Source organism: Xyrauchen texanus, chromosome 4 (genome assembly GCF_025860055.1).
Source record: "Xyrauchen texanus isolate HMW12.3.18 chromosome 4, RBS_HiC_50CHRs, whole genome shotgun sequence".
NCBI classification, from domain to species: Eukaryota; Metazoa; Chordata; class Actinopteri; order Cypriniformes; family Catostomidae; genus Xyrauchen; species Xyrauchen texanus.
The window spans coordinates 23,033,654-23,155,549 of record NC_068279.1 but is presented as its reverse complement, the minus strand read 5'-3'; the positions used below and the strand labels follow the sequence as shown (position 1 = coordinate 23,155,549).

Here is a 121,896-nt window from a genome sequence, read left to right as displayed (position 1 = left end):
TTAAAAGTTAGTAATCATACATCTGTTATTTATTTGAATTTTTTATGGAGCCTGGAGTCCATAATTATTTGAGCATTGGATAAAAGCATCATCAGAGAATTTAACAATTTAGCTAATTCCCTTGACTCTGCGCATCTGTGTACATTTATTATTATAACGGTATGCAATGCAGAATTTGAATATATGCAAAAGGGAGAATAAAGAAGGATATACATGCAGAATATAGAAAGAAGAAAAAATCCAAAACTTGCTGTATAATCTTTAATTAGATTTTGCAATGCTAGTATTTTAAACAAAATTTCCCAATATGCACCTGTTACTTTACCTTTCTGCATACAGTGTAACAAATCACAGTCATTTACAATTTCAAATTATGCATTTATTTGTGTGGATTACAGCAAATCTGTAAGTGGATCGGGATGTTCTACTTTGTTAACAGTGACTATTCCTTGCAAAATATGTGAATGGTGATCACTATGGTGATGATCTTAAAACAACCTTAAAATCCTGTCAAGCAGTGTTCTTCGTTTCATAAGTGATCTTTGGTATAGGATGCAAAAACATTAAAACTGCAAACTGATCATTTTTTTTTTTTTATCTGAAATGCTTTAATTTAGTTGATGAATTCAATTAACTTCAGCAACACATGTCTTGATGTGCTCCAGTTGTTAATTACATTATCAGTGGATTAACATGTGAATTAATTACTATTAATCTCATGTGGTCTCATGAGACTAGACTCTACAATGGCTGAAGCAATACTGTTTCAACAACTCTTTAAAAACCTTTTCTTAAAGGATGCTATAAGAATAATAATTGAAGAATCATGTATTTGCAGTTTTATTTCTTTCAGTATTTAGTCATACCAGTACACAATATCAGAGCACTTATCATCATTTTATCAAAACTTTCATTGGTAATGGGTTTGTTCCTCCCAAGAGAAACAACGCGAACGCGTGTGTACAGAATGTACATTTATACTTCTAACTGAATGGTATTGATCATTTTCATCATCATTATACAGTTAAATGATTAAGGTCCAGTTTCCACTGCTGTATTATTACATTCATGTCTTCATTCTCTGGCAATGTGGGCTTTGTCGCCCATATTGAGCAGAAACAGAATAAATCTCGTCCTTTTACACAATTTGGAGCCAAAGAGAACAATGGCAATTTTTGGCACAAGGTGTCAATAACCTGCAAGAGTCTAAAACCAAACCAAACCAAACATTAACATTCTATTCCAAGATAGTCTGAGGAGGAGGAGCTTGTGATGTCATCGCAGCAGTCCTCGGCATCAGAGAAAGAGGACGTATAGTGGAGGCCTGACAGTCTGTGGTAGTCCTGCTGAGAGACCTGTAAATTGGACATGTCCATTGATGTCTGGGCTCTTTGTGACCCAGACACACTCCACATATCTATCAACTGTGTGCAAATGGCACAACCCATTGCTGTATATTATATCGATTATGCAGTCAGATGCTTGTATTCTGTTTTGTATAAAAAAAACTTGAAATCGTCATTCAGGCACTCTCTAAATCCCAACTGACTCCACCATGGGAAGGGCAACAGACAAACATGACACACCAAAAACCTACAGTTCCCCTTCTCAGATCATACCTGACTCAGAGACACCTATTTACACTTGTACAATATAAGTATTGTATTGTATGTATTAACACCTGCACAATACAATATAAGACATGTCTCTGTAGACAAACGATCATAAACAGCAGCCATTTACTCATTCAAGCACCAGCTGACGCATATGAAGCATTCACTGACTATCAGAAGCTTAGCCATGTCATACTCATTAATCACTGTGATTTTCTTTTTACTGTGGGACACAACATATAATGGCAAACTTTGTGCTCGGCTGTGTGAGCTATAAGGAAAGAGATGAGAGCGTGAGAAAGCATTGGAATGTTTTGTTCAATTCCTTCCCTGGAGGTACTGACAATTAGGTGGAGTAGAAGATTCAAATTGAAAGAACAGAAAATGGGGGAAAGGGAGAGTGATGCATTAAGACGAGAAAAGAAAATAGAATTAAGAGTCAAAATATAGTATGTGAGTCGCAGACCACAAATGCATCTGTGCAAGACTGAAGAAAGCCATGAAATTACTGAAAGTTTAGAGGTTACAAGGTCACCTCACAACTAAATCTTACTTCACACTTCTGACTGAAGTGCTGTAAACATTTATATCCTCTTCAAAAAGAGTAAAAGAGTATCCTCTTAAAGTATACTTAAATATGTCTTGGAATATGGTCAGTCATATGAAGTCAGTCTCTTAGTGTCATTGATGCATTAGAATATCAGATATGATAGTTTGTTGCAAAAGTAATGTCTCTACCGCAACTCTGTTATTTTTTTCCCTTTGAACTCACATTCATTTATCAACAAATAGAATATCTGGAACTAACAAAGCTCTCATTTTGCCATAGTCAAAGTTTGTTGTAGCGATGTCCTCCCACCCTGTAAATCCTAGGTGTGGCCCAGATCATTTTCGCTGCAGTATCATTGGCCCATACACGATACTCTATTGTCCAGCCTGGGGAAGGAAACATACGCTGTATTAAGTCTTCTGACACTAAAGTCTAAAATAGCCAAAATAACATAGATGGCCTCAAAGCTAACAGAAACAAACTAAAAGCTGTAAAACTCTCATTTTGATTTTTGGAGCACAATAACAAATTTGCTGAAACTGGTTTTTTGGTACCACTAAAACAAATGCATTCATACACTGTCTTTTAGTCCTATAAATGAAAGCCATATGCTTCAAGGAGGACACATAGCAATTATGGATTGCACATTTTACAGGATACTTTTAGTACGATTCATCCACAAACCCATATTAATTTTGTATTCCATTGCAAGTATAGAGTTGTCATATTTTCAATCAAATCCATTCACATTACAGTATGATTTTATCATTATGTTCTGTATACTGTAAATCTTCACTAACATGTCTCCATCTGAATAACTTGGGGCACAGACCGTAGAGCAGTTTGATCATTTTAAGCACTAGAGCTGTGATGGGCTGACAGTACTGCATAACCTCGGCATACACTGATGTGTTAATAACAAGGCATTTAAAAATGTATTTTACAACCATGAGGTTATTACCTCATGCTAGATTTAATGTTGCCCTAAAATACAAAGTTGTTCTGTGCTTATCATTATAGCCTCTGGCTACTGTCTTTGTGTCTAAAATTACTGAAAATAATTAATCTAATCAAGGCATACATGTAAGGATGTGATCATTAAGTACATGGTGACCGTAGAATCACCTAGTAAGTAATTTTCTCAAGGTAAAATGTTGACCTATTTTTTCAACGGATGTTACATTAAGCAAACATCAGCATGAAAATGAGCAACTAAATAAAAAACAAGATTAGGACATGTGGCAGCGAGGGCGTGGTCAAGCGTCCGTCCGGAGAGAGAGAGAGAGAGAGAGAGAGAGAGAGAGAGAGAGAGAGAGAGAGAGAGAGAGAGAGAGAGGTAAGGATGCTTAGTTACACCTGAGATAAATTATGTCTAACGCCTGTCTCTAACTGCAGTGAGCGGCATATAAACAGCCACGCCATTGCCAGAAAGAGAGAACGACACGAGTGACCAATGACTGGCGTGTCTTATTAAATGTTTATTGTGAAACTGAAGAGTTTATATTGAAGTTTATACGTGCTGTGAAGCTGAAGTCTCAGAGAAGTTTATGTTGGCGAAGTTTGTGTGACACTGATCTGATTTAACTGAGAAAAGCTTTAAGTGTTGAAGGCAGAGAAACAAAGAGTGCTTGACTGCATTATTGCTCACCGTCTCCTCCCTTCCATCTCCGAACGTGGAGTTCTTACAGGCATTTTAGTAATAATAAAACCAATTTTGTATACTTCCGTAAATGAAACTTTGAAACACAAGAAAAATAGTTGTTTTCATCACAAACACTGAATCTGTATAGATAAGAATGCAATCAAGCCTCTCATCATGAATACAAATTTAATTTCACCTACATGAAAGATTATATTTTGAAATCTGCTAATTTGTGAAGATTTCCACCATATATTAGACCTCTCTGAATATTTAGGATACATTTTTGCACCTCTGTGAGTGTTAATAAAGATCTTCTTGGTAATCAGATTCTACAATGCTTATATGTTTACAGTGAATAGGCCTACATTATATTTTTCACCTCAGTATTTGGTGGCATTAATTGTTAATCTTATTTATGCCATGAATGTCATATCAAGGATACATTGGTATGTATTTATCCACATGCATACTATCAGATCATAAAACAATAATAATAAAATACACTAATTAGTTGAAAGGAACCAATTGGAACATTAAGCTTCAATAAAGTAATGTTTATCCATCGAGTTGAACAAAACATCTGGTAGATGTTTCTGTAGTCCAGCTAGTGGAATGTGTAGTCCACACATGCTAATGTTTACAGTGGACCACGCCAGCATGATATTATTGTCTATGTGACACACAAAACAGACCTTCGGATAAAGAAAGCCAGATGCAGCAATTGCGTAAATACAGAGGAATGACGACTCACTTCGGAAGAATCAATGGAAAATTACAATCCTTTCTTCGAAGGGAGACAAGACAGGCACTCAGCAGGGTGCTCTGCAGAACAGCTCTCTGTATCCTTTTCTCCTCTTCCTCTGCTCTCTATTCTTCAGACTGCAGACAGAATGAGGACTTAAAGACATCACCACTGTTAGTGGTCTCTGTGACATATATATATACTCACCTTCCTATGAGATGATTTGGTCCATACAGGACAGTTGAAGGAAGCAATATTCCAGGGGGCTGTCTAAGGACAAAGAAAGGATGAAGAAGAGGAGGGGTGGGGGTTGGGGGATGTGGGGAGTGGTGATTAAGATGAGATGAATGGTGCTCAGAGCACCAAGATAACATTGAGTAGCCATTCCTCAGCATGTTTAAAGAGTGCCTAGTGCTCAAGGAACTATATATGGATCATTGAAAATTTAAAGACACAATTTGAATCAATAAGTGATGGATACATGGAAATAGCTTAGGATAAAAACAAAAATAAAGAAAACATGGGACCAGCAAAAAAAAATAAAAATCATATTTAATATACAAAAAAATATGTTCATAAGAGGCACAGAAAGAGGTAAGTGTAACTTGTGGGAGATTGACAATGTCCGATTGACTTCAATTTATGTATTACATAAACCAGCAAGTCTTTAAAACGAATCAGCCAAACGCTAAACAACCAGTCAAACTGCTTGGTAAAACATATTGTAAATATTAACTTTGATTCTTTTCTACTGTTAACAAGAGGGGACATGGGTCATCAAGCACAATTACCATTACAGTAACTTCTCCAAGATGAGGAAGACATTACTAGGGGTCACAGTAATATGATCAGGACAAAGATTAATAAAATAAAATCAGGAAAAAAACAAAATCCCAGAAATAAACATAAGTAAACAAATAAATAAAGTAACAAACAGTAGATAAAGAACAGGCTTTATTTCAATTCCTCAAATCAGACACATCTTAACATTTCAGATTTAAATCACTTAAATGAAAAAGACAATACACCAAGAGTAACCTTGGAATTTTAAGTTCCTACAACAAAATATGTAACAGGCCTTTCATTGTTCAAACATAGTCAGCATGTTATCCTATACACAACTCACAATTCTGTCCTTTTGCTGATGTGAAAAGAAGACATAAATTAAAATGTTACATGTTATTATGTATAAAGAATATGTTCAAAAACAGACATTTTAATACTATTCCTTTAGCACCCTTAACACACCTCTATCTCATTGCACATTCCCTTAGAAAAGTAGTTTAGTTTGTTTCATTTGGGGATGTGGTGTTGTATTCAACCAGTTATATAATCATCAAACGGGCATCATTAAAACATTTCAGAATTTAATGACGCAACAGACGATGCATCAGAGTAAGCAGTTTTGTTTCTGCCAATATGATGAAATGTTGAATTATCCGAAAACTATTTAATACTGATGATCTGAAACATTGCAGTTTACGTAACCCTGTTGCACTGAGGATTCACTTCCTTTGATTGGGACATAGCTATTCATTTTAGTTCAGAGGATTTCAAAACACTTTAAAACAGAATTTAATATTGATTGTAAGTAACACCTCTTGAAGTTTTAAAATTCAAATCTAAAAATGGGTCATTATAAAATGGTTACAGTGATAAAACAAGTGAAATAACATTAGCAGAGTAAACAGGCATTAGATTCAAGAAATTCTTTACTATGCAGGGTTAGAAATGATAATGCAAAGCCTCAAATGACACATCTTGTTGCTATTCCAAACTTCTGAAACGTAGCAGCATATACCTTTTCTGCAATTTCAAAGCATCTACATCTGACAGTGCTTCTAAAGAACATGAATAGTGAGAAAGCTTCTTTGAACATGCAGATACCAAATTCAAGCCTTATTTTACCTACACAGAAGTCAGCAAAGAGCTCTAATGAAGGTTTTGAGAGACATATAGCTTGCGTCCTGCTTATAGTACATGATGTATTTAACTTTTATTTTGTTTGCACTACCAAAGATGTAATGTACTGAGAAATTACACTTACATCACTGCCCTTACTTCCACTGACAAACAAAACAAACATATCACCAATGCACACCCTAACTTGTATGTGAATGTTTAGAATAAATATGTTTCATGTTGTGTGTGTCTAATAATATACTTTTCACTTAATAAATAAGACCCTTTCCTACACTATGATAGCTCTGTCTGTCACAGATAAATAGATCCACAGAAATGCTCACAAAGTGCTCATGAGACATAAATGCAAGTGTGGTGGGCAAAGGTCATCAACACGTGGGTCATCACACCTACAGGAAAAAAACAGGAAAATAAGAGACAAAAATCTATAAATAACAACTAGATATTTTATGCCTTGTAAAAAAAACTAAACAGTATTATTCTCATGACTTTCTTTTTCGATAACGCTTCCTGAACGTGCAATCTCCCACAGATTCAGATGGAATACCATCCTAAAATACTCTGACAATGTTTCTTAAAGGGGACCTATTATGCAAAATTCACTTTTCACCTACAATGTTAAAAGTCCACCCACTCCTCTTTCTTATATTTCTTTTAATCAAAAGCAGTGTGTCAAAATGAATGCTTTTCGTTTCTGCTCTAACGTGATTTCAAAGTCTGATTTTGAAGGAAATGTGCCCCAAAACGTACAAAAATGAGTGTATGTTTGTACAAATAATTTTACACTGGACTGCTTTATGAATGTGTCAACATAAAGGAGGATTTACAAAAAAATTTGATTCTCAAGCATGGATCAATATACTGTTCATGTTCCAGCTTTATATCCAGCTCTAATTTTGTCATTAGCACAGTCTGTGCAAACTGTCTGCATGCGGGCAAGTTTTTCTCGACACAAGGACAGTCCTTGTCTGTGCATACTTGGCAAATGCGTCAACAGTTGACTATACTAAAAGAGTATCATACAGCAGTTGTAGTTTTTAGGCGTCTAATGCGTCGGTATTCACTCGTGGTCAAAAGAGTATACTTTGAAAGGTTGAAAAATGCTCAACCGTGTGCAAGACAATCCAGCACGCTAGCAAACAAGGTACACTTGAGCCATTTAGCAGCTTTATGCCAATAAACAGCATTCTGATATCTATGTAAAAGACATGAACCAATTTGTGCAAGAGTGGAAATACTATTGGAACCGTTACTCACTGTGAGTAACTCACTGTCAGAACGTTCAGCCATATGGTGGAAAAGGGATATTTGCGTTCTGGCAAAATTAAAACGTTATACATTGAATGTCTGATTTTGAGGAAATTTTTGTTTTCTTTAGTACAATAAACAACTTTGGTATGTGTTGAGTCACCAAATGGATATCCAATGTAAAATCTGGGTCCTGAAGCAAAACTAGTTGAGAAACACTGATGTATGTGGTTAGTGACTGATGCCGTCATACCGTCTGTACCATGCACTGACTAGAACAAATATGCTGATGAAATATGTTATTAAGTGCATTTCTCACCCACCCACACTTCCTGTGTGTGCCTGTGAGCACATGCAGTATATGAAATGTATATGTTCAGCCTTTTCAGTGTTATATACATTCACAGCAAATATAAAAGTGTACATATGCGTGTTTTACCACTTCAGAGAGCTCTGGTCTCTGCCTCTATCTTCCTCTCTCCGTGTGTGTCAGTGTCTGGGGGGCTGATGGTTTGCCGCACAGCAATCTCTGGCCCACCGCCATAAATACTTAACAAGTACTGCCACGTTTCCTCAGATATCTGCCCGTAGTCTGCTCCTACAAAACCAACACAGATACAGCCATTTACAAACACACAAACATACGAGTCAGCCAACATTTTGACTGACATGAGTCACAGATATGTACATGTCAGTTTGTAGACAGGCATGCACACACAGCCCATACCCTGTTTAAGCTGGATATGTCCGCCTTTCATTACTGCAATTTTGCTGTTGTCAATGGGGCCTGGAGGCTCTGGACCAGCAGAAAGAGAGAGAAAGAGAGAGAGAGAGAGAGAGACAAGAAAAATAATAATGATCTTTACAGGACGTAAGCAAACGTTTCCTTAAAAATAAAGAGTGTGGTCAAGGCAGAGCTGACAAATCTTTAATGTTTACACACACAAAGGTGTGTGTGAGTGCAGAGTGTTACTGTGTATAAAGATGACATTGAATGATTTTGGGGTGTAGAGAGTTTGTTTTCAACGAATTTCAGCAAAGTCTTTTACTCCGTAGTCTGAGACCACACCTAATATTAGAGGCCAAAGCATTAAACCACTATATAATTTCATTGTGTTGTCTAATATGTAATTTCTGCACCACAAGCAGGACCAAACAGAACTATAAAAATAATGACTGCTTTAAAACAGATTTTCATTGTTCATACAAACAAGCAGTCCCGCCAAATCTCACGCCATTCATTGAGCCAAGTTTATTGTGTATTGCTGGTTGGGATGCTTACACATGTCCAGGGGTTAAACTGGGCCGTTACGGTCTTGAATGGCACGCCGGCATCTTTGATTGTACTTGTTAAAACATTTTTTTTTTTAGTTGCAGACACTGGTAGAGGCAGTATACTCGAGAGCAGCACGAGACCGTGTGCCCCCTGTATATAGATGCACGTTCCACTTCTGTATTGCGGCGTTGTCCGATCTCTATTTCAAATAAATCATGTAATATGGACTCAACTGCTAAACCGCTTCTTTGATTCACTGATATGCAGTAGCGATGAAAAGGTTTCACTGTTATTTGTATATTTATGTGTACTCCATTTTGGTTGATTCAGCATTTATTTTATTGTGTATTTTTCCTTTGAAATAAATAAAATAAAATAAAAATTTCTAGCAAATGTGGGATTCAGTAATGAAAATGCTTCTTCATGCCATTTTAAACTCTTTTAGACTCATTTTAAACTCAATTAAGTTGAATAATGACACCGTACATACATAAGAGACAAATCATTATCCTAGTAAAACAGAATCCCAATAAAATGTATTCATCTGAAAGAAAAATCTTTTTCTGTGAATTATATACCATACAGGCCTATCAATAAATCCATATTTAGACACCCTTGTGTTTTAATAAAACCTTATTTATTTTTAATTTGATATTTGATTATTTTTTTGCGAATTCTCCTGATTTTAGGGTTCCCCCACCTCCGAAATCCCAATTTAACCCTTTCCAGCCGGAGCGTTCAAATTTGGGAACAATTATTCCCATGGTTACTGTCTCAGTATCTTCGCCGTCCAATCACCGATTTTATTTCTGAAAACTGCCAGATACTCATGATGACATAAGCTAAAAGCACACATGCTTGGTTAAGGGGTTACTGGGCATGAATAATAAATGTATCTTCATCATCGTCATCCTCCATTTGCCTGGGTGGAGACAGAGGGGATATACCGGGAGATTACCTCCAGTGTTGGACTTACTGCTTGTCTAAAAACGTATTGCTAAGTTATTTAACATGTGTTGTCAATATTGTCTATTGAAAGTCTAAATGTTTTAGTTACTAAGCATTTATTTGTACTAGTAATGCTAGTTATTTCTGGAAAAAATAGCATGACCGTCGGCGTTCATCGGACAGGCAGCTAGCCTCTATTTTTAAGACAATTTCTGTGAAACATGCTAAATAAACATTAGCTAGCAATACTATATATATTTTTAGCTAATTATCAATAACTATTTTGGCCAATTTTGTAACTTGTTGAAGAGAGTCAAACCTTTTTAGTTACGAAGCATTTATTTGTAGTAGCACTAGCTAGCTTTTTTTCTGGAAAGAAATTTGACTGTCATCGGCAAGCCTCTTTTATATAATTTTTTTGTCAGTTTCTGTGAAACTTGCTAAATAAACATTAACTAGCAATATTATGTACATTTTTAACTAAATATCAATAACTTTCTCTGCCAATTTTTTTCACTTGTGATAAATCCGCCTGAAGTAATATAAGGCAGAGAGCAGATGCTGTTCAGACCTGATTTTTTTTTAAGCTGTGCAGACCTGCCTGGAAACTGGCCTGCTAGTTAGATAAGTTATCTAGCTTGTTGATTTCCCCATGTGATAATAAAATAAAGATAGATATCTTTCTATAATTTTGCAGATAGCCTTACCCATCCATCAGACAGACATGATTTCAGATTGTGTATGGCTTCCTGTTCACAAGGAAAGTGTGAGAGGGCTGTGTGCAGTTGGACATTCTGGTTAGTCTGCAAGCCTTTGGTGACTATTCAGTGTATGGATTTGTGAGGAACACACTGTTGGCTACCAATTGTGCACTTTTTTTCTGTTGTAGAGATGGATAGAGACTATGGCTCTGCTTTTGAGGGCATGAGCACAAAGGAGGAAGATCTGCTGGACCAGGAACTACTGGAGGAAGACATGGACAACGAGGAGGAGGAGGATGAGAACCTGATCCCCAGCCAAGACCATCAACTGGGTATATATGAATGTGCATGTATTATTTGTTTCTATTTCTCATATGACTGATAACACTAACTCTGATACTCTTATTATTTTGGGTATGGCTAGCCATTCTCGCACATGTCTCAAGTCAGCTAGAAAGCGTAAATTCTTCCCTGCTTCTTATCACTGGTACTCTGACATCGATTCACAGGCACCAAAACCTCTCCCATTTAAGCCTAGACATCCATTCGGTTTTGACTTAGGTAGTGGGCGTCAGGCTGTACGGTCAACCTCCAATATGATGTTGTGTGAAATTGACTTTTTCATGCTGTTTTTTACTCAGGCTGTAGTTGCTGAGATATGCAGGTTTACTGTATATTTACGGGTGGGAGCTCATCCTAAACTGTCCGTCATATTCCAGATAACAAGGAGCTTGGATGGAGGTGACCCCAATTAATTTTACAAATTTCTTGGGTTGCTCATTTACATGGGGTTTTCAATTCTTCCTGATTCCCATCGTCATTGGGGAACCAAGTCACTTCAGGGCTTGTGGGTGAGGGGATTTATGTCGTGTGACCACTACAAGACTAATGTCTATGGGACATGCAGGGTGAATTGTAAACAGTTTCCTGCAGAATTTAAAGACATCAAAAGATGGGAACACAAGACAGCTCGTGGGGATATGAGGTGGTGTAGGAATGAGGGGAATATACTTGTAATTCAGTGGAAGGACACACGTGCAGTTACATAGCCTCTCCAATTTCCACAATGCGAATGGCTCAACCGAAATTACTAGGTTTGTAAAACATGATGGCGACTGGACAAAAGAAGTAGCCCTCCAGCCCACTGTCATCAGCGATTATAACAAAAACATGGGCGTTGTTGATAGGTCAGACCAAATTATAAAATCTAATGACATCCTACAAAAAACTCAGAAGTGGTGAAAGACTCTTTCTTTTTCCACTTCGTTGACATTGCCGTCATCAATAGTTTCATATTGTTTTAGGAATGTCAACACATTCATGCGGCACCAGAGGATGAGCATAGACCAGTGAACTTCACCCAGATACATTTCAGAGAAAACCTGGCTCATCTACTGGTAGGTATCGATATTCACGCAAGTTTCCCTTTGCATACACTAAAGCCTGTAGTCCCTCCTTCATCATCACTCCACAGAGACCATGTTCCTAAATTTGAAGAGTCCTCTAAGAGATGTTGATTATGCTATCAGAAAAGTAGGACTGAGAGGGATCACGTGACCCATCGACAGCGATGCCAGCATAGTTTTCAGCTCTGCTCGCATAATCTTATTTTTTCAATTATCCTATCACATACTTTAAATACTTCGACACCTATCTCATCATGAATCCTTCCCCAACCAAAGAAGCACGGAAAAGGGAAAATGAACAATCGCCTATGAAGAAAAAATTTAAGGATTCTGCCATTTCCAAGGAAGAACTCGATGCAGATATTGCTAATGGCATAAAGCTAGCCCTCCAAGAACAACAACGTGGTCTAGATGTGGTCGTAGCTTCCGCTGTCAGGGAAGCTGTGGACTCTATCCTGGTCCCAGCACTACGTGATTTACGAACCGAAATCCAAAAGACTAATGAAACCATAAAGGAGATCAGCAGTGAACTTGAGAATGTAGCCAAATCCACTAAACAGATTCAAAACCGAGTGGACTCTGTTCAGACGGCTGCACGAGAGGACAGGCGATCGGTTATCGAACTAAAGACCTAGCTGGACCAGCTCACCACAAAGTTGACAGACCTGGAGGACAGGGGACGAAGGAATAATGTAAGGCTGGTTGGCTTACCAGAAGCTTTGGAGGGTTCGGATGCAATCGGCTACCTGAAAGAAAATCTTCCCAGGTGGATCCCCTCATTGGTGGGCCGAGACATTGACATCGAACGGGCACATCGTGTGTATGATGGAGGAGAGGCTAAATCCAACAAGCCGCGCACCCTTATCTTCAGATTACTGCGTTGGCAAGACAGAACGGCTATCCTTAAGTTTATCCAGTGAAATACGCAGCCAATGGAGCCACTCGCTCACGCGCATCCGCTCACCTGCTCATGCCTCCTGGTCATACTTCGGCGTCAACAGCCGGCACTATTCTGTTCTTTCCCGACTACAGTCCAGCGACAACAGCAAAGAGAAAGAGCTTCAGTTCTACCATGAAGAAGGCTAAAGACATAGGCCTGGAGCCATTCCTCATTTATCCTGCGCGGATTAAAATGCAGTATAAAGGCGAGAGGAAGATGTTCGACTTCCCCCAGGCCGTCGAAGATTTTATCAACTCTCTTCCACGGAGGTCCACTTCTACACCGGTACAGCGCGACGGTGGTGTTACTGACACAGCCTCAAACCCGACCAAAGAAAAGAACGATGGGGATCCTCCTCGCGCAAGAGAAGGCAATTTAGTGGACATGGAGGAATGAACTCAGATCACCTAACAAGTTATCTTGCATGGTCAATCTTAGGATCCTCACCTCAAGGCATTTTGGAATGTAAGTGTAGTTAGACTACGTCTTCTGACAATATTGTTTTTTAGAAATGATCTAAAGTTAGTATGCTAATTTAACCTTGCTTTACCAGTTCGAGAGGTGACGAATGTATTCATTTAATGTGTTACGATTGTGTGGGTTTATCTGATACTATAGCGTTGGGCTGGATTGGTCACGTATCAGACAATGTTTATGTTCTTACAGACCTACGGCTTTTTGCCCGTCGCGGTCTGTGTTTGTTTTGTATATAGTTCCCCCCCCCCCCCACAGACATATTCCTACTCTTTGACAGAACATCAGCAGTGGGACATCTGTATGATAATTGGCAGGATGTTTACACGCTTCAGTTATATACTAACACGCTCATATTTTAAGACAGATCTTAGCGATATAATATGTCGATGCAGTCATTGAATGTATTATCACTCAATGTGAATGGCCTAAACTCCCCTATCAAACGCACTCGTGTTCTTGAGTATCTATATCGTAAAAAGGTAGACATCGCCCTTATTCAAGAAACACACCTAAAACAATGTGACGTGGCACGATTTCAAAATAAACATTATAGATTAATTGCATCATCGTGCGCCCTAAATAAAACCAAGGGAGTATGCATCCTTCTTAACCGGAAAATATCATGCAATGTAAATGTTACTGGAAATGATGAGAATGGAAGACTTGCTTTTGCCCGGGTCTGTATACTCAATCATAAATTAGCTTTCACGTCCATATACTGCCCAAATGAGCCTGACAGAGTTTTTTTTTTCTTACATAGGAAACACATTGTTAGAACAAAATGATTGTTCTTTAGTGGTGGGAGGTGACTTCAATGCAGTCCTTAATCCGTCTCTTGATAAATCTAATTCAGATGTAATGGCCAATTCTTCATCTAACTTATTGAATACACTTCTCAAAGATTTAAATCTTGTGGATGTTTGGCGTATACAGAACATTACTTTCTAGAGATTACACATTTTTCTCCAATAGACATAAATCATTTTCCCGGATAGATTATATTTTTCTTAGCCCAACCCTAATTGCAGGACATACGTCCATTACTATTTTACCAATTCTACTATCTGATCACTCCGCACTTATATGCAACATCGATCTGCCCAACATCAAGTCCAAGGCCCCCAGGTGGTGTTTAAACTCATCTTTACTAACTAATGCTGGATTTCTTAGTTCACTTAAAGCACAATTAAAAGATTTTTTAGATATTAACACAAAGGATTGTCCTAATCCACAAGTTCTATGGGAGGTTACAAAGTGTTTTTTACGTGGTTTCTGTATTTCATTCTCCTCAACTTTAGCTAAAACAAAAGTTTCCCAGATCACAAATCTTGAAAACAAAATAGAATCATTAGAGAATTTGCAAAAACATAGCTTGTCAGATGATCAGTCTAAATTGCTGGCATCTTTGAAAGATGAATACAAGACACTGGCCGTATCAAAGGCGGAATTTATCTTGCATAGAACCAGACAAAAGTACTATTTTGAAGCAGAGAGGCCCAGTCACCTACTCGCTCTTATGCTTAAGGAATGTGAAACAAAAGCTCACATCCCAGCAATAAACACACCTGAGGGCAAAATTACTACCAATCCGCAAGCCATTAATAAAACATTCTTAAAATTTTATGAAAACTTATACAAATCAGAGACTTCTTATGACGATGCTCCCAGTAAACATTTTCTTGACAAACTAGAGCTTCCCCGCCTCAAGCAAACTGATCATGATGATCTGGAAGCTGTATTAGAGCTGGACGAACTACATAAAGCTGCGAAATGTCTCAACAAAGGCAAATCGCCTGGCTTGGATGGCCTCCCTCCAGAGCTTTATTTAGAACTATGGGACATGGCGGGCACACTCATGCTGGATTCGTTTAATTTTGCAATCCAAAGTGGGACCTTCCATAGAGACCAAAAAACAGCACTCATCACCTTACTCTTGAAAAAGGGAAAAGATCCTTTTGAGTGTTCTAGCTTTAGACCAATATCTTTACTTACAAGTGATCTGAAGATATATGCCAAAGTACTCGCTCTGCGCCTGGAAAAAGTTATTCAATCTCTAGTCAATGAAGACCAAACAGGTTTTATCAAGGGACGCTATGCATCTGATAACATGAGAAGGCTGCTACACATTATAGAGGTGGCAGAGACACACCCAAATCCTTGTGCTGTGTTTTCATTGGACGCAGAGAAAGCCTTCGATAGGATAGAGTGGAAATATATGTGGGCAGTCCTACAACGTTTCGGTTTCAGGAATAATTTCATAGCAATGATCAAGGTGCTATACCACTCACCTTTAGCAAGTGTTCTAACAGGTGACATAATCTCTTCTCCTTTTACCCTGCAGCGTGGTACAAGACAGGGGTGTCCACTCTCGCCACTTTTATTTTGTCTTTCTCTTGAACCTCTAGCACAAGCCATCAGGCAATCTACAGCTTCCCCTATGGAAATTGGTCATCATAATCATATTATATCTCTGTACGCTGGATGATATAATTTTGTTCTTAGATAACTTTGACACCTCTATTCACCCAGTTATTAAAGAATTTGATAATTTTAGCAGCCTGTCAGGCTACAAAATTAACTGGACAAAATCGGCACTCATGCCTCTAAATAATATACACACAAGTGTTCCTATTCCCAGCTATATTCAGACCAAAAGCTCTTTTACATATCTGGGCATTACGATCTATAAAAACATACATAAAATTACCAGAGATAGCTTCAACACTATGTTAAGCAAAATAAAATCAGACATTCATAGATGGAGGAATCTAAAAGCGTCTCTTCAAGGTAGAATTAATACAGTCAAAATGAACATATTGCCCCGTTTTAATTTCCTTTTCTTTATGTTACCACTCTGCCCCCTCCAAATTACTTTAAAGACATTCACTCTATGATTTCCAGTTTTATTTGGGATGGTAGAAGGCCCAGGGTTCGTTTGAATACACTGCAACTGACCCAAACTGCTGGGTGGTCTGGCAGTACCAAACGTTGAACTTTATTATTGGTCATTTCAGATCAGAGCACTCAGCTCATGGGTAGACCCACAGTCTACCACGGCATGGAGATTGATTGAATCTGCTAAAATATTACCACACAAACTGCAAGACATCCTATTCTCTAGTGTAACAAACAAAACAATAAAAGAGAATTTTGGGCCCATCATTGCTAACTCTATACAAGTGTGGAAGAAAGCAGAACGGTGGATGGGCGGCCCACCTAAATTCTGTCGGAACACGCCACTATGGCATAACCAGAGATTATTATGTGGCAACAAACCATTTAATCAGCCATCTTGGTCATCCCTTGGGGTGAATACATTAGGTGATATATATGATACTCAAGGTCTCTGCTCCATTCAAGATTTAAGATCACGCTTTTATCTTCCTGGGTCCTCTTATTTTGTTTACTTTCAGCTAAGATCAGCATTAAAAACGTATGGAGTTCCCTGGAATTCTCCTCTCCCCTCACATCCCATGTTGCAATGGATTGCACCATTACTTTGCAGACCTTCTGTCTCTTTAATATATAGTGCACTGATTCAGCATAGTGCCAAGGCTTTACCAATTGAGTCCATATGGAACAGGGAGTTGGGGAGTTTAAATATAAACCTAGATTGGGAGAGAATATGGTACAATCTAAGTAGGACCTCTAAGAACTTAGCTCACCAACTAATTCACTTCAAAACAATACATAGAGCCTACATCACACCTTATAAGAGATTCCAGATGAAATTACAACCTACTCACAATTGTCATATATGTAACACTGCTTCACCTGGAACGTTTTTACACATGTTTTGGGATTGTCCAGTTATCTCTAAGTTCTGGTTGCATGTAAACTCATCTTTAGCGGGTATACTTGACATTTTTTATGTGCCTAATCCTGGTTTCTGTCTCCTTAATGATAATTCTGATATAAATCTTAAGCAAATTCAGTTCAAAATGTTATTCGCAGGGTTTACCTCTGCAAAGAAAACAATTTCGAAAAACTGGTTCTTTCCGGATATGTGTATGGAATCATTCTGGATCCATAGCCTTGTCAACATTGTCAACCTTGAATATACAACTGCACGACTCAATAAGGCGCGACCAGCAACTGTACAAGCTTGGAACTCTTTCTCATCTAGGATAATCTCTTGGTCCAGGGAAAACAGTTAGGCAATCTTTGTTGTGAACTATACCTGCCGTACATATTTCTGTTGTTTTATGTATTGTCTTATCATAATGTATTGTCTCATTCATCCATTCATTACCACTGTGATGTTTTTCTTTTTCTTTTCTTATCCTTTAGTTATTTATTTATTTATTTTTTCTCCTTATATAGTCACATATGATTTTTGGAGATGTCTGTAACCCCCCCCCAGAAAACAATAAAAATGTTGATCACAAAAAAGAAAAGTAGGACTGAAAATAAAACTAAAGTAGCTTGCTGCGCACCGGAATGTAATGGTAAAAGACTTGGTTCGTGATAGGAACTGTTTTCAGTCATGGCACGCAACTGGGTGTGACCAGTTTCGCGAAGAGGCCTAGATTGGGCTGTGTGTACTGGTGTTGTCGTCCTCCCCCTCCCCTCTTTTCTCCCTCTCTTCTCTCCACAGGGATTACAGTTGTTGAGTATGCATGAATTTATTTATTCTGTTCCTGCACTCTTTATTAAAAATGTATTTACTGTAGATAGTTTGAAAGTTTGATTTTGTATGTAATTTGTGTGTAATTCTAATGTTCAAATTAAATAAATTTTGTGTTTTATTGAACACATAACATTTATAATTCAGTGTTTGTGTCCTTCAATTTCAGATGCAATCTCAATGTATTATTACAGGTGCTCAAAAGGAGTATTTGAGGAGTGGTCATGTGAAATGTATCTTAACATTTTAAATGTTTGTTTTATTCCGTTTTCCCACTAATCACTAGAATGGTCATAACTTTTAAACATTAGATTATATTTCTAATCTGTCTGCTATTCTACATTTCCCACAAAATTATTTATATTTCATACACTCTAAGTTTCCCTCTATCTTGTAAATAAAATGGTTGAAAATGCAGTTGTTTGATGAAGTATGGTGGCCGGAGAAGATTCTTGTAAAAATTGCTGTGTGAAATCTTACTGATGAAATGCTAAAATGATTAGCCTTATAAAATCCTAAATATATTTATTTCATTTGAAAGCCCTAGTTCTTCTCTTCAATATGGTATATACAGTTCAGGTGTGTCATGTTATATTAATATAATATGAATATCATATTTTGGCACAGAATGGAATTTTCAGGATTTTGGGCTCAGGCTTTAAAGGGTTAACCCCTGCACATGTCAGGGATTATTCTAACAGTGAACAAATTACACATAGTAGATTTTCAGTACATTTTAAATAAGCATTAATATTGTTCAAATACAAATAAAAAGCATCATATGTTTAAGGTTTGTTGAAGAGTGCTCGGATTAATCTGTTAGTTTGTGTGGACATGCATTAGGGTGTACCGTTTTCTTTGCCCTTGACAAAGTTCTCCCATTCTCTGAACCACTGCATACTGATGCACAGGATAACCGTAGGAGCTTCCTCAGCCTGAAACTCCTTATTTAACTAAAGATGGAGAGAGAGAAAAATAGAGATATGACCAATATCAACCTTAGACTCCCCCAACCATCTAAATGTAGCATTAGTATAACTGCTTGGAATTCTCAATTACATGTTGTTTTTCACTCCAACACAATCCTTGAAAACCAATTCTGTTGAGTTTCAAGCTTGACAGCATAACTTATTTTTTCAAGCTTTAAAGCATGTCTGTTTCAAAACAGGTGATACATATCTCAAGATAATGCAATTTTGACAAGATTCAGGGCAGACCATGAGCTTGATCTGTCCTGTATTAAGTCTGTGTTTCATCAGTTCTCTGGGTTTATGTGCACCAGGGAGACATTTCCACACCACCATGCTAACTAAACATTCAGTAAATCTAAGTGGATCCTGGATAACCAAGAAGACAGGTTTTCAAATAAAAGCTGCCTCAGCATCTGTGATTCCATGCAGTTTTTAAGGTGAGTGTTGTGGTGATGTGTAATAATTAGGTTCAACGGCAGTTCTAGTTGGCTACAAGGATGCAACATATAATTAAACACTCAAGCAAACTCTAATTTGTTCACCTTGATGAAGGTGTCTATTTCCAGTTTCTGCCGTTTGGCTAAAGTCTCGATCTCTACTTGGCAGATGGCACACACGTATAAGTGATTTACGGCTGGGCCTCCCCCAAACCTGTGAAAATTTTTCAAGACATGAAGAAATTTTCAAAACATGGCTAGTGGAGAGAAGTAAACACGAAACTCAACAATGTTTACATTACTGGAGCTCCTGGTGCTGGAGTTCCTTAAATCTGACAGATACCTCATAACCAACAGAACTCCATCACACATATTGTTAGTTCGAGTTGAACTATTAGTCAGTTTTATTTTGAAACAAATTATTTTCCAACTTAATCTGTAAGGAAGGCCTCTTTAACAAATCAAACATCCTATGTTCCACTAAGATGATGAATGTCCTAAGGACTTTCTAAAGGTCACAGATATGTACATTCCTATGTATGACTCACCTGTTATAAAGATATTCCCACACATTCTGAGGCAAGATCACGACCAGATCATCCACATAGTGGTACTTAATAGGAGGTATTCCTGTATAATGTAGTACATGAATTAAGTTGTTAATGCCACAGTAACTGAAAAAAAGATTTATAAAAAAAATCTATAACATACTGAAATGGAACATTGATTTTGCAGGAATAAAGGTTAATTAATAGTTTGGACATGTAATTGATGCCCAATGTAATTAACCCCACTTTTTCTGAAAGAGTGTTGGAGGATTTTAGATGACTATCTAAATATTCATGTATATTCATACCTCCATGTTGACAGAGGAAAGTCTGGTTGGTGATGGGCCCAGGCTCAGTGAATGTGTTGAACTTATTGAGCCATTCTCTGGAGATGTAGAACTGCAAGAGACTGGGCTCCTTTAAATTAGCCAGAGCTACAACCTTCTGTCTTTCCCTCACCGAGTCTTCACTGCTCTTCCTGAGAAAAACAATAATACTACAATGACAAAATGACATATGCTATGAAAACTCAAATTAAAACCATTTACAGGTGCATTATATTTGTATGTGTGTAGGTGAGGCCGTGGTCGAGCGCCCATCTGGGGAGAGGGAAAGCAGTAAGGACATCCACCTGAGATGAATTGTTAATAATTACTGTCTCTATGTGCACAGTGAGATTATGGGGAGATGGCTGAGACCACAGAGATGGGAGAGAGATAGAGATGCAAAGAGCAGAGTGTTCCAGAGTGCGATTTGTATTGCTGAAAAGCATTAATTTGTGTGTGTGTGTGTATATATATATATATATATATATATATATATATATTAGTATAATACAATATATATATATAGACTGTGAAGCTGTGGGAAATAAAGCCCTTTTGAGTTGGATCTCCTTCTTTCCTGCTTCCTCCCTTGTCACGAAAACTAAGAACTTTGTTACACTGGTGCTGAAATCTGGAAAAAGTTAGGAAGGTACACTGCTATGGAGTCATTTTAGCCGCTGGAGGAAGTCTTCTGATCCCTTGGCAGCATCCACCAGGTCGCAAGATTATCCGGATGCCTTTCTAGAGCTCTTCAAGCACAAAGCCCAATCCCTGGAATAGCTGTGGGTGCAAAGGGCAGTCTAACTCTTACCGCTGCTGACCGGAGAGGCCCAACTCGTGACCAAACAGCTCCCGGTCGAAAACCTCCGGAGGTACCCCGAGCTGAAGAAAGCCATCCTGCAGCAGGTTGGCCGCAGTTCTGATCCTTGATGGTGAGTGAAGTCGGCCGCCCGTTTGCCTTTGCTCAATAGCTCCGTGACGCCTGCCGGTGGTGGGTGCTGCCTGAGGAGCCCAGTGACATCGGGCATGTCATCGATCTCATGGTCCTGGAGAAATTAATCTCCCGACTACCGAAAGGATTGGCGGAGTGGGTCCAGTGCCACAGCCCTGTGTCTCCCCCATTCTTTCTCTCAGGTATGGGAAGCTGCTGCCACCGGTGTGGGCGTGAGGTTAGGGCCACTCTGTTGGAGTCCATGAACAGTGGCCGATGATGGAGGTGAGGGCGTAGATCCAGGTGCCTGGCACTCCATGGGCCGCTACCGATCGAGCTGGGAAGTACCAAATACCCGTGAGTATTCAGGGAGTACATACCAAGCTGTGGTGGATTCAGGTTGTAAACGAACCTCCATTCATCAATGCTTGGTTCAAAATGGTGAAGGTGAGGTGTGTGCAGGGGTATATTTATGATTATCCTGCCGTGACCAACACTATTCTATTTCGGGGTCAAAAGCATACAAATTAGGCTGTGGTCAGTTCCCGCCTCATCCACAAATGGACAGCTTGGTCAAACGATTTAATAAAACCTGAAATAATATGATTAGCAAGTTTGTGCATGAAGATGCTCGGAATTGGGATAGGTGGTTCGATCCCCTGTTATTTGCAGTGCGAGAGGTCCCACAATCCTCCACAGGGTTTTCACAAAGCAAAAATGAAATTGAATACGTTCTTGACCTAAGAACAAAACTCCATACACTGTGGCATCTATCACAGGAGAATTTGCTACAGGTGCAAGAACGTCAGTCCCGGCTGTACAAGAGGGGAGCTCAGCTACGGAAGTTTTCACAGGGAGATAGAAGTAATTGTATTGCTGCCCACATCGAGCTCGAAATTACTCTCAAAGTGGCGAGGGCCCTTTTGAGGTCACACGGCGAGTTGGGGAAGTCGACTATTAGGTAGTGCGTATGGATATGGGCAGTGCTCGTCAAAAAGGGAGGAGCTCAATCCGGAGGTGGGCCTAAAAGCCAATCAGTTCACTATGGTCCCGTGCTCACTCTGCTACTATTTGTTGGGATGAGCGTTCACCCTCTGTTCAGACCACGGCTGCTCCAATTGCTCCACTGCATGAAGGATGCTAATGCTCGGATGACCAGTTGTTATCTGGCACTCCAGCCATTTAAGTTCAAGGTGGTCCACAGACCAGGGGCACAGATGGCTGCAGCGGACTTCCTCTCCAGAAAGGAGAGGTTGGCGGTCCGGATGGTTCCCCCGGCCTGTGTCGGGCGGTGGCGGTGAGGCTGTGGTCGAGTACCCTTCTGGAAAGAAAGCGGTACGGACATCCACCTGAGATTAAATGTTACTAATTACTGTTTCTATGTGCACAGTAAGAATGAATGAATATAGATAGAGAGAGAGAGAGAGAGAGATAGAGAAAGAGAGACTGTGAAGCTGTGGGAAATAAAGCCTTTTTGAGTGGGATCTTGCCATCTCCCGCTTCCTCCCTTGTCATGAAAACTAAGAACTTTGTAAGACGAATATGAGCCATACTGTAACACAGGCCGATCTGCTGCAAGCCAGAGACTATTTAGCCAGAGACAGACCACTTATATTAAAATTCATGGAAGAAATTGGAACAACCAATATTGCTGTTGTAGAAAAGGAAGTCTTGCCTTACAGATAAAAGATCTGATAAAATGACCTTTTAGATACAGACATCACAAGTCAGTCAATTTGAGAATGTGCATGCACATTAGCCGGACCAGCCTGAAAAATATCATTGTTTTTTTTTTGGTGTGATCCGAGCTAAAAGAAGCACAATTTATGATAACTTGTGAGATTTTGCTGCTGATTTTAAATACGTAATTTGACCGTAACCATGACCAATCTTTTTAGAGATTTTGGTCTTTCCCCATTCAAGTAGATAAGAGCTGGACTTTTATGTTGCTTATATCCATAGATACAAATAGCTGCCCTGGAACGTTCCCCAAGGTGGTCACCGAGTGGACTGACTTGCCTTAAAAGGTACTTTCTGCAAGCTCTCCTAGCCTTGCCTTTCTGCCTGTCTGCAGATAAAGTGTGAATTCCAATATGCCTTACTACAAAAGACAGAGCTCTTGATGTTAGGGTTAGGGTAAGACTGTTTTGTGTGCTTGGTTTGATTTGATGTACTTAATGTTTGTTCAGTACAGTAAAGCTTAAAATGTACTTAACAAAAATTTGTTTTCACCCAGCCTGGGGCTCTTGCAGAGACAGGTGTGATATTTCATGGCACTGATTTTAGTGATATCTGACAAATAAAAGACTATAAATAAATCACTTACAGAACCTTTAAACTCTGAACAATGTCAAGGCTGTATAAAGAGAACATACTATTCTTCTTATTCTTATTATTAGTAACTCAGTCAATTGCAAGTCATGAATGGTCATGGGATCTTAACATGACAGCCACCAAGAATGTAAAACTTTCATTCTTTAAAAGATTATTTTTTGACCACTGACATGAATGGAATCAGAGACTATTTAGCCAGAGCCAGACCACTGGTATTTAAATGAATGGGAGAATTTGAAACAGCCAACAGATGTAGAAAAGGAAGTCCTGCCTTACAGGTAAAAGAGCCAATCACCTTTTAGATACAGATATTGCCTTTCAGTCAACTCGAGAACCCACATGCAAATTAGCTGAGCCAGGCTGAAAAGCCAGCATAATAAAATTATTTATTGAGTGCATTATAGAGTGCAAAAAATTCCTAAATGCACCATTAAAATTACACGGTCAACAAAATGGCACAAAATGTATTATGTGTACCTGTAGAAGAGGACGTAGGCTTCAGCATTCTGCACTACGGTCTCGTGCACCTCCGTTACATACTGATCGTCAAACTCGTACCACTGTCCATTAATCACATTTTGACAGTATGCTATGTAGTGACCACCTGTCCAACATAAAAAAAAAATTTGTATGTGCCAGAGATGAACAGAAGCAAGCCCGTTTCTCTCATCTTAAAGCTACTACTATATTTCACAAAATTACATAGAGGAAACTTACTGCCTGCAGTTCCGTGGTGACAGATGACAGACAGCAGGTCATAGGTAGTAATCTGTGATGGGCTCTCCTTAGCCAAAAAGGGCTTGAGATCCAAACCCTCCAATGGGAATGACACGTGGTTATTTATCTTAAACGAGTACATGACTTCATGTCTGAAACGCTTCAGGTGAATGCACAAAATCTGCAGAGAACATAAACCAACTCTTGACACCAGTTGAATTAGCAAAAAGCAAGCAATGAGCAGATAAAACTGGATGAGGGCACTCACTTCTGGTAAACGTAGAACTTTACAATATTTCACACCGTTTCTTAATCTGAGGAAAAGAGTAAATTAGCTCATGTTTAATCTAAACGAATGACCTAAACCTAACAGCTACATTGGTTACTCTTATAGTATCTAAACAACTACTTAATATTGTTGAGATGAAAACTGTACAATGCTTCGACAGTAAGGTAACTGTAGCATTTTTACAAGTAAATCACACTTGTAGCATTTTAACTTTTATAATAAAGCTTACTTTTTACATCTTTCACAGCTGTACATGTTGTCTCCTGTTTGGGCAAGGTAAAAAAAAAAATCAACCAAGGTTTGCCAAGCAGTATGATGAGGTGCAAAAGTTTTATTATCATATTTTCCCCTTATCTGTGTTACACATAATTACAGTTGAATATGTTCTTACCTTTCAACTCATCTGCGGCAAAGAATGCTGCCAAGCAGTCCTCCAGGGTTACCATGGGGCCCCAGAACCAGCTGGGGATACAGGAGACCACAAACCTGCATATACCACACACATGCACGTTTATATTTAAAAAATATAGTTTGATTGCAGTGCTTCTATATTGGTTTTAATTCTACTTTTGGATTTTTCTTCAAGTGAAAAACATTTGTCAAAGTACTCTTTTGCTCTCTCCATATGTTGTTTATCATAATCAAATGCAGTTCTATCATTCTCACCATCTCTCCCCTATACCTTCGTATGGACTCCATGATGTAAGGGATCCAGCCCTGGGTCACATAGCCATCTGTGCAGACGCCAGTTTTAACAGGAGCATTCTGATGGATGGAAGAGTGGAGTTTCGCCAGATCTTCTTTACCCGGAATAGGCAGGGACAGGTCCTGAAAGGTCTCCACTGTTGTCGACACCTACAAAGGCAGATATTTTCTTTGCAACACGACTCTTCCAGCAGTCTTACATTGGAGTTTGGTTTCATTTGATTTGATCCACTGTTGTGTCTCTCTATATATGAAAGTGTTCTTCCAGAAGTAAATTTGAAGCTCATTTAATACTAGATGGTCCTTCACTGACTGACTACACTGTAGTTTGAACATCACTGTAGTAAAACGTTGTGAAGTGCAAGGCATATGATTTGATGCTTGGTGCCCTCTAGAGTGAGAAAAGCTCTATACATCGTCCCTCACCCGGTCGCACGTCAAACATTGAACGAGACTCAGAATGGATCCATCAAAGATATCGGAAATAACACTGCGGAAACGGGACTGCTTCTTCTTCTTGGTGCCTAGGAGCATCTGAGCTATAGGACAAACAATAGTACTGGTTATTTAGTGCAAAGCCAAAGAATCTTTAAAACAAACTTTTGTTTGAGCCAAAGGGATCTATGCTAATGTAATCGGCTATACAGTATTTGAAATGCAAACCTTTCTTTAAAGTGTAAGTGGGGCCAGTTCTGAGGGGGCTGGACCTAGGTGGACTGCTGGAGAGTCTGGAGTGCAGCTCCTGCACACTGTGGACAGGGCTACAGGAACGAGAAGATTGACAGTGCATGGAAGCTTCATTATCAGGCTCTGCAAGAGAAAAAGGGATCAGAAGGTGAAAAGATTTACATTCACACATACAGACCTCTTCAGGGAACAGTATCAAATGCAGACCCAGCTATTTGTGTGTGTGGGGGGAGGGTCGGGGGCCTCAACCATGGCTTGTAGAGCTATAAAACTCTACAAGCTGATAGGTTCTTTGAACTTTTAATCTGATAGCCAATCAGCGCACTCACATGTGATTTGTCAAGCCAATCGGCTTGCATGGTATAAGCTGATGGGTCATTTGACATGTAATCGGGTAGCCAATCAACTTGCATACTCTCTCTTTGCCACATTTAAATGTGCTCAGTTTGCAAGGAGGTTACACTGCGGCATACTGAGAGTTTTCTTTGAAACCCACTTCCTCAGGTCTAGATGTGCTATATGGGGATTGTATTTATATTGTGGCAGGGTGAGCAAGAGACAGACACAGTGGGTTTGGCATCAGGCCTCAGAGGGGCAATTACTGAAAATAATAATAAATATAAAATGTTTATAAAAGGGGAATAAAACATCCATAGGGAATTATGTGTCCAAAATAAAGTCGAATCTGGCATCCTCGTGGTGAATGGGGCTATATAAAGGCAGGGAGTGGAAAGAAGGGAAGGTCCAGGTATAATGAGCGGGGTAAAGCAGGCGCACTGCGCTCCCCTGGTGGATCAGAGGTTTGTGGGGTGGCGGCTTTACTAGAATGGCCCGGCTTCCCTCATCGATTGAGGGAAAATGTGGCCTGGTATCCTGGCCAATCTAATTCGCACCGGACACGGCCAGCTCTGTTCCTGGACCTGCGAAGGACACCAGTGTGTGCACAGAAGGAGATAAAAGCTGGCGCACTCTGTGTTTAAATGGCAGCGGTGAAGAGGCTCTATTAACATCATGTGTACCTCATCATACCTCATTGTTAGTTTGTCTTATTAACAATTGTATTGATTCCAAACATAAAAACAAACAAACACAAAATTAAAAAAGGAATCAATTATTCACATTAAACCCCCTCCCCCCGAACATCCCCACCCGACACAAACACGCACTACTGTGGTCACCAACAACTAGAGCATCATAAATAACAAGATATACATTCAAACAACATCAATAAAACACATACCCAACTAACCTACAAATCCCTCTCCACAGCCCCTCCCCGAGAACCCTCCAAAATAGTTAAATAACCTCCCAACTTCCTGACAAACACATTCCATTTCCCCAGACTTCTAAATAACATCTCCTCAAACGCTGCCACCTCGTCCATTTCCCCACACCACTCCCTAAATGAGGGTGTACCAGATGACTTCCATCCCCTGAGGATGATTTTCCTACCAATCATGACTAGCTAGGACTTACCTTTTAAATATTTGTCCCCAATATTAAGAGTTGTCCCATCACCCATGATACAGAGTCTGGGGCTAAATGAAAATTCTGTGTCCAATACCTCACACATACATTTCTGAACCCACAACCAAATTCTTGGATTTTTACACATCCCAAAAAACAAGTGATGTGTCCCCTTTCTCTGATTGGCACCATCGGCAGGTGGGTGTGTCTTTAAGACCCAACCTATACAATCTAGAGGGGTCCAGTAGAATCAATGCAATATCTTAAATTGCATTAGACAGACCCTTGCATCTCTAGATATAGACTTGATGCTTTTTTAGAATCCTAGTCCACACTCCCTCCTCCAATACCATGCAAATTCTTGTGTAGGCCTGGCCCACATTTGTCAATTGCCTATGTAACTTGTTGAAATGTAATCTGGGACGTTTACCATTTCAGATTAAGGACTTCACTATGCTATCAAATTGCTTGGAATAAAAGAGGGGGACATCTACAGGGAGAGATTGTAGCAGGTAGTTGAATTCTGGAATGCAATAAATTTTAATAAAGTTAACCTTCCCAATCATTGATAAATGTAATGAAGCCCACCTACTCATATCACTCAAAAACCTTTTTATTAAAGGGTCGAAATTAACGAAATAAAATCACACAAATTAGCTGGGAATAACATGCCCTAAAACTGAATGCCCCGGTTGGACTGAAAAGCCAGGCACCTCCAGTGGGGCAGTTCGCTGTCAGAGACAAAGCTCCGGATTTAGACCAATTGACTCTGTAACCTCAGAATTTAGAGAAGGAACTAATAATCCAGTGGAGGCAAGGCATAGATCTAGTGGGGTCGGAGACTAATAATAAAATATCACCTGCGTAAAGCAAAAGCTTATGCGCCACACCTCCCGCCATCACCCCATGAAAAATCATCCTCCTTTCTTTGCGCGGCTGCTAATGGTTCCAGAGCAAGTCAGAACAATAATGGGAAAAGCTATCCAGAGTAAAATAATTTTTTTGTACCGCTGCTACCGGGTGTCAATAATGTAACTTAATCCATTCAATAAAAGTGTTCCCGAACCCGTACATTTCCAAAATCTAAAAAAGATAATCTTACACTACCATATCAAACACCTTTTCGGCATCAAGTGAGATTGCATCGACCGGAGTCTGATCATTTGCCACTGACCACATGATATTGATGAAACGTCTAATGTTATCACAAGAGCTGCGGCCCAAATGAACCCCACCTGATTTGTATGTATAAGAGATGTCATAACTTTACTTAATCGGACAATCGGTGTGACAAGGAGGAGAGCAGGACCAGGCTGTGAATACGCATGCCAGGCCCCCAAATCGGGCTAATCAACCATAATGGCGTTCCGTCCACCAGGGGTCAGAGGACTGGCTCCGGTCTGCCCGGGGAGGAGTGGCTGCTGTCTGCCAGAGGGTGGAGGAATGATCGAGGACCAGGCGACGGCGTGTCTGGGAACTAGAGTTTTTCCTCTCTCTCCTCTCTCACTGTTGCTCCGCGTTGGCCTTTCCCTCTCCTATTTTGGATGTTATGTTTTACCCTCCATTTTTCTCCCTCCCAGGTCACGGATCTCACTGAGGGAATGGTAGAAAAATATATCAAGCCATAAGCTTCCCTGCTTTGTCCCCTGAATCAAAATATGACTGTCTTGCCCTAAATAACCAAAGCTCCACCTTCCGCGTGGCCATCAGACGACATTCGGTGCTTCAGTTCTCTCTCTGTACTTTTAATATTCTCTTCCAACTACAGAAGTTCTCGTGCTTTGGATTTTTTGAAGAATGAGGCATACTGTATGATCCGACCCCTAAGAACTTCCTTAAGTGCCTCCCAAGCCACGCCCACAGAGGATACTGAGGACCAGTTGGTCTCCATATAAACATTGATTTCAGCCTTTAACATTTGTTGGAAGTCAGGGTTTTGCCAACTATATGATTTATTTTTCTCTGTATGTAGCAACACCTCTACACTCACAAGGGCGTGATATTAAGACTAATCTTTCCAATTAAGCAACAACAGATTAAATGAGGTAATTAGTCATTAAAAAATATATATATATATTCTCGCTTTTGTTTCACTATGATCAAGAACGGAGTCCATCAAAAGATTAAAGTCTCCTCCCAATATTATATCATGAGGGGTGCCAGCAGCTTGCAACATCCCTTCAAGATCTATAAAAAAAGCCCTGATCATCAGTGTTAGGTGCATAAATATTAGCCAAAATCAACCTTTGCCCCTGAATTTCTGCTAAAACGATAATGACTCTTCATTCAATTTATCTTTAATCTGTTTGAGACATTTGAATTGTAGATGCATACGATTATAGCAAAAATCATAATTGTCGATTATTGCCCTTGATATTGTAATTGCGATTATTAATGTTGATTAAAATATTACATTAATGTGACGTCACAAAGCAACAGTGTGGTTCTTCGGAGTAGCAGATTTCAATGGTGGATACGAGCTGAACTACAGTTTGTTTAAGCATCTTTTCAGCATTATATTGTATTTTATTTTATATTGTAATAATGTTTGTTAAGGTAAGACAAATACAAATGATTTTAAATGGATGTGGTATAGAATAACTTAAATTATTGCTAAATTACTGCTTAAATTATTAGTCCAAGTATAGTAAATAATATGGCATATTCAATATTCAAACTTATTAACAGCCAATTTAAATTGACCAAGTTATTGCATTCATTAAGCCCTTTGGTGGCTAGACATTGTGAAATTCGGGAAAATGTTAAATCTACTAATACCAGCTGTGGGGCAAACGGCACTTATTAGAGCAGACACGATAACAATGATGGTGATTCCTGAAATATGCTATTCATGCCATATTCTTTATGTTGGCTACACCTCCAAAACACACTTGGAACAGTTAAGCTGAATTACTTTATTGCTATTTTGTACAAATCAAATTCACATTGGCCCACTTATTAACATGACAAAACAAATCTGTTATTACATTTTTAATCAACTGTATGCAGAAATCGAGCAATGCAACAAACTCTCCCATTTCAATGATTGTGGTCACTCACTGCAGGTTTACACTGTTTGAGACCTGCATGTCGACGCAAGCTCAGTGACACTCCGCACAATGTTATGCACTCTTGCGAATACTCTCATTAAAATAAATTATTTACACCGCGTATGTGCCTCAATTAGAACGGGATCATTTTAGTTTTGTAGTTTGCAGAAAATTTTACATCTACGTTCAAAGCGAGCGGTGCGATATGCAATGAATCCAAAATAATTTTAAAGTGCTTTTCGCTCTTGTTCTACAGCTTCTTTTCAAGTGTCAGTTGATGTTTCTTCAGTATTAATTTTCATGTGCCAAACGAACACAGCTAGAACATCAAGCAAGAATCTGGGCATTCAGACGGTTTAAAACATATCTGTTCATGAGTGCAGCAGATGACCGTATCCTTCCAATGTCCTGCAAAAAATATTCCACAAAACAAACTCCAGACAATAGGAGGCATAAGAACAAAAAACGATCAAACTCATCCACAACTGTGCCAAGGGAGTATTATTCCACAAAATAAACTCCAGCCACTAGGCGGAACCAGCACAAATAGAAACAAGAAAGGTGCCCAGCTTCCTCGGAGGGTCAAGTGTATGTTCAGTGAGACTTAGGGGCAACGTGAGAAACACACCATGACATCCTCAGTCCATTGATTTTTTTGAAAGACATCGCTTGTTGTGGGCATGTAAATATTTTGTGGCCATCCTTAGTATCTATTATCAATTTGACCAGAAGCATCAATGCAAGAGTTTCTTGAAGGAGAGTTACTACAGAAAACGGCGGAACCCGCACAAAAAGAAACAAAATGGAGCCAAGCTTCCTCAGACAGTCAAGTGTATGTTCAGTGAGTCAAGCTCACTTGGAGGCCACGTGAGAAACACCAAATGGCTTACTCACCCCATTGTTACTATGAAAGACAATGCTTTTGTGGACATGTAAATATTTTGCGGCCATCCTTAGTATCCATTCTCAATTTGGCAGGATTAATGCAAAAGTGATCTTCCGTTAATATAAGAGTTTCTTGCATTCCTTGAATCGATCATGTTTCTCTCTTGTCGAATTTGCAAAGTCTGGGAACAAGAAAATGCTGTGAATCTTCCAAGAAAGCTTTCCTTTACTCCTTGCCTCACGTAACACAAGATCTTTATGGGATGATCGCAGACATTTTGCCAGAATTAATCAGGGCCTGTCTCCTGTGAGCTCGCTCGATTTCCAGCTTGTGGTCTGTTATGTCAAGCAGACTCGGGAAGAGCTCATCTAGGAATTTTCCCATATCTCTGCCTTCCTCATGCTCAGGAATTCCAACAATACGGACGCCGTTTCATCGATGATGATTCTCCAAATGCATTCCAAATCTGCTTTGGATGCTAGCGGATTAGCAGCCAAATCCCTCTGCGATGACTCCAGATCTGTTTCTCAACATCCGACATTCTTGTAACTCCTCCATGGAAGTGATCAATCTACGTATTACAGCAAGATCCTCAAAGCCTGCTACATCTTTTGCCAGCACTACAGATATGCTGGACATTTGGCTTTGAATTTCCTTGTGTGCGGCCCTGTCTGGGGTATCAGCTTGAGCACGTAAGTGTCTTTTAATGTCTCCAGAGCCAGAGGATTTTGAATTCTTTGACATGTTGAGTTCTAAGAACAGTTATGTAGCAGGGAGTATCGAATCTCACTGGTTTATGATCGAAAAATAATTAAAAACTAGCCAAGTGTGCAGAGCTCGTCGTTAACACGTTCAACCCCCACATGGCACCCCGCAACTCTTGGAAAACCTTATGCTTAGCATGTCGGTGTATGTTCTAGCAGTAGTAAGTCAGGGTATGTCCAATGTCATACCCACATTAACATGCTAAATCTTTCAGAGAGTTGTCATGACTGAACTGGTGTATTTCGTCAATGTAATATTTTGCCAGGTCAACTGCTTTCCTGTGTTCTGCAGGAAAGATTTTAACCATAATTACAGTGACTTAAGTAAATATCATAGATGGAGACTTCTACTGTATAACAATGTAAAGTCTTATCAAATTTGACACAACATTATTAAATAAACAAGTCTCACAGAGGCACGAGTTCACTAGTCAAATATATATATATATATATAACAGAGCTCCAATATAGAATCTTTGCTGCGGAATCCCTTTCCTCTCATAGGTCAATGGTCAAATGTTTACTGATTGGTTGAAAATATAAATCAGCATCACTACCCTATAGTAGACTTTCTGTAACACAGTTATCTTGAAAGATACACATAAAATATTTCAGCACCGAAATTAAGAAAAAACAAGTACTTAGAGAGAACTAGATTGCCAGAGAGAACTAGATTGCCCAAAATAACATCACTGTCAGTCTCCATCATTGATACTATTTTATACCCCTAACCGAACCGCAGAAGGGCCCCTAAGATTTTAGGTATGCTACTGATTAAATGTGAGAAGATTCTACATTTATATTATATTGGCAGACAGACAGACAGATAGACATCATACCTGTATTTCCTTGTATCTGTACAGTAGTGGTTGTAGTGGTTGCCTCTGTTTCTCTCTCTGCCTGTCCCTCCTGTGTGGTAGTGTCCACATCTGCATCCTCATCCATTTCTCTTGTTTTCTCCTCACCTCTTCTCTCCTTTAGCCTCTCTTTCTCAGAGATCCCCTTCACTCCCACACACTCATCTTGAATCAGCAGATCTGCCTCTCCTCCAGCCCTCTCTCCATCCCCTCTCTCACTTCCTGATCCAGAGTCACACGACAGGAATTCATCCTCAGACGGGCTTCGGTCTTCATCGCTATGGTAATGGCTGTCAAGAGAGTGGTCGGGGTCAACATCTAAGATCGCAAAGTTGTAGTCGTTCAGGGCCTCTTTCAGCTCCTCGTGAAGCTGGTCCATCAGACAACGCAAGAACTCCTGAGTGTCCTACAAATCAGAGATAAAGGGGAAACCTTGTTATATTGTGGAACTGCATTTTCGAGTGATAGTATAGTTTATGTGAAAATAGTAGGTTTATAGGAGTAGATCAGTGTTTGGTATTGACAACTGTATGATGTGATACTCTAATTGTGCCGTTCATTCAACAGCAGCTCCTGATAGCCGTGATCACCTGTAACCAGTGACAGTAACAGACAACAGCATTAAGTGCTTTTGAATTTTAACTGAATGTAAACTGCAGCATTATGGTCACAGCCAGACCACAAAATTGATGTTTTTGTTTTTTTACCGCCATGCCAGATTCTTTATCAGAACAAAACTGATGGAAGCAACATCTGTGAAAAAAAGTGACGGGCTCTACAGTAAATACAATGAAGCATATTTAGCTTTCTAAAGCACTATAGCTTATGGGACTTGTGCATGCTAAACAATTACAGTCTTAAAAGGTTTCATAGCAATCTTCGTATACCTGTTGGGCATAGCCACGAAACATAGGGTTCACCAATTTGATTCCATGAAAGAGACTTGTGGGAACAACATAACTTGGCCTGCACAGAGAGTCAAAGAAAGTATAGAAGAGGAAAATTTGATGATCAGGTTCAGAAAATTCCTAGAGCGTTTTCACTAAACTAACCTTGTGTTTATATTTGTCAGATCAGTGTTTGTTACCGTTTCTTGTGCCAGAGCTCAGAAATAAGTTTTTGATAGCTTTTACACAACGCTGGCTTCTTAACTGTATGCACCATCCCACTGCAATCCAGGAAAAACTGAGTCAAAGGAGGACTAGAGAGAGAGAGAAAGAAAAGGGGGAAAGAACCATAAAATAAATGTAAATCTTAGAGCCAGGAGGCAGAGAACTGAAAGATATCCATTCTGTGTTGTCTGGATGACGTCTACTCATGTGAACAAGAGATAACGAGCTCACCAGTTAGACAGGGCCTGCAGCGCAGCATTCATGTAACAAGAGTTTCCAATGTTCTTCATCCCCGTGAGACCTGAGAAAAATCAACTATTAAGTGTAACGCATCTTTCTTTGGAGACACCAGCCTCAAACTTCTCTAATCAGTACATTTTACTGATCACAGTTGAACCTGAATACATCCCCTAACTCGTTCAAGTTTTTGTAATTATTTGAGCTAATCTGAATCTGATTTGGGGAGACCAAATGTAAAATTTAAAGGGACGGTTCACCCAAAAATGAAGATTCTCTCATTGTTTACTCACCCTCATAATATCCCAGTGTATGACTTTCTTTCTTCACTAGAGCAGATTTGAAGAAAAATAACTCAGCTCAGAAGTTCCTTAAAATGCAAGTGAATGGAGATTTCTCTTTTGAAGCTCCAAAAATCACAGACAGTCAGCATAAACTTCATCCATACAACGCCAGCAGTTAAATTAAAGTCTTCTAAAGCAACACGATTGCTTTTGGGGCGATAAAGAAAATTTTTTAAGTTCTTTTTTTTAACTCAAAATCATGCTTCCGATCGGCAGTGGTACGTACATGTGACATAATTGCATCGGCATTTGAAACACAATAGAACTGACAGAAGTGCATCACAGCCGTAAGAGCAGCGCTGCTTGGTTGGTTTTGGTTTAGATCTGTATTTATCTGTTTCTTTACTCACAATGGTACATTTGTGTGCTCATCCTGGATGTCTCAAATGAGTGGAGAATGTGAGAATAACCTCTGAATCATGGCAACCCGAATACGTCACATGAGAGACCGCTTGGACTCCATCCTCTCATGAAGCATTGGATTATAGTTAAGAAGTACTTAAATATTTATATTTTTTCAAACAAATATTTATCATATCACTTTAGAAGATGTTCATTTAACCACTGGTGTCGTATGGATGAAGATTATGCTGACTGTAGGTGATTTTTGGAGCTTCAAAAGAGAAATCTCCATTCACTTGCATTTTAAGGACCAACTAAGATAAGATATATTTCTATTTTTTTCTTCAAATGTGTTCTGCTGAAAAAAGTCATACAAAACTGGAATATCATGATGATGAGTAAATACTAGGGATGTCCCGATACCACTTTTTCCACTTCCGATCCGATTCCGATATCGGAAATCTCAGTATTGGCTGATACCAATCCCGATCCGATACAGTGTTGTTTTTTTACATAATCAGTTTATAATATCTTTACAGTATTGTGTGGAAATAATTGGGTGTACTCTTTAATAGGCTATGTAAAGAAAAACAAACTGTTAACTACACATTATTTCAATATAAATGTATAGCTTAAGAAACACTTTATTATTAACTAGCATACTGGCACTCCCTGAGTTCTGATTACACGCACCTGCATATCATTAGTGGCTAATCAATGACTGCATAAATAAATACCCCACTTTCGCACGTGCTCACACACACACACACACACACACTCACTTTCTCACTCTGTGCCTGTTCTCATCGATAGTATTTCTGAGACTCCAGAACTTTCTACTATGTCAATCATGTGTCTTCATTATTGCCTGCATGTATCATAAAATTGTTTTGAGTTATCTCTTTCATCATATCTATACACTGTCTGGATATTACTTACCTGCTATTTGCCTCTCCGTGAGTCTCCCGTGACAGCTTTAACTTTTAAACCCTCACCCTTTTTATTCACAGTTTAATTCACTTCTTAATTAAATTCTGGTTAAATGCACCTCCAGTGCCTTTCTAAGTCCATATTATAAGTGAACCGAACTGCTGAGCATCTACATCTGAGATGTTCGTTTGTAGCGCACAAATATTGTGCACGGGTGAAGGCTATAAATAGCCATGCGCGTGTGTGTAAAAGCACCATTCACTACCGGCTGAAGCTGCGCGTGCAAGAACATATATGTTTACTTATTAAACATAGCCTATTGCAATTCACAGAGCTATCACGTGGCTTCAAGTGGCTTTGAATAAAATGCACTAGTCATATGAACCGCTTTAATGGTGTTTTAACAGTTCTTTTATGTCATTTTTTAAGCTTGACAGTAACGAACATGACTAACACAGAGTATCGGATTTGGGTCGGGCTCGTCGGACCGATACCCGATCCGTCTAAAAACGTCAGTATCGATGCGATACCGATCTAGGTATCGGATCGGGACATCCCTAGTAAATACTGAGAGAATTTTCATTTTTGGGTGAACTATCCCTTTAAGTAACCTGTTATTGATAAAACCATATTGATTGACCACTATTCTGAATATTTGGTGGGGATGTGTCCCCCACAATGTTTATTGTGGCTACAGTCCAACCAATAAGCAATTGTAAAATGGGAAATGTGCAGGTTTTGAAACATCAGCTTCCTTTGATTATACCTCTAGGTTTGAGCTCATCCTCCTCAGATTCGGAGCCTTCCTCATCCGCCACAGCGATGGGCACTGCCTTCAATGGATGACATGTTGACTGGGAGAAGTTATACAAAAACAAATCTTTAACATTTTTGTTAAAACATCCTTAAATATGATGACAAAATGATAACAAGGTTTGTGGTTGTGTTAAACACATTTCTTGTATTGTCATTGTACAGTCAAGAAATATTCCTGCTTGAAAAAATATTTTGATCGTCAGACTAATACTAATAATGCAGAAGACCCAGGCAACCTCGTCTGAAACAGGCGCTACCATCTGAATAATATTTACATGATCCTAAAGGTAGAAAAAAGTAACTTCTATTAGTTTTCTGGGAGTATTGCTTCAAATACCTGCTGATTTTTATGCTTTTACCTGTTCAAGATGTTTGCAGCGGTGAACTAATGATACAGGCGTAACAGGCTTTGGTTCCAGAAACACCTCCCTCTCACAGACATAACACCACACCCTGAATGTGGTCAGGTTTACAGTCAGATTGTGTTTTTTTGCCTGGTGAACAGAAAAAGAGGTGCATTTGTATATGAATGAATGAGAAAAAAAGTGAATGAGACATGGATAATACAATCAGAGACAGACAGAATGAATGAATGTCTGAGAATGGACAGATCATTGAATGAAGGGGCAAATTGTCACCTGTGCATGTATAGTACTGTGATCTGAATATGACTCTCCGCAGCCAACATAGTCACACTGTGGACAAAGAAAAAAAGACTTTACATTACAGAAAGGTTGTGTGGTTAATCTTAGAGATTGGATGGTGCTGATCAAATTACATTCCTAGATCATTCAGCATGCTGAAAAAACACTATACTTCCCTAAACTAATACTTAAAATAAGAATAAAAATACTAAAGTATTTAAGCAGGGGTAAAGGCTCCTCACCTGTAAACATGCCCAGAGGTTGGGACCACCTACTCCACATGACTGACAAGTACCCTTGAGTAAAATGAAACATAGTCAATTTTAATACATAGGTCTCAAAATATATTTTGCACTTTATTATCAGAAACACGATTCTAACCTTTGACTTCTGAATCAGTTCCTCCTTAGTAACTTCCCCAATAGAGTCCAGGTGATGGCAAAGATCCCCGCTCTCAGTCATCTTGACTTTCACCTCACTCTATTCATGAAGCAAAACAAGTAGAAGGAGAAGTGGATTAAAATCCACAAAGAACGCTTTGTTAACAAAGCTGGTACAACCCTACACAGTATCAAGTTCACATAAAACAGCTGTGTTAAGCATAACCTTCTGATGAACTTGCAGTTTTAACACTGGTGTGAAGGAGAAAAACTGTCATTATTCAGCTAATTAAATCATGGCTCTGCATCTCCAAACCTAGTGAGCTACCTACGAAGGCAACATTTTGGTGCCATTGATGCTTAATATGCTTTCTAGGTAGGCAGCTCACTAGGTTTGGAAACAAAACTGCTGTTTCATGCGTCTGGCAGCGTTGTGATGCGCATTGAGAGAGGATGCAGTAATTTCAGTTTATATCACTCCATTGTTATAGTGGAAAAATACACAGCAGTAGAAACCTACGTCATTTATCGGCATTGTTAAGATCATAAGAAAAGTAGCTTTCACGGCATTCCGAACAGTTAAGCATAAATAATAACGTTCCAGTTAAACAGACCCTGATGTACATTATACAAATCTGAGTTGAAAATATTATACTAATATTAATATATAAATGTACAATATATAAATATATATATATATATATAAAAACACAATACAGTTAAACTAAATGTTAGCGTCTACCGCCCAAAAGCTCCTGTAAACATCACAATCTTGCAAAATAAACAGGCCATATTTCCACTCCGGCGAGAAGACACTATTCACACGCTCAAGATGTCATCTACACAAATAAACAGTGTCACTTCGGTTTAGCTGAGTGGAAAATTAGAACAGATATTCACCTGTCAGACAGAAACAAAAACAACGCGCATAGATGGTCATTTTAGGCCAGTCGGTTTCATTTGCAACAGTGGTGGGAAGCGGCAGACTAAGCAGCATCCATACTCAACACAGCACGAGTGCGTCACAGCTCTGACCAGAGCCAATGAATGCTTTTGTCTCTCTCATCGGACTAATTTAATCATATTTACTTATATAAAGTACTAAAATGTACATAGAATTTGTTTTGGTTTGTAATTTTTTTAATATTTTTTAAATAATTGCTGTTGCTGTATTATTTTCATGTTTTCCCCGTGGTTATCGTAGACGCTGATCTTGGATCAGCCTTTAGCTTCCCTTATCGATTAACGGAGAACAGAAGCGCTGATCGCGGATCAGCTGTATCAAGAATGTGACGTCAGCGGAAGTTTAGAAAGCGGTCCGTCGCTAAACACGGTTCGCTACCGATGTAGCTCGAAAACAGATATGTTAGTGTTATATTTACTTGAGGGAATAGATATGGATGTGAGGAGGTTACAATTAAAAATGTCATATTGGAGTACAATAAAGGGACAGTGAAAAAGATCCTAGAAAAATGCTGGGAGTATGGAAAAGGAGAAATAAATAGTTTTGGATGGAATGTAGAAAAAGAAGCCCAGAACATAGAAATAAATAATACAAATATTAGTCCCACAGTGGTAATACCATCAATACCTCCATGGCTTTTCCCTAAACCTGATGTAGATCTAACATTGCAAGACAAGATAAAAACAAAGGAAATAAGCATAACAAAGGATATAGTTGTGAAGCAGCACCTAAGTCAAGAATATTACAATAGTATTCAAATATTCACGGATGGATCTAAGAATCCACATATTGGACATGCAGCAGCAGCAGTTTACATTCCCCATTTTAAATATAGTTTTGAAAAGAAAATTACAGATCATGCTTCAGTATATACTGCAGAGATGATTGGAATTTTAATGGCACTTCAATGGGTGGAAGACGTTCATCCTATGGATGTAGTGATTTGCTCAGACTCCTATTCAGCTTTAATGAGTATAAATAGTGAAAAGTCAGCGTCCAGGCAGGATATCTTGTATGAAATACTACAAAATCTGTACAGAATATACAGAATAGGAGTAAATATTTAATTTTTATGGGTTCCAGCACATGTGGGGGTATGTGAGGGTAATGAGGAGGTTGATCAGTTGGCAAAGAGATCTTTGAAGTGAAATGTAATAGACATTAGTGTATCACTGAGTAAAACTGAAGTTAATCCAATAATAAAATCTGCTCTAAACAAGATGTGGCAACAGAAATCGGACAAGGAGACAAAAGGAAAACATCTGTATAAAATTCAAAATAAAGTTGGGGTGAGAAAAATAAATACGGAAGCAGAAAGGAAGATTCCATAATATCTAGGCTTCGAATAGGGCATACATGCCTTAATTACTCAATGTTTATCATAGGGAAAAGAGAATCTGTAAATTGTGATAAATGTGGCTTGTCAGAAACAGTTGAACATGTGTTGATTCATTGTACAGAATACGACAGAGAAAGAATCAATTTTGCAGAATCATTAAGCTACGTAGGTATTAATACATTGTCAGTAAATAGCATATTTCAAAACGCACAGAAAGAGAAAAGGGTCTATAGTGCTTTAATGAGGTATCTAAGGGAAACAGTATTGGTTAACAGAATATAGGTTAATATAATATTTTTATTTTTTATTTTTTAGAATTATTTGATTATTTAATTATTTGATAATTTGCTTCACTCTGTTAATGCTTCACACTCCTGTCCAGTTGGTGGCGGTAAAAGCACCTTTTAGCTGGTTTGCCAACCGCCATAAAACTCCGAAAGAAAAAGAAGAAGAGGGAAGAGATATATCTTATATAATTGTACTTTCCTTTAAAGTTACGCCGGCTGGTAAGAATTAGGAGGAGGCAAGAGGACTGATGAGGAAGACGAAGAGACAAAACAAGTAGTTAGGTAGATACATTAGATTGCTGAATAGATTAAAATAACCTTAAATTCCACATATCAAAGTGCGTAAACAAGTGTCCGATTCATACATAGGCAACATATTGAACCCCGTTCTAATGAACTAATTAAAAGAATCCCAGGTCCAAACTGGATGAAGCGAGGAGCTTACGAAAGAGACATGGAGTGAGGCTGGCCACATTTCTGATCTATAATGTTTTATATCCTTATACCAATGTGAAAGTCTGACATTGCTGCTCACATTTCATTTTTAACTGAATAATATGTGTATTTGTATTCTGTTCCTGCACTAGATTTTGTTTTGCAGTGAGTGTTGTCTATCTCAATATTATAGTAAATGTGGTTTTACTGTGAACTTAAATTGATTCTACAAATGGGGTAAAATAATGCCACCCCCTCTCTTGTGCGTTAGGACGACCCATTTAAACTGAAGGCTGGAGGTGTTGTTGAGATGAAGTGAAGGACAGAAGCCGAGACATTTACGTTTTAAAGACAAATTAGTTTGCCTTGTTATGGAGACATATTTATTTTTAAATCTAAGTGATTTAATGTGATGTCCAGAACGATATGTAAATCAATACCTTTTTAAAAAGTGACTCTCACTCCCCACTATAGGACAGCAGATGAAAATGGCCTGTATATTAGTACCTCGTTTTCTGCTGAAACTAACAGACGAGACTAAGATGCAGACATGTCTCAAGTGACTTGTGTGCTCAAGCCTTGTTCACTCTTACACCCTCCCATTTCCTTAAGAATACGCACTCTTCTTTGGTCATTTTTGACGGTATTGAAAACCATTCAAAATGCATCGTCCCAAAGTGTACAATGATAGTGGGGAAACATTTTTGAATATTAATGGAGTAACATAATTTTTAAAGATTTTAAAACGATTTAAAAACTAACAATTTCTGTTTTTTTCTGCTTATAGAAAACAGAGTATGTTTAAGAGTTACAATTTAATACATGCCTATTTCACAAATAAATCTCTAGTGACTACTAAATCTCCTGCATTTAAAATGGGCCCATTTTGCACATACATTGCAACAAATATATTAATTCCCACTAATGTCAGACAATTTGTTGCAGTGTTACAGGGGTTTAGGAAGGTACCGTAATAATTCCATCTAATGTTTCAGGAGGAAATTATATTTAATAGGTCTTTTACCATTGGGGGGGCTTTAGCTCCATTGCAACCTATCATATATATGTGTATGTATATATGTATGTGTGTATATATATGTATATATATATATATATACAAAATAAAAAACACTGTGTGTGTGTGTGGACCAGAGTATGTGAGTGGAGCGGAGCGCCATGATTTTGCCTGGAGCAAGGAGCGTGTTTATAAAAAAATTGGAACGTCATTGTTTTCTCTTGCTCCATGAGCGCAAAACACCTTTTAACAAACCTTAATGCAATAATTCACCACATGTTAAGCAGTGAGAGTGATGCCCGGAGCGGATTAGCGGAATCAGTGGCTCTTTAACGGAGTGCGAGAGGGGCACCTCAGTCGATGAGGGTAGTGGCTCTAGCCACTGCTCCATCCCCCTGTGCATGGCCCTGGTTTTGACATTCATATCTAGTTTTGATTTAAAAAAAAAAGTGTATAGAACATCCTGAGAATGTTTTTTTTTTTTTCATTCACAGAATTATAAAATAACTGCAATAATACATAGGCCTAATAAATTTTTTTTGTTGTTGTTTATTAATTTGATTTAATTTAATGCTTTGTTTTTGTTCTGGTAATTTGCATAATATTTGTCGTTTGGTAATTTATATTTTTAATTGAATGTTTTTTTGGGGTAATTTATTAATTTGATTTAATTTAAGGTATTGTTTTTGTTATGTAATTAATATATATTTTTTTTTGTTTGGTAATTTATATTTTTTATTTAACGTTTTTTGTTGTTGTTTTTTGTTTTGGTAATTTATTAATTGAATTTAATGTTTTGTTTTTGTTCTGGTAATTTATATAATTTTTTAGTTTGGTAATCTATATTTTTAATTTAATGTTTTTTTTTTTTTGTTTGTTTTTCTGTTTTGGTTTTTGCATCTAGCAATTTATTTAATTGATCAAACCCAGAGAATGCTGCCGATTTGTTTCAAAATTAAGATATAAAAATTATTTAATTTAGTCTTTGTTAGTGTTCTAACAAAGCACATTGTAGCTTTTCTTCTAGTATTGTGTATTTTTATAATACACCTTTTGCATGGGAGGTTGTGATATTGAAAAGCATACTGATATGGAGAGGTAGTGAGGCGCTGTTGGGAGCGAAATGGACAACCCGGAGTGGAGCTGGAGCGGAGTGATTAAAAATGCTTTGAGCGTGGAGGGGAAATTGTTGCCGCTCCACTCCACTCACATACTCTGGTGTGGACATGTGCATGTGTACCCCATTTGAGCAAGTAGGTAGATCCAAAATGGGTAATGGTTTCTTCAGAAGAGGGCAGGGTTACTCTAAAAGGGGTTGCGCCAATTCCAAAAGGGGGCGACACCACAACAGATGGTTAGGGAAAGTGTTAGGCCCTGTCCCAATACCCACACTTGAATTCTTGGCCACTTGAGTGTGCATGCACGCGACAGGAAGTGTTCAAGACTATCCCATATCTAAACCATGCCAAAGCTAAGTGCACTTAACCCACACTAGCTTGAATACTGCTTCGGAGCTGTCTTTCAGGCTAAGTGTATCCCAGAGTTCATCACGTTCAGGAGCTCACACCCCACCTACCCGAGTGATCAGTGTATTTCAGCGTGATGATGTCAAGGAAAGCTTTTCAAAATAAGTTATTTATTATAATCAGATAGTGAAACCTAAATTAAGCTTATATTTATTTTAGTTTAAATTAATATAATCAAAATTAGATAACGTGTTTGGGATGACTTAATAGCAGTATCATAATTACAAAATATTATGTATGTGTATAGTTATATACCTCTTTGTTATCCTTCTCACCCAATAATCGCATTATTTTGTTTGTTCTTGCCTAATACTGCAGATGATTTCGGTCATTTATCAGCCAGTGTGGCTTACAATATACGGTTTAGTAAATGTTGTTTGAAAATGTAAAAATATCAACTACTACCACGGTTTCTCATATTTATGTATTTAAAATATATGTTGTAATGCTTTTTATTTGTTTTATGAAACCACATACTGATAAGTTGTGTAAAGCAGTCTTTGATTCATATACTATTAATAGCTGGATAACATTCAAAAAGTCTATAGCTGAAAGGTCACAATGGGTCTTTCCCAAAAATGGATGGAATGATTTGTTTTAAATTATGTCTCATAATTATATACACAAATTAATTTTATTTTTATTTTGTTTGTTTTGATGGTCTTTCTTGACAAAGTGACAAGGTTTAGTTCCAGTACCAGAAACTATATGGTGGTTATTTTGAATTCTTTACCTGTTACTGGTCAAAAATGACACTAAGTCAATGGGAGGGTTAACAGATTTATGCCTGTTCAACACACTTCATCTTTCTGCATGATGTCATAGTTTCATTGTTTATTTCTTTGCTCATTTGTTTGCCTCTTGACATATTTATATCCACATGTGATTTTATTTAGGATGTACATTGTAGAATGAATTAAAGAAAAAGAAATGCATGGTTGAGGCAAAGGAGCAAAAAGTGAATAATCCAGTGGACCTCCTGAACGAGCTTCCAGAGAACATCTGTGTCAGTTCAGCCAAGAAGACAGAAGAAATGTTGCCCAATCAAATGCTGAGTGGAATTCCAGAGGTGGATAGAGTAAGCTGGGGATAGAGTAAGTCAATTCTAAAGATAATCTGTTCATATACATTTTGTCTTTCATTACATGAGATATGTTTCTCTATTGACTGTCTGACTAGACTTTCTTATTAGTGCTAAGATAAAAAACAGCACAGAAGAAGTCAAAGCAAAGCAGCTCTCTGAGCAGAGGAATAAGACAACATCACCTCCTTTGTTCCCAATAACATTGCTGTGAATTATGTCCAGCACAATCGCTGTGTGCTCAGATACACCAGAAGAGAACTTCCAGCACTTGTTTTATATTTTTTTACTCTTAGTTTTATTGCTTTATTTTGAAGCTCAATTCACTTGTATTCCTCTGCTGTCGGTTTTATTAATACTGTTATTGACTCTTAATATGCTTATAACTATGTGTGTATGGATATATGTTTTTGAGGATGAGAAGTTTGTATACCAAGAACAGAAAAGTTTTATATTCAGAAGGATCAGTCATGATATTTTTTTTTTCATGAATAATGTAATTAATCAAATCTAATTTAAGTCAAAGCCTTGAGTTACAGCACTAACTTCCACCCATTTGTTTAATCTCTAGACAATGTCTAACCCTTAAGTTTGTAGATTACTTAGCAAAACACTACACAAGTTTAAGACTTAAGGCAAAAATTACCTCTTCTAATGCACTGTTTATATTCAGCTGCCTACTTATTGCATTTAAAATGGCCTTATTTGCTATCTTTCAGTTAGTTAAATCTCTAAGGGAGAAGCCCACCACCATTCTGAGGAAACCCATTTTGGCCGCTTGTACTTGCGACCTTGTTCTTTCAGTCATGACCCAGCCTTCATGACCATACGTAGGAACGAAAACTGACCGGTAGATTGAGAGCTTTGCCTTCAGGCTCAGCTCTCTTTCCGTGACAACAGTACGATAGACAGTGCAATTCCGCCCCCAATTCTCCGGCCAAACTCTGGCTCCATTGTCCCCTCATTCATGAACAAGTCCCTGAGGTACTTGACCTCCTTCCCTACCTGGAGTACGCACTCCATCAGTTTCCTGCTCAGAAAGAAAAATGTATTTGTGTACACACACACACACACACACACAGAGCTGTGGCCAAAAGTATTGGCAGTGACATAAATTTTGTTTCGCAAAGTTTGCTGCTTCAGTATTTATAGATTATTTTTTCACATGTTCCTATGGTATACTGGAAAACAATGATAAGCGTTTAATATGTTTTAAAGGCTTTTATTGGTAAAAACATTCAATATATGCAAAGAGTCGATTTACAGTATTGACCCTTGTTTTCATAACCTCTGCAATTCGCTCTTGCATGCTGGATATCAGCTTCTGGGCCAAATTCTGACTGATGGCGATCCATTCTCGCCTTATTAGTGCTCAGAGTTGATCACAAATTGTGGGCTTCTTCTTGTCCACTCGCCTTTTGAGGATTGACCACAGATTCTCTATGGGATTAAGATCCAGGTATTTGCCTGGCCACAGAGCCAAAATGTCAATGTAATGATCTCCGAGCCACTTCATTATCATTCTTGCCTTGTGACATGGTGCTCCATCATGCTGGAAAATGCACAGATCATCACCAAATTGCTCCTGGATCGTTGGGAGAAGTTACTCTCGCAGGATGTTTTGATACCATTCTTTATTCATGGCAGTGTTTTTGGGCAGAATTGTGAGAGTCCACTGTTGACACGACACAGGACTCATGGTAGCGTTAACCTTTTCTTCTCTGGACTATCGATTTTCCAGATGTCCCAAACAGTCTGAAGGGGACTTCAGAGAAAATAAATTTGCACCAGTCTTCTGCTGTCCAATCCTTGTACTTCCTGCAGAATTTCAGTCTGTCTTTGATGTTTTTCTTGGAGAGAAGCAGCTTCATTGCTGCCCTTCTTGACACCAGGCCATTGCCCAAAACTCTTCGCCTCACTGTGCGTGCAGATGCACTTTTGGTGACACAATTCCATAGCTGACTCCTCAGGAGGAGATGGTCCTGGTGCTTGCTGGGCACTCTGGGATGTCCTGAAGCCTTCTTCACTGCAGTTGAACCTCTCTCCTTGAAGTTCTTGATGGTCTGATAAATGGTTCTTTTAGATGCAATATTCTTTGCAGCAATTCCCTTGCATGTGAGGCCATTTTGATGTAAAGCGTTGATGTCTGCACGTCAAGAACACAATTATTGGAAGCACTTCTTCCCTCCTTTTATAGCAATCAGTCTGCTCTTATAATCCAATCAGAATGATAGAGTGATTTCACCTGACTAGTACTCGTTCACACTTTCCCAGGTGCTGCTGATATGATCAGTGAAATTATGTTAGCTGGTAATTTTGTGCCAGGGCCAAAAAACTGTTAAATTTGGGTTTTTATGATATTAAGTTTTTTGGCCAATGAAGCTTTTTGCCATTATTTAAAATGCATCTTATCACTCTGCACAATAGTCTAGAAACAATGTGAATCAACACCACAACAACTGAAGCAGAAAACTATGCAAAACAAAATGTATGTCACTGCCAATACTTTTGGCTACGGCTGTATACATTTTTTTTAACAGTATTTAAATGTCTCCTTAGCTTCAATACAAGGTTTTACAATAAAACGTCTCCCACAATGTTGGTTATCTTTGTAAATATTTGACTCATTGACCATTTAAAATAGTTTGTGGTCAGTTTTATAATTAGATTTTGTGCAACAGTTTCATGTTAATTCAGTGTTATGTGAAACAGTTCATCAGAATTGCTTAAATTATCACTGCATTATAAAGAAGCTTCAGGTTTATTAAAGGTAATTTTTATTTAAAAAAAAAAAAAGAAATACAATAATAAAAAGATTATTATTATCTCAATTACTGTTCAGTCATCAAAATGTACCACTGCTCCAAAGTATTGGCTTTGAGGTTTGTAACAAACTTAAAATGGAAAGAGAGCCGTAAGATTGCACAGCATTAAAACTAATAAAAATTGCATAAACAGAGAACTTTTCCTTGGCTGACATATTTGAAAAAACTGCAAAGCCATACTGTGCACATGTTCATCTATGTAACATACAGTGAAATTTAACAGTTCATTTTGTTACTTGAGGACAAATATAAGAGCAAACGAGATGTAATTCTGAAAATTATGAGCAGCTTGTTTTACTTAAATGTCTACTTTTAACTTTCAAATACACAGCATATAACAGAATGTTAAATGGTTTGTGCACAATTCATTTAATTATATCATGAAGTAAATCTGAAAATTCTGTCAGACAATGTTCAAAATTAAGAGCTGGCTCAGTAAAGCATAGTTGTAATATCACTCAGTCCAGTTGGTTAATTTTAGGCAATAAACAGACAAAGACACAAACACTTCAAAATACCTAAATACTTCAAAATACCCATATGGCTTGAGAATGAGGCAAATTATCCTGCAGCAAATTTAAAATATTTGCAGAAACGTCTGAGATATTCAGTGTCTCTTTTGCAGGACAAATCAAACCATTCTGGATCATCAAATTCACAAATCCCTAAATTTTAAGTTTGCAGTTGGAAGTTAAGTTTAGGGGATTTATTATGATGGTAAATTGCATAATCTAATTGGTCCATTAAGGAAACTGCCCGTCTTTCATGATTGCTCACTAGTGCTGCTGCCATGGCCACTGAGGGGACGTTGCATGGACTCCTGGGTACCAAAGTGCTCTGAATCCTCTGCACTGATATGTGAGGGGTCAGGGGTTGTTGCCAGGGACCCCCAACTGGCCTGCTGATGAAAGGCCTCACAAAGGGGCAACTCAACACCATCCCACTGTCCACAGCTAGAAACGTTATACACACACGTTATACACAAACTAACATTTCCTCTGTGCACTTCTGCCTAAAACACAATGAGTAAAGCATTAGCAGTATACATGTGAAGTGTTGCACATTCGATCATGATCAGAGTTCAGCATGCCAATCAGTAAAAGAGACACATACACAAACTCACACAATTTAAGAAGGAAATGGGAAAGGAAGCACAAGTAGGGAGAGGAAGCTTGATTGGTAATGTGTGGTCACCTGATGTTCATAGAAACTAGTCTGTTAGATCATATTGCTCTTCTGTTAACTGTTTCTGTGCATTGAAAGATGTGTGGTGAGCTTGATAGAATTTCTCAATAGATTAAGTTGAAAGGCTGTAAGCAACAGAACATTTTTATCTATGCACTCAACAGAGAGAGGCGGAAAATATGTTTTGATTCTGAGGGGAGCGAAAAAATGAAAATGGACACTAAAAGTGCTCTCTTTTCTGTCTAGTTTATTAAAGAAATTTGAAATGACCAGTTTGTCTGTTTTATGGAAAAACTGACACATGTGGAACAGACACTAATGTGACTTATTCTACTCAATAAGTCACCACAAAGAAACACATTGTAGTGTAATTTTAATCCACTCAGGAAAAAAGATAAATGTTACATTTTGAACGATACATATGCCAATGAGAGCTAAATACTGTATTTTGCCAGAATACACAAAGTACAATTGGAGTAATAATAAGAGAAAAGTAGCTTAATACATGTATATGAATTATATAGTAAAACATTTGATTGTTGTTGTTTCAAGCAAGCTAAGTTAATAGGTTTCTAAAAAGCCATTTATTTTCTATACAATAACAACAGCACAAATTCTAAAGTGCGTTAACTTTTGCAGCCAATTTTGTAAATTAATTTAATCCAACAGTAATGTGTAACATTAAAATGTAAATTCTTCCTCAAACATTATATTATTTCCAAATAAAAATTTCTCTTCACATATAATAATTGGTTATACTGGTGTGCTTAAAATACATCAGAAATCTCAGTATAGGAATACTGATCCAGATTTATCATGTACTAATCTCTATTAACACAGCTATTGTACCAACACTACAATTGAGAGTGAATACATGTCCTGATGTCTTGCAAGAGAAAAGTACAACTTTTAAAACACATTCTTTTAAGGCACTTGGGGGAAATGGTTAATATGCACCAATTATAATTGAGTATTCTTGATCAAACCAGTTATACGGAAAGGGATTGATCATTTCCTTTTCTTTGGTGTGACTGTAATATGGATCCGACATTTTTACTATATTAGTAGCATATACATCAGATAACGATATGTCTGGATTACTGTTATGAACATGGTAAGTGGAATAAAATCGACAGACCTAAAGTGCCGAAATTGTGTCAAATTGGTTTTATTCCATTTATTAATGACTTTACTATGTGAGAGAAGAATACACTCAGTGAGTAGTTAAAGGCTTATCTGCAAGAATAAACACTTTTTTTAAAGCACAATGGTAGGTATGACTGCATATATGTGTATGGAGGACAAACCTGGGAAAGTTTATTAAAATAAATGCTGCAAGCCAAAATGGATAGCACATGATATTTTAGTTAAATGACCAATGGTTTGATCCAAAAAAAAGAAAAGAAAAAAAAAACACAAGGTAAAATACCTTTAGGCATCTAAATGGCTTCATGATTCATCCTATTTGTATGTTCGAATGATGCACATATGCGTTATGGTGAGTGCATTTTTATGTCGTTGGTAAGCAAGGGTAGGCAGAGGTGACTGCACACGTTTGTAGGATCACTGGGCTACTTGTACCTGGAGGAATAATACTCTTCCTCGAGCTCAAATAGGTCGATGGCAATCTCATCACGCAGGGATATGAGCTTCTTGTCGCATTCTTCCTGCAACGTGCGCAGCTGCTGATTGCGGAGACTTATGGCCTCGTTGACAGAGGGGAAGTCATTCAGGATAAGAAACTGCTTCAAGTCTGAGACAAGCTTCATAAGAGACTCTCCAGCACGTACCTGAATAAACAAACAAAAAAACACATAAAACAGCATCATGTATTGGTTTGATGCAACGTTCATACATATCTGAAGGGACTGTCCATTCTTCTTACTATTCAAGCATATTGTCATTTCCAAGTAAGATGTTTAGCCTTATTACAATACAACAGAACAGTCTAAAACCCCATTCACATTGTCAGCTATTTTGTTGCTGGATGGGACCATTCATTTTCAATGAGAGCTGGCGACTTCCGGCATTAAGGATCAACTAAGTATCATGTTAACTGGGGATGTGCGCGTGCAGGTGAATAATTTTACTTGCCTTTTCAGCAGATTCATTCAATGTGAATTCACGAGTAAAGAAAATGTTTTGCACATAAAATATTTTTTTGGTATCATGAACTCACTTTGTTTCATCGATGTCTGTTCCAATAAATTTGACACAAATTTAAGTGCGATTTTAATGGTTTCACAGGGTAACATTTGGTTTCCCATGTTAACTTGGGATATTGGTTTGAATGGGAACTGGCGATTACACTTGTCAGAGCAGTAAATCGCACGTGGAACTTTAAATTTGCAAAACTAAAGCATCATAGGCTGAAATGTGTCAATAATAGGCATATACTAATAAATTACTGCCTTTAATTACAAAAATAATAATAGATTTATAAGTTTAAGAAAATTATTAATTATGAACTTGATATATTTATATCCTCTACTTTTCAAAGGTTCTGTGCATGACAATGTTGTATTTTTACGATTACCCAGGACACTGCCAAAATGATCTTTCAGAAGTGCAATTTGTTTTCGTGTGAAGACTGGAGAGCATGTACATCAAGGTCAAACTGACCAATGATAAATTATACTTCTGAGGCAGACCTATTAAAAGTACATCATAACCTGAAGCATTTGAAGAACCAGGATTTGAACCCGGGTTGCTGAGCGCTGTACCAGCGACTAACCACTGAACTAAGGATCCAGTTCTAATGAACAGATCACCTTGTTAATTTTCAATGGTAGGAGAAAGTTACTCAAACTATTGTGGTTAATTAAGCCATTATTCATTTATAAAGAGAGAAAAAAAGCAATTGAAAATACGTTATTGACACACATCAGCCTATGAGGGTTGCAAATTAAGAGTCCACATGCAATTTACTGCTCTGACAAGTGTAATCACCAGTTCCAATTCAAACCCATGTCCCACGTCAACATGGGCAACCAGATGTTAGCCTGTGAAACCATTCAAATCGTTTTTAAACTGTGTCAAATTAATTTGATCAGACATCAATGAAAAACTCTGTTTAACCGCTTAACGACGGGTTAAGACCCACTTGCGTATTTATTTACATTTAATTTAGGTTTATTGTATGTTTAAACAGTGAAATTGTAAACTAATATTGACATCCTATACATCATTTGAATGATCTGTGTCTCAAGACTTTATATTTTTAAGATATTCTGATGATCGCAAAGTTACAACAATAAGATTTTATTGTTAAGAGTGTCAAGAGTGAAAATCAAAACACAGAAAATGAAACCAGAAATTCTGACCTTTATTGTCTTCCAGCCAAACAGAGATTTTAGTCCAAAAATTTACAAATATTGATCAGTCGGTCTTTGTTCAGGTTTTACATTTTCAACACATGCTATCATTCATGTCCAGTCTCTGCAAAATCTTGCACTCTGTGTAGTGTTTCAGTAGCAAAACACACAAACATGATATGTGGAAGGGTCTTATGAAAAAAATAAGCCCCCCCTTCCCTGCAAATGAACTGTGCGGTTGTGATTGGGTAGGTACTCAAAATAGCCAAACAGGGCAGTCGAAACGAGTGAAGTAAAGATTTGCGTCATCCATATTTGTCTCTGGATAAAGCCAGCCAATGAAAAGCTAGAGCTTTTATGACTGATGTGTCGTGTAGCTAATGAAACAATGAAAGCAACGATATGAGGGTTGTATATAACCCTGATGCGGATTTGCAAAGGTTCATACTGTTTTTGTTTGTGTTTGCACTTTTACCCACGGTGTGTAGTTATAGTGTGTTACTGCCGTACAGTCGACAAAGAACTCGGCATTTGGACCCGCGATCTGATCCACCGTCCTCGGCTTCGGTCACCATCACCAAGGGCCTGGAGCAGAGGTCGGGAACCTTTTTTAACAAAGGAACCTTAGTTATGGTGTATGGAGAACACACACTCCCGACTGCATTTTTTCATCAAACCCCCTGTTCAACTGCACATCCAGGGGGCTCGGACATGTCATTCAAGCCACAATGAGCCACCCTTCCCGGCTTCGCTCACCATGAGTTAGACCCTGGAGCACACGTGCTCCCAATGCATTGACATTTTTTCACTGCTTTTTCTTTGCCATTCACCCAGGGCCTTTAGCCTCTCCCTCAAGCTGAGAGGAGCCATCCTCCTCTGCTTCAGTCACCATCACCAAGGGCCTGGATCAGGGGTCGGGAACCTTTTTTAAGAAAGTGTCAAGTGGTTTTTATTGTCGTTTCAACCATATACAGTTAGTAGAGTACACAGCAAAACGAGACAACGTTCCTCCAGGACCATGGTGCTACATAAAAACAACAAAGGACCAACACAACGAAATAAAATACCTATATATATAAAAAAAAAAAAAAAACCTACATATACCTATATAAAATGCACGTGCAAACATGTGCAAAAAGTACAGGACAGTACAACAAATTTCTGACAATGAACAGGACAATAGACAGTGCAGCACCGACCAGTACTCAGTAGTGCAAAAAGATGACAGTTTCTAAAAATGTAAACATAACATACTATGAGATAATGTTCTATGCACATAGCAGTTATTGAGGTAGCAGACAGTTATAAAGTGACAGTAATTAAAGTGCAACTCAGGACACGTGTGTGTCAAACCAGTCTCTGAGTATTGAGGAGTCTGATGGCTTGGGGGAAGAAGCTGTTACACAGTCTGGCCGTGAGGGCCTGAATGCTTCGGTACCTCTTGCCAGACGGGAGGAGGGTAAAGAGTTTGTGTGAGGGGTGTGTGGGGTCAGTCCACAATGCTGGTTGCTTTATGGATACAGTGTTTTTTGTAAATGTCTTTGATGGAGGGAAGAGAGACCCCAATGATCTTCTCAGCTGTCCTCACTATCCTCTGCAGGGCTTTGCGGTCCGAAACGGTGCAAGTCCCAAACCAGGCAGTGATGCAGCTGCTCAGGATACTCTCAATAGTCCCTCTATAGAATGTAGTGAGGATGGGGGTTGGGAGATGTGCTTTCCTCAGCCTTCGAAGAAAGTAGAGACGCTGCTGGGCTTTCTTGGTGATAGAGCTGGTGTTGAGGGACCAGGTGAGGTTCTCCGCCAAGTGAACACCACGGAATTTGGTGCTTTTGACGATCTCCACAGAGGAGCCGTCGATGTTCAGCGGAGTGTGTTCACCTTGTGCTCTCCTAAAGTCAACAACCATCTCTTTTGTTTTGTCGACATTCAGGGACAGGTTGTTGGCTCTACACCAGTTCGTCAGCCGCTGCACCTCCTCTCTGTATGCTGACTCGTCGTTCTTGCTGATGAGACCCACCACGGTCGTGTCATCGGCGAACTTGATGATGTGGTTCGAGCTGTGCATCGCTGCACAGTCGTGGAGTCAGCAGAGTGAACAGCAGTGGACTGAGCACACAGCCCTGGGGGCCCCAGTGCTCAGTGTGGTGGTGGTGGAGATGCTGTTCCCGATCCGGACTGACTGAGGTCTCCCAGTCAGGAAGTCCAGGATCCAGTTGCAGAGGGAGGTGTCCAGGCCCAGCAGGTTCAGCTTTCCAATCAGGTGCTGGGGAATGATTGTGTTGAATGCTGAGCTGAAATCTATGAACAGCATTCGAACGTATGAGTCCTTATTGTCTAGGTGGGTGAGGGCCAGATGGAGGGTTGTGGTGATGGCATCGTCCGTTGAACGGTTTGAACGATACGCAAACTGCAGTGGGTCTAGTGAGGGGGGCAGCTGGGTCTTAATCTGCCTCATGACGAGCCTCTCGAAGCACTTCATGATGATGGGTGTAAGTGCGACAGGACGGTAGTCGTTGAGGCAGGACACTGAAGACTTCTTTGGCAAGGGGATGATGGTGGTGGCCTTGAAGCACGTTGGAACGACGGCGCTGCTCAGAGAGATGTTGAAGATTTCGGTAAGAACATCTGCTAGCCGGTCTGCACATCCTCTGAGCACTCTGCCAGGAATGTTGTCTGGTCCAGCAGCATTCCGTGGGTTGACTCTACGTAGAGTTTTCCTCACATCTGCCGTGGTAAGACAGAGCACCTGGTCGTTGGGAGGAGGGGTGGACTTCCTCGCCATCACATCGTTCTGCACTTCAAACCGAGCGTAGAAGTCGTTCAGCGCATCTGGAAGGGAGGCATCTTTGTCACAGGCAACTGATGTTGTCCTGTAGTTGGTGATGGCCTGGATGCCCTGCCACATGCGCCGCGTGTCACCGCTGTCCTGGAAGTGACTGTGGATTCTCTGGGCGTGTGCGCGCTTTGCCTCTCTGATTGCCCGTGACAGTTTGGCCCTAGCTGTTCTTAGGGCTGCCTTATCGCCTGCTCTGAAGGCGGAGTCACGGGACCTCAGCAGTGTGCGCACCTCCGCAGTCATCCACGGCTTTTGGTTGGAGCGTGTGGTGATGGTCTTGGAGAAAGTGACATCATCAATGCACTTGCTGATGTAGCTGGTCACTGATGCTGTGTATTCCTCCAAGTTGGTAGAATCGCCATATGTTGCAGCCTCCCTGAACTTGTGCCAGTCAGTACACTCAAAACAGTCCTGAAGAGCAGAGATGGCTCCTGCTGGCCAGGTTTTCACCTGCTTCTGAAGCGGTTTTGTGCATCTGACGAGCAGTCTGAATGCTGGAATTAGCATAACAGAGATGTGGTCTGAGTAGCCGAGGTGGGGGCGGGGCTCCGCCCGGTACGCGCCTGGGATGTTTGTGTAAACAAGATCAAGCGCGTTCGCCCCTCTCGTTGCAAAGTCCACATACTGATGGAATTTAGGGAGCACTGTCTTGAGATTTGCATGGTTGAAATCTCCGGCGACAATAAACAGTCCGTCGGGGTGAGCGTTCTGCAGTTCGCTCATAGCCCCATACAGTTCACAGAGCGCTTCCTTAGCGTTAGCGCTGGGGGGAATGTAAACTCCGGTTATGCAAACAGTGGTGAATTCCCGTGGTAGATAAAAAGGTCTGCATCTAACAGTCACAAGCTCCAACAGCGATGCACAGTAACTAGAGACTAGCATAGTGTTCTTGCACCATTCCGTGTTGATGTAAACACACAAGCCACCACCGCGAGTCTTACCACAGAGAGCTGTATTTCTGTCGGCACGAAACGAGGCGAGCCCGTCTAGCTGAATGGCGGCATCCGGAACTCTGTCGCTGAGCCACGTCTCCGTGAAAACAAAGACGCAGCAGTCTCTAAACTCACGCTGCGTAGCCTGCTGGAGTCGGATATAGTCAAGTTTATTGTCCAGGGAGCAAACATTTGAGAGCAGGATAGACGGGAGAGCCGGCCGGCTAGGGTTTGTTTTAGCCTAGCATGGACCCCCGCCCTCTTTCCGCGCTTCCGCTTTCTCGCACACCGCTTACGACGTCCTCTCCCCCGGCCACCGGCATCAGGCGACGCCGAGGGCTGGAGGCCTGGTCTCCGCAGCAAGCCGAGTACGCGTAGCGCCTCCTGCAGGTCATCATGCAGCTTGGTTTTTGCATGAGTCTTATATTTCAGTAGTGTCTGGCGATGGTAGACACGAACACCGGTTGCTCCGATGTCCATGTGTTGCAAAAGTCGGGCTTTTTTTTTTAACAAAAATAGCACCATTGTGGATCCGGAGTGGCCGCTGCGTGCTACCGCGTCGCCATCAAAGGAACCTCTTTTTTCAAAAGAGCCATAGCACAAACAAATAATTTACTATTTTCAAACACAATGTTTTTCATTAAACTAAAATTAAAGGGGTTTTAACAAGCTGTTTGTGTGGGTCTCAATTGTTCATGAAAAATTCCCTTTTAGGCTGGGTGATATGTAAAAAAATATTTTAAGGAATATTTTTGCTTAATTGATATTGCTCTAAAAATGTAATTCATTTATTGAAATACGAAAAACTTAAAAAGACATTTCTAAATTCAAATAGAATTTACGAAACGAAAAAAAGCAATTGAAATAACAAAGTGGTTAAAAATCTTATATAAAACCACCTTCTAAAATCCAAACATTTGCCATCACGCAAGTATCCGTCAACGACACCAGGTAAAAAAAGCTAATAGCCTACAAATGAAGAACTAAAGACAATTATAACTGTAAAGATAATTATAATAATCATCAGAATAATAAAGCTCCCTTGTGTTCCCACAAAATGCTGCCAAATGTGTGTTCTTTTCTAATGTGTTTGTATTGTGTTTGTTAATACAGTAAATGCTGCTTAAAGAAAAGTTTAGGTTCAAGGTGACCGTGTCTTGTATTACTTTATGATTTAATCACTTTCGTCTTTGTTTCTTTAATACAAAGACACCTGTATATATTACTGAACCTGCAGTCACATTCAAAATGTGTAAGAGTGAACAGCTCAGTGGAAATAATGCTAACTAAACTCACAGCACTTCACAAGATGATCAGAGATCATTTACAGCATTCTCATAGATTACATTATTCTTACAAACAGTTTTCAGTCTAATGAAACAGAGAGAAAGGAGTGATAACTCTTTACATGCACTTTCCCGTTGCATGCCTCTGAACAAACAGTGAATCAGACATGAGCATTGATGACTTTTCTTTTGTCTGTTCATATATAACAAAAATATAATAAGGTTTCTTCAAGCACGTGTCTTTTTGACTAACAGCATTTCTTGTGTCACTCAGAGACGTCTTACAGGTTGCTTGCCTGTTGTTGTTAAATGAGCAAAATTACCTGTACAAGAAATACATTTGAACGAGGAGCTTGTGAACTGGATTGAGCCTCGTCGTGTTTGGAGTGTGAAGGGTGCTATTTCACACCCTGGGTGCACATAAAAAATTCATAAAACGTTCATAAAATTGCTTATAGAAAAGGCTCTTATCAGCTAAAATCATTAGTTATTGGGAAACAAGTCCCAGAACTCTATGCATCAACTCATTGTGCACACAAATCAAATCAGACAATCGGTGGCTTTTCTTTCATATTAAATTACGCAGGTTTCGTCAAACGTGCACCTTTGTGTCTAATTTATTGTAATATATCACTCCGAGAAGTCTTACAGGTCACCTTCCACAGTGGCTGGTACATCAGCAAAATAATCAGCATTAAAAATCTGCATTTGCGAGTGTTAATTTCAAACATTATTCACTAGTAGTCTTTAAGACAAATTTGGGAGAAAGGAAATCAAAACGGTGATATTGACTTCAAGCTTTGCAATCGCACTTTCTGCAGGAACATTATCTCTTGAATGTTTTAAACGATCATGTGCTGGTGAATGGTTAGACACCCGGCAAACCACTTGATTTTTAGCAAAGAGCCACTCGTGGCTTGTGAGCCATAGTTTTCCGACCCCTGGCCTGGAGGACCCACTCCTCCCGACTGCATTATTTTATCAAACCCCCTGTTCAACTGCATATCCAAGGGGCTCTTGCATGTCATTCAAGCCTAGATGAGCCATTCTACCCCGCTTCACTTACCGTGAGTTAGAAACCGGAGCACACGCGCTCCCAATTCATTGACTTGAATTATTTCCCACTGCTTTTCATTCAATTTGCATTGGAAGCAGGTGTGCTACAGGCTTCACTGATGGCGATTGAAGCCGAGGAGAGCGAGGCTCTAGGTATTTTTTTACATTGAAATAAAAACAAATTGTGTGTTTTGAACCACTTTGATATTTGGTTTACGGAGTTACTACACATGGTCTATGTGTAGTAACTCCTTTTTTGAAAGTACACTTTAATAAATCTTTATGGAACAAAGAGTTTTGGTCATATCAACTTTAAAATTGTGTCAGACCTTCATCAGACATGTGGCTTTGTATCAGATGTGTTTTTTGCGGCACTGCGCATAGTCTTAAGTATTTTATAAATAATATCTGTGGTTACTATTCAAAATTTTAATTATTGCTAAATTACTGCTTAAATTATTAGTCCACGTACAGTAAATAATATGGCATATTCAATATTCAAACTTATTAACAGTTGATTTAAATCGACCAAGTTATTGCGTTCATTAAGCCCTTTGGTGGCTAGACAGGGTCCCATTCATCCCATTAGATCTTCAATGGTGATCTTGTTCATGTAAGATCATCGTTAGATCATTTTTGGCCTCACCCGCACTTTGGAAATTAAAAACAGTCATTTGATCAGAGTTTGTGTGATTCGTGAAAATGTTCAATCTACTGTACCAATACCAGCTGCATGTCAAATGGGTTTTATAAGAGCAGACGCGATAACAATGATGGTGATTCCTGAAATATGCTATTCATGCCATATTTTTATGTTGGCTACACCTCCAAAACACAGTTGGAACATTTAAATTGAATTATTGTATTGCTATTTTGTACAAATCAAAATTCACATTGGCCTGCTTATTAACATGACAAAACAAAACTTAATTTTTTTATTTGTACCCAGAAATCGAGCAATGTGACAAACTCTCCTATTACAATGATTGCGGTCACTCACTGCAGGTTAACACAGTTTGAGAATTGCATTTCGATGCAAGCTCAGTGACGCTCCGCACAATGTTCTGCACTCTTGCGAATGCTCTAATTAAAAACAAAGCTGTCTAATCAGCATAATAAATCTATTATTTACACTGCGTCTGTGCCTCGATTAGAGCTGGATCATTTTAGTTTTGTTGTGTACCTCATTTGCAGTGCAAATGCAGAGTGATTTTGTGCAGCAACAGCCAATGAGAAAAGACATTGAAGCGTATGTCATCTGTCTCCTGTGAGATAATGGAGATGAGTCAGGAAAGACAAAGTTGTTGTTGTCATCATCGATTACAGTTCTATATCATGTTTCTGTAACAACTCACATAGATATAATAAAAAAAACAGTAATGCATGGAAAAACCATGTCAGTAATTGTTAGCATTCTGAGTGAGCTTGATTGATACATTGAAAGATTGATCTTTGTGTTGATATAATTCATTGAGTTTTGTTGCAGTTTATAACCCCTTCCCGTTCAGAATGCAAATTTTTAGTGGCAAGTAAACTGATTTCTTATCAAATTGGATAATGTACCAGAAATTGTAAACATTGTTAGTGAGTTTAATTCATACATTAATAGACTGTTCGTCCCAGGGCAGTGGTGGCTCAGCGGTTATGGCTCTGGGTGACCAGAAGGTCGGGGGTTCAAGCTCCAGGGATGCCGTATCATGGCTGACCCTGCGCTCTGACCCCAGCTTAGCTGGGATAGGCAAAAAAATATATATTTCACTGTATATGTCAAAATGTATAATGTGGGACAAAACAAAGGCTCCTTGTTCATGATAGGATACATTGAACACAGCTGTAGTTTAATATAAAAGCACTCTCCCCTGCAGGATGTTCATTATAAGAGGCAAAACAAATGATTCCTTGTCAGCTCATCTGTGGTCAGAATTTCTAAAGCTATTGCCAGTTGTGCAGCCCACCAATAACATTAGAGCGACAGCAGTAGGAATGCCCAATAGCGACTAGAAATACAGAGTCTAGCGACAATATCGCTGACAATGTGAATGGGGCTTCAAGGGGGCCACCAGCATAACACATTTTAGGAGTTTCATAAATTTGACAAGCTAAATCAGATACATAAGAGGGATATTCAAAATGAGCACTGCTTTAGAGTTGGATTGAGACTGAGTGACAATAGATATTCAAGTAAAAGTGACACTGCAAGGTCTTACGATGTTGGCAGCTCGCACGTGCATTTCATAGTGGTCCTGCTCAGCTTGCGTTGCCCTGGAAACCTGGGTCTCATCTTCCACCTGAACAGGTTGTGATCAATCGGATGACAGGATTACGGCATCTCATAGCTAAATCACATCATTATGCAGGTTACTCTGCAAAATGCATACCAACATACCTTGGCAGTTTTGATTATTTCCGTAAAATTGTCTAGAATTGACTTTATGTCATCTTTAAGTCTCTTGTTGTAGTTCTGCAGAAGAGACTCTTTGCTTTGCGGGAGGACTCTTTGTGTGGCCATCTCATTCAGAGCTCTTCAATCACACCTAAATCAGTGCTGAAGGATCATAATCAAGAGTTATTTAGATTAATTAAATTCCAATTATAGAGCTTTAAAAACGAAACTGCAACCACTTACAGCCTAAAATTGCAAAATATTCCTTACAAAATTAATTTGTATTATATAATGTAATTATTTTACAAAACAGGCCTTACAAAAGTTGGTCATGACTAAGTAACAGAAGAAGCTGAGCAGCAGCAAAAAAAAAACATTTTTAATAAAAAAATATAAAGTGTGTCTGCCAAAACGAAGTCATGTGGTGTAATCAACATGTAGGTAGCCATTTTGATGTTTATGTTGAAATAAACAATAAAACAGAGAGGACACCTTTAGACGGTGTGTAAAGTTAAAAAAAAACATCAGATATTTTGACATGTTTATGAAAAGGCTCACTTTGTAAAGGTCATTTGGTGTAACCCTGAGAAAACTTTGAATTTTTTTTTATTATTAAAATTTTTTAACTGCTCATGTAAGGTGCAAAGAAGGTATTTTGATACTTTTTAATTGATGGTTACACCACCTTGTACAACATTATTTGTCAGTTACCCATATAATATTTGGACAAAATATCAATATTATTCACCACAATTTCAACTCTGGGGTTCACTATAAAAAAATCCATATGCATACTTTTGTAATCAAAGGGAAGTACAGCACGTCTTTTTTTTGGAAATTTACACGAACGTTCCATGATTCTTTTAATTAAACGTGTCGCATTTAATTGTTTGTAACATTTAAAGCATCAATTTTAGTTATCATTTTAAACTTCTTTAGCCTTGAATAACATAGAAAAATAAAGATATCTTCTGATTTTCACCACCTTCTCTTTCGTAAACTCAATTACAAGGCTTCTCTTTCTAACTTGATATGGAAAACACTCTGTTATAGACAACACAGATCTTAACACTGTTATTACATATTTTCTCTAGGAATAGTTAGCTTGATTAACATTTTTATCACAGAGTGAAGCAAAGTGCCTTTGATCAGCTGAACCATCCCAGTAGAAATAAAATAGCGACTAATAATTGGCCTCCTTCTTTTATTAGTGACACAGCGCTAAAATAAATACCCATTAAATTACTAAAACTTAGAGCTAATAAAATATTGAGCACTACTTACACATGTTAAGCATCATTCTTGTAAATCCTCACATAAACACGAATCTCCCGCTTTTGTCCTGTCGCGTGTATATGACGTCACAAAACAAACGTCTCGGTAGATAATTACCCACAATCCCTTCCTTCTTCCTTTCCGTCTGATCCAACATGGTGAGTGTGTATTGTTTTTGACTGAGAAGCCTGCACTCGTGTAAAATCCTCAAGCATCCTTTATGTGCTGTAATGTAGACTCGTTGAAATGTCGGTTATGCAAAATAAAGTATCTATGCTTGCCCTCTGATCAAGAATTGCGATCATTTTAATTGTTTACACTTAAGAACTGAGCACTTTTTCGGATGTGTAGGGACCGCTTACTGTCACCATTGCAGAGGGACGTAGTTAGACCTTAAACCGCGCATAGTGATTATTGTCCGTGCTATAAACGTTATATTTAAATTGATTTCTACAATTGTAAGCTAATTTATAGTAGCTCTACCATGGCTTCCAAACGCGAATGCTTACTCGTTAGCTGACTAGTTAGGCCAAAATGAATAAGTTAGGCCTGCTGGCATTTGTCGATCATACAATATCGGTTACATTCTCAACACATGACCGCCTTTTAATGTGTAAATATTAATCAGTTTAGTGGAAATGTAGTAACGTTGGGTCAGTACGTGAGCGTGTATGATGCTAAATTGATTTAAGCAGCTACGAGGCATGTCAGAAACACAACTTGGAAGTTTGTGTCACTCGAGGCTTTTGCGGCGATTGCTTGAACTTCTTAATCTGAAATTTTGTGTTTAACAAGTCTTACTAATCCTGTGCAAGAGCCACTGAATAAAGTGTCTGTGAACTTGTTGCTTAACGTAGATAATAAACTCTTGAGTAATGTCCTTTTCATTTCTCCATAGCCTAAGGGAAAAAAGGCTAAGGGGAAGAAGGTGGCACCTGCCCCTTCGGTGGCCAAGAAACATGAGGCCAAAAAAGTCGTGAACCCTCTGTTTGAGAAGAGACCTAAGAACTTTGGCATTGGTGAGTAGCAGCTGGACTTTCAAGGACCGCTTAAAGGTGCACTCCAGTAATTTTTTACTCATTAAAAAAAGTTTAATTCAAAAGACATGAATTGTGATTTTTTTCAATATAAGAAATCATGAGCACTCACATTAAAATTAACACTCCAGTCATATCTGTAACCTTATAAAAGTGTTTTTTTTTTTCTGCATGGAGAGGGTCTGCACATGGAGATCACATGACCAGCTGAATACTTGCTTAATCTCAGTAACCGTCATGTTATTTGACACTTTCAATCACTGATTAAAGTAATGATGGCTGACTGTGATTAAAACATTTCCACAATGACATCTGAAACTGAAATCTATTGCTTTTAAATGAAGTTGCTTCCAAGCCACTATGTGGCAGTGTAAATCCAAGATGACACAGACAAAAGTTACTGGGTGCACATTTAATGTTTGAATAAGTGCAGATGATGTTATAAATATTTGCTATCTTAACAGCAATGCTGACAATTTCCACCAAGATCGCTGATACACTAATGTTACTTCTGAAAAACCAATTGGCAAGTTGTTGTTTACCTTGGTTTAGTTTTAGTATGAATGAAACTAATGTACTTCAATCATCACCTCTCCAGGTCAAGACATCCAGCCGAAGCGGGATCTTACCCGATTTGTGAAATGGCCACGTTACATTCGGCTGCAGCGTCAGCGGGCCATCCTATACAAACGTCTGAAGGTTCCCCCTGCAATCAACCAGTTCACACAGGCTCTGGACCGCCAGACTGGTGAGTTGGCTGGAGTTGGAATGTTTTGACTTTGTGGAGTAAAATAGGCTGTTGCTACAGCAGCTGTTCCCTTTCAGATGTGCAGATGATGTGAAGAATATTTGCTATCTTAATAATTGATGCAGACACCTCCACCAAGATCACTGATGCACTTGTCGCTTCGTCTAAATATGTTATTCTTTCTCATTTTAAATTCTACTTCAACATTAGTCAAGACTTTCATTTTCTAAACTATGTTGACTTTAGAAGTTTCTACCTCGTCTTTCTGCAGCTACACAGCTGTTCAAGTTGGCCCACAAATACAGGCCAGAGACCAAGCAGGAGAAAAACGAAGACTGCTGGCTCGTGCTGAACAGAAGGCTGCTGGAAAGGGAGACGTGCCCACCAAGAGGCCACCAGTCCTCCGTGCAGGTGAGTCTTTTCGGATGCTAGCATTTGCCTAGTAAAGATGTAAACTTAAGTTACGAAAAATTACTTGGGAGACATTTTTCAAAATGGCATTGGTTTGATTTGTATTTATTTAGTCAGCTAGCATACAGCATCACATTTTGGTGTTATTGTCCTTATCCATAACATTTGTGTACATGGCATGTACCATATTGTTAGTATTCTTTGGAATGCAAAAAGCATGTGTAGACAGATTGGTAAGTCAACACTCGTCTTCTCTCTCAGGTGTGAACACCGTGACCACACTAGTGGAAAGCAAAAAGGCTCAGCTGGTTATTATTGCCCATGATGTGGATCCTATTGAGGTGAGCTTCTTTAACCCTTTGATGTTCTACAGGGATGTTGCAGAGGCATAGCCAATCTGCTGTCAGATATCATGTTGTGGTTGTCTGCAATGATGCTTTGAATGTCTTCACCTGAATTCATGCTGAAGATTAAAAATGAGCTTTTTAACACTGAGCAACAACCACTTAAAATACTTGCTGCTCTTAGAGAATTTATACTAGATGCTTGATTTTGTGTAATTGATGACCTACTTGTTTAAATGTCTGTTTTGTGTAGCTGGTGGTGTTCTTGCCTGCTCTGTGCCGTAAGATGGGTGTCCCATACTGCATCGTGAAAGGCAAGGCCAGACTGGGCAGACTGGTGCACAGAAAGACCTGCACTTCTGTTGCCCTTACACAGACCAACCCGTGAGTAAAATGCATGCTTAAGTTGTGTTTTTCTGTGCTGCACTTCTTATGGCTATGATGTCTGAATTTCTTCAACTGAACAACCGTGTGGTTTCAAATGAGCTTTTTAACCCTGAGCAAAATGATTTGCAGTGATGCACTGATTAAAATGTTATGCCTATTGGGGTTTTGTGGCTAACAGGTTTTTTTTTTTTCCCCCTCCCATCTGTAGCGAAGACAAAGCATCTCTTGCCAAACTGGTGGAGGCCATCAAGACCAACTACAATGACAGATATGAGGAGGTCAGTTTATTGGCTGCAGTAGTTATCAACACTGATACACAATCGATGGCATCTGTTGAACAAGTCCATGTCAAAGGCTGTGTACAAGTCTTTAATTGATAAGTCTAATATTAATTATTTCTCTTTCATTCTTTTCTCAGATCCGTCGTCACTGGGGAGGTAACGTACTGGGTCCTAAGTCAACCGCTCGCATTGCTAAACTTGAGAAGGCGAAGGCCAAGGAGCTGGCCACTAAACTGGGTTAAGTTCCTGCAATCTGTATTGTTTAATAATAAATGCAAATGTCCACACAAGTGCTTTGAGTTTGACTGCTTTTTTAAAAATGTTTATATAAAAAAAGTATTTTTGGGTACTCGTATATTTTTAAATCCAAGTGTCAACATTATACCCTTTGTAATGACAAATTGACTATTTTCAGCTTAAAGAAAATGTTGAATTTCAGTGGATCTGCACCGAGATATCATTTTAACCAACATGTAGACTTGGAAGGTGGCCATAACTCATTTCAGATGCATAATTTCCATAATCTAAACCTTTCCTTTTCCTAGTAGAATAATGCAACTTAGATGATTACATGCAGATTATGTAATATTTTGTTTTAGAAACATTTTAGGTCTTCTAGGAAAACATGAAACCACACTGCTAACATTCAGGCATTTCAAATTTATATTTGTATTTAAATTTGTCCTTAATACAAAGCATAAGATGTCCTGAAGGTGTCATTGCATCCATATAATATGTTTAAGTACTATACATTTTCCAAGCATTAATTATGACAATTGCTTGTGTTCTCAAAGGCTTTATTAACAAATCAAAGTCCATAATAGCTTTGCTTTTCTATACAGCATACATCAGGGCATAGTACTGCAGTTTTTACAATACAATACGTTTGATGAACTTAGCATACCACATGTAGGAGGTAGCAGCACACAGTCCATACCTATAAAGACAGCACCATTTTAATGTTAGCAATGGCAACTAAGAACTGCTCATCTTTACAACTAAATGGAATAGTTCCTAAATGATCAAAAATGAGTTAACATTTTTACATGTTTCAAGGGTGTAATTGTATCACCATAAGGATTGAAGGAAAAAACTACTGTAACTTAATCAAATTTCTGTTTTAAAGCATGAAAAAATGTATAAATGATAATACATTAAATACTTAACACACCATGTGATGACATATTGCATGTGTTCATTCCTCAAAGTCACTCTAGTCTGCCCTCCTATTGGTCCACCAGGTATTGTGCTGTCTAAGTCCAAAGAATAAAAACAATTAAAATGTAACTCCCATTAGCAGAACTATGACAATCACTGTGCAAATCTATGTATTTGTTAGTGCTAAAACTTAACTTGAAAGTATGTTAAGAGCAGCTCTTACCAAACACTGCATCAATGAAGATCTCCTCAGCACCAGTGACCTTCGCCATGGCCTCCAGGTCACGAAAGTACCACTTGTTAGCCTCCACGTAATTTTGAGGGACAAATGGTTTCCGTTGCTCTGTTAAACGCACCACACCAACTAGGTCCACTTCCTTAGTCACCTTTTATTAAAATAAAACAATTGGACCAACCACTGAGGAAAAATGCAATCCAAGGCACATGTTTGTCATAATTTTTACCTGATAAATCAAAGGCTGTCTGAGAGAGTTATTAATAATTCACAAATTAATTTGAGGAGAGTGTAGAAAGACAGTATTACCTGTCCCTTCATCCTGGTTTCTGGTCTAATTTTATTTTTGGGGACATAACCTCTGTTCACCAAGATGGTGATCCTTCGACATAAAACAGAAAGAAATGTTTTGATGCAGATTTCTGTAGACCCAAGCATAGCAAGTGTATTAAAGGGATAGTTCAGCAAAAATGAAAATTCTCAAATTTTTACTCACCTTATGCCATCCCAAGTGTGTATGACTATCTTCTGCAGAATACAAATTATGATTCATAGAAGAATATTTCAGCTCTAGGTCCAAAACACGCAAGTGTATGGGTGCCAAAATTGTTATGGTCCAAAAAGCATCATAAAAGTAATCCATACAACTCATTAAGTTTTATTTTTTTGCTAAAAGAATCTTCTCCCTGCCAAGTAGAGGCATATGCATGAAGAATGTGAATCATTAAAAACACAAGACGATTTGTAATGTTAAAGTTGCCCTGAAGTGCCTTGACAAGCATGGTTGTAGTTACTGTTTTTACAACTGAAACAGGAAGTGGGGGTTGGACATGTCAAAAGACAAAAAACTAGCCAATTGGTTTTGGTTTGTAGCCTCACACACCAGTTTCCATTACGCTAGAGCACGCTTCAGGGAAACTTGAGAAGTAATCTCAATATTGGCCAGCTTTTCTAATTTGAAAACCGAACGATGATCTAACCGTGTCAACATTACTACATAACCTTCCCACAAATGCACACAATAAATCGTGGTCTTTGTTTACAATGAGGCAAGAGCTGCTGTGCAACACAGATGAATGAAATACAAAGAAATAAACAATAATATATCCATGTTAAGAATTACTATACACATACACTGTACAAAAATATCTATAAAAACTCCAGCCACTTGTCCTCGCATCTAGCTCCAGTGTTGGCACGTCCTGTTCAGAAATGATCACCCTTATGAATTATTTCCTTTGAAGACAATTACCCTCCACTGTGAGAGCTTCAGAGAGGTGAAAGGTGATAACTGACAGGCAGAACTCACTTTTTAAGCGATTCTTCTTATCGGAAAATCTGTTCGGAACTACCTTATTTCATGGATTTTGCTCCCTTCAAAGTGCCCTGCGAAGGCTTGATCAGCACGTTAGAACAGTGGTTCTCAACCACTGACCTCAGCACACTTCCATGGGGGCCTCAAGATCTCTTAAAATTATTTAAAATGAAGTAGATAATTATAATTTTTTATAATTATTATAATTCAACTTACTGAAAATGCAAAAAAAAATCATAACTACCTTTAACAGCTTATAAAGAACATACAGTTCTAGACATTTCTGGAATCACAAAATGTATCATGATGAATTGTTTTTATCTAATTACGCTAGTAGTTTCTTACATTGAAAACGTTGAAAAACAAGCTTTGTCATCATTACAGTATCTGAGGAAATATCTTGTAATATGAATATCTAATAGCATACATTGGGGGCCTTTTGAATATTTCTCAGACAATGGGGGGCCTTTGGAGTCAAAAAGGTTGAAAACTACTGAGTTAGAACAGCCAGATGTTGAAAGGGGAGTGTGCGTTTTCATTCAAAAAAGCATTTGATAGTACAGAAAGTTTGATGAAAGTCTGAAGTGTAGAATGAGTCATAAAAATGTTTGATCGGTATTGGTGGAAGAGAGAGACTGCAGCTTTTAAATGCTTGTATCTTATGAAAACTAATGCTGTCAATGTTTAGAAGTACACTAGCAAATAGATAACATCAAATGTAAAAGATATTGATGAAAAGAAGCAAAAATGTAATTTTCATTTCACCAGATCTATAAAGTGGGAATAAACTGAGCAGGGAGGATAATTTATAGTAAAAAAGGACTTAAATATTGATGTTTCTCCTATCAGACATCACTTCCACACCTATCAAATCACTTCTGAAGACATTGATTTAAACACTGGAGTCGTATGGATTACTTAAATGCTGACTTCTGTGATTTTTGGAGCTTTTGGCACAATTTTGGCATGAATTCACTAGCATTGTATGGACTAAACGAGCTGAGAAATTCTTCTAAAAATCTAAATTTGAGTTCAGCAGATGTAAGAAAGTAAATGATGAGAGAATGTTCAATTTTGTGTGAACTATCCCTTTAAGCAAATTGAGTTGAGTGTGTTTGTACCCCAGATCGGTGCAGTAGAAAGGTGTAATAACATTAGCACCACTCTCCCCGCTGGAAGAAATCCTGCCTGCCTCTCGAGCCTCTCTGTCAGGATCCACAGGGGAGCGGGGCAGGACGTACAGCTCTTTGGAGTGATCAAAACATCCACGCACCTTCACTCGCCTATACTCCAGCTCTTTCATTTCCATTGGACTGTCTCACACAGATTATATCACCATATTGTTAGTAATATGAGTACATCAGCAACACTATTGAGTATGACAATACATCAATGTGGAGAAGGTACAGAGTTTAAAGACTCACTCTACAGGCAAAGGGATAGGCTCTGAATTTGTCAGGCTCTGGAGTTCACGGATAAGCTCCAACTTCCACTTCCTGCGTTTCAACTACAAAATCAAATGGCAGACTTTTCATAAAAAGGCAACTCCTGTTTTAGTTCTGGCTTTCATCAGACACACACACACAAAACACTGTACCTGCCACGTCCCGAGACAAAAGGTGGTGGCAGGTATCAACAAGAGAAACCACTTCAGAAATGAGTCTTCACTCTTCTCTGTTCCAGCGACAGTGGAACTTGACTGACGACTGAATCTGCCTAGTTTACCTAAGAAAACAACATCTGATTATTTTATAAAAATACATCAGTCTGTGCAAACTTTCAATGCAATTGTAATGGACTGACTGTTGTGTCTGGTCTATGTGTTGCAAGTGGATCTTTTAACATTTCTTGTTTTGTTTTTCTACACCAAAATATTCAATTAGATACAGTCAATGATAAAGAATATAGACACAATAAAACACAATTACACTGAAGCACTTGAGCATCTTCACGTCTGAATAAACCATGTCGTGTTACGAACAATGTCCTCTTGGGTGAGATGATGACAGTCTGAGAAGAGAACAAATCATCAACAGTTGAGCTGCCAAGAATATGGCACACATATTTTAATGATCTATAAATTATAATGCATACACTTTCCAAGCGGACGAGCAGAAAATCAACTTCATGACATCAACTTGCAAACCATATTTAAAACAAAATTACGTTTAATTCTGGTTGTAGATCCAAAGGCAAACTGCTTTATTAGGAACAACATTTGAAAATGAACTTACGCTGCCTCGAACAGCCCTGAACGTGTTATTAGAGAACATCAACAATAATCTGAAATTGCTCATGATGACTATAGTTTGCTGTTAGGTCAAATACATAACATGTCTTCTCTTCTTCTTCTTATTAATGGCCGTTCACTCTTTAGGAGTATTACCGCCACCTACTGTATATAACATGCCTTCTGATGTCAAGAGAATGTTTTAACTGGGCACTGTAACCATTTCCGGGTACAGTGAACTTTCTTGCACATGCGCAAGTGTATACACATCATGTATTTATATGTCTATGGGAGATTTGACAACAACATTGGCTGTGTCTCGTTTGGAAGGATGCGTCCTCAGGAGGTCGCATTTGTCGGCCGCATACGTAATCGAGGATGTCTTGTTTCATTTAAATAATAATAATAATAATAATTTATTGGGAATGCAAAAAAGGTTAACAATTGTATAAATGTAAGTTCATATAAATAAAAGTCATTGAAAATAGATTTTAAAAAATGAAACGAGACAGGCTCCATGACGTTTATATATATATATATATATATATATATATATATATATATATATATATATATATATATATATATATATATGAGACTGTTTTACCAGTCGAGGTTCAACCGTTTGTCCCATATGATGGAACAAAACATGTAAAGATTAGTAAGAGCAAAACTTTACATTTAATCCACATTGCAATAAATATAACTTGTAGGAAGGGGATTTTGAAAGTAACAGAGCTTTTCTTTTTTGGCAGCCAGCCTTCCAGATATGTGGGAACGCACTGTCGCCATTAGGAGTGCTGGCAAGACTTACAGTGCCACAGGATGGAAGTTGAGCTGGTCAAATTATAGGGCATAAGAAGTAATTATAATTGATTTGATGATTGCTTGAACTTCTTAATCTGAAACTTTTGTGTTTAACAAGTCTTACTAATCCTGTGCAAGAGCCACTGAATAACCACTGTCTGTGACCTTGTTGCTTAACGTAGATAATAAACTCTTGAGTAATGTCCTTTTCATTTCTCCATAGCCTAAGGGAAAAAGGCTAAGGGGAAGAAGGTGGCACCTGCCCCTTCGGTGGCCAAGAAACATGAGGCCAAAAAAGTCGTGAACCCTCTGTTTGAGAAGAGACCTAAGAACTCTGGCATTGGTGAGTAGCAGCTGGACTTTTAAGGACCGCTTAAAGGTGCTCTCCAGTAATTTTTTTCCTCATTAAAAAGTTTAATTCAAAAGACATGAATTGTGATTTTTTTCAATATAAGAAATCATGAGCACTCACATTAAAATTAACACTCCAGTCATATCTGTAACCTTATAAAAGCTTTTTTTTTTTCTACATGGAGAGGGTCTGCGCATGGAGATCACATGACCAGCTGAATACTTGCTTAATCTCAGTAACCGTCCTGTTATTTGACATTTTCAATCACTGATTAACGTAATCATGGCTGAATGTGAATAAAACATTTCCACAATGACATCTGAAACTGAAATCTATTGATTTTAAATGAAGTTGCTTCCAAGCCACTATGTGGCAGTGTAAATCCAAGATGACACAGACAAAAGTTACTGGGTGCACATTTAATGTTTGAATAAGTGCAGATGATGTTATAAATATTTGCTATCTTAACAGCAATGCTGACAATTTCCACCAAGATCACTGATACACTAATGTTACTTCTGAAAAACCAATTGGCAAGTTGTTGTTTACCTTGGTTTAGTTTTAGTATGAATGAAACTAATGTACTTCAGTCATCACCTCTCCAGGTCAAGACATCCAGCCGAAGCGGGATCTTACCCGATTTGTGAAATGGCCACGTTACATTCGGCTGCAGCGTCAGCGGGCCATCCTATACAAACGTCTGAAGGTTCCCCCTGCAATCAACCAGTTCACACAGGCTCTGGACCGCCAGACTGGTGAGTTGGCTGGAGTTGGAATGTTTTGACTTTGTGGAGTAAAATAGGCTGTTGCTACAGCAGCTGTTCCCTTTCAGATGTGCAGATGATGTGAAGAATATTTGCTATCTTAATAATTGATGCAGACACCTCCACCAAGATCACTGATGCACTTGTCGCTTCGTCTAAATATGTTATTCTTTCTCATTTTAAATTCTACTTCAACATTAGTCAAGACTTTCATTTTCTAAACTATGTTGACTTTAGAAGTTTCTACCTCGTCTTTCTGCAGCTACACAGCTGTTCAAGTTGGCCCACAAATACAGGCCAGAGACCAAGCAGGAGAAAAAACGAAGACTGCTGGCTCGTGCTGAACAGAAGGCTGCTGGAAAGGGAGACGTGCCCACCAAGAGGCCACCAGTCCTCCGTGCAGGTGAGTCTTTTCGGATGCTAGCATTTGCCTAGTAAAGATGTAAACTTAAGTTACGAAAAATTACTTGGGAGACATTTTTCAAAATGGCATTGGTTTGATTTGTATTTATTTAGTCAGCTAGCATACAGCATCACATTTTGGTGTTATTGTCCTTATCCATAACATTTGTGTACGTGGCATGTACCATATTGTTAGTATTCTTTGGAATGCAAAAAGCATGTGTAGACAGATTGGTATGTCAACACTCGTCTTCTTTCTCAGGTGTGAACACCGTGACCACACTAGTGGAAAGCAAAAAGGCTCAGCTGGTTATTATTGCCCATGATGTGGATCCTATTGAGGTGAGCTTCTTTAACCCTTTGATGTTCTACAGGAATGTTGCAGAGGCATAGCCAATCTGCTGTCAGATATCATGTTGTGGTTGTCTGCAATGATACTTTGAATGTCTTCACCTGAATTCATGCTGAAGATTAAAAATGAGCTTTTTAACACTGAGCAACAACCACTTAAAATACTTGCTGCTCTTAGAGAATTTATACTAGATGCTTGATTTTGTGTAATTGATGACCTACTTGTTTAAATGTCTGTTTTGTGTAGCTGGTGGTGTTCTTGCCTGCTCTGTGCCGTAAGATGGGTGTCCCATACTGCATCGTGAAAGGCAAGGCTAGACTGGGCAGACTGGTGCACAGAAAGACCTGCACTTCTGTTGCCCTCACACAGACCAACCCGTGAGTAAAATGCATGCTTAAGTTGTGTTTTTCTGTGCTGCACTTCTTATGGCTATGATGTCTGAATTTCTTCAACTGAACAACCGTGTGGTTTCAAATTAGCTTTTTAACCCTGAGCAAAATGATTTGCAGTGATGCACTGATTAAAATGTTATGCCTATTAGGGTTTTGTGGCTAACAGGTTTTTTTTCCCCTCCCATCTGTAGTGAAGACAAAGCATCTCTTGCCAAACTGGTGGAGGCCATCAAGACCAACTACAATGACAGATATGAGGAGGTCAGTTTATTGGCTGCAGTAGTTATCAACACTGATACACAATCGATGGCATCTGTTGAACAAGTCCATGTCAAAGGCTGTGTACAAGTCTTTAATTGATATGTCTAATATTAATTATTTCTCTTTCATTCTTTTCTCAGATCCGTCGTCACTGGGGAGGTAACGTACTGGGTCCTAAGTCAACCGCTCGCATTGCTAAACTTGAGAAGGCGAAGGCCAAGGAGCTGGCCACTAAACTGGGTTAAGTTCCTGCAATCTGTATTGTTTAATAATAAATGCAAATGTCCACAAAAGTGCTTTGAGTTTGACTGCTTTTTTTAAAATGTTTATATAAAAAAGTATTTTTGGATACTCATATATTTATAAATTCAAGTGTCAACATTATACCCTTTGTAATGACAAATTGACTATTTTCAGCTTAAAGAAAATGTTGAATTTCAGTGGATCTGCACCGAGATATCATTTTAACCAACATGTAGACTTGGAAGGTGGCCATAACTCATTTCAGATGCACAATTACCATAATCTAAACCTTTATATTTGTATTTAAATTTGTCCTTAATACAAAGCTTAAGATGTCCTGAAGGTGTCATTGCATCCATATGTTTAAGTACTATACATTTTCCAATCATTATGACAATTGCTTGTGTTCTCAAAGGCTTTATTAACAAATCAAAGTCCATAACAAAAAGTGCTGAATTCAGCATAATAGCTTTGATTTTCTATTCAGCATACATCAGGGCATAGTACTGCAGTTTTTACAATGCAATGCGTTTGATGAACTTTGCATACCACATGTAGGAGGTAGCAGCACACAGTCCATACCTATAAAGACAGCACCATTTTAATGTTAGCAATGGCAACTAAGAACTGCTCATCTTTACAACTAAATGGAATAGTTCCTAAATGATCAAAAATGAGTTAACATTTTTACATGTTTCAAGGGTGTAATTGTATCACCATAAGGATTGAAGGAAAAAACTACTGTAACTTAATCAAATTTCTGTTTTAAAGCATGAAAAAATGTATAAATGATAATACATTAAATACTTAACACACCATGTGATGACATATTGCATGTGTTCATTCCTCAAAGTCACTCTAGTCTGCCCTCCTATTGGTCCACCAGGTATTGTGCTGTCTAAGTCCAAAGAATAAAAACAATTAAAATGTAACTCCCATTAGCAGAACTATGACAATCACTGTGCAAATCTATGTATTTGTTAGTGCTAAAACTTAACTTGAAAGTATGTTAAGAGCAGCTCTTACCAAACACTGCATCAATGAAGATCTCCTCAGCACCAGTGACCTTCGCCATGGCCTCCAGGTCACGAAAGTACCACTTGTTAGCCTCCACGTAATTTTGAGGGACAAATGGTTTCCGTTGCTCTGTTAAACGCACCACACCAACTAGGTCCACTTCCTTAGTCACCTTTTATTAAAATAAAACAATCGGACCAACCACTGAGGAAAAATGCAATCCAAGGCACATGTTTATCAAAATTTGTACCTGATAAATCAAAGGCTGTCTGAGAGAGTTATTAATAATTCACAAATTAATTTGAGGAGAGTGTAGAAAGACAGTATTACCTGTCCCTTCATCCTGGTTTCTGGTCTAATTTTATTTTTGGGGACATAACCTCTGTTCACCAAGATGGTGATCCTTGGACATAAAACAAAGAAATGTTTTGATGCAGAGTTCTGTAGACCCAAGCATAGCAAATGTATTAAAGGGATAGTTCAGCAAAAATTAAAATTCTCAAATTTTTACTCAACTTATGCCATCCCAAGTGTGTATGACTATCTTCTGCAGAATACAAATTATGATTCATAGAAGAATATTTCAGCTCTAGGTCCAAAACACGCAAGTGTATGGGTGCCAAAATTGTTATGCTCCAAAAAGCATCATAAAAGTAATCCATACAACTCATTAAGTTTTATTTTTTTGCTAAAAGAATCTTCTCCCTGCCAAGTAGAGGCATATGCATGAAGAATGTGAATCATTAAAAACACAAGACGATTTGTACTGTTAAAGTCGCCCTGAAGTGCCTTGACAAGCATGGTTGTAGTTACTGTTTTTACAACTGAAACAGGAAGTGGGGGTTGGACATGTCAAAAGACAAAAAACTAGCCAATTGGTTTTGGTTTGTAGCCTCACACACCAGTTTCCATTACGCTAGAGCACGCTTCAGGGAAACTTGAGAAGTAATCTCAATATTGGCCAGCTTTTCTAATTATTTGAAAACCGAACGATGATCTGTGTCAACATTACTACATAACCTTCCCACAAATGCACACAATAAATCGTGGTCTTTGTTTACAATGAGGCAAGAGCTGCTGTGCAACACAGATGAATGAAATACAAAGAAATAAACGATAATATATCCATGTTAAGATTTACTATACACATACACTGTACAAAAATATCTATAAAAACTCCAGCCACTTGTCCTCGCATCTAGCTCCAGTGTTGGCACGTCCTGTTCAGAAATGATCACCCTTATGAATTATTTCCTTTGAAGACAATTACCCTCCACTGTGAGAGCTTCAGAGAGGTGAAAGGTTATAACTGACAGGCAGAACTCACTTTTTAAGCGATTCTTCTTATCGGAAAATCTGTTCGGAACTACCTTATTTCATGGATTTTGCTCCCTTCAAAGTGCCCTGCGAAGGCTTGATCAGCACGTTAGAACAGTGGTTCTCAACCACTGACCTCAGCACACTTCCATTGATTTAAACACTGGAGTCGTATGGATTACTTAAATGCGGACTTCTGTGATTTTTGGAGCTTTTGGCACAATTTTGGCATGAATTCACTAGCATTGTATGGACTAAACGAGCTGAGAAATTCTTCTAAAAATCTAAATTTGAGTTCAGCAGATGTAAGAAAGTAAATGATGAGAGAATGTTCAATTTTGTGTGAACTATCCCTTTAAGCAAATTGAGTTGAATGTGTTTGTACCCCAGATCGGTGCAATAGAAAGGTGTAATAACATTAGCACCACTCTCCCCGCTGGAAGAAATCCTGCCTGCCTCCCGAGCCTCTCTGTCAGGATCCACAGGGGAGCGGGGCAGGACGTACAGCTCTTTGGAGTGATCAAAACATCCACGCACCTTTACTCGCCTATACTCCAGCTCCTTAATTTCCATTGGACTGTCTCACACAGATTATATCACCATATTGTTAGTAATATGAGTACATCAGCAACACTATTGAGTATGACAATACATCAATGTGGAGAAAGTACAGAGTTTAAAGACTCACTCTACAGGCAAAGGGATAGGCTCTGAATTTGTCAGGCTCTGGAGTTCACGGATAAGCTCCAACTTCCACTTCCTGCGTTTCAACTACAAAATCAAATGGCAGACTTTTCATAAAAAGGCAACTCCTGTTTTAGTTCTGGCTTTCATCAGACACACACACAAAACACTGTACCTGCCACGTCCCGAGACAAAAGGTGGTGGCAGGTATCAACAAGAGAAACCACTTCAGAAATGAGTCTTCACTCTTCTCTGTTCCAGCGACAGTGGAACTTGACTGACGACTGAATCTGCCTAGTTTACCTAAGAAAACAACATCTGATTATTTTATAAAAATACATCAGTCTGTGCAAACTTTCAATGCAATTGTAATGGACTGACTGTTGTGTCTGGTCTATGTGTTGCAAGTGGATCTTTTAACATTTCTTGTTTTGTTTTTCTACACCAAAATATTCAATTAGATATAGTAAATGATAAAGAATATAGACACAATAAAACACAATTACACTGAAGCACTTGAGCATCTTCACGTCTGAATAAACCATGTCGTGTTACGAACAATGTCCTCTTGGGTGAGATGATGACAGTCTGAGAAGAGAACAAATCATCAACAGTTGAGCTGCCAAGAATATGGCACACATATTTTAATGATCTATAAATTATAATGCATACACTTTCCAAGCGGACGAGCAGAAAATCAACTTCATGACATCAACTTGCAAACCATATTTAAAACAAAATTACGTTTAATTCTGGTTGTAGATCCAAAGGCAAACTGCTTTATTAGGAACAACATTTGAAAATGAACTTACGCTGCCTCGAACAGCCCTGAACGTGTTATTAGAGAACATCAACAATAATCTGAAATTGCTCATGATGACTATAGTTTGCTCTTAGGTCAAATACATAACATGCCTTCTCTTCTTCTTATTATTAATGGCCGTTTACTCTTTAGGAGTATTACCGTCACCTACTGTATATAACATGCCTTCTGATGCATAGACATCATGTTCTGATGTCAAGAGAATGTTTTAACTGTAACCATTTCCGGGTACAGTGAACTTTCTTGCGCATGCGCAAGTGTATACACATCATGTATTTATATGTCTATGGGAGATTTGACAACAACATTGGCTGTCTCGTTTGGAAGGATGCGTCCTCAGGAGGTCGCATTTGTCGGCCGCATTTGTCGGCCGCAGACGTAATCGAGGATGTCTTGTTTCATTTAAATAATAATAATAATAATAATAATAATTTATTGGGAATGCAAAAAAGGTTAACAATTGTATAAATGTAAGTTCATATAAATAAAAGTCATTGAAAATAGATTTTAAAAAATGAAACGAGACAGGCTCCATTACGTTTATATATATATATATATATATATATATATATATATATATATATATATATATATATATATATATATATGAGACTGTTTTACCAGTCGAGGTTCAACCGTTTGACCCATATGATGGAACAAAACATGTAAAGATCAGTAAGAGCAAAACTTTACATTTAATCCACATTGCAATAAATATAACTTGTAGGAAGGGGATTTTGAAAGTAACAGAGCTTTTCTTTTTTGGCAGCCAGCCTTCCAGATATGTGGGAACGCACTGTCGCCATTAGGAGTGCTGGCAAGACTTACAGTGCCACAGGATGGAAGTTGAGCTGGTCAAATTATAGGGCATAAGAAGTAATTATAATTGATTTCCTTCAATGTACTTCACCTTCACATTACTGACTCAATGTCAAATGTGTGGCTAATTTCAAGTCCATTTTGTATTGGACCTAGTGTTGGAGCCATTTATGTATGTAAATTGTATAATATTTTTGTTGTCCACTGGGTGGCATTATGCTCATATAAATATTGATAAAGCAAGCACCTGGGTTTAGGGAAGTCAGGGGTGCTTCTAATATATGAAACTGTGCATCCTTGTTTCCTTTCCTTGCATCCTTGCTTACCCTCTTAGGAAACCAGGAAAGGACACAAGGAAAGGAAATGATGACTGAGAATTAGAAGCAAGGTGTATTTGTAAAATGGAATGTCTTTGCTCACTCAAGCATCTTTGCGCAGCTGCATTACCTCTGAGTGCTTGCCATTATGTTGTTAACTTGTTTTAACATATTAAAAACTAATAATTCAAGAGAAGCTGTTCAAGTATCTGATGATTGTGTTTTTTTTAAACTGCAAATGGGAAATTTGAATGAAAACCTTTGTCAAAAAAAGACTTCCACATAGGACCCATGAATCCTCCCTCAAGCATCCTCGGGAAGCTCCCTCTGTCTTTGCGGTGCATTTAGAGAATTGATACATCCTTTATGATAGTGGACTTTGAATGATTTCCAGGTCACAGGTTAGAGGACGGAGCTGCGAGGAAACAAGGTGTCTGTTTTTGGTGATCAGGAAAGCAAAGGCTGTGTTCAGAATGGCATACTGCCCTACTACTCTTACTATTTCTGAGATGCATAGATGTGGCAGAAGTATGGGTAGTATGCCATTCCGAACTCAGCCACAGTTAGCATTAGTTCTCTGAAGATAACATTTATTTTAGGTAATTCAATTTCCTCATCATTTTAATGTAGGTGGGTTGGGCGATGGAATCAGGGCATATCCTGAAGCACCTAAAAACCGTCCATCAGAACTGTGTATCACTGTGCCACTGCTGCCCAGGTAAAACATATAAAATTAGCTTGAGGGGTGATATGTGTCATTTTTCAATGTTCTGACATTGTCTGTTATTCTGTAGGAGAATGTAGCATCAGGTTTGCAGAGGGAATATGATGTGTTTGGAACAGAGGACAGCTATTTCCACCAGTTAACCACCCATCTTCATGACAAGCAGCTCAGGCTGGCAGAATGTCTGAAGAGTTTTCGCCTGAAAGCTATACTGCCCCAGGGAGGATACTTCATGATTGCAGATATCTCAAATCTTAGTAAGGGGACAGATAAAACAATGTATGTAGGAAGGAACTCAGAATACTTCAGGAGGTTATTCAGAATTTTCAATAAATAAGGCTTTATTCTAAATAAAGAATAAAATAAACTTTCCTGAAATCTATCTATCTATAGTGCTGTGATAAAGTATTTGCCCCTTGATTTGCTCTATATTTGTGTATTTTTCATAGTAAATTGTTTTAGATCTTCAAACGAGATATAAAACAAAGGCAACCTGAGTAGACACAACATACAGTTTTAAATATATATATATATATATATATATATATATTTTTTTTTTTTTTTATTGAAACAAAAAGGTTATCCAACACCTATATCACCCATGTGAAAAACGAACTGACCCCTTAACTTAATAGCTGGTTGTGCCACCTTTAGCAGCAACAACTGCAACCAAACACTTCTGATAATTGGAGATCAGTCTTTCACAATGCTGTGGTGGAATTGTTGCCCACTCTTCTGTGCAGAACAGCTTTAGTTCAGCCACACTGGAGGATTTTTGAGCATGAACTGCCGATTAAAGGTCCTGCCACAGCATCTCAAATGGGCTCAAGTCAGGACTTTCACTAGGCCACTCCAAAATTTAAATTTAGCTTCTTTTGAGCAATTCAGAGTTGGACTTACTTCTATGCTTTGGATCATTGTCTTGCTGCATAATCCAGTTGCCCTTGACCAGACGTTCTCCTTTAGGATTTTGTGGTAGAGAGCAGAATTCATGTTTCCTCATTAATTGCAAGTCACCCTGGCCCTGAAGCAGTGAAGCAGCCCCACACCATCACACTACCACCACCATGATTGACCATATGATGTTCTTTTTGTGGAATTCTGTTTTATTTACGCCAGATGTAATGGGACCCGTCTTCCAAACAGGTCTACTTTCAACTCATCAGTCCACAGAACATTATCCCAAAAGGTTTTGGCAAAATTTGGATGAGCCTTAATGTACTTCTTGGTTAGCAGTGGTTTTTGCCTCACACTTCCATGGATGGAATTTTTGGAGTCTTTCTGATAAATTGACCTTTATTGATGCAAGAGACCTGCAGACCCTTGGATGTTGTCCTTTGCTTTTTTGTGACTTCCTGGATGAGTCGTCACTATGCTCTAGGAGGAATTTTGGAAGGTCAGCCACTTCTGCGAAGATTCACTACTGTGCCAAGTTTTCTCCATTTGAAGATAATGGCTCTCACTGTGGTTCATTGGTGACCCAGAACCTTTGAAATAGCTTTGTAACCTTTCCAAGGCTGATGTATTTCAATCACCTTTTACCAAATAATTTCTAGAATTTCTTTCAACCTTGGCATAGTGTGGTACTGGGTGAGACCTTTTTACCAACTTCATGCTGCAGCAAAAGTTATATTTAGGTGTAGGTTTGATTGAACAGGGCAGACAGTAATAAGGTCTGAGTGTGTCTAGTCCAGCTGAACCCCATTATGAATGCAGTTACATTGATTTTGGGTTTAAGTAACTAAGGGGGCAAATAATTTTCACACAGGCATGGGATAACTTTTTTGCTTAAAAAAAAGTTACTGCATTTTGTGTTTACCCAGATTGCCTTTGTTTTAAGTTAGATTTTGTTTGAATTATTGAAATTTAGTATGAAATATACAAATAAACAGAAGATATCAGGATGGGGGCAAATAATTTTTCACAGCACCGTATCTATCTAACTATCTGTCTGTCTGTCTACTGTATCTATATGTCTGTCAACATCTTATAAGAGGGTAAGTTTTGTAACAACAAGGCACTAGCTGTTTTTGATAACACTATTCATAGGAAATAACTGTTAAGTATTTCTTATACTTATATTTGTTCCGTTTTTAAATGTTTTACTTTAAGAGGCACACCTTAAAGACACTAGTGCTAAAGATGAAACCTTTGACTGCAGAATTGTTAAATAGCTCATAAAAGAGAAGGTAAGATAAGATGGGTTATGGATAGATTCTAAAATCTTTTTGTGGTGATATCTAGGAACATTCTACATTCTACAGCCCAGAACACAGTGCAGACTTCCAGAAATACATCAGATTCTGCTTTGTCAAGGTTTTTTTTTTTTTTACACAAACGTGTTAAAATATTAAATTAAATAATTAATGAACTGTCAATTTATTCAAATAATCCCAATAAATCTCACTCTGTTAATGTCACTCAGTCGCTTTTGTAAAAATGAACTGCATTAAAGATTGAATTGCATAAGTTAACATATTAACTTTATCAGACCTAAAAGAAATTATATAGATTGCTTTACCTAGATAAATGGTGAATTTTCTTTATATTATTTCAATAATATTTATCTGTTGACATTCATAGGAGAGGACTCTACCCTGAAAGCAGCAGAGGAAATTTGGAGACAATGGAGTGACAAAAAATACAAATTCTAAATCTTGACAGTACAGGCCTTGCACAAACAATCTGAGCCACATCAGAATGTAGTGATTGCTTTTTTCCTTCTTTTTAAGACTTGGCAAAAGCTCAGGACACATGACACGTTTTCAAAGATTAAGAATCCTATGTATCTTTTTCTATGTTAAAATATTTTCTCCTATATGTTGAGACAACCTCAAACTTAGTTAGCCATTCATAGGTTCATTTTCTAAAAAACTGTAAACACTGTGTTCCAGTTGCACTATGAAAATTGCTCATTTTGCGCAACCTGCTTAGACAACCTGCTATCTCTTTCGTTGACCAATGGCAGACAGGGGTGTATTCATAAAGCTGTTTTGAAAACAGTTTAATTTTGCTATTCCGCTGGTTAGTGTCAAAGAAATTAGATACTTCAACTTTAAGAGAAAAGGAGTTTGTTAAAGGGTTAAAGGTTGTATCTGCAGGACTAGCAGATGGTTTTAGTTGCAACACTATACACATTGGTTGGGTTTTGTTGGATCGGTGTTTTCACTATGTTGTGTATGTTGGAGCATCTAACAGCAAACTTTCAAATGTCAGTGTTTGTTGAAGAAAGTGTGAATTGGCCTGAAGGAGGGTGAAATGGTAGTGCTTTACTCATTCTTTGTAAATAGCAACTGCTTGCATGGCATATGTGGTTAAAAAATGAAACCGTGTTTCCACCTCCACTTCTGTCATCTGCCATTACATTTGAATCCCTTGATTGTAGGCCTACAATTCAGAATTATCGCTGCCAAGTTAGGAATCTGCTCAGATTTAATCACATGTCTTTTTGGTTGATCATAATTTAAGACAGTTAAGCATTTTGTCCTTTGATGATCATATTCACATTTTGTATCATTGTTGTTGTCTGACATTGTGACATTGTGTAGATCTACAGAGCTGAGATATTCTTCTAAAAATATTTGTTTGTGTTTGTCATATCTGGGATGGCATGAGGGTAAATGATGAGATAATTTACATTTTTATGTGAACTATTTTAAAGCACACATGAATAGATTTAACTTCTTAATAAATTATTACATTAACTTTGTCACAATCAAAGTAGTAGGTTCAGCCACTTCATTCATAACATGTACATTTACTGAAAGGAAATTTGTAATTGTAGAAGGTCCAGACACTGTCACTATTATATCAAAATATATACAGCTCTTAAAAATATTAAGAGACCACTACAAAATCAGTTTACTATTTTTTGGTATGTGTTGAAATGAAATGAAACTTTTTGTTTTATTCTATAAAGTACTGACAACATACACAGTTTCCTGATAGGGTGACAAAAAACAAGCCATTTCCAGCAAATTGCAGTGATGTGGTAAAAGTTCTCTTGAGGTTTTTGGCAGTCACCAAAAGGTTAATTAAAAAGATTCACAGTGCCTTTGAAAAGAAAGAGTAGGTCTGCTACTTATGTAATTTAATGCTATTTTGCCATTATGAGAGCAGAGATACAATTTTTCCTTCTTAAACAGAACACTTGTGGAAAACATCTCAAGTGGTATGTGTAGATGAGATTAAAAAAAAAAAAATAAATAAATAAAAATAAATATATATATATATATATATATATATATATATATATATATATATATATATATATATATATATATGATGTTTTCTTAACTACTCCCTTGAAAGCAATATGTACCGGAGTTTTCCAAACCGCATTGCAACTTTTTAGTTTTCATTAAAAAAAAAAAACCACAACCTATTTTCTAGAAGTGCTATTTACACATACGCCTAGATTCACACATCAGTTGAAGCCATACGCACCAGAGAGCCAAATACTCAGACATTACTGTCAGACTTGTCAGCAAGCTCTTGGTATTGAATTAACCCAGTGATGCAGAACTCTGCAGGGATTCCATTGCAGGACAACCGAGGCTACACACACCAGCAAGTGACAGTGTCTATGCCTGAGCAAAAATTCAACGATGACATTGTGTTTTCCACATTTAATCTCCACTTCTGTAACCACTGCTGCCTTGGATTTTGTGCTTTTCACAACTCGGTGAAGGTGAGCATCATTGTTTATGACAATTCTGCTGCTTTTCAAATAACTTAAGCTCATCATATATTTTATGGATGTCAGGCCAGGGACAGCAGAATGCGGGGAGACTTCATGTCAGCTCAGTCCTACGGATCCAAGGCCCGCTGCCTCAACATCATTGCCTTCTCTATTGGTGTCATTATAATTATTGGTCTCATTATGCTCATCTACAAATGTATGGAATTATTCAACTCTCATTATTCATTCATTATCAATAACCCTCCAAATTTCTAAATGTCTTTTTGCTGTACTCACTTTTTGATGATAATCAGATCATTTAAAAATGAGATTTTCATCTGTTGGAACATTGCATTGTACTTATTTCATCATTGTGGTTGTTTGGTTTGGCCCTGAAAAGGCAATAAAAGACATACTAACATTGATTAGAAACTGTCCAAGTGTATTAATTTTTCATTAATAAACAAGTCATTTTGGAATAAACATTTAATTTTATAAAGTTGTAATTGAAATTGTTATTAAATAGATGTCAATTTGTTCTCCATTCATAGGGGCCTATCCTCACAAATGTTTTTCATACATGTTAAGAACTATTTAAATGTGCAATTTCCATTTATCATAATACAGTATTTTGAGAATAAAGTAAAAATGATTTGTGGGAAGTTTTTGTGAGCTCTCTGTTCATGAATGAGGTGTGCATTAGAATAGGAATTTTCAATATGTGGGTGCCTGTCAAAGGAAGGAGGCTATGAGGTTTACACTGAAAAAAATGTGAACTTCTGTTAATTATATCCCTTTCAAGACATCGCAAATGGTAACATCCCCCCAGTTACAGTATTGTTTAGACAGCAAATAAGCAGATCAAGCATCACTAATGCACACAAATGTCTGTCTGGTTCTATCTACTGAATAAATGTAATTTCCTACATAAATGCTGCAGAATCCGGATAACAAATAATAACTCTATGCTGATGTGCCAAAAGACCAAGTATTTCTTTATTGCCAAATCCTATCGTAAATTATAATTTAAATAAATCCTCCACATCTATCTTTTGCATTAAAAAAGCTGCTGGCACGGTCATTGTTGCCAACTTAGCGACTTTGTCGCTATTTTTAGCGACTTTTCAGACCCCTTTAGCGACATTTTTTCAAAAAAGCGACTAGCGACAAATCTAGCGACTTTTTGGACAAACCTTAGCAACTTTCCAAATTCCAAATATCGCCAGTACTGCAAGCGTGAGGTCTTACTTCCCCGCTGCGTCTGCTCTGTTCAGTGAGCGGCTGAGAGGAGCAGCACATTCCGTTGACTGCACGCCAGCGGACATAGACATGAATGAGCTGCGCATGTGCATGCTGTGTTAGCAGGAACCAATCAGTGATCACATATCAGCTGCCTTCTCCTTTGTTTTAATTCAAAACATTTAATTTGGCCGTTTTTCGGCTATATACTTATATAAAAACAGTATGAGCACGGTTTAGGGGAGATAACCGTTATTATAAACTAAAGTAGGCTACAGTACCGAGAAATTAGGCAGAATGCAAATACGACGCGATGACGTCATTAATATGCTAACGACGCATGACGTCATCTGGCGACATTTAGCTACTTTTCGAGCAGGCTTTAGCTACTTTCCATTGAAAATAGTTGGCAACACTGGGCTCGGTGTCGTATCATGGCACATATCGTTGTGTTAATGACACGCGGTTTAGCCTTATATTGTGAGTTTTCTCTCTCTAAATATTTCTTTATTCTCACAATGCTACGCCTTTATGCTTGTAATTTTAACTTTATTCTCAAAATCGTAATGTTTTATTTTATTGTAATGTGGCACTAAAACGTTGCCTTAGGATCACCGAGAAATGTAAAAAAAAAAAAAAGTACTTTATTTTATATTAATGCATCCTGAAACACCTCCCGATGAAGAACAGAACCGTTTGTGAAACCATGCGGTTAACAAAATGTTAAAACCGGTAACCGTGCACATCCCTACTAAAAATGATCAACGAATAATGATAAATCCAGGTATTTGGTCAACTCACGTATAACTTAACCAGTTAGCATCTGTAAGCTCATTAACTTGGCTACCTACTTGCATGGCAATCTTGCATCATAGCCTACAAATCTTATCCTTGTCAGTTCATTGTTACTGCCATTCCTTCTTTATTCTGATCATCTAATGAATAAAGTTTGGTTGGTTTGTCGTTCAGTGAACTTGCTGCTATTTTGATTATGGCAATTCTTAAACTTGCTAGCTGATTTAACCTAGGAAGAGTCCATCTTAGGGAGGCAGACAGTACGGGTGCTCTGAACAAGCTGACTGGTGCATGCATTAAAAACTACAAAATGAAGATAAGAATTTAGGCTTATAGATGATATATTTAGAAATAAAGCTTCCATAATAAAACCTCTGTGCCTCAGAAACAGAAAAGCTGCCCTCCTGTGAGAGAAAATAGAAAGCTCCCACTCGAGACGTTCGTAACATGTCTGATGAACTTGTCCACGAACAGCAGGTGAAAGTCAGAATGCGAACCATAAATTTGTGCAAGTGGAGCTCACTGTTTAGAATTCATTTAAGGGGTCATGAAATGCAATTTCTTTTTTAAAAAAAAAAAAATATATATATATATTTTTGCACTAAAACTGAAACTGTTTAATAATACTATTAATACTACTATAGCCTATAATAGAGAATAGACAAGTTCTCCACAACATTCTAAAACAAAATTTCAGTGTTTAAACATAACGCACATCTCATTGTATCTGAATAAATTAAACCATTCACTGAAGCACATCAGCACCATAACTATGAAATATGCATGAATTAAACTGTTTAGTCACGATTTTGCAATCAAGTCCAAGTGTTTTTAACTGATTCTTCAATAACAGTTTCTTTGCAAAGCTTGAGGCATATTATAACTGGTTCACAAGCAGTCCAAGCTGATATTAGCCATAATTACACAGTCCATAGCACAGTAAAACCTGACGTTGTGTCCTTGCCATTCTAAACTAAAGTGTAAGAGCAGTATATATCTGTTAAGAGTGAAATTACATATGTTAGCCAGCAGGTGGTGGCAAAAGATAATTTTTGTGTGTAATATGAGCCAGTTGGTGACGTAAAGTGAATCCGTTACAGTGCGTTCAGACCAGAGGCGTCAAGAGCGTCAAACCGACCGGAAGTTATTCATTTTCTATGACAGCCAGCGTCTCTCGGCGGCGAGAAGCAGCCAACATTATGGTAATGAGCTTTGACGCGGTTCGATGGCAACCTATTGGAATATAGAAGTGCTCCGCTCTAGCGAAGTCTAGAGAACACAATCGTGTAAACTTTGTTCCCACCAAACATTAGTTCCGAACACAAAATGGAGGAGAAACGGATTATTGCCGTGGCGGGTTTTCCCATAATATTTGATCTGTCCCCGTTTGCTTACACGGATATAAATAAAATAAAAAAAACGATGAGTGGATAAAGGTGTCTGAAAATGTTAGTGTGCCATGTGAGTTGATGAAGTGGATATTATGGTTTATATAATATTATATAATAATATATTAAAATATTTCATGAGGATATACGCTACTTGTGATATGTCGTCAAAAAGATACCGGTCGACATGTCTGGATGTTTTGTGGCCCCTTTAATTATAGTTCACAAAACCAAGCATTCTCAACAAACGTTGCCGCCAATTTCAAATACGTCAGAGCGTCCATTAATTTTCGATAGCGTTGTTGGAAGGGCAGCCAGAGCGAATTTTGATGCTCTCGCCACCTCTGGTCTGAACGCAAGATTAGCCATTGTTTACATGTAACAGCTCTCAGTGATCGCTCGTATTACCACTACATTACTTAAGTTAGGACATTGTTTTAAACGGCTTTAAATTAACAATTTGAGGATTAAGGCTCACTGCAGCTGAGAGACACAATGCGCTGTTTGATTACAGAACTCTGAAGCGCTTACCGAGTTTCCACACTGGATACACACTGTTTAAAAATGGCAGAGGACATCGCTGTTTCTATATTGATCGACTCTTGAGCGGCTACCACGAAATAGGGAGAAATACCCCCGCTTGGACGCTATTTTTCCACTGAGAAAGCTTACCTACAGAACGCTGACAGCATATCTGCTTGGGAGTGGCAACAGTTGATCATACATGCTCCGTCTCTCCCTCTCTCTATCAGACACACATACACACACACACACACACACACACACACACACACACACACACACAGACAGAGACACATAGACACGCACACACCCATCAATCCATCCTTGTTTATCCAATAACTTGTTAGAAACAGCACAAGCCGTGATACTATTTCCGAAGTGAACTTTTTGAATTACTAATGGAGCTTGGACGCATCATTTGTTTAGAACCAGCAACGGTAGATTCTGACTCATCGCATAAGAAAGTAGTTCCATGCACATATGCGTTTTTATGACCTTACTCGGTTTTTCCTAATTTTTTTAAGTTTACTTGTTCATTGAACTGTTGTATATAAGCAATATCACACTTGCAATCGTGCTATAAGGCCCTATATCAGGTCTGCTGTAATTACCTACGGCTGAATCATATTGGGTCATATAGCACTCTTGCTCGTGTGATATTAATAATTAATTCTAATTTTTTTTTTTAGAATGGAACCCAGGAAGACTTGCTGATGGCACAGACTTTCAGCTAATGGGATCCTAAAAATAAACAAATAATAAACAAACAAATATTACTTATGATATTATATATATATATATATATATATATATATATATATATATATATATATATATATATATATATATTTATTTGTACTTTTTTTTGGAACAACACTTTGAGTTGGGTTCCCTTCACGCAGTGCCCCTCAAGAGTCCAAAATGCTGTTTGGAAAATACCCTAATTGATTTATAGTGGAAACATTGCTATTTTCTTAATTAAAGTCAAATTGTGGGGACATTTTCTGTCTTATGCAGTATCTCAGGAATCAGTGATTTAGTCTCTCATCTCTCTCTCTTAGAAACCTTACACACATGCTTTGATTTTATTTTTTTTATGAGTTATTTCTAGTTTTAGCAGGCAATAGTGTTATGTTTTAAGAGATCTACATATTTTAGCCATCACAACTTTATCCACATACTGTGTTAGCACTTTATTTTTAAGAAAAATGGTAATACTGTAAAATACTGTTTTATGAATATGTAACTATGCAGAACTTAAGAAGGCACATAAGCAGCACAACATCAACATTTTAGTCTCCACGTTTAACTCATGCGGAAAAATCAGTAAGTAATAGCAAACTGATGACTGGGGTATAGCTAATCAAAATACACTAATCAGTAAACACAAAAATATGATTTGCTCCTTGTAGAACATACTATTGCTATCAATATGGTATCAGGAATTTTCTTTTAGGTTGTTCAATTATACTTACATATTATACTTAGTATATTTCATAATATATTATCTTTTTCATGCACCCATTTTGTTCTCTTCATACAAGTGTTTAGTTTTCCTTGTAAATGGGAATGTTGCAATGTTAAATATAAAATGTGTAATGTTTCCATCGTAGAAGTTGCCAAATCCATTCTGTCCTTGGAGGAAACCAAAGGTTGGGGGTGGTTGGAGGGTTTCTGAAGAGCCCTTAAAATATGAAAACTAAAACAAATACTATAAATGTATGTATAAACTTGCATGTGTGTTGCAATGTCTTTTGAGCAGCAACAATAAAGTTTCGAAATCTTCCACACACCCCAATTTCCTGAAAACATCTAACACTGAACAAAAATATCCCAAGTGATTCCATTTGACTAAAATCATTAAATCAAATAATCTGTTATATTAACATCTTTGATTAGAAAATATGTATTGTGAAAATATGTTTATTTGCACTTTAACCACCCCGATTCTGAAAAAGTTGGGACAGTATGAAAAATGCTAATAAAACAAAAATGAGTTAAAGTGATTTGAAAATTATAATCACACTTTTGCTATATTGAAAGCTCTACCACTACACATTATCTGATGATTTACCAAGTGAATTTCATTGTTTTATCTTATTTTTTGTAATGTACAGTAATTTCAAATCAGATGATTGCAACTTGCTCCAAAAAAGTTGGAAGAGTTGAGTGTTTACCACTGTGAAACATCACCATTTCTTCTATTAACACTTATTAAGCATTTGGGCACTACATTTTCCCCCATTCATCCATTATGTAGGTCTTTAGCTGCACAATTGTATGGGGTCTTCATTGCAGTATGGTGTGCTTCATAATGCACCACACATTCTCAAATGGAGACAGGTCAGGACTGCAGGCAGGTCAATCTAGAACCCACACTCTGCATCCCTACGTCCCTGGAAAATATGTTTCTCCAAAATGTGTACATATCTGTCTGCATTCATGGTGTTCTCACAGATGTGCGAGTTGACCACAGCATGGGCACTAACAAAACCCTGGCCCATACAGACACTGGCTTTAGGTCCCAACGCTAATAACAGCTTGGATGGTCCTTTTCCTCTTTGGCCCGGATAACACGACGGCTGTGTTTTTCAAAAACATTTAAAAATGTGGACTCTTCAGGGGGTGTTTGCTGTCCTTTTCTGCATTTCACACGTCGTTTTGTGGTCTGTTCTGCATAACGCGGAGGCTCATTGTTGCTTATCGCGGCCCATTCGGGACGTTACGCGGCCGAACCACCTGCCCACTTGGTTCTCCCGATGGACATTCCGCCCCTGATCAGCCCAAAAGTGCGTCGGCCCACCGGGAAAATGCTCGGTATGCCAGATTACCAGTCCAGCCCTGGCCGTGACCCAGATGGGAGTGAGGTTTAAGGGGTGAGTGTAACGGTAGCCAGCTGGTAGCTGTGCAGTGTGTAAACCTCACTCTCCTGGCCTCAAGAGGCAACTAGCGACTGATGCTTGAGGCTGTAGCCTTTAGCATCCTTGTTAGCGTTCCCGCCTCCCAGACTAGAGATGCCGGTTTGGTATGCCGTTCGGAGCGGTTTGAGCAGGACTGGTTACAAATGCATTGCAATTATACTAAAACATTATACAATCATATACATTGCTTGACATCCCATCTTCTCATATTCCAAGTGCTACATTTATTGCATAATATTTAAAAGCTCCTTTAATTGACAAAATCTGTAACTAAAATAATAATAATGTTGGAATCACACAAAGTGACATGGACTTACAACTGAAGGACTGAAGTAATGTTTGTTCAGGAATTAATTTTGCCTTTCATTTTGAACATGGTGGCAGAGGCTTCAAAGACGATTGAGAGCCTTGTCAATAATCTTAGAACAGAACGGATATAAAGTGGATCACTTGCAATGCATTTTTACTTTCAAATGTCTTTTATGACAAATGCAAAAGTTAATTTAATTCTGTATTCTCTTTTCACCCTAAAAACCAAATCAAGTCATGATCCGCCAGCTATGTTTGTGCAATGTGGTGATGCCTTATGTGTGCTGATATTTGTGTGTGTGTTCTTCCTCCAACAATACCACAGAATTTCCTGACCTTGCACTTCCTGATATAAATGCTTTTGTCAGTTATTTCCAGTGAATATGTTGGTTCCGTGCATAAAGTCATGTTACTTACAGCCTTAGACTTGGAATTTGTCTGATTGACTACACACTTTCACTGTATTGGTGATTGCAAGTAGGCATTTGCATTCAGACAAATTCATAACTTTTAGTTTAATTTATAAACTTTGTAAACTTTATAAACTATGGCATTCACAGTTCCCACTCAAATTATTATTACAAATAAATAAAAGACAGTCACAAACTCATCCATAGCACAAGTTGTTGCAATGGCCCAAAACATTTGCTATCCTACTTTTGTTTACTATGATTTAGTATGCACTACTCATAATATGACATTATATTTCAAACAGTATAATCCTCAAATGCCCAGACACAAAAGTGTGAGATTTGCAGAGATTTGGAGACCCATTGAGGATGAGTTTAAAGGATAAGCACGTTCTGACCCTGCATGGTGCTGGCTACTTCAAACTAATCTCAGAGAGTTTATGTCCATAAATGTGATGCAAATAAATATGGCTGACTGTGGCTGTCACCTGCAGTTCAGGGACATTTTCAATAGACAGTAATTTAGGCAATGCACGCACACTTAGTCTCACACAGATGTCAGAAGAAAGCAGTATACAGCAGATGAGTCATAACAAGAACGGCAAAGAATCTGTAACCACAAAAAGATCTGCAGATTTCCACTGAACAGAAAGATAGTCACTTACAAAATCTTAAGCATATCCGTCCCCTTGTGTTTATTTGATTTTGCTTGTTATGCTTGAATTTTAAAACAGTTTTCAATAAATATTTTACAAATAAAAACAAAAATATAAAAAGTCTGGAATATTTTGAAAATGCTTAGCCTAATACTACTAGAGTGTAGCCTACACTGGGGTATGTTTGACACATTTTACCCTTTATACATTGTTGATTTTCTTCAACAATCAGTGCAGAAAATGAGCTGAAAAATGAAAATGTAGATTCTTTGTGGGTCTATTCATAAACTGCTATTGATAGTGTGTTATTTTTACGAGGTTATTAAGAGAATAATAAGAACACACTGTGCTCTGAGAGAGGAATGACATATACCGTATACCGTTTCATGTGTGACTTTACCAGTAAAAGTATAAATATGGTCCAGAGTATGCAGTCAATGTATGTTCACAGCAAGTTTATTTTCTGCAAAAAACGATTTTCAAAGATTATTTTTTATAAAGTATATGCCCTACTGAAATAGGTGAAAATTATTTGTCACTGTGTTTACTGGCTACGCAAAAATGCAGTCTATTAAACAGAGCTTTTATGCCATTGCAGGTAAGAATTCAAGAATTCTGTTTTTCATCCACCTACGCTTTAATGGAGTGGGTAGACTTTTCAGACGGTCCCTTACGCACCGTGGGCGAATATAGCTACAATGAACTTTATACATAAAAGTACCCCGCTTAGAATGATTGGTCTTCTCATGAAAAAGTAGGCCTATCTTTAATGGTAGCAAAAAGAAACAAAGAGAACGTACGGTACAAGGGTTAAGATAATCAAATCACAAAATAAGATGTGCCCCATGTGCTTACAGTCTTCGTACAGTGACATGCAGTTTATTTCCCCTTCGTCTAAGTAAATCATATTTGTTTATTATTTTTAGGCTAAAATGTACGAAGTATCAACCCTCTTTGTCTTCGTTTTTCCTGTAGTTTGTTTGTTTGTGTTAGTCTATTTTAACAGAAGGGGAGACAAAAGAATATTAAAATAAAATGACTAATATCCCATTCTGCTCGTCTTCGTTACGAGGGAAAAGAGGCAACGTTAATTTCAGAGCTAAAAGGTAATTGCTATCCAAAGTCCGCCCAAAATATAATTTAAAGTAGGCTACCTTTTCGCTCAGAAAGATCATGATGCTGTCATCGGTGGCTAATTTCTGACCTCAATAGATCAGATAATAGTTGAACATACCGACTTTTATAACGAATTTGCAGAGATTATCAAAGCGGGACGCCTGGAATTCATGTTCAAGTAACGGTGGGAATAGGCTACATTGAAAAATATGTGTTAATTATTTCTGGTCAGTCTGAACTGATCTGGGCCCCAATAACGAAATCTTGATCGTTGTTGAGACGAGGCGCCATTATACGCCATTAACACAACATGAATAATATTGGCACTTGCAACTGCACAGAATGAAGCGAATTCACTGCTGAACTTGGAGTCAAATCATCGTGAATATGCCGGTGCCAAAATGAAAGTATTAAGTAATTAATTATTAATTAATTCGATTGTCAAATTGAAAAAGGATAATTTGACAAAAGATATGCAATTTGTAAAAGGTTTATTAAAATACTATTTCTATATCGTCACCTTCCTAAAATAATTGCCTAAGTCATTTTTTCACTTTTCTCAGAAAACACAAAAAACTGAACCAATAATTGAATATATGATATTTATTGATAAATAAATCGTTTCTAGATGTTTGATTACAATATGTAAGCCTATTCAAATCTTTCTTAATTAGATCATGTAATGTGGAAAAAATTAGACAAAAACTAGATGAAATATTGTTTAAAAATACAGAAAAGAGTTAACAGAAAGCCTAATGCTAGCTTGACTTAGCTATTTTTCTTGACTAAAATGCTGACTAAAAAGACTAAATAAAAAGACAAAAACACAAAATTTTTATGCAATATTTATAGTCTATATTATAGTAAACCTCATCACTTACCAGTAGGGGTAAAAAACTTGTAAAATTGTCTCATTGCCTTTTGACTTAGGCAAAATAAAACGGCCTAAGTCACACACTTGACATAGGCCATTATACTATAGGGGTAGAATTGCATGATCTGTTCAACTGAGGATGTGGGCGATTTTACCAAAGGTGGCCAGCATCATGAGGAGATGACTTATGCAAAAAATCATTTTTGTCAAAAAATGACTTAGGCAATTATTTTAGGAAGGTGACGATATGAGTCCTTTGTCTTAGCAAGATGTTCCTTTTGGTTTTTATTTGTAAAAAGTTGTAGGTTTGCTAGTGATGGGACAAACACGGCTGTCTTCATCTTTAATGTTTAGAAACAACGCGAAATACCGCACACCAAGGACATCTGCTGGTCAAAGACATGCAATGGGACTTCAGATGAAAAACTAATAAAATCGCACGAAACTCACAGATTTTCAAGGATAAACTATACACAGTATACTGAAAGTACAGATAATTAAAATAAATATATAACAATAATAATGTTAGTTAGTGAAACATTTATTTAAATGTTATATGTAAAAAAAATTCCAAGTGGCTGGAGTGTGATATTTTGGCGCGCTCATCTGTACCGGTAGTTGTCAGTAGAGACGCAGCTCAGCTCTCAGTCCGCCCGTCCCACTGCTGCCTCTCAGGTAGGGCCTCATACCCAGAGCGAAGATGGCGACGGACAAACAGAAACATGAAGGCAGGGTAAAAATCGGACATTATATTCTCGGAGACACGTTAGGTGTGGGAACGTTTGGAAAAGTCAAAGGTACAACTTTTCGAGTTTTTTTGGAATCTGTGTTATTTTTGCATTAAAGAGAAAGTCAAAGCTGAAGATGATCGAGCATGTAAATGCGGCTAAAGCAGCAGCACTTGTTGGCTAATGTCATGTGTAGTCATGAAACCGCATTAAATAACAACGCTATGTTTGATCATTGTTGGACAGTGTCAGCTGATCGATGTTTACCTGCCTTTCTGAATTATTGCTTGCTTTAGGTATGGTTCCTTATGTTTGTGTGCATTATAGAGGGGTTGGTCGTTGCTAACCAAGTTAGCTTTATGATTAAATGGGATGATTAGTATTCTGAAGTTGCAGTTTAAGTATTTCATTGATGCACAGGCCAAATGTCCTTCCAGTCTTTGCCACCAACGTCAATCACAGATGCAGCTCTATTGAAACGCATAGTCAGTCTTTAAAAAATAACATAGTACAGAAGACAAGTTCTAGATTCCTTTTAGTGCTAAGATGCATCATTGTCAGTCAAAGTCATGAAAATGCACGCGTTATTTGTGATCCACAATTTTACAATTACAACTTAATCGAATATTTAATGCATATTCGTGACTAATGACTAAGTAAACACTTGAGTTCCACAGCTAACGTTATTACAGTTAAGATGGCATGCGCATAACATTTGAACAAGGAGCACACAACAGTTGAACGCATTTCCAAAAGGCCATTCGTTCTCCGTCATGTTGTTTCTAAACTGATGCAATAAAGTAATAATTGCTGAACTATAGTGACATAAAAAGGCTTAAATTATAATTAAAGGAATAGTTCACCCAAAAATGAAAATTCTGTCATCATTTACTCACTCTCAGGTCAGATTTTTAGAAGAAACTCTCAGCTCTGTGGGTCAATACAATGCAAGTGAACGGTGGTCAGAATGTTGAAGCTCATAAAAGTAATCCATATGACTCCAGTGTTTAAATCATTGTATTCAGAAGCTATATAATAGGTGTGGGTGAGAAACATGTCAATATTTAAAACTCAAAATGAGAGTTTTGCTGCTTTTAGTCTATATTTATTCTCTTTAAGGTCATCAATATGCTATTGTACTTCCAAATGTTGACAAAATTAACTGTCAGAAGATGTACACATTTAAAATCAGAAGACACTCTCTTCCGGCTTGACAGACCGAGGCACAGTCATGATGAAACGGATGGCATGAGAAACTATGTCCAATCAAATGCTTTCTAGAACGAGAACACTCCCTCCCCCTATTGTGTCTGGCTGTGTTATAACTGACACTGATCATGCCTTTGCAGGGTACTTCAAAAAGAGCATAATCCTTTCCAAATCTTATGATAAAAATCGCTTAAAAATATGTTTTGGCTTACCAATATCACCTTTCAGCATTCTGAAGCTCTCAAAGTTGAGGGTAATTGTCTTCATATGAGATTGGGCATAGGAATGATGACTTCTAAAAAAGACACGCTGATGCCGAAGCTGGACGAAATGAAACTCGCTGGAGTTTATTTATATTTTTCTGCAGGTGATGGTTTCTTGGATATACCACTCGAGTAAGTGTTCTTTATTCTGTATGCTTCGTGTATTGTTATTCAAAATGTGGACACATTAGCTTCTACTCATACAGTCATCTGTATTTGTGCAACACTCCAGCCTTGTCCTAACATAAAGTACCCAAGCAAATTTTTTTTCTCGATCGAAAAGCCTTTTCACTCGGAAATATATCAATTTATTACTGTCACAATACAGTAATAAAGTCGGTCATAACTTCTGTTTCATGGTGACTAAGTCCTTTTTTAATAAAAATCGGCACGTTCACTTCCACATTATTATTAATTAATTATTTTTTAGCATTCTTTGTGCATATCACCCCGTACTGGTCAGCGCTGGTCAAAGGTGGAGATTTATAGTAAAAACAAAAATGTATCTGTTTCTCACCCACAATTATCATATTGCTTAAGACATTAATTTAACCACTAGAGCTGTATGGATTACTTTAATGCTGCCTTATATGTGCTTTTTGGAGCTTCAGTGTCCTGGCCATCATTCACTTACATTGTATGGACCTACAGAGCTGAGATATTCCTCTTAAATCTTCATTTGTGTTCTGCAGAAGAAAGAAAGTCATACACATTTGGGATGGCATGAGGGTGAGTAAATGATGAGAGATTTTCATTTCGAGTTGAACCATTCCTTTAAGGGTTAGACAGCTTTTCTGCTTGCTGTGCCCCTCAGAGCAATGGAATGACTTTCCTTGCTGCATCAGCCCATATTTATGTGGCACTCAGCATTTAGAGAATCAGTTATTTGAACCCTGGTAGTCAGGAAGTCTGTTGTGTAGTGCAATTTTTTTTACAAGATGTAGCTGAAGGATATTTAGGAAGTGAAGTGCATGAGATACTACTGACATTCAAGGGAAAATGTTAATCACCAATTTTACAAGATGCCTGACTTTACATTAAGCTTTTTATAACCGGTCCTGCTGTGATCATACTAATTGATATGTAAGGTCTGAGGATTTTAGTGTTCAGGGAAGAGTAGTGACTCAAGATGGAGCCTGGCGTCTGTTTTATGGCTACTCTGTAAGAAACAGAAGTAATCTACATACACACTTATACACAGTTCGCTCAGCACAACTGGCTTTATGTTAATGCATAACTAGAAAAGTCTTGTAAATACAGGCAAGTCGTTTTTGAATGTCGCAACTTAAAAGAGACCATGCACAGTTTCTAAGAACTGTTGACCTTGCTCCCTTCAGAAGTTAGTGGTACAACAAAATCTAGCATAATAAAAAGGCTTTTTTTGGGGGATGGATTTGATTGTTAAACTAAACTTTCTTAAAATAATTTATGGAAAAATGTCATCATTATTGTGGAATTTTTATTTGAGTGGCAAAAACATCAATGTTTTAAATAAAACATGAACTGAACAATGAAAACAATTTCTTCTGACCTTCTGATTCTAACACTTTCTTCAGTTGCCTGTATTATTAAAGACATTTTCAAACATAGTGTCTTCTGCTTGTCTGTACAGTTGGTCAGCATGAACTGACCAAGCACCAGGTGGCGGTTAAGATTTTGAACCGGCAGAAGATTCGCAGTCTGGATGTGGTGGGGAAGATTCGGCGTGAGATCCAGAACCTCAAACTCTTCCGTCACCCACATATTATCAAACTGTGAGTGTTGATTTAGAGGCGCAATCTATCTTTTGTTCTTTCTCCTTCTCTAATAGTCTTGTTTCCCATCTGATCACACTCACTCATCTTTCCTTAGCAGTTTCCTTCACTCCATACTCTGACATAGTCTGACATTATGGATATGTTCACATGGGCAGAAAAAATCAGATTTTTTTTGGCCAATCTGACCATCTGATTAAACCATCCATTTTGGTTTTTGTAGTCTGAGCAGGATAAAAAAAACAATTTTTTTTATTAATCAACCACAGGTTGTTCAGAATCTGATTAAAATCAGATTTTGTTAATGCATACCAGTCAGAACATCAGATCAGATTATTAGTATTTTTTCATTATTTGTTGTGTGCGATGGGTTGTTTTATCAGGTGTTGCGACGAGAAGACATATACTGTGTTCCAAATGGCATAAATGATGCCTTCACTGGACATTTTGTAGGGAAAACTACAATGGGATAAAATATGGGGTGTCTGGCAAAAACGGGACCATTGTAAACCTTAGCAGCAATAAACATAACATATGCTACCTCACCCAATTTTTAAGCAATTTTCTGTGAAGAATGTGTTAATATTTGGATACTGTCCTCATGAAAGACATCCATTGCTAAACATTCACGCAGGGTGAACATATGCAAATTTGCATTGTAACTATGACAACAAATCGGGGCTTGATTGCAAAAGCGACTGCAGTCTTAACAGAATTGTTTTTAATCTATCCACATATACCCTGCATTCTGAACAGTCAGTCTAAAAATCGGATTTGAGAGAAAAATCTGATGTTACCTATTGTGAACAAAGCCATAGGGATCAACCGATGTTGGTTTTTAGTGACGATATGATATTGATTATTTTTGTATTTAAGTGTTCGATAACCGATATGCAAAAACTATTTTTCATTTAGTTTTGATTTTGCTTTTAGGCACATTAACAATAATTTAACACTTACCTATGGTGAACTGCTTTTTAAAACTAATATTGTGCACAGTCTACAAATAATTAATTGACTAGTTTTAGTCGCAATGTACATTTGTTCAAAGCCCCTCAATTAATATATGAAGTATAAAGTCTTTTGTCTCCAACCTTATCTTTGTGCCATTCAAATGTGGGGACTGTTTGTTTTAAAGTAGTTTCATCACCGAAACAAGAGTTTTGCAACAGACAATTCTGTACTGTATTCAAATGGGTTTCGCAATCCCCGACGCGCATCTCACTGGTTCATAAACACATTTAAAATAGTCTGTTGTGCGGTTGAGACCTGTCCGCGAATTACCACACCTGCTCTGCCCTCGTGCTGCTATGATTAAGCTGTGTTGATTATTGACCCATGTAATGCTGTTTCATTCCACTTTAGAAGTGAGCAAAATGCATTTCAAAACATACAGATGACATGGGAAGGCTCGTTTAAATTCATGAGGAAAGCGCTAACTGATTGTTCAGTGAAATGTTGTGATCACCTGACACCTGCCATCCTACGTGTCTGAAATGGGCTTGTTGGCCACTTAAAACGAAGCGAGTTTGACACATGTTATGCGGTGATGTCACTGTGAGTAAGTGCGTGTATTTGTGTGTGTAGTGGGTTCTCTTTCGCAGTGTAGAAAGCCCACAGCTGAATGTGGCATCAATATCAAGAATATTAAACTAACCATGTGAAATCCCAACAGTGGCGCTCAAAATTCAGCAGTGGCGCAGTGTCGCTGCAAAATGCATACAGGGGAAACACTGCATGGAATTGCTGAGAATGTGAAAGAGTTAATGCAGTTAATGCTTGCCCTTGGATACTCTAAACAACAGAGTTTATTTTATTTTTTATGTCACCTTAATATATGTGTGTGTGTGTGTGTGTTGCGCACTGTTAGTCTGTTGATGATTAAGCTGATGGTCTTTTCCACAGTTCTTGTATTTTTTTTATCATCAAAGCTGCATAATTTTACTGTTGTTAGAAAAGAGATAGGAATGCTGAATTGAGCTATCAAGTCAAGTTCCAAATCCAATAGGGATTAATTGACTCTTCCCAAGTAAATGTGGAATAAATAAGTGTAGGTGTGCAATCTTATACTAACATTGAAAATGGAACTCTAGCGGGTATAAATACGGCTGAATTCATACCATTTACATTCACATTTATGCATTTGGCAGACACTTTTATCCAAAGTGACTTACAGTGCACTTATTACAAGCCCCCTGGTGCAACCTGGAGTTAAGTGCTTTGATCAAGGACACAATGGTGGTGGCGGCTGTGGGGATCAAACCAGCAACCTTCTGATTACGAGTTATGTGCTTTAGTCCACTACGCCGCCACCAATCCTCTACCACTACAATCTGAAATTGTTTCATTGTTTAGAGAGATGTAGATCTTGCTTTCCGTTTGCGTGGTATTGTGCAAATGTAGTTTGCTAAGACTTTACCAATGGAAGGCATCAGGAAGTCAGTGTTCAGCTCAGTGTGACTATTTGATAAGATATAATTTAGCACTTCTCACTTTGCGTAACATTGGTACACTGATCACTGTCTATTAGAGTGAAGAAACTCTAAGAGTTTCTCTTTATGTAGCAATTATAGAGACTAATTATTTAAAATAATTACAATAATGTGGCACCAACTTTATCTTATGTATGTAGTCTTTTTAAATCAGTACCTGCTGTTTGATTGTTGGACAGTTATCAAGTGATCAGCACACCAACAGATATCTTCATGGTGATGGAATATGTGTCTGGGGGAGAACTCTTCGACTACATCTGTAAAAATGGAAAGGTACTGTTTTTGTGTTTTTTTTTTTACACGAGGCATTCTCTGGAATTGTGAAGTCACAGTCAATTCAAAATTAGAAACACAATCATGGATTCTTGAATGCATGTCAATTTGTGACTACTGTAGTATGCAGGTGCACAAAAATGACATAATAGGTTAAACTTTGTCTAGATTAGAGATGATGAGAAATAAACCTTGTTCCTGATGAGTCTTATTCTTTGTCTCTGTGGTCAGTTGGATGAGAAGGAGAGCAGACGTTTATTCCAGCAGATAATTTCTGGGGTGGATTATTGCCACAGACACATGGTGGTGCACAGAGACCTCAAGCCTGAGAACGTCCTGCTGGATGCGCACATGAATGCCAAGATTGCAGATTTTGGTATGTTAACAGAAAAAAATACAAATTGAAATGGTATTGTAGAAACATATGCTTTGGGTGCTTCTCATGTGTGAAACTGTGCATCCTCATTTCCTTTCCATGCGTCCAAGTTCCACCCTTTTAGGAAACGAGGATAGGATGTAAGGAAAGGAAATGAGCACAGAGGATTCAAAGGAAGATGTATTTGTAAAATGGAATGTCCTTGCTCACTTAAGCGTCACTTCAGAGCGACGTCTGCACAGCTGCATTAACCCGGAGCACTTGCTGTTATGTTGAAACTTGATTAATTATATATTCATAATAAATCCTAATCATTCAATATGCACTGTTATGCACACAATTATGTTGTATGTAAACTGCAGAGGTATGATGTGAATTAAAACTGTTGTGTCAGACGTGAAGGGGAGGGAGAATAATGCATGAGTGCATCAGGTGTTTTGACAACTGCGAGTTCCGCACCTATGCATCCTCGCTAAAGCCTCTGGAAGCTTCCTCTGTCCTCGCCTCCAGGAGTGCATTTACAGTATTGATATTTGTCCTTCATGATGGTGGACTTCGATCATTTACCAGGTCACAGGCTCATGAATGGAGGAGCGAGGAAACTAGGAAGCATTAAGTAGAGTATTGAGAAGCACCCTTTGTCTTACCTGACTTATACCATGATATTTTCTCATTACATAGGCTTGTCAAATATGATGTCAGACGGAGAATTCTTAAGGACAAGTTGCGGCTCTCCTAATTATGCTGCTCCTGAAGTAATTTCCGGAAGGTACTGTGCCCTGCTCCGCTTTTACCTTTTCTCCTTTGTAGTTGTATCCAAGGACATTTTTTTTTTTGTTTGATCTTTGATTTTCAAATCCTATATCTTTAATTGCTACTTTTCCATAACAAATATTTTCTGGTCCTCCAAGCTGTTGTCTGTTCTGCTTTAAATAGCTGGTAAATTGTCTTTTGTGGTTGGTGATTCAAATTGGCTCTCTTGACTGATCTTTAATTGTTTGGATCCAGGTTATATGCAGGGCCTGAGGTGGACATCTGGAGCAGTGGAGTGATTTTATATGCTCTGCTGTGTGGAACGCTGCCGTTTGACGATGATCATGTGCCAACACTGTTCAAGAAGATCTGTGATGGCATCTTCTTCACGCCTCAGTACCTGAACCCCTCAGTTATTAGCCTACTGAAACACATGCTACAGGTGGACCCCATGAAAAGAGCAACCATTAAAGAGATTAGGTTCGACATTACACAATATACCTACACTGTGCAGTTATTAAAGATGCACTCAGTAATTTTGTTTAATTTGACACCTGACGGCATGGATGTAGCATCATTCAAATGTCATTGTAGAATTTCACTTTTCATTGTGAGCCATGGTTAATTTAATCCATGAATTAATGGGTTCAGTAAAAGAGTGGTTTTTGAGATTAAAATAGTATTATTTGGTTGATTATGGATCCCAACATGGCAGCCCCATAAGGGGACCCTCCATGTAGAATAAAACTGCTTTTATAAGATTGCTGATATGACTGGAGTCTTCATCAGATGTGAGTACTCATGATTTTATACGTTTCAAAATTACAATTCATTTCTTTAAAAGTAAAAGAAGGAAAAGAAATACTGAGTGCACCTTTAATGCAAAAATTATTTGCATATATGTGTTGACTAGATTAAGACAAACAAATCAGTAATGTATACCCCCATTTTCCAGCAAAGATGAGTGTATGAGTGTTCATAGCTTACATTAAGTGAAATTACAGCTTTAAAATGTACACATATTGCAAAATATAACCTAATATTATTTTTAGTAATTTATTTAATTTAATTTATTATTTTTTTTTTATTAAAAACTTAAATGTTAAAGGAAAAAATAAATATGCATTTTTGGATACAACAAATATGTTGCTAAAAATAAATCTTATTTCATGTGGTTAGTGGTAAGGCCAGTGAAAACTGGAAAAAAACATCCTTACTGTTGAGCCCTGCTATATAAAGAAAATACTAAAACTTGTTTTCAGATAATTTGTCTTGTATCAGAGACTCTGAAACTGAATAGTGAATTGGTGAAGTGACAGATTTGTAACTGTTTTAAGCTTAAAAAAATCTGCCAGACAAAAAAACAGTTTTGCTTAACACGTCTATATATCTTGTTTTAAGGACTTTTTGATACTTTTACTGGGGAGCAAGACAAAGATATTCATTTAGAATATGATTTTTTTTTGTTTTATAAAAGTGTAAAATGCGTTTATCTTCAATTCCTTTCTCTGAACATTGCTCTCTATTTTCAGGGAGGATGATTGGTTTAAGCAAGATATCCCCAAATACCTGTTCCCGGAGGACGCTGCGTACAGCAGCAACATGATTGATGAGGAGACACTGAAGGAGGTGTGTGAGAAGTTTGAGTGCACTGAAGAGGAGGTGCTCAACTGTCTGTACAGGTTTGTCTACTCGTTTGCTTTCATATCACATTTTGGGTACATTTTTCCTTAGCAGATTGAAGCAGGTAGATTCTTCAGCGAAAAGAACACCACCAGACAGATCTTTCTCTTATCTGTCCATTCTTTCCCCTCCTTTCTTTTACAGTCACAATCACCAGGATCCTCTTGCTGTTGCCTATCACTTGATCATTGACAACCGGCGCATTATGAGCGAGGCCAAAGATTTCTATTTGGCCTCCAGTCCCCCAGATAGCTTCCTGGATGATCTGCCAGCACACCACTCCACAAAAATTCACCCTGAGAGAGTGCCCTTTCTGATGGCAGAGACTCAGCCACGCCCCCGACACAGACTGGATGAGTTGAACCCCCAAAAGTCGAAGCACCTTGGTGTCCGACGGGCCAAGTGGCACCTGGGGATCCGCAGCCAGAGCAGACCAAATGATATCATGAGTGAGGTCTGTCGTGCCATGAAGCAGTTGGACTACGAGTGGAAAGTGAGCATGAGTGCATGTAGATACGAATGCGTTTGGATGATACTTTAAATTTGTGGTGTAGTTGCATTATTTGGTGCCTCAGGATCAATGCCTTTTTCACACATCAATAATCAGAAAAGTTTTCCGATGATTATCGATTTATGTAGCTATTATTTTCCAGATATAAATAGGGCTACTTGTTGCACAATAGTCTTTGTCTCTTCATACATATTTCTCAACACAACATTATTAAAGTTTTAGCAGCAGGTTTAAACTTCCTCTAACATGTTTCAAAAAGGGACACTTCAAGATAAGCAGTTGCATTTTGCAGACTTTAAACTTGGCTACACAATTTGTTAGCTTCATCAGTTGATAATTTAATTGCTAATGTTCAAAGCTTCCACAATTGTAGGTTGTCCCTTTTTGCCTTTTGCTGCACATACCTGCCATTCGTCATGATATCTGTTCATATGGGATATTTGCCGGCTCTATCAACCCAGAATCCGAAATCCAAACTTTGGTTCTTTTGCCCTTTCCCCAAAACTCTCCAATTTGTTTATCCACCATAACATTATCCACAACAAAACACTATATTTTTACAATATTAACAGTTCTACAGAAATGAGCTGGGAGATTGGGGATGGTCCATTAAGAGAAACATTAATAGCATTTCCTGCTATGCATTTCTGCATGGTCTCCTGAGGCTCATGGTCATTTGTTAAATTCCATATCCACTTGAGAGAAAGCTGTTTTAAGGGCTTCTTGCAGATTCTATAAATAGAATAGGTCCTTCCTATCATCTCTCTCTTACTCTCTCTCTCTCTCTGTTTCAATGTATCTCTCACATATATGGTTGCAAACAGTATGTTAATGAAAATCTCTACAATATTACTTATTTCTTAATCTGCAGTTTTGATCTTAAGGCATTCTTCGGTCATCAGCACAGTCCTTGTGGCTTGACCACACACGGCCCAGATTTTTTTGCCCTGTGGACACGGTGTGCGTCTATGCCCATCATAGGAGCATGCGCCAGTCATTGACTGTACTGAAAGAGTATCACAAAGGAGCTGTAGTGGGAATCCTCAAACATGTATACTCGAAAGTTAACACAGTCAGCCGGGCATGATCCGATCTGGAAAGCAAAAAAAATAAAGTATACTTGGGCCTTTACACTCACTCTCATTGTCAACAGCCTGGAGCTGAAATATAAATATATATATCTCTATATCCTCAGTGTGCCACTGAATTACTATGGCAAGATTTGTTTTCAAGGCTGTTGTAACAAAAAGGACAATGTGTCAATTTGCAGTGTATATACTTAATTTTTTATTTTCTTTATTCTATAAGATATTTTTATTCTTCCATTATAAAATATACATTGGAAATAATGAGAGGACTGTCCGCCTGTGGCAGTTTTTTTTTTAATGTGGTTGCTCTCTTAATTTGTTAATATTAATTTGACTTGCTTGAGTTTGTATTAGTGTGCCGGACTGAGTGAGTAATACATTTTCAAAGAAAATGCACTAGTCTTTTATTAAGAGAAAAAAAAAGTTTTCTGTCTTTGTCTTATCGCTGAGCGGCCCCTCTTATCAATTGGAACAATTTTTACTGCTCTTCAAGAGTACAATATTTAGACAACTAGGGCTGTTTATGGTACATTGGACCAGTTGGCAGAGTCCTAGTTCAAGTTAAACATTAATCAACTTTTAGGTCCATTTAAGTCAGACTTTGTGACCATTTTGCCTTTCCTCCCTGTGGTTTGGAAGGTAGTGAACCCCTATTACTTGCGGGTGCGGCGGAAGAACCCAGTTACTGGTGTGCACACAAAAATGAGCCTACAGCTCTACCAGGTGGACAGCAGGACCTACTTACTTGACTTCAGGAGCATAGATGGTAAAATGTTCATACCTAACAATACGTGTGGTTTTATTATGCATTATAATGTATGAGCAAATAATATTCTTGGGTGTATTTTCTGTCTACATAAAGGGACAATTGCCTAAAAAATGAAAATTCTGTCATTATTACTCAACCTCATGTTATTTCAAACATAAATGACTTTCTTCCATGTCCAACACAAAAGGAAATGTAAGCCTGACTGACGGTCTCAGTCACCATTCACTATCATTGTATGTAAAAATATGGTGACTGAGGGTAACATTCTGCCTAGCATGTTCCATAGAAGATAAAAAGTAATACGGGTTTGACGCAACATAACTGTGAGTTAATTATTTTAATTTTTATTGTTTTCACCCAAATTTGTTCTGTTTCATTCAGATGACATGATGGAAGTAAAATCAGGGACCGCCACTCCTCACCGCTCTGGCTCAGTTGGTAACTACCAGACTACGCTAAAGAATGACAAGAACGAAAAAAACGAATTTGAGGATGCAGTAAAGGGGGATGTGTCTGCACCTTCCACGCCTTTGATAGCCGGAGGGAAACTGGCAGAAGGCTCGCTGACTACTTCTCTTACCTCCTCAGTGGACTCCACTGGGGGAGAGATTCTCCCCCGGCCGGGAAGTCACACCATAGAGTTCTTTGAGATGTGCGCCAACCTTATTAAGCTGCTAGCACGATAACTTGTGGTTCCTTTGATGCCTTCTCTCACACTCTCCTCTGTCTTCCCTTACACTTTCTCTTTCTTCTAGAATGCCGTCTACCTCTTTGTCCTTTGTTATCTGTGTCTTCATCCACAGTACTCCTCTCTCTCTCTCATTTTTGTCTCTCTTTTTCTCAGTGTCTTTAGAGCAATACACATGCAGACTCAAGACTCCATGCATCCCACTTGCATGAACAAACTGAATGATCTGTGGCACTACAGTCACCAGTGTTAGCCTGTTTAAGAAGTCAAATAAGGAGTAGAAGATTGAGATAAGGTGCGAGAGGGAAAATGATGGAGGGTCTTTTTGTGCCACCGTCAGAAAGATGTTGGAAAGATTGCTAAGCCACTTTGTAGTATCATTACTCTTTTAGAGATGGTTTTACAAGTCTTTGGTTTTATAGCAAGGAGTTAATTGCCGAGAGGGAGGTGTAGAGGTGTCTGAGTTCTACACTGAGCTTGTTGTAGTGTACACAATGATGTTGCGTTTCTTGGCGGACAAAGAAAGAGCAATTTCGAGGCATGTGGAACAACAATTCAGACAAAAAGCGCCTTTGCACAGTTTTATCTGTTAGTTTCTCTGGGCCAGTTTCATGACTGGAAGTCCCAACAGGGAAGGGCACTCAAATAGGAGCCATCTTAAAAAGTGGGTCACTGGTGGTGGGTGGGGGGCGGGGGTTAAGATGATGGGCACTTTAACATAAAGGGACAACTTAATGAGTCAGCCTTTGTTTAGGAAGAGGCATATGTAAAACACCCATTTATTCTGAGGAAGTGCAATATACTTGCCGCTTGTTTTTTTGTTTGTATGTTTTTGCAACTAGGTCTTTGTCATGTCACAACTTTTCCATTTTTCTTTTGTTTCCATTCACATTTTACATAAATATAAGTATATACAGAATTAAAAAATGATTTATATTTATCAGTGCTTTAAATGGGGTTGTAGTTTATATTGAAAGTGAAAATTGACAGGATAATTTTTTTTGATTGTATTGCTGTAAGGTTGTTTTATTCCATATGCTGCTTTATCAAAATAACCTTTTTTTTTCTCCAAACTATTATTTTAGATGTTTTACAAAACAATGGTTGCTTAAATGATAAGTACTGCTTAATGAAAAAAAAAAAATCAACTGTTCTAGATTCCATCCTTTCTTCCCCAAATTTAGTTTCTAAAGTTGGGCAGGGCCAGTATTAGAACCGTTGTAAGGCTTTACTTTGGATATCTGAAAAATATAACCTGCAGGATATGAGAAGTGTATTTTTGAACATTTTGAAACACCAACAGAACAGGAAGCACATCCCACGTGTATATGACTTCATGTGCCCTCATATGAGGGCACACTAAGCTATGTATAATGCACAAAGAGCTTAAACCATGTCCAAAAAGAAATGAACCAATTACCAATAAGTGAATTATTATTTTATGCTGTAGCTTAGTGACAGAAGAAAGCCACTTCATTAAAGCAGTTGTCTGGGCTTTCAACTTGTGTTTCACAGAAACTGAAAATTGTTTCTGCATTTATTTTCCTTTAAGTAAATGCACAAGTCTTTTCTGCACAAAGAATGAAAACAAAATACTATAAAGTTGTTTGCTTCACTCCTGAATAAGTGAGAGCTCCACCTGTATACAAACTAAAAGTCCTAGGCACATATCTATACATTTGGTTTTATATCATATTTAAATATTTTTGTTTATGCACAGCCCGGTTACTTTTACTTTCATGTAAGCAAAGAAATGCACATTCTTAAAGCAAATCAGCCAGCAATAGGATACTCACAAAAAAGATTTCATAATTATTATTTCATTTATTGATTTCTTGACCATTTGTGTTACATGTTAATGTGTAGTTTCATAAAAATAAAAGATTAGGTTTAACCTCTTTATTTGTTCTAAACTGCACTGACATTTCAGATTCTTTATTAACAAGACTTTTAAGCTGAAACTTGACAATCGATGCCTTGCAGGCTAGCTCTAAGACAAATGGCAAGACATTTGACTGCTTTGTCCCTGTTTTTTTTTTATTTTATTTTTTTTTTAATAACCATTTCTCTATTACTCTTGTCCAAATGATAACTTCCTTATCTTTAGGGAATACAGCTCTTACAAAGTAAAACCCAATTTTTTAAGCAAATGTCTGAGAACTTTATTCAAAGTAAAAGTTTAGCAAGAAACACTTTGATGCTGATTTAATTGTTTTTGGTCCATGTATGAGGAAACGGTGGCTGGATGCACATTTTAGTCTACACAGGCTGTTTTTACTCAGCCATGAAAAACAAAAATCTATGTATTTGTCATGACCAATTCATAAAATATTATTTTATGTTCATGATCTTCACACCTCATGGAGGCTTGCCAATGTAAATTACATATAATTACTTATAATTTACTATTGAAGTTAGTTTGTAAATACAACTGCCTAATAAAATGCAAAAAAGATTGATTGCGGTGCCTTTCTGAATAAATGGCTAGTGATGAGAGTTTTACTGGGTGAAAGAGGAAATGCTGATGAACTTTTTTGAAGTCAAAACATCAACCCTCCTACTGTCCTAAGAAACTGCACCATCTGTTGTCCTCCTGATCCGTACTGAAAACCATTCAAAATGCATTCATTTTTGATTACTGTGCAATGCCTCTAAAGAACACCCTTAACGAAAATCTGTTTTGTTGTGGTCCCAAAGAGTATAATGATTGGGGAAAAGGGCTATATTTTGAATGTTAATGAATTAACAATTTTTCTCAAATTAAAAAATATATTAAAAAGTTTAAAAACTGCAAAGTACTGCAATTTGTATTATCCTGAACAAATTTGGGATCAAAATCAAAAATAACAGTCAGTATCTGGTGTGGCCACCAGCTGCATTAAGTACTGCAGTGCATCTCCTCATGGACTGCACCAGATTTACCAGTTCTTGCAGTGAGATGTTACCCCACTCTTCCACCAAGGCACTTGCAAGTTCCCAGACGTTTCTGGGGGGAATGGCCCTAGCCCTCGCTCTCTGATCGAACAGGTCTCAAACGTGATCAATGGGACTGAGATCCGGGCTCTTCGCTGGCCATGGAAGAACACTGACATTCCTGCCTTGCCGGGGATCATCATGTCAGGATGAGCCTGCAGGAAGGGTACCAATTGAGGGAGGAGGATGTCTTTCCCTGTAAAGCACAGCATTGAGATTGCCTGCAATGACAACAAGCTCAGTTCGATGATGCTGTGACACCTCCCCAGACCATGATGGTCACCCTCCACATCCAAATCGAGAGTACAGGCCCCAGTGTACTGTGGACAGTGAACACTAATGGAGGGATTGTGCATTCCCGGTGTAACTCGGGCAGTTGTTGCCATCCTGTACCTGTCCCACAGGTGTGATATTTGGATGTACCAATCATGTGCAGGTGTCCTTCCTGTCTCCCTGTAATATGCTGTCTTAGGCGTCTCACAATATGGACATTGCAAATTATTGCCCTGGCCATATCTGCAGTCCTCATTCCTTCATGCAGCATGCCTATGGCAAATTCAAGCAGATGATCAGGGACCACGGGGAATCTTTCTTTTGGTGTTTTTCAGAGTCAGTAGAAAGGTCTCTATAGTGTCCTAAGTTTTTATAACCGTGACCTTAATTGCCTAGCATCTGTAAGCTGTTAGTGTCTTTATGACCATTCCACAGATGCATGTTCATTAATTGTTTATGGTTCATTGAACAAGCATGGGAAACATAGCTTAAAAACTTAACAATAAAAATGTGTAAAATTATTTGGATTTTTACAAAATTATCTTTAAAATAGCCTACAGTGTCCTTTAAAAAAAGGGACATACCTTTTTTTTTTGCTGATTTTATATTCCTTCCCGCTAATTTCAAACAATTCGTTGCAGTGTTACAAGGCATTAGGAAGGTACCGTAATAGTTATTTCTGCCATCCAATGTTGGACCTTTAGTACCCATTGTACCCTTACATAAATAAGCATGTTAGTAATTGTATTTACTATATTACCTGTTCAAAATACTCTTTCTGTGTGTGGACTTGTGCATGTGTGCACAAACCCTGTTAAATTTGCAAAATGTTTTAATTATTTTAAGGTCAAATTTGAATATAAATTTTCACTTACTGCCCTCTGGAGTAAACAGGTGGTACTACAAGCTTACATATCTCAGGAATCTTCCTTATTATGGTGCGATTTTTTGATGTAATTTTTTTTAACTTACTACTCTAATTTGCCCCATCAAGGTCTCATAATGAACCGAAAATATTTTTGCACTGCTCAGTCTCATAATAACATCAAATAAAAGGCTGTGTTTTGCGTTCTCTCTCGCACGCCAGTCAGTTCCTCACCCGTTGCCGTAAACTCATGCACTCACACACTCGCAGTTATAATGACTCGCTGTGCGACCAAAAAAAAAACGTCTGTTATTAGCCACTGGCAACAAGTAAAGTGAGGCATAATAAAATGATGCCGCATTTTCAATAATGAAATTTAAATTTCTCTCGCCAGTGATGGAGTCCCTTTTACTGAATACAAACAGTTGAAGCTGGATTCAGCCTCGTTTTCCCTGGATGCTGTCTGATGAGCGCAGGAAAAAGTTGTCACTTAGTCATTTAGTTGTGAAGATGAATCACTCTCAAGCGTTGTGATGTGCTCGCCGTCTACAGAAACTTAACGGCCATGTAATGCAAATGGGGTTTATTCACGCAGTGCAGCAGTGAGGCAGATATATCCTGCTCTTTTTTTGTGGAGATGATCAAATGCAAGAAACACAATCTTGTGAGTTAATCAGAGAGCCTTAAAATAATGTGTGAACGTGAATAATGTAAGGCAGAAATATTTTACTATTGCTCAATACAATATAATATAATAGCTATACAGGTTGGCTGGGTCATAGTGAGTTTGTATGGTAATTAATCGTCATATTCGTGAAACACTTTGTGAATCATCATAATCGCAATTATTTGTTTGACAATTAATTATCAGCCCCTAATTTTCATTATTAGGTTCCCACCTTGTAAATTGTTTTGTTAATAATATGTATGAAATTTCAAACAGTGACAACATCTTGTTTCATAAGTAAAAATTATATTTCATGACATAAAAATTGATAGAATGTGAAATTTGTAAATTTTTAAAAGCTAAAATGTGATTAAAATCATAAAGCAAAATCAAATAAAAATTACAATATACTATATTGTGTGAATATATATGAAGTGCCCCCCTCCCTCAGTTTGCTTAATATATTTATTAGTTAAATTGTGCTTACATGAGTCTGGCGAGTAAAAACTAAAATGTACTATCTAATGACGATTTTTTTCTCCAACATGATTGTAGAGGTTTGTTAACTAATATTAAATGTATCCACTGCATTTATACACTATCGACACACAATTTATCATCATCAGTGTACAAGAGCAAACAGATATTATTACAAATATTACTGCCGAAGTTAGCATCATGATGATTAACATAAATTAACGTTAGCGTATCTAGGTTAATTGACATAACGTTACACTGCTTACGCCTTCACTAGCTAGCTATCGTTAGCAGTCTGAGGTAACGTTAAAAGATAAAAAGCTGAAACTGACATCCCTAGTTTGTACCCTGCTTTTCAGAATGGTTAGAGCATGAAATTGTTAAAGCTACAGTAGGTAGTATTTATTCATTGTTTTCTATTGTCTTGTTAAATGAGGCCCTGTGAGAGATTAGTTAGCACTACAGACTCTACCTCTGAGTGAAAAATGTGGGTCGGGTAGTGTCAATCCAGCAAATTTTAGCCAATTGCTTTTGGCGAGGCAGGCTTTGGCTCTGTTTGTGAACAGCTGGAGCTGCGACTGCACTTCATTCAGGTATGTAAACAACAGCAATAAAGCTCACCTGCTCTAGTTCAATAGAATATCTTGAAGTTATAATATATGAAGTTATTCTCTGCATTATTTAGGCATCCCTTTGGAGTGTCCATGAAAGAGTCAGACACAGCATTTTTTGATTCTATAAATGCATGTAAATGGAGCCAAATGTTTCAGAGAAACATAACATCTCAAGGCACTGTATGGTAGATTAGTGTTTTCACAACAAAAAATAAACTCTATTAGATAGTCTAATCTCTGCTCCTTTTTTAAATGATGATGAGGATTATTGTCATTATTGTTGTTTTGTTTTTTACCTGAATCAAAATTTTTTTGTGTTTAAGAATCTAACATATGGAATAAAGAGAAAGCTTTGGTTGGTATGCTAGTGTGTTGACAAAAGTCTACAGTTTTTTTGCAAGTTTTTTTGTTAGTCAAACGTAAGTATATTTCAAGCAAACCATATGCATATAATATATTCAAATTATTTATATGTAATGGATCAAATCACACTTTTATTAAAGTTTTCAATGGTTATTTCAGTTCAAATGTGTAATAATGCAATGCAAAACAACTGTATTTTAATTTATGTAAAAATGCTAAAATGTCATCATCACTTTCTAGTTCTCTCTTTTAATAATCTCAAGTGAAGAACTTTTTTCTACAGTTCCATTGTATACCTTGTATACATAGTATCTGTTTTATGTACAGCAGCCTTTATGCCCATATCACATCATAGGCCTCTACGTGCATGTTCAAGTATTAGGATATATCCATTTGTGCATGTTGTGTTAAGGTTTTGTCCATGTCCTCTCACTGCCAAGCAGTTTCGTTTTAATTTTGTTGCCTGGTATTGTTTCTCCAGTCTTGCACCTACTAAGAAACTGCCATTTTAAACATATAGGTGTTGTCGTCAATCAACAGCTGTGATGACTGAAGAAACACCCTTCTATATTAATCGACAAGGTCAGAATCAGTAGCCCTGTATTTTGAGTTCCCCTAAATTATTACATGTTTTTGATATGCATACTCTCTGTTTTCGAAGAAAGCAATGGGTTAGCATAACTTGTTTATATCTGGTAGTATTTACAGTGTAAAGACTTGGCCAGTTTGGAATTGATTGTTTTTCCAAGGAGAAAGTTTAGAATGCTTGGGTGGGTGAAAAAGGAAGGGTGTAGAAAAGCAGGGGAGGAGAGAAACAAAGAATAAGAGTTTAAAGACCTCCTGGAGGAGGAGAGTAGAAGGATTGAGACTCGGACTGAAAGGAGAAATAGAGGACAAGGTGGCTGACATTTATTAGAACCTAAACACTTTTTTTTTCTTCTGTGAAAATGCTAATCTACAGGCAAGAAAAGGAACAATTATTTCCTATTAAGACATATTTGTCTGTGCAAGACAGTTGTATGCTTTGCTGCTAGGAATGCCTATCAAGCTATGCATTATTTGCAGGAAAATTTGATACATTTTGAAGGTTGAGGATGTCACCACTTTAAGTGCCTGAAATATGTTTCTAATTGTGAATATGTTGAATATGTATTGTTTTTTTCCCCCTTCATATTCTTTCTGCAAGTATCATTACAAGTGTCATTCTGTGATTCAAATAATATTTTCAGGGATGGCAGCTTTAGCCACTTTCATATATATATATATATATATATATATATATATATATATATATATATATATATATATATATATATATTTTAATGTTCAATCATTAATTATAAAATTATAGTATTCTTGGCTCAAAAGGTACCTTATTTACTTACACTATTATAATAATTGTATTATTTTATTATTATAATTTTATATTTAATTATTGAAATTTTTCTTGAAATTTATTGAAATGATTGAAATTCCTCAAAGGAAAAATGTATATATACTTAGTACGGGGTCGACACCATCCTTAAAAAATAACCCTTTCTTTTCTTCTGCCAGTTACACTGTCAAAAACATTTTGCCCTCTTTTAAACAGACTGGTGTGAGATAACTGCTGACACTTTCCCGAGTAGCCCGTGCAGCACTGATACACCATATGAGTACCAGCTTAACTTACACTTTGTTAACTACATTGACAATATTGACGGAGTGCCATTCGCCAACTGGATTTTAACAAGAGGCCCAGGGTGGCAAACCCTGCCTCTGAGCCTTAAGCATTGCAAGCCCTAAAAGAAACTTGAAATCCTCTGAGTCTGTGTCCTCTGTAAACAGTGAAGAGGACAAGAAAAACCCTCACTCCTCATCATCATCCTCTTCCTTTGTCAACAGAAGAAGATCACAGCTTCCTTATACCCATTCCAATCCTAAATCCCCAGCCACACAGCATCCTACCTCTACCAAATCAAATTGCCTAGTGGAAAAGACCTTGATGGAAACATGTAAGTATTTGGAACATGAGAAAGGATCTTCTTAGACAGGATCTCCAGACCCACACCCACGACGTAGGCGTAGATTGGTGGTCTTGGCTCTAGTGGTACCTTCTCTCCTTACAATAGTTGGAGCATCCTAAATCAAGGCATTTATAAAGGTGCCAAGATGACAGTCCTTGACCCACCCAGCCAAGGTACCTTGTTAGTGGGGAGCTCCCTTAAGATCAGCTCCTCAAACTCTGGCCGAGCATCTCCAGTGAGTGGTGCCAGTCCACTTCATCTACAGCTGGTTAGGGATCAGATGGCAGCTGCTTTACAGAGGCTAAATTAATTGGAGACGCAAGTAAAGGTTATACCTGTCCTACGGGTGAAGATTTCTGTTTTGCAGGAAGAAAAGAGACAACTGACTGCCTTGGTCAAGAGCCAGCATGATCAACAAGCAGGCTCCAGCATTGACATAGCTTTAGAGGGGTTGAACTAGAAGCAATCACACAGCACAAATTGTGCATCAGAATTACAATAGAAAAGTTCTGAGTCTGATGAAGAGATGGAGGGCAATAAGAGATCCTCTAAAGAGATGGAGGGTTGGGAGCACAGAAGCCTCTCTGGTCTTACAGAGTTCAAACAGCTCAGTGTTGAAATGTCAACATTCCCCATTAGAAAAACAGCTTAATAAACATTCAAAATAATTTCCTTATTAAAATGTGAAAAGGTTTGTGAGAAGGTTAGGTTTAGGCTTACAGGATAATGGAAAGTCACCACTATGATAGTAAAAGAAACGTGTGTGTGTGTGTCTGTGCTGGTAGGATGAGAGCACTGCTTTGTCCATAGCTCTGGAGGCCGGACACAAAGACATAGCTATGCTCCTCTATGCCCAGTCAACTACTCAAAGGGCCAAACTAGGGTATGACTATTCCTAATCATAATCTATCTGCTCATCTGAGGTGGCTGTGGCTCAGGTGGTAGAGCGGGTTGGCCACTAATCGCAGGGTTGGCGGTTTGATTCCCGGCCCACATGACTCTACACGCTGAAGTGTCCTTGGGCAAGACACTGAACCTCATGTTGCTCCCAATGGCAGGCTAGCGCCTTGCATGGCAGCTCTGCCACCACTGGTGTGTGAGTGTGTGTGAATGGGTGAATGAGACGCAGTGTAAAGCGCTTTGAATACCGCTAAGGTTAAAAAGGCGCTACATAAGTGCAGACCATTTACCATCTACACATCTCATAGCAATCCATTATATTTAATTACCTGGGGTTAATTTTTTACCTCATGCTCAAATTGGCAACACTGTTGTTTCTGTATTTGTGTGTGTGTGTCCTCAGGGATCCCCTCACAGCAAGACTCCACCCGCTTCATCTAGCACAAGCTATTCTGATTGATAGGAAATTTTTCCATGCTCGCTTACTCCATTCAGAAATCCTCTCAGAACACCCCATTCAATCAAATGTTTTTTTCATAGCCATATGACTGAGATGAGTATGATTGGTTAAGTTGTCAGGGCAGTGGTTCAAGTGCAGTGCACTCACTGTTGGTAATATAAGCTCATAAAGGCTTCTTCTCCTTTACTAACAGTTACCAATATATTTCTCACATGCAAACATAACAGTTATGTAGTTATTTGACAATAATTTAGACCTATAATATATTTTCATTTTTACATTGTTACGTTTACCTGTATTGGGAATCTGCATGTTAAAACAGTTTTATATATTATTTTTGAATTTAAATGGATTTTAAGGATATATTATAATATTTTAAAGCCTGATTTTTCATTTCTTGTAGATTATATAATATTCACATTGCATTTTCAAATCTAAAAATCTTGTTTGTTAGGCTTGGCACCCTTTTAAAAAAACTGACTTAAATGTTAATGTCTGTCTTGTTCATATATGTTCATGTATCCTATATATGAGATAAAATAAAATAATGCTTACATCTCCACCTTTTGATTACATGTATTTCATCACTTGGCCTGTAATATTTTGCAGTTGAATGGAACACACAGTTCTGCTGCCATCTAGAGCTGAAGAGCTGAATTGCCGATTATAAAGCTAGAAGAGGAGGCTGGGTTGATTCACTGAAACAGAGTGTATAGAGTTCACTACAATTCATGAATCTGTGACCCTGCGTTCACTCTCACAGTGGTTTTTACTTCAGTTGGACTTGTTGGTGTGCACGGTAATCATGTTAGTGATGTGATGCAGGTAATTTTGCAAAGAATCACATTAATTTACAAATTATTTAACTTATTTTAACTTAAGCATACAGGTAATGTACACACACCATGTCCATTAACTTTTTTTTAAACCGTTTTAGTCACACCGCTGGGAACATCATATTATATTTACTGCACAAAATATCAAATTTACCTGAAAATGAAAATGGCAGTGTAGAACATTCAGAAAATTTCCAGCTCCACATAATATAATTCGTTCAGTTGAATTGTAAGTGAAAATAAATGATCATATTAAATACAGCAACAACATCTTGTGGTAAGAAATGTATTCTGAATAGTGCATCCATTTTGTTGATAACATATTTATGTAGTTGTGAACATGCTGTCTTATATGTGTCTTAATGTAGATAGGCCTGTAATTACATTACAAATAGACATGCATATCATTACATATTTAAACTTTACCTCTGTTCTTATTTTAGTAAAATGCTGCATGTCTTTGTATTTTAGCTCATTTATAGTTCAATGGTTCATTGTGTCTGAGAATGTTCAATGTGTCTGAACGACAAACTGTGTGTCTGTGTTTCATGATGGAATGCTATAGCATTACAGCTCAGTGTGGTCTGCAGCCAGTAAAACGTGGTGTTGCCATAGTAACTGCCTGAGATTTTTTTTTACCAAAATGCCCTTGTCGACCTGATAGCACAACATGCATATAAAATGTAAAATTAGGACAGCATGCAACCCTAGAACAGCACACACAGACTCTAATAATATGCATTTTCATGTCCAAACAATATGTGCTACTTTTAAAAGCCATGTCAGAGACTTGATAAGCTTTTTTTTTTTTTTTTAGATGAACATTTTATTCAATGAAACAACATCTTTTGTAATGAAGCTGTTGCCATGGCAAATGCACATTACAATGTTGCACCTTAGAGCTGCTTCTGATTTTAAGAGGCATATTTCATTGTTAAAGAATATTATTTTGGACATTGAAAGAAGATTACCAATGATCTTATAGAAATAACTTGATCAAACTGAGCATTAATTTTGAATGCAAATCAGTAGCTATACAACATTCTGAAAATAGAAAACACATTATGACATCATATAGAGTTAAAACTTTTACTTATATCAAACTAACAACCTCTTTCTTAGTGTTTTTATTTTATTTGTGCTGAGATTAGTAGACTAGTAACACTAATAGGAATATGAGATACATTTGGTCTTCGTGCATGTGACCCTGCAACATATTTTTCAGCTTTATCTCAAGATCTATTTGGTCTAATTCAATTATCTACTAATTATTTATTTTGGTCCTTAGTGGTAAACATACTTGAGCAAATTCAAACACATAATTGATAAGGTGTAGTTTGCATACACGTCTCTTTATAGAACATTTTCTAAACATGAATGATTTTACAGCATTTCATAGAAAATAAGTGTCTCGGGTCTGCCATCAACTGGACCAATAATAGTAATACTAGTAAAAATAGTAGAAAGTACAATATTAGGACACCTCTGTGCCTGTGCAAAACTACAACTAAGGATAGATAAGCATATGCCATGTCTGCAGCTACATATTAAGTGTCTGGGAAACTACTTGGCTAATAATCTCATTCTCAATGAAAAGCACAGAGAGACTATTATGTGGAAATGTGTTCATATTTATAGCCCTTAATGATTTTGATAATGATATGACCCTAAAATCTCCATGATTTGTCATGTTGTAAAAGCTCCCAGACGCAGATACAAACATGCCATTACTCAATTTATGTGTGTGTGTGTTTGTGAGTGTGTGCAACATGACATTAACTACACTGGAATCCTCTCAAGATGTCAGTAAAGCTTGCAAAAAACATCTGCATAGGCACAAAAATGGAGCCCAGTTCTTCAAAAGAGGGGCGTTTAAAATACTGAAGGATAGCATAAAAGTGAGTGAGAGAGCGGAAGAGGAAAAAAGGAAAAGAAACCAGATTGCGACAGTTGATATTAAAACATGCAGTGAGAGAGGGAGATGGGGGGAGAGAGAGAAAAGCGAGCTGCAGGCCTTTCCACGGGGACAATCTAGCAGAAAGCAGTCTCGCAGTTATTCCTTTCTCACTCCCTCTTTTTCTCTCTGCTTGGCTCTCTCTCTCTCAACATCCTAACGCCAATTGATTTGTGTATGAAAAGCTGGGTGCTTTTCACCCCCCTTTCGGGCTGTGCTTTTTGAGTGATCAGCTGATGAAGAGACTGGCTGCACGCTGCAATGCTGGTTTGCTAATTCTCTCTCCTCCAGACTGGAGCCAGCCTGGAGACCACAGTCAGGTAAATCGCCGTCTTCCTTTCTCACTCTCTCTCTCTACTTCTCACTTTCTCTCTCTCCTGTGCATCGAGCACGCGGTCACACAGACCAAAAGTGAGAGAGGGAATGTTTGTGAGAGCGTCCGTGTGTGTGTGAAGGTGTGAGTTGTATCTGGTGAAGGGAATCAATGCCTAGAAAAATCTGTTTTGGGAATGCTCGTGCCTTTTAGGCTACAGGAATAGTGTACAGAACACAGGCTGTGCAGACTTGTGTGTTGTAATGAGAGTCTGTTTCATATGTTGGGGAGAACTGCACCAAGGACAGACATAAAACATTTTTACATCTGCTTTCTGCTTTGAGCATAACATTCTACATGTTTTTTTTACCGCTGCTTCTCAGCTCAGAAGTTCTACGTCTGTGCATGCAAGTGTATGTGTATGTGTGCGTGTTTGTGCATTCCATTATTATGCTCTTGATTATTAGGCCTCCGTCCTTCCACATGGTCCCCTGGGGTACTTGTGAATAAATGGATTCCGTGTGTTTCTCTGTGTGCCTGCTTTTTCATATTTCTCTTATGGCAGTGTATTTGCATGAAATCCATGCATTTGTGGGGGTGCTAAGACTGTTATCTCATACCAGTAAATTGTGCCTTGTTTAGTCTGATTTGTGCCTTATTTTTTGTGCATAGGAGTGTGTGAGAGTGTTCTGTGTGTTTGACATAGACATCAATGTATGGCGCTGCCTGCATAGCGGCATACTCTGAATTAATATTTTCACCTCTCTCTCTCTCTCTCTTTCAGCACGGCTGGGACAAGCATATCACTGCACTTTAATTGCCTTTGTGTAAAACATAGACTCGGCAGCACACACACACACTTATACACACACTGACTTAACTCTGTAAATTCCTCATGTGCTTATTCTAACGCACACACAAGGCATGTACACAGAAAAGTTAACATGTTGATAAGTGTCGGTGTCATGTCTCATTGTGTTTACTGAAACACGTTATATGTCACAGTTTCTGTTATATCTGGAGCGCTGGCAGGAGATGAGCATCACCTTTAAATGTCAATCATTTCATTCATATTGGGAATGAAGATGCATGCATCAACATCACTTGCCTCTCCAGCAGCCCTGCGTGGGGTCACACAAAGCTTGTGGCATATCGTGATGTGCTGCTTTATCAAATATTAAATATAAGTAAAATCAGATGTTCATTGATATTTAAAGGCAGCTTGCCTGGTGAGGACTCTAGCCAATCCTAGGGTTTGATTCCTGATGATTATCTATGTGAATTTGAACTTGGAAGTGGCACTATAAAAGGCCAGAGAGTTCATCAGACAACTTTGTAGTTTAAGGCTGACTATCTTTTGATGATTTTGTTTGATTCTTATTTAAAATATGTAAGTTTTAAATGTTTAAAATATGTTTTCTCCCTAGTCTCAGGGCATCCAAAACGGAGTGTCTGAGGTTATGGAGGAGGAAAGCAACTTCAAGAAACGAAAAAGCGATCAAAGCAACCAGGGCTCTGAGACTGGTCAGGAGTTGGTGGAGAAGGTCAAAAAGCGACGAGGTCGTCCTCCTGCTGAGAAACTACCTCCCAACCCTCCCAAGCTCACAAAACAAATGAACACAATCGTGGATATGGTCATCAATTACAAAGACATGTCAGTACTCAAACATATTTAAACACCCAGATTAAAGGGATTGTTTACCTAAAAATACAAATTCTGTCATAATTTATTCACCTTTTTATTGTCCCAAAGCCACATGACTTTCTTCTGTGGAACATGAAAGGAGATGTTAGGTGGAATGTTTGGGGCTGGCAGCCTCAGTCACTTTTCACATACATTGTATGGGAATAAAGCAGCATCAACATTAGTTAAATTGTTTCTCCTATAGTGTTCCATGGAAGTGAGAAAAGTCATACGGGTTTGGAACAACATAAGGGTGAGGAAATGATGACTGAATTTACATTTTTGGAGGAATTGTCCCTTTAATGATTTGTTGTTAACCGTATAATGCAATTTAACCAAAATAGCAGCTGTGTCCCAAATGACGCACTATATACTTATTTATGCACGAACACTATGCACACGGCCATCTAATATCTACATTTTCAAAGAGTACCTTTCCAAATGGAAAACGAAGGGTTTTAGACTACACTGAATCAATCACAGTTTTTTCAGTGACATTTCAAATACACGCATTGTGTTGCCGCTAACTTGTTAGCCAAACACAGTCCAACACTTACATACATATTACATACATATTCACACAGCATGGGATAATGGTAAAGCATTAAGTTCACATTTGCAAGGTGCTGTCGTCACAGATGTTTCGGTAGGTGCCACATTTATAATTAATTATCATTTTTTGTTAGGCCAGGTAACGTTCCGCTATGATCTGTTGAGTGCATGAAGTGTCCAACATGCCACACACCGTTCCCCCCAACAGTTGAATTAGTACATCATGTGGGTACTCGTAGTACACTTCTTTTTGTTGCATTTTTAGTGTAAACATGCTACGCTCGCACTGCTTACACTAGAAAATGGGTTAGAATTGTCCAAAAATATGCCATTTGGGATGCACCTAGTATGATCAACAAAGAACTTTACCAATCTAGGAAAGTTTACCAGTAAGAAATATGTTTATATTCATATTGTTGCCATCCTTATTTTCTT

General features: G+C 38.0%; 7 protein-coding genes, 2 long non-coding RNA genes and 8 other non-coding genes across 31 annotated transcripts in view; 13 read left to right on the top strand and 4 right to left on the bottom strand.

Moving 5' to 3' along the window:
- Positions 1 to 265: 265 nt before the first annotated feature.
- Positions 266 to 4,810, bottom strand: LOC127643082 (uncharacterized). The gene is made up of 3 exons (XR_007970452.1): positions 4,755 to 4,810; positions 4,557 to 4,684; positions 266 to 2,549 (listed from the first exon to the last, which is right to left on the bottom strand). It is a non-coding gene; the product is annotated as an uncharacterized LOC127643082 (long non-coding RNA).
- A 424-nt stretch (positions 4,811 to 5,234) lies between these two features.
- On the bottom strand, positions 5,235 to 39,005 carry LOC127639892 (ubiquitin carboxyl-terminal hydrolase 20). Of its 3 annotated transcripts, XM_052122201.1 has the most exons (25): positions 38,768 to 39,005; positions 37,869 to 37,967; positions 37,730 to 37,783; positions 37,482 to 37,538; positions 37,203 to 37,337; positions 36,794 to 36,881; positions 34,406 to 34,475; positions 34,150 to 34,263; positions 33,950 to 34,028; positions 33,045 to 33,468; positions 26,015 to 26,161; positions 25,778 to 25,890; positions 25,329 to 25,501; positions 25,038 to 25,132; positions 24,876 to 24,909; positions 24,626 to 24,671; positions 24,358 to 24,538; positions 24,118 to 24,244; positions 20,358 to 20,527; positions 20,050 to 20,131; positions 19,607 to 19,715; positions 18,944 to 19,046; positions 8,446 to 8,514; positions 8,158 to 8,316; positions 5,236 to 6,859 (listed from the first exon to the last, which is right to left on the bottom strand). In XM_052122201.1, the coding sequence occupies exons 2-24, from the start codon at positions 37,947 to 37,949 to the stop codon at positions 8,162 to 8,164; spliced, it is 2,706 nt and encodes a 901-aa protein (XP_051978161.1). In that variant the 5' UTR covers positions 37,950 to 37,967; positions 38,768 to 39,005; the 3' UTR covers positions 5,236 to 6,859; positions 8,158 to 8,161. The 3 variants fall into 3 exon arrangements, with proteins under 3 accessions (XP_051978180.1, XP_051978161.1, XP_051978171.1); XM_052122220.1 differs by lacking the exon at positions 38,768 to 39,005 and having other exon boundaries at positions 5,235 to 6,859; positions 37,869 to 37,963; XM_052122211.1 differs by lacking the exons at positions 37,203 to 37,337; positions 37,482 to 37,538; positions 37,730 to 37,783; positions 37,869 to 37,967; positions 38,768 to 39,005 and having other exon boundaries at positions 5,237 to 6,859; positions 34,406 to 34,489; positions 36,794 to 36,832.
- Positions 39,006 to 40,615: 1,610 nt separating this feature from the next.
- Positions 40,616 to 46,123, top strand: LOC127636657 (uncharacterized). Its single transcript, XR_007969627.1, has 3 exons — positions 40,616 to 40,916; positions 44,330 to 44,527; positions 44,626 to 46,123. It is a non-coding gene; the product is annotated as an uncharacterized LOC127636657 (long non-coding RNA).
- A 1,231-nt stretch (positions 46,124 to 47,354) lies between these two features.
- Positions 47,355 to 61,689, bottom strand: LOC127636646 (mediator of RNA polymerase II transcription subunit 22-like). Of its 2 annotated transcripts, XM_052117303.1 has the most exons (5): positions 61,616 to 61,689; positions 60,335 to 60,493; positions 60,156 to 60,236; positions 50,106 to 50,314; positions 47,355 to 48,292 (listed from the first exon to the last, which is right to left on the bottom strand). In XM_052117303.1, exons 2-5 carry the CDS (start codon positions 60,455 to 60,457, stop codon positions 48,103 to 48,105), a joined length of 603 nt encoding a protein of 200 aa, XP_051973263.1. In that variant the 5' UTR covers positions 60,458 to 60,493; positions 61,616 to 61,689; the 3' UTR covers positions 47,355 to 48,102. The 2 variants fall into 2 exon arrangements, with proteins under 2 accessions (XP_051973263.1, XP_051973267.1); XM_052117307.1 differs by lacking the exon at positions 47,355 to 48,292 and having other exon boundaries at positions 48,299 to 50,314.
- A 787-nt stretch (positions 61,690 to 62,476) lies between these two features.
- Positions 62,477 to 73,375, top strand: LOC127636621 (60S ribosomal protein L7a-like). 4 transcript variants are annotated; one of them, XM_052117289.1, is made up of 7 exons: positions 62,477 to 62,625; positions 63,242 to 63,391; positions 63,663 to 63,802; positions 72,340 to 72,419; positions 72,676 to 72,806; positions 73,013 to 73,082; positions 73,223 to 73,375. In XM_052117289.1, exons 2-7 carry the CDS (start codon positions 63,285 to 63,287, stop codon positions 73,325 to 73,327), a joined length of 633 nt encoding a protein of 210 aa, XP_051973249.1. In that variant the 5' UTR covers positions 62,477 to 62,625; positions 63,242 to 63,284; the 3' UTR covers positions 73,328 to 73,375. The 4 variants fall into 4 exon arrangements, with proteins under 4 accessions (XP_051973249.1, XP_051973257.1, XP_051973241.1 ...); XM_052117297.1 differs by lacking the exon at positions 72,340 to 72,419 and adding an exon at positions 64,064 to 64,143; XM_052117281.1 differs by lacking the exons at positions 72,340 to 72,419; positions 72,676 to 72,806; positions 73,013 to 73,082 and adding exons at positions 64,064 to 64,143; positions 64,400 to 64,530; positions 64,742 to 64,811.
- LOC127643334 (small nucleolar RNA SNORD24) lies at positions 63,072 to 63,142 on the top strand. Its single transcript, XR_007970486.1, has one exon. It is a non-coding gene; the product is annotated as a small nucleolar RNA SNORD24 (small nucleolar RNA).
- LOC127643333 (small nucleolar RNA SNORD24) lies at positions 63,472 to 63,542 on the top strand. Its single transcript, XR_007970485.1, has one exon. It is a non-coding gene; the product is annotated as a small nucleolar RNA SNORD24 (small nucleolar RNA).
- On the top strand, positions 64,228 to 64,302 carry LOC127643345 (small nucleolar RNA SNORD36). The gene has a single exon (XR_007970496.1). It is a non-coding gene; the product is annotated as a small nucleolar RNA SNORD36 (small nucleolar RNA).
- LOC127643347 (small nucleolar RNA SNORD36) lies at positions 64,580 to 64,651 on the top strand. Its single transcript, XR_007970498.1, has one exon. It is a non-coding gene; the product is annotated as a small nucleolar RNA SNORD36 (small nucleolar RNA).
- LOC127636572 (surfeit locus protein 1-like) lies at positions 65,455 to 77,392 on the bottom strand. Of its 9 annotated transcripts, none has more exons than XM_052117262.1 (9): positions 77,318 to 77,392; positions 76,850 to 76,931; positions 69,120 to 69,247; positions 68,947 to 69,029; positions 68,644 to 68,835; positions 66,517 to 66,589; positions 66,196 to 66,358; positions 65,986 to 66,067; positions 65,455 to 65,751 (listed from the first exon to the last, which is right to left on the bottom strand). In XM_052117262.1, exons 1-9 carry the CDS (start codon positions 77,327 to 77,329, stop codon positions 65,685 to 65,687), a joined length of 882 nt encoding a protein of 293 aa, XP_051973222.1. In that variant the 5' UTR covers positions 77,330 to 77,392; the 3' UTR covers positions 65,455 to 65,684. The 9 variants fall into 9 exon arrangements, with proteins under 9 accessions (XP_051973222.1, XP_051973188.1, XP_051973197.1 ...); XM_052117228.1 differs by lacking the exons at positions 68,947 to 69,029; positions 69,120 to 69,247 and adding exons at positions 76,348 to 76,430; positions 76,519 to 76,646 and having other exon boundaries at positions 77,156 to 77,383; XM_052117237.1 differs by lacking the exon at positions 69,120 to 69,247 and adding an exon at positions 76,519 to 76,646 and having other exon boundaries at positions 77,156 to 77,383.
- On the top strand, positions 71,347 to 71,417 carry LOC127643335 (small nucleolar RNA SNORD24). The gene has a single exon (XR_007970487.1). It is a non-coding gene; the product is annotated as a small nucleolar RNA SNORD24 (small nucleolar RNA).
- On the top strand, positions 71,747 to 71,817 carry LOC127643332 (small nucleolar RNA SNORD24). The gene has a single exon (XR_007970484.1). It is a non-coding gene; the product is annotated as a small nucleolar RNA SNORD24 (small nucleolar RNA).
- LOC127643346 (small nucleolar RNA SNORD36) lies at positions 72,504 to 72,578 on the top strand. The gene has a single exon (XR_007970497.1). It is a non-coding gene; the product is annotated as a small nucleolar RNA SNORD36 (small nucleolar RNA).
- Positions 72,856 to 72,927, top strand: LOC127643331 (small nucleolar RNA SNORD36). The gene has a single exon (XR_007970483.1). It is a non-coding gene; the product is annotated as a small nucleolar RNA SNORD36 (small nucleolar RNA).
- A 6,079-nt stretch (positions 77,393 to 83,471) lies between the features above and the next one.
- LOC127643217 (interferon-induced transmembrane protein 1-like) lies at positions 83,472 to 84,134 on the top strand. Its single transcript, XM_052125855.1, has 2 exons — positions 83,472 to 83,716; positions 83,792 to 84,134. Exons 1-2 carry the CDS (start codon positions 83,543 to 83,545, stop codon positions 83,981 to 83,983), a joined length of 366 nt encoding a protein of 121 aa, XP_051981815.1. The 5' UTR covers positions 83,472 to 83,542; the 3' UTR covers positions 83,984 to 84,134.
- Positions 84,135 to 94,597: 10,463 nt separating this feature from the next.
- On the top strand, positions 94,598 to 108,983 carry LOC127642961 (5'-AMP-activated protein kinase catalytic subunit alpha-1-like). Its single transcript, XM_052125433.1, has 10 exons — positions 94,598 to 94,734; positions 97,750 to 97,891; positions 100,563 to 100,656; positions 100,888 to 101,032; positions 101,714 to 101,801; positions 102,041 to 102,265; positions 103,318 to 103,467; positions 103,613 to 103,961; positions 105,707 to 105,833; positions 106,218 to 108,983. Exons 1-10 carry the CDS (start codon positions 94,638 to 94,640, stop codon positions 106,520 to 106,522), a joined length of 1,722 nt encoding a protein of 573 aa, XP_051981393.1. The 5' UTR covers positions 94,598 to 94,637; the 3' UTR covers positions 106,523 to 108,983.
- Positions 108,984 to 118,950: 9,967 nt separating this feature from the next.
- Positions 118,951 to 121,896, top strand: part of LOC127643045 (probable global transcription activator SNF2L2) — a 5,472-nt gene continuing 2,526 nt past the window's right edge. The window contains exons 1-2 of the mRNA XM_052125582.1: positions 118,951 to 119,232; positions 120,653 to 120,879. Coding sequence (XP_051981542.1) covers positions 119,149 to 119,232; positions 120,653 to 120,879 — 311 coding nt within the window. The 5' untranslated portion in view covers positions 118,951 to 119,148. The remainder of the gene's footprint in view (positions 119,233 to 120,652; positions 120,880 to 121,896) is intronic.

What these genes read in the sequence shown, in the direction of transcription:
- LOC127639892 (XM_052122201.1), bottom strand. Translation starts at nt 37,949, where the DNA reads ATGACTGAGAGCGGGGATCTTTGCCATCACCTGGACTCTATTGGGGAA. An exon ending in ATCATGGAGTCCATACGAAG is followed by an intron (nt 25,133 to 25,328) that starts GTATAGGGGAGA and finishes TGGTATATGCAG; the next exon opens with GTTTGTGGTCTCCTGTATCC. An exon ending in TGCCGCAGATGAGTTGAAAG is followed by an intron (nt 24,910 to 25,037) that starts GTAAGAACATAT and finishes TTGCCCAAACAG; the next exon opens with GAGACAACATGTACAGCTGT.
- LOC127636646 (XM_052117303.1), bottom strand. Translation starts at nt 60,457, where the DNA reads ATGGCCACACAAAGAGTCCTCCCGCAAAGCAAAGAGTCTCTTCTGCAG. An exon ending in AAATAATCAAAACTGCCAAG is followed by an intron (nt 60,237 to 60,334) that starts GTATGTTGGTAT and finishes CAACCTGTTCAG; the next exon opens with GTGGAAGATGAGACCCAGGT. An exon ending in GAAGAGTATTATTCCTCCAG is followed by an intron (nt 48,293 to 50,105) that starts GTACAAGTAGCC and finishes TAACGTTTCTAG; the next exon opens with CTGTGGACAGTGGGATGGTG.
- LOC127636621 (XM_052117289.1), top strand. Translation starts at nt 63,285, where the DNA reads ATGGCCACGTTACATTCGGCTGCAGCGTCAGCGGGCCATCCTATACAA. An exon ending in GGCTCTGGACCGCCAGACTG is followed by an intron (nt 63,392 to 63,662) that starts GTGAGTTGGCTG and finishes GTCTTTCTGCAG; the next exon opens with CTACACAGCTGTTCAAGTTG. An exon ending in GCCACCAGTCCTCCGTGCAG is followed by an intron (nt 63,803 to 72,339) that starts GTGAGTCTTTTC and finishes CTTCTTTCTCAG; the next exon opens with GTGTGAACACCGTGACCACA.
- LOC127636572 (XM_052117228.1), bottom strand. Translation starts at nt 77,218, where the DNA reads ATGAGCAATTTCAGATTATTGTTGATGTTCTCTAATAACACGTTCAGG. An exon ending in TTCTACTGCACCGATCTGGG is followed by an intron (nt 66,590 to 68,643) that starts GTACAAACACAC and finishes TTTATGTCGAAG; the next exon opens with GATCACCATCTTGGTGAACA. An exon ending in ATGCAATATGTCATCACATG is followed by an intron (nt 65,752 to 65,985) that starts GTGTGTTAAGTA and finishes CTGTCTTTATAG; the next exon opens with GTATGGACTGTGTGCTGCTA.
- LOC127643217 (XM_052125855.1), top strand. Translation starts at nt 83,543, where the DNA reads ATGCAGAACTCTGCAGGGATTCCATTGCAGGACAACCGAGGCTACACA. An exon ending in CTTTTCACAACTCGGTGAAG is followed by an intron (nt 83,717 to 83,791) that starts GTGAGCATCATT and finishes TATGGATGTCAG; the next exon opens with GCCAGGGACAGCAGAATGCG.
- LOC127642961 (XM_052125433.1), top strand. Translation starts at nt 94,638, where the DNA reads ATGGCGACGGACAAACAGAAACATGAAGGCAGGGTAAAAATCGGACAT. An exon ending in ACATCTGTAAAAATGGAAAG is followed by an intron (nt 100,657 to 100,887) that starts GTACTGTTTTTG and finishes CTCTGTGGTCAG; the next exon opens with TTGGATGAGAAGGAGAGCAG. An exon ending in GTGCTCAACTGTCTGTACAG is followed by an intron (nt 103,468 to 103,612) that starts GTTTGTCTACTC and finishes TTTCTTTTACAG; the next exon opens with TCACAATCACCAGGATCCTC.